We start from the raw sequence: 144179 nt of genomic DNA on the forward strand, positions 1-144179 counted from the left end.
TCTTTATGAAACATAACAATTAACATAAAGAAAATAGAAATCGGACCATTAATAACAAAATGGCAGCTCAAAACTACTTTAAATAACCATTGTCGCAATCATTTTTAGCTGCCATTTTGTTATTAATGGTCCGATTTCTATTTTCTTTATGTTAATTGTTATGTTTCGTGAAGACCTACAAAATAATACCAAACTCGACTAGACTTGCTATTTGAAAATTTTGAGTTACCCCCTACCCCCGCTACCACTAAGGGTAAAATTTTCAGAACTGACCATAATTATTATAGCCCTTTATATCCAAACAAGTTGCCACAAACCGATTTCAAATTGCTCAAATAGTTAAAAAGTTAAAGAGGGTTCAAGTTAATTTGTTTGCCACGCTCATGGTTATTTGGATTTGAAACGTTTTAGGGCGCCATTTTGTTATTAGTGAGCCGATTTTGGTTTTCTTTATGTCAATGTTTATGTTTCGTCAAGACCTGTAAAATGATACTAAACTCGACTATACTTGTCATTTGAAAATTTGGATCTACCCCCTACCCCCGCTACCCCTAAGGGCAACATTTTCAAAATTGACCATAATTATTGTGGTCCCTCATATCTAAGACGGTTGCCGCAAACCAAATTCAAATATCTCAATTGGTTGAAAAGTTAAGGGGGGTGCAAGTTACTTTTCAGCCACCCTAACAATGTGTATGAAACAACAAAATAGCAATCATAATCATATTTACTAAGATTTTTTAAATCTATCCCCAGACACTTGACCAACGTTCCAACAAGCTTGTTGACGTAGTTATCATCAAATTGCTATGGGAAAGACTGGAATTGGAACGTTAATATAATAATAATATTAAGGTTGACTCATAAAAAAATGTATTATAATGAGCTATGGTTGAAATGAGTTTAATGTAACCCAGTTAATTGTGTTGACTATAGTATAACATAAATATAGATGGATAGCCCTATCTTTCTCGTAGTTTCTTCTATTTACTAGTGCTATGCCTTTTATCTTGGTTTAATTCATCCTAGAAAACACGAACTGTAGTCGATTAAAGTAGCGCGCCTTAAAAACACGAAGTTCCTTTTATAAATAATTTCCATTATCGTAATTTCCCTGGGTGAAAAGTTTATTTCCTTTGAGGTAAATTTCACGTCAAAGTTTAAGAAAAAGCTATTAGAGTTGCGCTTCTCACGCTATGCTCTGAGTCCTTAGCGTTATCTCGTTAGGAAACATTGAAGATCTACAAATACTATCCAGAAATTTAAGGGTCAAAATAGAAATATTAAATTGGCCATATTATAGGAACAAACCCCATAAAAGAAATTCCTACAGCAGCACGAAAGTAATTTATAAGTAGAAAATATCCCAACCACAGCAAACCTGGAGGCTACGTGAATTTACATTTGTCGAATTAGAGCTTCACTCAAATATTCCCTTTACAATGCCAAGAGTTATTCCCTATCTAAATAAAATTAGGTTTATCGAGTGCTTAGGTTTGCTGCTACAGGGAAGGTAACAAAGTGTGTTGTAAAGGTAATAAATAACCATATACAGTTTACTTTTTCCCATACCAAATAGATATTCGAAATTTAGAGGATTTGGAAGAATTTTTTCCGCAACCATTAGTATAGGCTACAATGCTTCTTCAAACGTACAAGCTCTACAAAATGGTTTTGTAGGAAATTGTGAAATCTAACGCTTTGCACTTGGAAAAACATTTAAATATTTCCAATTCTGCCTCCCCGTTTTATTTGCAAATAATGGCAAGTACATGCGTGAAATCATTAAAATCGTTCATTACAAATTGAAACAATCCCCTCAATATTTAAGACCAAACAAGAAACAGCGTCCCTATACACGGAAAATAATAAAGTTTATAAAATTATTTTAATTTTTTTTTAAACACAACACTATTTAGACAAATCACAAAGTAATAAAAAAATTTTAACAGGTGAGTTCGAGCACAGAAAACGTACTAGTGGTTCGAGTTGTGAAATTAGGCCCCGGGTACGATACGAGCGGCGAGCGGCGAGCGGTGAGCGGCGAGCGGCATGAGCGGCGCCGCTCTGACATCGGGTCTCATTTGGTTGCGTGTAAATTTGTTGAGGGTGGCCACGATACGTCTGAGCGGCGAGCGGCGGTGAGCGGCACCGCTCAGCGCCGCTCATGGTTCCAAGTCAAAACCGATTTTCGAGAAAACGCCGCTCGCCGCTCAGGTGATCCATGCTTCAGTTCGGCCTAAAATGACAGGGAAACAGCAGAAAACATGCGATACGGGTCGATACGTGAGGTGCAGTCCAGGTAATGTTTGTGGAATGACCAGCAAGGAAGTTTTAAAACACTTCAGTCACCAGAAAAGTATGGAAAAATTATGGTTAAGGTTTTTCTAAAAACTAAGTTTTTTTTTTTAAAGGCAAACCATTGTCAGATAGCAACCACAGTTGCAATAGGTCTTGCAGGTAAGCATAGTTTACCATTTTATACTAAACTAACTCATACAACTTGGGAAATTTCATGAGCGTTATAAAAGTGCCGCTTGTATCGTAGCCACCACCGCCGCTTACGTGCCGCTCAGGTTGCCGCTCGCCGCTTGCCGCTCACCGCTCGCCGCTCGTATCGTACCCGAGGCCTTACTCCTTAATCAACGAGTAGAGGCGCGTTCGTCCGCTCAGTCACCTGAGTTGATAGGAATGAAATGTTCAGCAGTTCGTCAGGAAAATTGGTAGACCTAGTTAATTTTAAAACAATAATAGAAATGATAATCAAAAGACAATTTTAAAAAAATATGAAAAACGTTTACAAATTAATCGTCGAAACCAATCGCTGGATGAAGACCACTTGGACAAAGAAAGGATGTCACTATCTGAAAGTTGTGATAACCCAATTGATAACAAGCGACAAGTTGAATAAGCAAGGACCAATGATCAAATGAACATTAAACATGCGGACTTGCTTGTGCTCTCAAACGTCCGGAATTGGTTTTTAGTTTTAAATACAATTTTCGTGATTATAAATCGTCACCATTTTAGGTCTGAACTACCCGAGCTATTGTCTTCCGAAGTTTTACGTCAAATTATTGTTATCGTACCACCCACCGGTTTTAGGGCCTATGTACCATAGTTGAACAATGTTTTGTTCGTGGAATGAAAAGATAAACCAAATGCAAAGCCCAAAACGCTTACTTTTGAAAATTCACAAAGTCACTAAGATTGTTAGTTACAATAAGCTGAAGAGACGAACTTTCAAAAGTTCTTTGATATGCTGACCAAAGCGCACAATCCCAAAGATACATTTGAATTACATTTCAAACTACACGCCCTTATAACCCTAGTGTATTATGTTATGAATAATAAAAGAATGAAGGTTTATGACAACAGGGCGTTGGTTTAGCCAGAAACAAATTAGCTGTCCTGTCTGTCACGCGGTAAACTAAACTCAGCAGGCTGCTAACACCAACGCGAAATACCTAGTTACTGCTCTTTTAAGTTGAGCAAGTTTAAGCATTAAGCATGTCACTGGGTCCGGAAAACCAGGGGGCTCACAAATAAATAGGCACAGATACACATGTCTTCCCGAAAAAGACTTTTAGCTGTGCAAAATATCGATTAGGCTACAAAAAATCAATCCTTACTTGTATATAAAAATAATAACTGAGGATAAACAACTACAATGGCAGTATTAATGATATTAAGCGCATAAAAAAGGTATCAAGATTACATATGTTAGTAGTTTATACAACTACTAAAACTAAGTCACGCGAGTATAGCTTCCGATATCACAGACCTCCCCACTCTTCGACAGACGTGCGTCAAAATTTGGCAACGCATGTCCTATAAAATACCAAAAAGACAACATTACAGTACCATTTATTACGCAACAGAAAAAATATCAATTGACGCTACCGTTGTAACTTGATACGATATTTTCCGCTTGCATCCACTACAATGATATGGGAATGCTAAAATAGCCAAAATATGAATTAGCACACTTGAAATTAGTAAACTATCACACAAATTATGAGGGGTCTCCTTTGACTACAGCCCGACTAGAAATGAGTAAGATCACGAGCGCCTGACTATACTCGGCCACTGATACCGTCTTCGAAAACTAGTAGTGTTGTTGTGTTCCAATGGTCATTCCACTACAGTCAACGGCATATCTAAGCCAATGTCTGCATATAAACCCAGGTTTTAGAGGTATCTGCAATTCTGAAACACACTGAGGCCAATATGTTGCAGTTGCAGCGTTTGAGTCCGGAATCAAACAAGTGGCGCGCCAGATTCAGCGTCTGCCAGACTGTAATTGATTAAATTGAAGTTGAAGGACAGACTTCGTACAAACAAGAACGTGGCAGGGGTAAAAATAGAATGTTTGGAGCCTCCACCACGAGGGGAGAGGGCAGTTCCCTCGACTACCCCAAAATCACCACCTTCGCCTAGCAACAGGGTGCGATACTAGCGGTACTGAAAACATAAGTCCACCCCTCTAGGTTCCCCGAGCCGCGCCATCCGTGTAGGCTAACAAAAACTAGTTAGGAGCTCAATGTTTATTTCACCAAAACAATTATCCTGCATAAGTATCATGCAAGCCTACATAGTCCAAGTCGAATTCCACCCCCATCCTCTCAGTGTTAAAAAAAGTTAACACAACTCCGAACTAGGAACGAACTAGCACACTCGCAGACGACAAAACTGGCGCAAAACAAATACACATCTGCACACACAATGGCGACGAGAAAGATACAAATACACACGTCAGAAATAACATTAGCACTTACACAACAATTAGCAGTAATAGAAAACGACCAACGATAAATTTTAAACTCATTCACCATAATCAAAGACTTGAAACAACTGAAAATCTCGAAAACAAACATGAACAGCCGGGATTGCAACTACCCCCAATCCAGTAAGGGAAGATAACGGTTATCATATGTCCATCACAATGTAATGACATTCCTACAAACCATTAGTCATCATCAGCTGTGAGCTAAATAATAGTCCAAACATACAAGGATTGAATGTTGCAAACTTGGACGCCAGGAAGATGAGGGATTACTATTATGCCATACTTTTAATGAAATTTATCACCAATTATAAAATAAAACCGTTCCATAAAATCTGGTTTTGGGACATTAACATTTTAAGTCGCAATACATATAAACAAATAGGCCTACAATGATAAAAGTTGTCAGAGTCGACCTGATAACTAGATTACGTCGAAATAGTAGGCTAATCATTTTACTGTGACATGTAAAACGAAGACTACATAAATAAATATTTACGACTGCCCGAGAATGACTCACGCAAGTGGGCGGGGTACCACGTTCCATAGGGGAGAGTAACCATAGGGGATGCAGGGGTCGACTATGTGGAAATTGTATTGCATTGCACGCATCGAAGCTAGGGAATTACATGAGTTTTGTAACTCACTAATCCGAATTGTTTGCGACTTTGGCATCCAGTAAATTCCTCAAACGTCGTTATTTAAATATACTGAATAGCTTCTACTATAGGGACGGGGTTTATAATTGTTCCCGAAAATCGTAAAAAAGCAATACGTAATTAATGTATTATAATTATGCCTAATTGAAATGGTATATTTTATAAATTAGCCACTTCCCGTGGAAATGAGTAAATAAATAATGATTGCATTTGAGGCAATCAATAGCCTAAGTTAATAAATAACTTCTTGATCAGCATCGTACGTGTTATTTAGTTACCTGAATGCACAAAATTAAGTTAAATAACACTTATGATGATATATATTTACACTTATACTGTTTACTACCCATATACTGTTTGAGACTGTATACATATCAAAGATGGTAAGTGGTGATCGATTTCGATTGGAGTGTCTAATCGAATTCGATCACCACTCACCGTCTTGCGAGTAAACAATAAGTGTAAATTATTATAAGTGTGATTTGACGTTCTTTTTGTGCTTCAGATAATTTAATAAACCAAAACGTTTAAAGTTGGTGAACTAGGCCTATATTAACAATAACTGTATTCAGTAGTAATGTATTAGAAAACAATTTTAAGTATAAAAGACGGGGCACACAAACTAATACCTAGTTTGAATTCAATATAACAAAGCCGTAAGTTGCTCTTGCACAGGTGGGTTGCTAACAAAGCGACAACAATGGAATAAAACAGCTGTCCTGGGCCTTGCTCTTTGTCGAAACGAGATTATTTAAAGCATTGAGCAAGATAAGTGTTCAATGTAGACAACTGAGTATTTTATGACAAATTTACAAGCAATAACTTAATACGGTAACACATTTTAACAAAAACACAAATCCATTTCAGAAAAGTGGTCTGTTACCTGTGTGGACGTGATTAGTTTAAAATATATGTTCTTATAAAGATAAGTGAAAACGTGAAAATGTATACTAGGTACTTGTAACTTTAAAAATACAAAAATACATGCAGAAAGTTTAATTTAACATACCGCTTCCGTGACGTCTCGTGGTAGATGTTTTATCTGGAGGGACCGGCCCGTATGGAAAATACTTTTACACGATAACACTTTCTTCTTAATTTTTTCTTCCGGATCATCTTCCCAGAAACTGTCCGTTGAAGCCGTGGCCAAAACTTGAGCTCCATAACAAAACTTGTTGGCATCAGATTTTAATAAATTTGAATTGAAACTGTGGAGCGCCGGCGAGGAGGAAGAAAACGCCGCTTCGGTAGATCCGGTAGCCATAACTCACAAACTATCGTGTAAATTGGTCCAAAACACTCACAAGAATTTTTTGTATCACAAAATCACCAAACTTTAATTCACATAACTAACCAACGCGTCACCAAATTTCCACTATCACTCGCACCAACTACATCGAACGTCGATACAGGACTGGCGCCAATCGTGGTTCTGTTAACTTGAGCGCCGCGCGTCCCTACAGCAGCGCTCCTAGCGAACGATCCCTGCAACAGTTCCAAAAACTAAAACTATTGTTCTAAAGTTATTGAGTTCAATCATGTCAAAGGCCCCCTCCCACTCACACAGTCAAGTAGGAAGTTGGTCTTATTGAAATAATGTCATGCTTCAATGTTGAATTGAGGAAAACTGTTTTAATTGTAGGTCCTTCAAAACAATTCAGTATATAATGGTTTAAGACAAACTACTTTAAAATAAATCAAAACCTAACCGAAGTAAAGAAGTAAAATATGTACTGTACTATCCCACATTAATCATACTCCCTACTCATATCATAGACTGTCATCCTCGTGGATAAGATGAAGAAAGTTTTAACTGTCAGCTCTGTCCGGTTTGTAATAAGGCATTGAAACATTAAAATACCCCCGCCGCAGCAAACCTGCCGACTAAGCGATTTCCATTTGTCTGAATTGATTTTCATTAAATATATTTAAATAACATAAGGTTTAACAAGTACCTAACCTAGGTTTGCTGCTACAAGGAAACTAATAAAGTGTGTTTTTTAGTCAAATATTAATAGCTTAGTGTAAAATAAATTAATTTGCCAAGTTTGATCAAAATATATCCATAAACAAGCAAAATACAACATTTTACAATATTCTCCATAAGAATAACATGGGAATTTTAAATTTACGATTTTTTAAATTTTCTCCGTTACCAATAATCGAACAAAAATACTTTGGTATACTAAATTATTTGTTTTTTTAAGCTCTTTAAAAAGGTCTAAAGAGAAATTGGGAAATTTTGTGTTTTGAGGGTCAAAAGTGAGAAAAACCAATTTTTACCCCATAAAACCATGTTCCCATGTTTATTACTCAAGTTCACGGACACATATATATATATATACATATACATATTTAAAAATTTGAACGAATGGTGTTTTTGGCCTCTGGGGACATCAAAATGAAAAAGTAAATCGGTCCCAGGCCTAGGTCTTACGGGGCGATGTCTACTTGTACCGGCGTCTAGTTGTACCTGCTGCATTTTGGTGACAGGCGTCTAGTTGTCTCTACGTCTAGTTGTACCTCTTAAAAATCTACAGGTACAACTAGTCGGGAATGTCACCGTCTACTTGTACCTCATACGTCTGCGTCTACTTGTACCTACGACTACTTGTACCTACGACTACTTGTACCTACGACTACTTGTACCTACGACTAGTTGTACCTACGCCTACTTGTACCTACGTCTAGTTGTACCTGCGGCTAGTTGTATCTCCCCTTCAACTTGTCACCAGTTTAAGGGATTTATTTTATTTCTTTAAAAATCATAAAATCTTACAACAATTTATTATAAACAACTTGCTACAAAAGCCAGAAACACGAGAGACATTCGCCTATCTTTATGGTCGTATTATATAAATAACATTGAACTGATTAATTTAACAAATGATCATTGTTAATTTATTGTAACAATTAGGCTATTTATGTACTGTACATTTATGTTTTATGTTTTACATTTATGTTTTATATGTTTGTTTTGTGCTGTATTTATGTTTTAGTATATATATATACTGTTTAAATATTTATTTATTCAATCAATGTCCTGACTAATCAATACACAACCTAAACGATATTAACTAGAGATTTGATCATATTGTCATAGCATCTCTTTATAAGAAATCTGTCCGGAGTATGTGCAATTTTGGTTTATTAAACTTATTGGTAAATTGGTGTAAGATTGTTTTATGTTTATTCGTAATCCGGACGCATAATATCTACACGAAGTTGAAGCTTTTGCTTTGGTATTAACAGTCAAGTAAAATAAATAAATAATTAAATAATCTTATAAATTTAAGAAAATGGGTTATTCGTTTGGCTCTGCTACCCGACCATTTTTATTATTGAGGTCTCAAATTAAAGGTATGCACGCACAGATTTGCCATCAAGCATCGGCGTATATTTTTCTATTATCTCACTCGGCTTATACGTAAACGAAATTGCTCCCCATGTTTTTCTTATGGGAGTTAAATTTGGTTTTCATGATTTTCTTCGTTAGGCTAAACAAATAATGTTAACAATTTAATTTTTGAGTTGTTCTAATTCTTATAACGTAGTTTTCTAAAGTTATCTGTTGTGGCTGCCTAGAAATAATCGGACGTTCGTTTCTCCTTAGAAAATGTATTGATAATTATAATAGTGGTAGTTAATTATGTTACAAGACTATGACAAATTACCAATTATTGAGTCAACTTGGTCCCCACGCACAGGCTTCGCATATGTGGGCCCTGTCGATTTTCAGAAATTACGTTCATTATGTATCTATTGTTCTTTTGTTATGAATTGCTTTTCATTTTATTAATTTGATTTAATTTTACTATAGTATTTTTCCGGACAAACTCCATTAAACATATAGCACGGGTCGAGGTTAATTTAACAACTTAAAACTAATTCATTCAACAATAGTTTGCCTGAAAACTATTTTACTAATATTTGTTTAAAGTTTTACAGAATACACTTACACATGATGCTATTGTATGTTTTTATTTATACAGTACATGATACAGGTACTTACAACAAAACTTGTGAATTTTTGTGTTTATTTATACATTTATTGTATGGCAACAACGTAAACTTAAAGATAGGAGCAAGTGTATGCAATTCCAAGATAGAGTTTAGTATTCACCGATCCTACGATAGTTTAAGAGTATATTTCGTACCTAGGGCCGAAAATGACTTTTTTCAGCTCGGGATCATTTTTAAGTTCGAGACGAAGATGAAATCGGTCCGTCGTACGATTGCTGTTTTTCACCAAACTATACAAAACTGAGAAAATATGTTACTCCTAGGTATAAGTAGTTTTTTTCTGTCTTAGATTTTGCATGTATCCCTATTGTATTGTTCATCAGTTTCGCATTGTTACTTAGTTTTAGCATTTAGTCATGATGAGTATCTCACTATTATTGTAATTCTTATTGTAAATTGGTGAAATCCGTTGGCAATAAATAAATAAATAAAGAATGCCTTTATAAATTAAAATAGGCTAAAAAGACATAAAAAAGAATTACAAATGTTTAAAACTAACATGGGTTTAACGGGTTGCTATGCTGGTGACGAAATAACAACTAATTATGAAAATAAAATCAAAACAAATGGAACATATTCCAATCACATTTATTATTTACAGTGTATGTTAAATGGAGAAGTATGTGTAGTACATTGCATAGTTTTTGTCGAGTTTTCAACCGCTGGACCTCAACTTCATTGTACACTTCATTGTTCATTGATCACTGGGAAATCCATTGTAAACTATAAGATATGCACACTAATCAATGCAAATACTTTAAGGTTATGTGAAAAAATATTTAAAGGAATCAGCAAAAATAGTAATACATAATTACTGGGCAGCGGTCTATTGCTATTCATTGGGGATATACTGCTTGTATATTTAATGATATATATAAATGTTTTAATTAAATAAGCGATTTTCGGTATTAGGGCTGGAAAATTTTAATCACAACTATAGCTGCCATTTCGACCCTGGACAGCAATGCGTAGCTTTCAGCCTCCAATTAACGTCTGTAAAACTACTAAAACATCGTATTGCGGTGAAAAATATTTGCCAATCATACTCAATCGACTCGGAACACTGCAGTTCCTGATTTAATTAAGGGTATTATTAAAAAGTACTCGTGTAGTAATCAATTAAACAGGGTAACGAATTGAAGGATAGATACAACTAGACTATAAGGACGCAAAATACGCGTAGGTACAACTAGACGTAGGGACTACTAGACGGAGGGACCACTAGTCGTAGGGACTACTAGTCGTAGGGACTACTAGTCGTAGGGACAACTGGTCGCATCCGTACAAGCTAGGTGATACTACTTGTCGGTGGGATACACGTCTAGTTGTACCTACGTCTACTTGTACCTACGTCTAGTTGTACCTCCTAAAAATCTGCAGGTACAACTAGTCGGGTGAGCCACCGTCTACTTGTACCTACGTCTAGTTGTACCTACGACTAGTTGTCCCTAGGCCTCGAGGTACAAGTAGACGGAGGGACAACGAGACGGAGGGACAACGAGACGCGGTCCCGGTCTTACCATGCCACCTACGGTAATAGCTACTTCCCTATAGGGAAATTCGCTAAAAGTTATAGCCAATAAAAAGTGGGTACGCATCAAACTTCTGGCTACTAGTGCCCCGTTTTCTGATGAAAAATGCTTACATATATTTAGTTCTTCGTTAGTTCTCCATAGTTTTTTAATATTGTAACTGAAACTCGAAAATTAAAAAAGTTACGAGGAATAAAAAGCTAACTTAATAATTGTAGAATTTCCAGCGGGCAACGTTTTCTGACAAAAAATGCTTATATATATATATCAATCGTTAGTTTAGTTCTTCATTAGTTCTCGACAGTTTCCTAATATTTTCGTAAGTTCTAAAAATAAAAAAAAGTTATAAAAGGCATTCAACATGGGTACGCTAACTACACCTATAGAATTTCCAGCAGGCACCGTTTTCTATCGAAAAATGCTTATATCTTTATACTATTTGTTAAGTTCTCCAATATTGTTGCTAGTTCTCAAAAAATATAAAAAGTTACGAGGCGTAAAATGTGGGTACGCTAACTTCACAATCATAGAATTTCCAATTTTCTGACATAAAACGCTTATATCTATATACCAATCATTAGTTCTCGATAGTTCTCAAATATTGTTGCTAGTTCTCCAAAAACAAAAAAAAGAACCGTTAATAAGTGGGTACGCTAACATCACACATCCGGTTTCTAGCGCACACTGTTTTCTGATGAAAAATGGTTACATATATTAAGTTCTTCATTAGTTCTTCGTTAGTTCTCCATAGTTTCATAATATTTTTACTGAAACTCAAAAATAAAAAACTTACGAGGCATAATAAGTGCCCCAAACAACTTCAAATTTCCAACGTACTAACACTTTTTTTTTGGAGAACTTGTTTTTGTTAGTTTTCCAAAAACAAAAAAGTTATAAGTCATTAAACATGGTTACACCAACTTTACACCTTAAGAATTTCCAGTGGGCACCATATTTTGATGAAAAATTCTTACATCTAAGTACCAATCGTTAGTTCTTCATTAATTCTCGTTAGTTCTCCAATATTGTTGTTAGTTCTCCAAAAATAAAAAAAAGTTATAAGTCATTAAAAGTGGTTACGCCAATTTCAAACCTAAAGAATATCCAGCGGGCACTGTTTTCTGACCAAGAATGCTTGTACCGACGTATCTATATACCAACGGGTACTTCTTCGTTGCTCTTGACACTTCTTCAAGATTTTCGTTAGTTCTAAAAAAAATTAAACAAGGCTATAACGTTGTTCTTCATATGAAGGTGCGGTAATCAGAAGTGTCAGATTAATGATACCATTATCGGCCATAACATTGTTTTATATTTTGTAGAACTGACAAAAATCCGGTAGAACTATAGAGAATAAACGAAGTAGTAACGATAAATATATAGATATGAATATTTTTCGTCAGATGAAGGTGCGCACTAAGATTTAGGTATGTTCCTTTATTTTGCCTTGTACCTAACAACTTTTTTTATTTTTAGAGAACTAACATCAATATGCAAGAACTATGGAGAACTAACAAGGAACTAATTTTTGATTTTTTGAGAACTAACAACAATATTGGAGAACTAAAGAAAAACTAACAATTGGTATAGACATAAGCATTTTTTGTCAGAAAACGGTGACCGCTGGAAATTCTTTAGGTTCAAGTTGGTGTAACCAGTTGAATGCCTTATAACTTTTTTATTTTTTGAGAACTAACAAAAATATTGGGGACTATCGAGAAATAATGAAAAACTAATGATTGATATAAACAAAAGTGGATACTCTAACATGGGTGCACTAATTTCATGGACCATTAGTTTCGTGTTATACACGAATTATTATTGTTTTAATAATAATATTAATAGTTTGTAAGTGTTGAATAACCTATTTTAACCAAATGAAAGGGTCGAATAAAAACAAAAAATGCCAATTCTCTGATATAAGGTCCTTAACCACAGAAAAAAGAGTAGCCACAGAAGTCTCACGAGATATGCAAAAAGCGGTCGCCGATTCATATAGTGTTTGAGTGAATGCAAGCGCTGTCTCGATTCTAAATCCAGTTTGAAGCGCGCCTTATTGTCAAATCGTGTATCGAGTGGATTCCCATTTCCCAAAAAATGGTAACACTGCAACGCTGCGCTAAGCCACACCTCACATTGACAGTGCCAAAAAAGCAGTAGTTGCAATACCAAAAGCCTCCCACTGTTCTTAGACATACAAAAAAATAAATAAACCCGGGTAAAGATATGAAATCAAATCTGTTAGTTATTTCGTTTACATTTACACTTTATTTGAGAAAAAAATGACTAAGTGTAAGTAAGCCTATAATGTTCGCAATAAATTTTATGTTTTAAAGTTACGTTTTAATTCCTAATAATTAAAATTCTTAAATTAAACTACTGCATATAATGATTTTGTATATTAAAATTCAGTAACAATTATAACAATAACAGTTATGGTAATTATAATAATGTATACAAATGAACACACTGTTGCTGTAGAACTGAAGGGAGGCATCCAGCTGTGGAAGACCAGGGCACCGTCCGTGCTCTCAAACCTAACATATCAATTGAGGTTCGAGACATTGGTTGTGTGTTGACCCGGTGACACAATCGAGGTCCTAAAGAAAGCTGTCTCAGAGCTTAGCGGACAAATGGCTGTTCTTAGGGTGTGGCTCACCTTACCAAACAGGAGTCAGCAGCAATGGTGGTCGCCGAAATGGCAGACGCACACGCCAGTAGGGTATTGACACACCAGCAACAGAGGATCGGCTAGGTAAACTGCAGGCTCAGACGGAGGGTAGAAGAAACAAGGTGTTTTAAGTACCTTGGTTTAACGAAACTGCAAGGGTGTCACACTCGTAAGGACTGCCAAGTCGAGTCCTGTTTTTTTTTCTTTATTACAATTTCATCAAGAAATGTTACAGCATCAAATTTTACAGATACAAAGTGAAATGGAAAAGCCTCTTCAGTGTTGTGTGTGGTCTTGCCATGCAAAGAACTCATTTAGGGTGTAGAAAGCTTTGTCTACCAGCCATCTCCGTAGCTTCCTCTTCATCAGCAACGGGCCTCCAATTTTCAAGTGGTCTGGTAATTTGTTAAGCATCTTTACTCCTGCATACAGTGGTTTCTTTTCAAACATTGCTGTTCTTTGGCCAGGCAGCACGTAGTTTCCTGCATATCTGGTGTTGTATTCATGTATATTCGTTCCACTATTGAGTCTTGAGGAGTTGAAGGCGGCTGTTCTATTCCTGAAGACCAACAAGGACTCTGCACCTGATGGGGTACCCGGTGAGACCCTTAAGAAGGTTTTGGAAGAATCCCCAGATTCTTTTGAGCACGTACAATGCTTGTCTGGCCATGTACTAAAGTACAAAATGCGCCTAACGGTCAAAATCCATCGTCAAAACTGCCGGTTACCAGGGTCTATTGTTTATTGTATTTAATGGTCTATTGTCCGTGGTATAACACCCCACCACACAACAAAAATGGAAAACAAAATGTTGGAAAACAGCTAGGCGTGTGCTCGTGGGGAAGGGAAGGGAAGACCCAGACCTGCCATCTTCTTACACACCTCTCTGTACATGACCTCATTTTCTGTGTGTACTCAATCAAATCTCCCAAGCCCAAAGCAAAGTTTATTAAATATCGGGATTTTAAAAATATGAATGTCGCTCAGTTCATGTTAGATGTTCAACAAACTCCGTGGCACTTCATTGAAAATTTAAATTCTGTCGATGAAATGGTTCATGAGCTAAATTCACCCATATTGAATCTCTTTGACAAGCATGCTCCCATCGTTTCAAAACGTGTGACAAAACGAAGACCTGTTCCGTGGATGACCCCTGAAATTAAAAGTTTGATGGCTCAACATGATAGCTTATTTAGAAAGGCTAGACGCTCCAGCAATTTAGAACTAAAACAACAATATCGGAATCATCGTAATCGAGTTAAACAGCTTCTACGAAATTCAAAACTCAGATACATTCAGAAAATTTTTGAAAATCAAAAGCAACCATCAAATGTTTTATGGCGCAAGGTTAAAAGTCTTGGGCTAGGGAAACAATTTGATTCTCAACCGGTACACATTCCTCTAAATGAGTTTATTAAACGTTTACTTTTCTTCTTGCAGTCAAAATACCAACCAGCATCAAGTTGACAGTTACTTAAATGAACTAGTTAACTCTCCAACCCCACACCTGAGATATCCTGAGTTTAGTTTTAAACCAGTTATTCAGTCCGATGTTTTGATGGCTATCCGCAGAATCCGAAGCAATGCTGTCGGTTCTGATGGTATCCCTATTCGTTTTATCAAAGACATCCTCTATGCCATCCTTCCAACTATCACGTTCATTTTTAATGCATCTTTAAGGCACCATTCTTTCCCTTCTTCTTGGAAGTCTGCCATTATCCGTCCCCTAAAAAAGACCTCAGCCCCAACCTTGGTTGGGGATTTCAGGCCGATAAGTATTTTGCCCGCTCTATCTAAAGGCCTAGAAAGAATCGTTCACTGTCAAATCACTGAATTCATCACAGAAAACAACATTTTATCTGACTATCAATCTGGTTTTAGGACAGCACACAGTACAGAGACAGCACTCCTTCGAGTGACTGAAGACATAAAACTTGCTATGGAGCGTCGACAAGGAACGATTCTAACTCTATTTGATTTTTCTAAAGCATTTGACTGTGTTAATCATGACCTGCTGGTTCAGAAATTACGGGCCATAGGGTTTTCCCATAATTCTCTTAAATGGCTGAGATCTTATCTGTCAGATAGGCAGCAATGTGTGGAGATTGGTGACACGAGATCAGACTGGGTGACTGTTACATGCGGTGTGCCTCAAGGGTCAATCCTTGGGCCTCTGCTCTTCGTACTGTACGTCAATGACATAAACTTGACCTTGGTCAACTGTAAACACCACATGTACGCTGACGACTTACAAATCTATGACCATTTTACTGCAAACAACGAAAACGACTGTGTCAGAAGGATCAATGAAGATGTCAACCGACTTGTTACTTGGACTGAGAATCATGGACTAAATCACGAAAAGACGAAACCGATTGTCATTAGCCATTCTCAACTTCGACCTTCAATTGACTTAGACTCCATAAACCCAATCACAGTTAATGGCAAAGCACTTCCATACTACGACAATGTCAAGAATCTTGGTATATCTTTCAACTCTTCACTTACTTGGGACATAGCAGTTACGGACACACGAAAAAAGGTTTTTGCCTCCATACATTCATTGAAAAGATTACAGAATTTTTTACCACAACACACTAAACTACATTTGATCAAATCACTTGTACTACCCCACTTCAGTTACTGCAACTCATTGATCAATGACTTGACTGCGACTCAGGCGGGTATGCTCCAGCGGTCACAGAATTATTGTTTGAGATTTGTCTATGGTCTGCGACGTATGGAGCATATCACGCCATACTACCTTGAGGCACACATCCTGAAATTGAATGATCAAAGATTCATTAAAATTTTGTCATTGGTTTTTTCAATTTTGAAAACAGGCTCCCCAAAATATTTCAAATCCGATTTAAAATTTGTGTCTCAGGGTAGTTCACGAATGTCTCGTTATTCTTCGATCACATTGCGTATACCTCATCATGTGACCACAGCTTATGGCAGGGCTTTTGTTGTTACCGCTTGTCGTCTGTGGAACGGCGTACCCCTACACATTAAGACCCTTGAAAAACGTTCCCAGTTTGTGGCGGCACTGAAAAAGCTCTATTTTGAGAAGATGGTCTCGGCTGGCGTGTCCTAGGGCTACTGTTACCTTGCGCGTTTGCTGATGCGTGTATGCGAGAGTGTGTGAATGTGTTTTTCTATTTTTAAATTTTTTTTTTTTTTTTTTTTTTTTTTTTTTTTAGATATGTAGGTACTCGAATTGTTAAATATTTTATGTTTAATTAGATTAAGTCATCCCTATGTCACATTATTTATGTTATGTTTTGAATGTCAGGTTAAGTGTAAGAAAGGGCCATTTGGCCCTATTTGCCTGAAAAAATAAAGGATTTTTCATTTCATTTCATTTCATTTCTGTATGTTGGACAATTCGGGAAAGCTCTCAAAAAGTTGATCCGTTGACGACTGAATTCAGCCGTAGTCACTGCGGGGGACCTGTCCCCTCTTCAGTACAGCTTCAGGAAGGGGCGGTCAACAGTCGACGCTATTGAGGAGGTGATGCGAGCCGTGATGAGAACTGAGAATTTTAACCACTACTTTCATCGTCAGGTTGTGCTGCTCGTAACACTCCATTTGTGAAACACATTTTATTCCGCGAGGTAGTGCGATATGCTATTCGCTCTAGAGAGCACCTTCTACCTCCCGGCATACCTTATGCACATCATATAGGACTACCTCCAGATCTGTCTCTAAATTAATGACACAACAAACCCCTGGACAATGTGTGTCACTTCTGGTGCCGCTCAAATTCTGTACTCGGCTCGCAAGCTTAGTTGGCGGGACCAGATCTTCAAGTGGTTTCTTCCCTTAGCCGGTTAATGACCAATGAATGTGGGAGGTCCGTGGTCCAGTTGCAGAAAGTTGGTCCAGTCCGTACTCCTGTACGGTGCGGAAGATAGATTACGGTTTGAGTGATTTTGTACTTGTAGCTGTTTTTTCAGTGTCTATATCTATATGTCTGTTTTGATTTATTATTTTATATTTGTCCATATTGCACATTTGATGTCTTATAATACTTTATTTGACTTGTCTATTGCCATGTGCTTAACGACAATAAAATTCTTGATTCTTGAAGTGTGGGCAGACACACTCAATAAGGAGGTATACAGGATGCGGCTAGCCCGAGTGCAGCGTGAGGTAGCACTCATAGTAGCATCCACCTATATATATATACAGTATAGTGTATAGTATGGGCAAAGCTGTGTCACCTGATTGCATCTACTGCCCAGGCACACCCCACAAATGCATAACACACTTTTTCCACTGCCTGCGTTGGGAAAGGACCCACTTTGAGGCCCAAAACCATTATAGGATTACAGAGGGTGAAAACAATTAGACCTGTGAGTCACATCTCGTCCAGGGTCTGTGTGTCACATCTCGTCCAGGGTATTATCCATGCCAAGAAGCTTGACCTGGATGCGTTTGTAAGTTGTGAAAAAAAAAAAACTGAATGCCAGAAACGGTGGGAGCCCTAGCACTCATGGCCAACTTATCCAGCACAACAAGGTGTGAGCCACAGTAGAGTACAAGAGTCAACTGTACCGATAACGTTTAGAGGTAAGCACCAGGACACACCTGGCATCAGTCATAGATTCATGGTCCCTCGGGCTACCAACTCACCAAGGTATCAGTTAGATCAATTGAACTACCATCCAGATTAAGCAAAGTGCATTATAATGGGGAGCTGATGAATTAGGGTTTGTTTTCCACATTTTCCGTTTAGTCAGAAATTTCATCAAATGGCTATGTTAACTTTGTTCATGTACAAGAGAGCAGATTCTTTGTGTGCAATACTGTAGAATACTTTGAAATGCATTTTTGTATACTGTTGTAGCTAAAATCCCTACACTCTATTGATTTGTTTTATCTCTAATAATGGATTGCTTTAATTTCCTGAACCGAACCGTGTTGATCTGATAGTGTGTGCTGTAACACATTTTAACAAAATTGGGTTACTACATTGCCTATGGCAGTTGCCAAATTAGGAGTGACTCTCTTTCAAAAATATTTTTTTTTTTTTAGTTATCTGCTGTATATTAAGTGTGTAGTATTAGTTGTAACCACGTGGAATTTAGAATTGTGGACGTGAGTCTATTCATTAAAATGAAATAACAAATCAATAACAGTTTGCAGACATGTATATCTTACAAAAGCAAATTTAGCTCTCTAACCAAGCTAGTGCTAGGTCTTCTGGGTAGTGGATTTGAGATATTCCTATATTTTTAAGAAGAACTGGTAATATTGGAATGAGTATAAATTTGAAATAAAAACTTCACCAATATTCTCAAAATTTTTAATTTTATAAGGCCTTTTGCCAGCTATGCTGGCATCATTAGACACATCACAAAACCTGAAGGATATGTTTATGTTTAAAAAATACAATGATAAATTTTAAAGAATTTAACACATGGGTAGTTAAAAATAAAAATTATTCTGTTAATAATATAAGTACATTTAGCTAAAATTACAAAATAAATTATATTTGTATAAAAATGAAATATGAAGTACATTTAAACTTATAACTTGGTAAATTTAGAATTTAGTAATGTTACATTTTGAATTGGACCATTATCATTATTTACTAAATTGTCCATTTTATTTGTAAATAATGATTCATATTATTCATTCTGATAGCCCCTGGACTACGAATAATGACTTATATAGGCTTACCTCCGTCAGTAGTCCAAAATTGTGTCTTATTTCAACTAATATTTTTCAGAGCTTACATGTTTTGTTGCACTGCAACATCGTCGGAGCTTTATGTCAAAAACATAAAATAATTTAAACATAGAACAAAACACGGAACATTTAAATGAAAAGATGTTTGTTATTTGATGTTTTTGACATAAAGCTCCGAAGATGTTGCAGTGCAACGAAACATGTAAGCTTTGAACAACATTAGTTGAAATAAGACACAATTTTGGACTACTGACGGAGGTAAGCCTATATAAGTAAATAATGATTCCCATGCATTTAGTTCATTGGATTTTGTTATATTTTTTAGTAATTTAGTATTTTTGATTGATATATTGTGATGTCCGTTTCTAAACAATGTTTTGCTACTGCTGATTTTTCAGGTCTGTTGTGTGTTATGTGAGAAGTGTGTTCTTTGAATCTAGTTTTTACATTTCTTTTTGTTTGTCCATCATACTTCATCTCACAACTGTCAAACTGAATTTGATAAATGCCAGATTTTGATGTATTTTCTAATTTACTTTTTGGATTTCTTAAGAATTTTTTAAATTTTGTTTTTCGTCTTAAATGAAACCATTGATTCAATATTTTTCTGAAACGTTTTCTTGATGTCTTTATATTGTTTAGTATAGGTAGCGCTTACCCATTTTGTCTTTACTTTGATTGGTTCGAGTTTAGTTCTTTTCTTTTTGTCATTTCTTTTTAAAGCTTTGGTCAACATATTGTCTATAATTTTGGTCTCATATCCATTATACCTAGCTACATCTTTTGTATAGTTAAGCTCTTTATAATAATTTTCTTGGGACAGTGGGGTATTTAAGAGGCGATAAATCATTGAATTAAAAGCTGATCTTTCCTGTTCTGGAGGGTGATGAGAATCTTGAGGGATAAACCTATTGGTATGGGTTGGTTTTCTTTAAATATCAAACTCAAGCTTTTCATCACTCCGTAAGATTAGTACATCCAGAAATGATAGCTTTTTATCATTTCCAACCTCATATGTGAATTTTATTGATGGAAGAGTTCAATTTGTTGACAAAGTCTATAGGTTAACTATGTGACTGTGGGGTAAAAATTGATTTTTCCCATTTTTGACCTTAAAAAAAATCAAAATTTCTTAATTTTATTCCAAAGTATTTTGTAGAGCTTAAAAAAGAATTAATTTTGTATATTGAAGCGTTCTAGTATGTAACGGTTACGGAGATAATTCAAAAAATTCTAAATTTAAAATTCCCATGTTATCCTTATGGAGAATAAATAAACTGTTGTAGTTTGTTTGTTTATCAATATACTTTAATCAAATTTGGCAATTTTGTCTATTTCATGCTAAGCTATCAACATTTAAATAAAGAAAAACACCTCAATACACTCCCTGTAGCAGCAAACCTAAGTACTCATTAAAATTAATGTTATTTAAGTTGGAAATATATCTGCACTTTTAAGGGAATATTTTAGTAGAAATCCAGCCAGGTAAATGGAAATTCGCTGAAACTGCAGGTATGCTGCGGCGGGGATATTTGTAAATCTTATAGCACTTCAGCAATGCTTCATATAACTGATGCAGTGACGTAACAGAAGGGCCCACAATGCGGGGGGCCCTGGAGCTGAGGGGGCCCGCGAACTAGTGAGCGGGAAAAGGCGAGCAGAGAGGCCCACGAGACAAGTGGAGCCGAAAAATTGGAGTTCATTCTTATTTAAATAAATTATTAATCATTTAATAAGTAATTGTATTAAACAAGTCATCGTTTAATTTTGTTTGGGCTATTCAGTGATAATGATCTAAGGTAACAAATTTAAGGTTAACAATTTTTTAACAGTTCGATCATCTAGCAGAGGACGAACATCTATTGGATCCTGGCCTTAATTTTACAACAGTTGTATATCATGGAACTTTAGATACGGTAATAAACAAAATCACTCAAATATTTGAGGGGATGGACAATGTAATGAGTATCCGTTCTCACCCCAGAGATTTTATCGTGTCTACAGACAAACAGTTAAATGTTAAATCAACAGAACTGAACTGGCATCTCAATATAACAAGCATTTCACTTTAGATTTTCCTCACTAAATGCTCACTTTTTGAAGGACTTTGAAAACAGAATTGTTAAATCTGTAAATTGAATTTGTGAACTTTTATTAATTGAATACTATTTCTGTTGCTTGCAGTGTCCAAGATGGCACAGCATACATTTTGTTTTTAACACGGCCCGTAACTGTTGCATCAGCTGAAAGGTCGTTTTCGAGGTTAAAGTTGATTAAGACACTATATATTCAAAGTGCCATATGTCTCAAGAAAGGCTTAGTGGGCTAAGTATACCAAGTACCAAGTATAGAGAGTGAAGCAGCAAGAGTGATTGATTATAAAGAGGTTATAAAAGTATTCGCTATTTCTTCACAAAATTCAGTAAGATGAGCAAATTCAAGTGAAGAAGAACATTTTGAATAGTCGCGGCTAAAAAATTATTGTTTCACCTTGTTTAAATCACGAGTAATTTTGGTATTAAAACATCAATCAAGTAAATTGTAAGTTAAGGTAATTAAGTTAAAGAAGTTATTAATTTTTTTAGTCTACATTATTTAAAATGTTCTATTAGCAAATAAAATAACTATTTTATATTTCAGTTTTGCACTACAACATTAATTGTGATTGGTTTAATACAATACACTTGGCTACTCTACTGACGTGATCGTTAACTACTGACTTTGTGTGTAAGCCTATTTCTTATTTTACCTCAGAATTCATCAATGTTAAAGACTTATTTGTTATGTAGGTCAACGCTTGAAGTCCATACAAAGATAAAATAAAAATTCCATATTTTAGCCTGTGATAAAAGTACGTATTTTTTAAAAATCAACCAACCATTAGTGTACGAGTTAATAATAACCATTGATAAAAACGAACAGAATTAATAATGTATAAAATGTGTTATTAAATATTAAACCTCCTTTATATCAAACATTCTGAAATGATAAAAAATAAGGTATTTTTATTTTGTTTTAAAACTATTTTTTTAGGCCTACAACCACTGATATTGATATAATGATGTAACATTATTATCATACCATGACTGAAATACTTAACACGGCCTTTTATGAAACATTACCCATAATTTACTATTTATTCATGATAAAAAACTGTTCATTGTATCAGTAGTAAAAAAAAAAAACGCAATGGTGAGGGGGAGGGTGTTTGATTATGTTGTATTGGTGGGCTAAATATAACTCATGAGAGGGGGCCCGAAAAAATCTGTTACGCCACTGAACTGATGACATACGATTTGCTATGGATACCAGCCAATGGACTATCTTAAGTTGACATTGACTTCAGTAAAGCCTTCAATCCGGTAAATCATAGCATTCTTATAGCCATACTCCAACGTTTAGGTTTCTCTGAGAATTCACTTAAATGAATTAAATAGTTTCTTCAGAGCCGAAAGCAGTGTGTTTGTCATGACAACTTGACGTCCGATTGGAGACATGTTCCCTGCGGAGTTCCTCAGGGTTCAATTCTTGGCCCTCTGCTTTTTCACTATTTACATCAATGACATCAGTACAGTACTGCACTATGTAAAGCTGACGACTTGCACATCTAATCTTATTTTTAAGTGACCATGCAAATGAAACTATACATTTGATGAATCACAATATTGACGGAATTTTTCAATGGACAGAAAAGAACAATAAAGGTGTTGATGTTACGTTATTATATTTTTTGTTATTATTAGTCTTTTAACCCTTCACGGACTGTTGACAGATATATCCGCCTAAGTCTTTGGCGATAAAGGACGGGTGGCAGATATTTCCGCTTATGGTTTTTGATGTTCCAGAAGGAAGCAGATATATCCGCCTTCTGCGGACATTTCAGTCTTGAGAGCTGAAACCCTACTGGACTGATGCTGTTATAGAAATGCAAACACCTCTTTTATAGAGAAAGCAGACAATAAAAGCAAGGCAGTTTGGTCAGTTGTTAATGGGGAATTAGGTTTAAAGGCAACTCAAGAAAATAGCTTTTCAGACATTGTTTTCCAAAATAAGTGTTTAAAAGATGGTAATAAAATAGCTGATATTTTTAATAATAAATTTACTGATATTTGTTTAGAGAATGAGATTTTACCATCAAGGGAAATGGCAGTTAGATTTGCACAGGGCCGGATTTAGCATTTTTGCGCCCCTAGGCCCAAATAATTTTCCGCCCCCTAGTCTGGTCACAGTTACTTTCCTTCAAACCTTTATTAAAACTATATCATACCCATAGGCATAAGTTAATTGCTTAAATACCACTCCTCGTTGGAATCATTGCAAGTTTTTTTTTTTAGAATTGACTTGTTTAGCCTTAACAAAATGCCGACTTAAACAATTTTAGCAATTTTATGCTTTTAAAAAATGCTAACGTTTGTGGCCAGTGGCCGTGGGACTGAAACAAAACAACTCAACCCACCGAGCATTCCTGCAAAAAAACATGGCCATTGATTCCAATTGCAGGCAAAAAAAAAAAACATGAACTCCATACAGTACGTGATACCATAGATTAAACCTACTCCTTTAGTAGATTTGTCATCATTTTCGATTAGCTGAAAACAATTCTTGTTATTTAAGGAGTGTATGTTTTATCTGTGTTTAAACCAAGTTTATCCAAAATAAAACGATCTACTTATCAACAATAGGTGGTCTCCTGTTTATATTACAAGAAATTAAAACACACATCACACATGATAGAACTAACCCTAAAATAATATAAACAAAATTACGTCAAAACTAAGGTCCAGTGTCACCAACAAGAACTAGACAGAACAAATTTTGAATTAACAATGTGATAAGAAGTCGACTTGAGTTATATTTAATCTATTGGTCGTACTGCATCCAGATTATATTTCCAAAACAAAACAGAGCAATATTCCGGCCAACCGTATCGATCCTTAGGTCTGAGAAGAAAATGACAGCAAATTAATGGTGCTTTGGAGGGTATTGAAATTTTCTAAAATCCAATGCAAACTGAGATTAATATTTTTTTTGTTAATTTTAATGGTAATTCATCGTTGTTTTAGGGGCCTAATATTCAACACAACTTATTATATGCTGTATTTTAACTTGATCCAGCAGATTGTTGTAAACTAATCAAAAAGATTAGTTAATAACTTTTGTTTTGTGAGGAGAGGGTGGTAACCATGTCTAGCACGCATGCACCATTGCACCCCTAATATAATCAGTAGTGCCTAGCCCGAGCCAGCATAGTGGCAGTGCAGTGGCAATACGATGCGTACCCCTTGGGCGCTCGTCAACGTCAACATCCCTACAGCCTACTCCCGTACAACCAGTGTTCGTTAACAATTTCGTAACAAAATTGATGCGTAATTCTGAAAAATAGTTTCAAGTTCCTAACCATTATTTCTTCCTATAAACTTCAGAATCACAATGCTTTGGAGTTTTTTTGTCAACTATGACTATTTATTTTTATTTTTAGATAGCCTAGTATAAAAAAATACCCTCGGCCGTGCGCCCTCTGGGACCTTGCGCCCATAGGCCCGGGCCTACTGGGCCTATTGGGAAATCCGGCCCTGGATTTGCAATGAAAAAAAATGAGTGGAGTCAAAGTTTACCAGTTTTTCACTTCAGTCCAGTAGAGGAAAATCATGTTAATAAAATAATCAAATCATTGAAGAACAAGCGATCTTCAGGATGGGATGAGGTTCCTTTGTTTTTATTGAAAAGGGTTGCCAATCAAGTTTCAAAACCATTAACAAATATTATAAATCAGTCACTCATTTCTGGAACATTACCTTACCAAATTAAATATGCAGAAATAAAACCACTGTTTAAAAAAGGAAGTAAATTGGATATTGACAATTATCGGCCGGTGTCCCTGCTTCCTACATTTTCAAAGGTTTTTGAAAAAATAGCTAATAAACAAATCTTATCATTTTTTGAAGACAATAATTTATTTATCAAGGAACAATATGGATTTAGAGAAAATAAGAGCACAGTTTTAGCCATAGCAGATTTAATCAGATGTGTATCGGAGTGCTTGGATGGATCGCAGACCACAGCTGGTGTTTTCTGCGATCTATCCAAGGCTTTTGACTGTGTGGTACATGATATTCTTCTTGATAAGTTAAAAGTTTACAACTTTGCATCTTCGCATTATCTTGGGTTAAGTGTTACCTATCTGGTAGACACCACAGAACTGTTATTAAAAAAAATGATATGGTTTTTAAATCTGAATGGAGGAAAGGAACACGGGGCGTGCCCCAGGGTTCAATTCTTGGTCCTATTCTGTTTTTAATCTATATAAACGATTTAGCACAAAATTTTGATTTCAAAATTGTTCTGTATGCAGATGATGCTACAGCCATTCTTAAATCAAACAACATTTTAGATTTAGAGCAAATTATTCAGAATTCCCTCACAGATTTGCAAGTGTGGTTCAAGGCCAATGGTCTTAAATTAAATAGTAGCAAAACTAATGTAATCAATTTTAGCACTACGCAAAGACAGGAACAAAATCTTAATCAAATAATATTAAATGATGATCACCTTCCTATTGTAAAGTCAACAAAGTTCTTGGGTCTCGAGGTTGATGAAAAACTAAACTGGAAAACATATATTGATATTTTGATCAAAAAATTAAATTCTCTTTGTTTTCAAATGTTTGTTCTGCAAAAAATTACTGACTTACAGACGAGATTGATTGTATATCATGCATTGTTCGCTTCATCAATGCAGTATGGTGTTAAACTTTGGGGAGGTAGTTCGGGTATGGGGTCTGTTTTTAAATTACAAAAAAAATATCTTAGAATCATGACAAATTCTAAACCTAGAACATCCTGTAAATCTATTTTTAGGGAACTCAAAATTTTAACACTACCATCTATGTACATTAGTAAATGTCTGTTTTATGTCAAATCTAATTTTAATATGTTGATGGAAGATCAACATATTCACAATTATCAGACTAGGAACAGAAATGATTTCCAGTTTCCTATTCATAGATTAAGTTCCTTTGAAAAGTTGCTTCAGTATTTTGGGGAAAAATTATATAATAAGCTACCAAACAGGATAAAGAATATTGATAATGATCTTAAGTTTAAGAAAGAAGTACAGTCCCTGCTGCTAAACAAAGTATACTATTGTATAAATAATCACCAGCTGTGCTGGGGAGGAAAATGTATTGTGACGAATAAAGAATCTGAATCTGAACCACATCAACAAAAATTTGCATTATACAAATGTGGTAAATTGTTAATCAACTCCATTGATCTGTATGAATAGAAAAATGCCGCATTGCTTCGAATCAAGTTGCATTGAATCGAATTGAAAATCCTTTGAATCAAATCGTTGCTTCGAATCGAAATTTGTTGCTGCTTTGCACACCACTATCTAAGACTAACTTAAAACCTCAAGAGTCCGCAGGAAGACTTACCAATATGGTCTGATATGCCAATTATTTTCTTAAGAGATTTGCTTATTTTCTTTCCATTTTCCTTTTACTGTAAAAGTACCAATGTATATATTTTTCAAGAAAAACTTAAGACAAATAAAATCAACAATAGGAAACAATAGGCATACTTTCAAATGTATAATACTTTAAGACTTAAGACTATAGAAAAACTTTTCTTTGCTCCTTCATTGAAAGTCTATTGTGGAAAGGGGAATTGTCTCAAAACAGGAGAAATACTTCTGCTAAGTACTACATTAACTTTAATTTGAGCCAAGTAATTGGATTTTAACATTAAAAAATAAGCTTACTAAAATAAAATACAAGAATAAATCAGCACTGGAAATTAGTTAATGAACAAAAACCAACCAGAATTTGAATATTAAAGTATAATTTGTGCTTCTTAAAATGTATTATTTAATCAGTTTTCAGGTAACTTTTTAATGAACTTTTGACAGTTCACAGGTTATTGACAAACTTATGAGACACTGGAAAAGACCATGAAACCAGTCATTAAAGTTTCCCAATATTGATGGGATGGTTCTATAGTTACATGGTGACATGTTTTACATTTAACGTTGATAGCTAAACAGGCTTTTGTTTAAACAATCTGATTATACCTTTAGAATATGCGTTTATGTTGTTTTTTAGCATTGTTATAGGCGAATTGCACATGTAAACATAAATAATTGTTTCAACAAAATCAGATGTGGAAAAGCAACTGATTTACTAGCCCAATAACAATGTTAATCTTGTATACAAACTCCTGTGAAGGTACAACAGGTTTAAAGGAAGGATTTTCTGGATGTTTAGGTGAGTAATTTAGTTGGCAACATGAGAAAAATCTGTCTGATGTATTTTGCACAAAAGTTTACAGTTCAAGCTTAAATTTTAATGTAATCAACATATATACAATAGATAAGACAACGGAGAAATTACAGTATCGATCACATATGTATTTATTTAGGCTGATCGTGACTAATGAAACAGCTGATCCTAAATAATAAGATGAAGATCCACTTATTTAGTTGTCAGCAATGCTGAAGAGCACTAATAAAGATAAACTGTCATAAGTTCAAAAGATGTTCATCACAAAATGATTACATTTCACATACTATATAGCAACTAAGTAAATAGATCTTCAACTTACAATTGAAAAGGGTGTCAAGGCTGTTCAATTTAAAGCTGATCTTAGTCAGTCACCTCACTCTAATCACCACACAGCTTAAAATATGCACCCGAGTGTGCGTCGCTGTCCCAAAGAATTTAATTGAATAACTATCAATGAATCAAATCATATGCGTTTGTATTACGTTCATAATCGATAAACCCGTTTATAACATACCTAATGTACAAGCTTTAAATAAATACACACATAAATAAATCTTACAGCCTAAGTATTCTGTAACAAAATTTGTTGGACTTTCACATTGTCACAAAACTAAATGTAATTAAATGATTATCCATAAAAAAGCCATAATTGAACTAATCCTTTACTTTGACACCAAATTTTTTTTATTTATAAAATCATCAACAATTAATTAGAAAGATGGTTTTTCTGATAAAAAAACTGATGCTACTTAGCTGACACAATCTGAGCCCTGGTGCCGACTCTAGTCCCTACTACATCCTATTTGTTCACTCTACATAATGCAATCATCATGTTTGCTTTAAATGATTTCACCATTAATTTTTACTTTTTCAATTTCACATACAGTAAAAAAATGTGACAGAAAACAATACAATTTTGAATAAATCTTGAAAATAATTAAATTTGCGTAAAGAACATGTATAAGGCACATTTAATTGTTTGGCTTACTCACACTTATTGCTCTTGCGACTCAAACAAAAACACCCTTTCTCTGCAAAAACTATCAAAATATTGTCTCCGCAGCCTACAAAATTTTGAATACAAGTGTCACATCTAAAGAAAAGATAAATTTGATCTAATTACCAAAATATTTACACGTGACTAAAATAAGGAATATACACGAACAGGCTAGGAGTTATGTGAAATTATATTAGTAAAAATTAACGATTTACGAGAGCCAGGTGTTCAGTTATAATTAATAATACTAAATCATACTTCTGCCTGGATTCTTGATTGTTTGCAGTAAAAATAAAAAGTTAAAACTGAATTTTATGTTTACCAACTTTCCACAGACAAAATTATAAGACCCGATCCAAACAGAAACTAGTTACATCAACTGCATGTCTAAAAATACTCAATCATTGAATTCGATTATCAATATATATTATCGATATATAATCAATACATTCAGTAAATAACCGATGCAATTTAAATGATACTTTGGAAATCACAAACTTTTTGTTATGTAATAACTTGTGAGACTCAGCTTTTCGTGTATCCAATTGTCTAAGAACTATTCTGAATCAGTTTTATCAACTGTAGGAACGAATCATGAAATATATTAATGATAGATCCTAAAATAATCTGACACATTATTCAGGATAATTGTCCTTGTGCAAAAACCATAACAAGATATTATAATTAGACTAAAACCTTCTCATCAATTAACACTCACTGCGTGGACTGAATTGAAATAAACACAAAATTAAGCTAATTCAACAAATCTAAGAGTCGGCACCAAACTAACCTTATTTTAGAAAATAAAGTTTAAAAATGTGAGTGAATATGTACATTTGATAACGATGACAATTATATAAAAATTATTTGTCACATAATCAACCAACCTGGGAGAAGTACCAAATGTAGGGCAATCGAACATTAACTACATTGTCTGAAGAAAAAAAGTTGATATCTAAATACGATGTATTGATTGGTATCAAAACGATAAACAGACAACATACGAATAAACAAAAGTAACACCAGTATTCAGTTTGAGTCTTGATATCACTCACACTCACTCATAGTGTCCACTCACTGACACGTTGCACACTCGCAGATACCATAATCTGGTTGGTTTCTCCTGTAACAAACAAAACTCACTGGAATACGCTTCATTTGAAAACTTTCCTCAGAACTACCATATATAATCAATGTTAAAATAACACGGGTAGGCTAATTTGAACTTCTTTAGACACAAATGTATGAAAGGTTAAGGTTTGATAAGACAAATTCAACTGGTATGAAAACATTGTGCATTTGTGCAAAACTGAATTACATAACTCAGTTTTTTTCTTTTGTCTTCCCTGACACTGGCAATGGTGTTTTACATTTTTCCTTAACAGTATGCTAATGGTTTTTTTATGGATGGAATGAAGTCTGATTACTAGAGGGTGATTATAGAAATGTTAACTTAACCCTTAGAGTGCCAGGCGAGAAATAAAAGTAACGCTCAAAAAATGCCGATGATTTTTCCCGAAGGTCGCGCTAAAAATGCCGAGCGCGATCTGGCGATTTTTAGGTTAAAATTTCGTAAAAATCGAATTTTCGATATTTCGACCAACGAAAATCGATGTATCGCATCTACAGTAGACTCTTGATAATTCGAAATTGGTGGGCCAAGCATATAAATTTGAATTATCAAGAGTTTTGAATTATCAAGAGTTCGATTTATCGGGAGAAAAATAAACCATTCGAATTACAGAGAGTTCATTTGTTTAATACATACAAAGGTACAGCACGTTACAATAAAATAGGGATGGACGAGATTGGATTTTTAGTTCGAGACGAGACGAGACGAGATTTTTTATTTCTCATAAAATTTCGAGACGAGATTTCTCTTCTCATACACAACGGGAAATGCACGTTCGAAATTTTTACCTGATTTTGTAACATTGTTAGATGACTGTTTAAATACTAAAATAATGATAATAGGCAAGAATATTTACAATCTTTCATTAAATAACATCAGCATAACATTTTTTTATTAATCACGCCTAACCTATTAAAAATGCCTACGATTAGGAAACATGGTGATATCAGTTTTTTTTTTTTTTTTTTTTTTGTCCTAAGGACGCTAGGCACGAGTCTGGGATTGTTTTTCACATTACTTCAGGCTAGACCTAGGGGTTGCGGCATTATCATTTAGATAAAATCCATTGGTGACTTGGCGGGGATCGAACCCGGGACCTCACACTACGCCAGCTCGCTCCCCCAAATGGTGATATCAGTTAGGATAGAGTTCAACTTATCCTAAAATAAAATAAATCATAAAATAAAAGCAATATTAATTTTTATAAAATAGTTACTTGTTTTGACTTTTTTTATAGTAATAAAACATTCCTCACACTGCTTACACTTAACAAAACTTCTCAAATGTTATTAAAGTAATATTATTAAAATAATGAAAGTAATATTTACATTAAAAGAATTAAAGTAATATTTACATTAAAAGAATTAATTAAATAAGAACGCCTTCGAAAAGGAAACGCAACTACAACACGCTCCTGTATTGCGGGTATTGCATTGACTTTCTGCAGGCGTTTTTATTTATTTTTTTTTTATTTTTTTTAATTCTCGTCTCGATAAAAATCTCGGCCAAAAAGTAATCTCGTCTCGTGTAACGAGATTGAAAATTTCCCGAAATTTCGAGACTTGACCATCCCTACAATAAAACATCATACCGTATTTTAGTACACTTTTAAACAATCAACGGCTTATTTTTCAGTTACTGTAGTTGCAAAGAAATCTGTTATTTAGCGCTATATATTTCGCCAATAGCTGAACTATCAGCTGTCGACAACTACGTTTGTGCTCAAGGAGATGTCGCGCAATCTAGAGATTGGATTGCCAACTTAGAAAAACAAGTCAGCGAACTAACTCTGACTACTGCTCTAACTAAACAAACATCAAAACGTCCAACACTAGCCTACCATGGGAACAGGATGTACTGTACTGTATAGTTTCCTTTTATAACAGGAAGAGATCACTTCGAATTATAGAGTGTTTTGCCGACTAAACTTCGAATTACTGCGTGACTTTGATTTATAGAGTGTTTTTTCGACGAAACTTCAAATTACAGCATGACTTCGAATCATAGAGTGTTAACCGACGAAACTTCGAATTACTGAGTTACTTCGAATTATAGAGTGTTTTTCCGACGAAACTTCGAATTACTGCGTGTTACAAATTGACCTGCCCTCCATTTGGACTTTGAAATACCGAGTGTATCAAAATGCATGGTAAAAATTTGAAATATTGAGAGATTCTCTAGGGACTGAGCCTTCATTTTGAATTATCGAAAGTTTTGAATTATCAAGTGTTTGAATTACCAAGAGTGGACTGTAGTAACTTTCGACTCAATGTTAATATATGGGTTAAAAGAATCCGAGTATCCATTCGGTTGTTATGACAACTGTTCGATCATTACGAAACGTCCGGTCAGCCGGACGTTGGCACTTTTGGCTCGTTCTAAAAACGTCCGGTCGGCCGGACGTCGGCACTTTTGGCTCGTTTTAAAAACGTCCGGTTCCCCGGACGTTGGCACTCAAAGGGTTAATTAAAAACTTCATTATCTATTTTTTTAGCATTAAGATAAATCTTTTGGTTTAAAAATGGCAGCCATTTGAATTTTTGTAACTTTAATTACCAAAAGATGGCTGGTTTTATGAAAAATGCCAAGAACACCTTTTATTTATCACTTAACATTTCTTATCACACGACTCCAAGTTCAAAATGATCAAATAAAAAATAGCGGAGGAATCAAAATTTTTAGACGCAAAATAGGGAAAACTCCTACAGCTTGGCCTTATTTTGCCAGTTCTGTACGTAACTAAAAATCACGATTTCTCAGCTATTTATTATTTAAGGTTTTTAATCTTGATGTTGTTTGATAGGGAACTAAATGCTAAATAAAAAGTGTTCTTGGACTATTTTCATACAATTAGCCATTTTTATAAAAGCCTGTTATAAAAATTAAAATGTCCCGCGGTCGCGGCACCATCATCACATGACCTGCGTGCCAACGTCGACGGGCCTGGCAGTCACGGTACCATTTTCAACATGTCCCATGTTCGTGGCGCCATATTCAATTTTTCTCGCTGTCACGGTGCAAATGTTAAGATACTGCGACCACGAAGACATCATCGTAAATATGTCTCACAATCACGGGGACATCATCATTGTTACCAGCTACACTGACAAAATTTTTCCTCGATCGCGGAAACGTCATCACCGTCACTTGCAATTAGAGGTGTGCGGATAGTGAAATTTGAGTTCGGATCGGATTCGGATCGGATAGTTATGGCTCGGATCGGATCGGATCGGATAGTAATAGGTTCGGATTCGGATATCTTCGGATTCGGATAGTTCGCTGTTATTTATTAAATTAATACCAAAATTAATAAGTTAACGTCATTTTCATATATCCTAACATTAAACTAATATTATTGATCAGATCAAAATTACTCTACTGTATGGGTCATTAGGCCTAAATTTATAAACCTGTAATGTATTTTGTATTTTTGTTTAGCCTTTTTATATAAGTTATGGTTAGTTTTAACAATATAATTTAATTGTATAACACCATTCTGGTGCAACATGTTGTACTCCTGAATAAAGATTATATGACTATGACTGTGTGTTTATAACTGTTTTTATGTCCTTAGACCACAAATACGAATGCTGCAATTACATCTTAAATTTCTATAATAGTAAATAAGAAAATAACACATGATTAAAACAAATTGAACAACATTAGCTATTAGCTGGTCGCAGTGTGTTTTTCAGTAAGCTAACATAATTTAATGTTGGCCATCAGATAATACATTAAAGTTTTAAAAGCTTGCTCGCTAATCAGTTAATGTTTATAAAAATATATAAAAGTAAAGTAGGCCTACCTACTGTAAGTTAACATTTTGTTAGTTGTTACTTTGTTGGTTGTTGAAGCTTGATTTGTGTTCAATATAAAAAAATCAAACACTTTTAACTCAAACACTGCCATGAAACTCACTACTTATTTCTCCTTAAAATTCCACAAAGAATTAATACAACAAATGCTGGTAAAAACATGTGTACTAGATTTGATACTTCATCAAGCTTAAATAAAGTAATTAATTGGCAGATCACTGTAAAGCATTACTCTATCTTACAAATAAGTATACCGACAAGAATTTGGGTTAGGGGTTAAAGATAACAATTTTCACCATAAGAACATGTTTAATAGAAAACCTCAGCTGCTCTTGAATTAGCTAGCATATAATAATGACTAAACATTGAATAAAATATTGATTGAACTATATCACACAAACAAATGAAAATAAATAGCCCCTAAATAACAAGTGGGGTAACAAAACCACACACAACATACTACATAGACTACTATCATAAATTTGAACAATTAATAAATACTTGAACAAACATAAATGGATAAAAATATATAAACTATAATAGAAAAAGTCTCATTGGATGGCACTAGTTGTCAAGAAAGGTAACAAAGGTCAACTACTCTGTTGACTAGGCACATTTGGTAAATAAACCATGGTAATTATAGCCTACAACAAACAATAATAAAAATAAAAATTTAGGTTACCTGTAAAACATTAGGGTAACATAAAACATTTAAGAATCACATAAAATGAAGAGATCATTTTGCAATAACATTAATACTTTAAATGACTTAATACTTGTTAACAATTTGTCACAATCACAACACATAATCACATTAAAATGTTAAGAACTTAAGATAAGACTAAGAACAAAATCAATACTCAGATAAAAATTCGCTAAATTTAAGAATTAAAAAAAATAAAGTCAAAGATGTATGAATGTTTTATAACTGTTAGTAAGAGCTCAGAAGTTAGGATTAATGTAGGCCTACAAGCCAAATCAGTCTTTAGCGAGAAACATTAAATACATTTGACAATATCACAATAAAATAAACATTATCACATTAAAGTTTTAAACTAAGGAGATCACTTAGAAGAATTTAAGTTAAATGAAAATTAGTTGAAGATGTAATGATTTAAGAGTTTTTAATAAGAGGTTAAAAATAAGAATATTGTAGGCCTACTACCTACTCTAAAAATCAGTCTTTAAGAATCAGTCTTTAGCAATTATTCAAAAATGTATTAGGCCTAAACAATAAACAATCAAATACATAGGCTATATCACTAAGCGGGAAAATATTGAAACACGAATTGGCACAAATATTAAGAACAAGAACTAAACTAAAATAAACAGAACAACAATAATTATTGACCGTACTGTAAATTCAAAGGCAGATGAATATTCAGGAACTAAAATTAAATAATAATTTAAATTGTAAACTATAAAACAAAATTGGTTAGAAAAGCCATCTTAAAAATATAAACAAATTACCTAAAAATACTAATTTTATACACTACATGATATATTTAAAAAGGTGTAAAAAGGCAACTGTAAAATTTGAACACAAAACAAATGACTTTGTCTGTCAGCCGAGAAACAATGGTTCACTTGAGTACTCCCTCTAGATTTGCGGATTTATGTTCCCATGCAAAAAGCATATTTCTTCTACGTGCTGGGGAAGTAGATTTTCTCGTCTAGAATTAACAATTAGGCCCGATGATGAGAAGAGCCTCTCACTGCTGGTCTGGGTCGCTGGGATTCCGAGGTAGAATTGGGCGGCTCTACTTAAGTTAGGGAAATGGTGGGCATTTACCTTCCACCAGTGTAGAGGATTTTCTACTGTGGATATTCTTTTCTTTTCCAGATAGAAATCTAATTCTTTATCGACAAGGTTGCTGCTACTTGAAGTTTCGTCATCACTTGAATCGAATGTTGACCACAATGTTTTTACATCGGATTGTTTTGAAGTTTCGGGTTGTGTCAGGTCTGCAGAGAGTTCAGTTGATGCTGATGGAGAAGTGGTTGTTGGCTTTGGTAGGTTTGCTATGCAGCTTTTAAGGGTTGTCAAAGCAAGACCTTGTTCCGCTTCACTGAAGATTTTAGTTTTGTACCTTGGATCTAGTATCATTGGTGCGATGTACATTTTGTCTTTTCTGTAAATTGGAAATCTAGATTTTATGGCCTTTGATAGTGCTCTGGCCAGTGATAAACCGGTTCCTTGTTCTCCTTTCCTTAAAAAATTCAACAAGTAGTCTTCTATAACATGAAGTGCCGGGGCAACCATGGAAATTGTTGGGTATTTCTCAGATGATAGCTGGGTTGTCACTTCCTTGAAGGGCTTTAGTATTTCTACGACACCAGAAGCCAATTTCCACTGGCTTGTTGTTAGGTTTTCTATGTCAGCTGAAGCAGCTATATCGGCTGATACGGCTTCCTTCTGTTCCAGAAGCCTACTTAACATGTCGTACCTACTATTCCACCTAGTAGCAACGTCTTGTAGTAACTCATGGTCAGGCAAAGAGAGTCTTTTTTGTATATTCTTTAGTCGGGCTCTTGCACTTGAACTGTGGCTGTAGTGGCCAACAATGTTGCGTGCTCTCTTACACATTTCATTGATCCCGGGAACTTCTGACTCAGCATCGTGGATTGCAAGCTGCAATGTATGGGCAAAGCATGGAATCCTTTCCCATGAAGACTTGTCCAAAGCAGCCTTAATGTTGGCGGCGTTGTCACTGAGGACATAAATAGGGATTTTAGGGAGCTCCCAGTTCTCCACCATCTCTTCTAGTTGCCCCAACAAAAAAAGTGATGTATGGGCCTCTGTTATGTTCTTGTTACCTAGCACAAATGACTTATAATCAAAGTCCTTTGACAGGTAATGAAGTGTTAGGGACATGAACGAGTCATTTGCCCTTGACGTCCATGTGTCTGTAGTCAGGGACATCGATAACAGACTTTTAGCATCTTCTGTAATAGTCGACTTTATTCTTTCCCTCTCACTTTTATAAAGTTCCGGAACCAATGTCCTGGAGAACGTCGTTCTGGAAGGCAGCTGGTATCTTGGTTCCAGTATATCCATCAAATTTTTGAATGAAGCCTCTTCCACTAGAGAATATGGGTGGAGGTCGGTCGTTATCATTCGCGTCACGGCCTTTGTTATCTGTATGTGTCTCGGATGTGAGGTAGTAAAACGTTCCTTTTTCTTAAAAAGATCTTGAACCGATGGTTGTTTCGAGGTTGAGGGTTGTTCTTCTTTTTGTTTGTTTACATTCAAACGCTCTTTGCTAAATTCCTGAAATTCTTTCTTGTGCCTTCTCAGGTGGTTAATAAGACTGCCAGTTGAAGCAGTCTTTCCAATCTGCAAGTAAATATCTGTATTGGAATTGGAAAACTAAAACTTTTTGATCCAATATATTTTTTACTTCAGACCAATTTATAATAATACAATTCTGCAAAGTTGGCGACACAGGATTTGATAACTGTCATTAATATGGCTGTCGTTAGACCATTTGGTAACTAACAACATAGTAGGCATAGGCCTAACCAAATTTTTACTTGGGTACAGTTTCTTAACTGGGCTACGCTAATATTGATTGAAACTATCCATTCGATTAGTAAACCTTCATGCGATTTTTTCACCATGAGCAAGTTTGGTTGGTTAGGTTAGGTTATGATTGTTTAATTTCATAATAGATATATTTTAAAATTTTGATTATTAATCAATAATTTAATTAGCGTAGCCCAGTAAAGAAACTGTACCCAATCTGATTTCTTTCGATATATCAATATTTTCGTTTTCCTTTACGATCCATACCTCCTGTTTTAATATATTTAAACACATTTCAATTACAAATTAACAAACTGATCTTGTTTGTACAAAAATAATATATTATGTCCAAAAATAAAACTGTTCTAAACTAACCTAACATAACTAACCAAACTTGCTGTACCATTTCAACATTTCGTTTGATAACAGAAAAGGCATGTGACTGAAACAAGATTTGGAAATGTTAGCCTAGAGCACGTTTGGTTGGTTAGGTAAGGTTAGTTAAGAACAGTTTAATTTCATTTCAATATAGGCCTACCTAATATTTTAAAATTCTTTGTTGATACTGAACAATATTTAAATACTTATCATAGTTGTCAGCTGACATCTTGCTCAATAATATCAGTATATCCGATTAAAAAATATAGAATAAAAAAAATTAAATTTGCTATAATAATGAATGTTTTCTTTAACAGGAAAGTACCAAATAACTTTAAGGTTAGGTTATTTTATTGTTATTATGAAAATAAATTAAGTAGGGTAAGCCCAATCTATCAATGGGCATCTGCCTCTTCATTGCCAAAACAACAAAAAACCTATCAGAATCATAGATTACTCAAGGGCCTAATTTATATTTTGTAGCCTTTCAAGATTTATTTAAGTTATTTTAATGTTTTTAGACAGTAAAAAACGTGTGGAAAGTAAGGGCTTTGATGCTAGGCTAGGCCTATAACAAGGGTGTGACTTGCACCATTGGTCCTAGCTAATTTAACTTAATCTGCAACGAATTATTCTCACAGTTAAAACATCGCATTTGAAAAATTATTAAAATTAATGTTCAACAAAAATATAACTAAAGACCTACCTTTAGCACAAGTTTGCACGTAATACATTCCGCCTTTTCGGTGTCTTCAAGTTTTCTAAAATAAGTCCATATAGCACTCTTCTTCTTTGTTGATGTAGGCCTACCGGGATCCATTTTTATTCAAAATTTGTAACATTACTCAAACAATATTTTAATTAAGTTAGTAAATTCTCTTCCCCGGTTTGTTGGTTTTGTTATGTCAATTATTGTTGATGTTTTCCAATGTCAAACGAAACAAAAACAACTCCAGTTCTAGTTCTAGTTCCAACGTTCCAGCTTCCAATCCACAGTCCAATTCACACTCACAGTCCACACGACGACCAAATAAAAATCCCACTCACCGAGTTAAACCGGTCAAAAGAATCGCGTTTTATCCCAATTCAACGTCTAAAGTCCGACCTTATCCCGCTTTACTTTTTCCGGTGTTACCTTTTTGACGTAATATGTTTAGATAAGACTATTTAAATAACACTTAAATCTTGCAGTAACACTGTCACTGTCGTAAACAAATTATCCAACAATTAATACGTTTATATATGGAAATGGAAAGCAGCAAATTCCGATTTCCGTTTCCCGCTCTAAGTCTACGATTCCCATTTTCGGGATATAAATCCCGCGGCAGTCGAACTTTTTAACAGTTGTAACGTTGTAGCCTTATTATTGTCTTGCAGTGGCACATAAATAATGGCCGACTAGTGACGTATGTAAGTGCGTCGTAGCGTAGCGCCGCCAAGGTCACACAGCACCCCTAGCAACAGACAACTTACATTGACTTTCACTTGACCTCGGTATATCTGTTCTGCTTTATCCCTGTTCATTCTAGATAAATCGAATCGTAAAGTAAAAGCAAATGAATGAACAGCCGATAAACAACTGAATGAGATTTCGGTATTCCATCATACGGCTTCGTCATCGAGCTCACGGATAATTTAGGCTAGACAAAAGTAAAACTCAAGAAAGAATATAATAAGCACGGGATTAAAATGTATTGTTATCCATTTTTATTGAATAGGGATGGGCATCGATAGGTCAACCATCGATGTTCACCTTCGAATATCGATTGTCATTGCTGTATTTATTTGTAGATTCGGTTATTTTCCACGGCGGTCGGCGACGATATTGATTTTAGTTTTGTGTCATAGACGATGACTCATCGACCGCTGTAACGTCATGTGAACGAGTGGTGTTGAAATTATTACGTCGTGGGAAAATAATGATGATTTAAGTAACCTTATGAATATTTTGACCTCTGTCTCAAACGTCATTATATACAGTCTATCCGGAAATGTCGGATATTTAACGGATAGTGTCGGATATCAGTTTTGGGCTCGGTTCGGTTACGGATATCCGAACCGAACCGAAACCGACCCGAAATTTCGGATATCCGCACACCTCTACTTGCAATGCGGCGAAATCACAGAAAAAAATCCTGAATCAAATGTAATCCTGTTCCAATGATCGGAAATATATCTAACACATAAATTTTAAATCCCGTCTAGATCTTGAATTTGGAGAGTAAGATCACTCTCAACCTACAGCCAAAATTCTTACTTTTTCACGCACCTTTCAAAATCCTCGACTTTCTTGGGATTCCCGACATAGCAGAACCTTTTATCAAACACTAATAAAATCTTAGAAAACATTAGTAAAAGAATGGGCTAATTTATTTTTCCATTCTTTTCATTAATTTTTGAAATAAGCATATATTCTTTACTTACACATGGAAATAACCCTACACACAAAGACTACAATGTTTTCAACTAGTTAACAAATTGTTACTTACTCACAAGAAATATTCATGCACAATATCATAGAATACCTAGCGAAATTCAACATGCTTTAGCTTAATACAACTGTTATCAAGGTTTGGATGAAATCTTGAACAAACTTATAAATAAATTACCTGGTTTTTTAATGGCATCCTTTACTTTCAAATTTAAAATACATAATATCCTACAAACATTCTTCCTGACTTTTTCTAACACATCTAGCAACTTTCCTCTTGAAGTCCATGTAATTCTCTCTCCATTCTTTCTGTAATAGTAAAATTCAAAAGTGAGAATAACCGTGTCAGAGGTAGCTTAGGTTATAAATAAATCAGCTTAAAGTAATAGATCAGGATCATAAATATAAAAACTACTAAAGTAAACCCTCACTAACTGGACACTCAGTAACTTGACAACTCGACACTCAACAGCTGACAGGGAGCACGCAAAAAAACCAATTCTTTCAGATCATCTTATATATTAAAACGTGGGAGGGGTTTTTATCCGAGGATTCTGAATCTACCACTTAAAAGGATTGTTATGAATCTTCTGTTGAAAGAAAGATAATTTTGAGAGGAAGAGAAAGTCTAGTAATAATTTTTATGGTTTAATTAACAGCTGGTTTTAAACAGTCATTGAAATGTTTACAAGTTGTTTACAAAGATACAAAAAATATTGATAGTCGTTATTAGATATTCTTACAAAATCTCTAAATTGAGTTATATTTTTAGTTTTTTTCCTGCCCTTAAGGAATTTTGTTTTCTGGAAATGCATAGTTTTGAACCATCTATCGCTAACAATTACGTATGACTAAGTTTTGTAGTAAATATAATCTGTGTGAATGTAGGTCTGTGCTATTCAATTTTGTACTCATAATGGGAAATGTATGTAAGTAGTAAACTACCATTAAATTTCATTTCTTTTTGTTTCCTGAATCACTGATGATATATTCTAAATAAGGTTATACTACCTTGATTGCCAAGTGATTCTTGTCATCCAATGAACAGGATTGCGTGTTTCAACGACAAAGCGTCATTCATTGTCAGGCATACTAAATCGTTAAAAGAATACAGGCCAAAGGAGGAGGGCTGATTGTATCCACAAGACCAACAAGGGAAAATAAGGAGCTATGCAAGGGGCGCAGTCTAAACAAGTAAGTGGAACAACAACACCCTCAGGATACCAGACTCAAAATAAATAGGGGCAATAATAAAGTTGACAAATGTCACGATTGAAAAAATATATATCAGAAGCATGTCAGTCCCAGGAAAGTAGCAACGTTTTCAATCCATACTGGAGACATTTCTCCTTCATGGTTAACAACGAGCTGAGGAGGTCCTCCTATCGGGGTTCAATACTTAACTCTTCTCAACAATAAACATCACTTGAAAATTAGATCAAGGCCCCACTAGAAAAAACAGGCCATGCTGCAGCATGGGCAGTGCAACACTATGTCACAGTGGTGGATAGTTGTACTAAACTCTTACCATTAAAATCTTACAAACAGCCAGCTTGTTTATTTACCTAAAACATATGGGAATGGTGATGGTAATGAATTTATCAATGAAATCTATCCACTAGTGTGACGTCATGGATCCTGCGGCATGGCCTGTTTTTCTAGTGGGGCCTTGATTAGATACACAAAAACCAAGAAAATGTGTAAAGAACAAAATCTCCTAACAGTAACAACTTTGTGTTGAAATGAAATGTGTTTATTGTCTTGTAAACTTATACAAACTATTGACAATGTCATAAAACAGCCAAAATTAGCATAGTCAGTTAATGAATGTTATGTGTCCCAAACGCCACATGTCAATAATGTGCGTTTTGTGTCCACATGTCAATCTTGTATGTGTCAGGGCTATCGGAAAAAATCAGAAGGGTTGCTAGGAAATGTAATGTGCAAACAGCGCTTAGGACACAAAACACACTTAGGCAGAGTCTCGTCAAAACAAAACCCAAAAATGTCACTCAGGGATACTAAAAACTGTGTTTACAGAATAAATTGTAATGATTGTTACAGGCCTTACTATGGCGAGACAAAAAGACCATTGAACACTAGAATCAAAGAACACAGAGAAAACACCAAAAAAGATTTTATGGAAAAATCTAAGATCGCTCATCATTGCTGGTCCGAAAATCATCGTATGAAGAGGCAAAAATTGTCCATAAGGAACCTAATTTTTTTCAAACGTAAACTCATTGAAGCCTCATACATTAAATTAGCAGACCAACCAATCAGTCAAGTCATCGGTTGAAATCAGGCCACGGTGGCTACCCATTTTGAACGAGGAACTAAAGGATAGGGAACTTAATTGTTCAATAAATAGGGAAATAACGAGTTCTCCTCACAATTCGCACGTTTTTTAACTCGTAGTAAAACTCGTAATAGGAATAAACAGAATTGACACCTGTTTTGCGGCATCGTACATCGCTCCGCCATTTTGTTGGCTTTACTTTCCCAGGGCCCGGACGCCATATCTGTTGTCTCTGTGTTTCCGATTGGTCGGCCATGTTGCTTGAGTCTCATTGGTGGAGTCATTGCGAACGGTGCTATTAGTGTTCCATTGTGTGAGCTGTTCACACTGCCCCTTTTATAGACTATAGTGTTTTGTGATTAATTGGTTTTATGTTGTATCATGACTTGATTGCTATACAGTGCATATTTTTTGACTGCCACCATCTGTAGTGTACAGTATTTCAACTTAGGTTGGGCGTTTGTGTATCATTAGCTGTAATGTGTTAGTTAAGTTTTTTTCACCTGAGGACAGGATCAGATTACAGATCCCGAAACGTTGTGTAATGTTTTTTACCATTCTCATGGAAAATGTCCGCAATAAACCTTTAAACAACTGTAAGTACAATTTTTATAAGAACAAATAAAACAAATTCTTTAATATTTGGTTATTAAATTAGAGTCAACATACAGCTCTCAATACATACAGGGTGGCTGAAAAGTAACTTGCACCCCCCCTTAACTTTTCAACCATTTGAGATATTTGAAATCTGTTTGTGGCAACCTTCTTAGCTGTAAGGGGCTACAATAATTATGGTCAATTTTGAAAATTTTGCCCTTAGGGGAAGCGGGGATAGGGGGTAGCTCAAAATTTTCAAATGACAAGTATGGTCGAGTTTGGTATCATTTTACAGGTCTTGACAAAACATACAAATTGACATGTACATGTTGTATGACAAGTAGGCCTACCCCCCCAGCTGTGGCCCTGTTTGCACTAGCAAAATTGAAAACAGCAAAGTTGAAGCTATAAGTCGTTTTGAGAGGTTATCTTCTCTCACTTAGTTTGTTAAACAATGTTGCAATGTGACGAAAAATAGTTACACACAGGCTAAAAGTGTCTTTTTTCAGATCTCGGCTTCACTTTGATCATAAAACTGAGCTATTGCAAATATATTAAAAGTCCACAGTTTCTTTATTACAAGTATTTTTTTAAATTGCAGATTTTATTACTATGGTATTTCTGTCTTTATTGAGAACTTTCTTTGTAGCGTACCAAATGCCTTGAAAGGTGACATCATGCATGGGATTTTGGAACTGACAATGTACATAGGAGTTAAAATTTTTGAAGCTTCTAGCTTTTAATCTATTACAATAGTAGTGTAGAGTATTGAATAATCTTGCGCTATCTTCATTATATTATTTCATCTACACTGAATTTGTAATTTACTCTTAAAAAGCCTTGGCAAACAGTGAAACACTGAGATCCTCTATTGAAATTTTCAGTTGCCTAATTATGTAAAGATAGGCCTAGATATGATTAAAAGGATTTACATTTATACAAGACAGATTTGTTTTCACAGAATGCCAATTGCACTACCATGTACTAATATGTAAATAGGCCTACTCACAGCGGCATCCACATTGGCAGGACTTTCATCATTGGGATCAGCCAGCATTGATATTACTGAGATTAGGATTGTCTCTACGGTATGAACTGGAAGCCATCTTTCTGAGGCCTTCTCGTAGCCCCACTTGTCATCGCCAGGTTCATGTAATATTGATATGCATACGTCACCATTCTTTTCAACTGCAAAAATAATTAGTATTAAAACACAGAATAATTCAGAGTAAAGAGTCGCATCACTACTTGTAATCCTTTATTTAAACTACATGCAACCACTACTTCTTTCACTCACCACTCACTACATTCAATATTAAACAACTGAAAAAATCCTAGAGAAAACCACCAAGTAGTTGATGAAATTACCACAATATTCATTTGTAGCCTATGGCCATTTTGATAATGCCATCAATATAAATACAAAAATATTTTTTGTTGAAGTATATTTTAAATTAATATAAGGTGAGCCCTCCATTCTAGACTAATCGTAAAGCAAAAGCAATCAAACAGTCGATAACTGACTAAATGAGGATTTGGTACTGACGAATAAGTCTTTCTTCTATTTGGCTACATAGATATATTTTAGGCTAGGCAAAAGTTAATCTTCACAAAAAGAATAATAAGTACAAGGTTAGTTTTTGGTATTACTTTGAGTGTTGATATATTATCTCAACTGCGATTTCATAGGTATGTCTAATGCGTCAATCAGGTATTAAAACAACCGCTTCTTTTCTGATCTGTTGCTATGCAATATGCAGTACCGCTAAATTATTACAATTATTATACCGATTATCATTACAATATTTGTTTGTTAATTCTATTAATGATAAAGGACATCCTCCGGGTATCCGAAACCAAACCAATTTGTTAGAACATCCACAAATCTCTAGAATTTTCAGTAAAATAATTTTACTGTTATTTGCACTTCTTTCTCCGACATAGAAACCACACTATAAAACCTATGCTATCATGCTTTATTCAATTGACAATATTTGATTTGATATAGGCCAGTAACCATATTATAGAACCAACTTATCATGCTAACACTGTACCAGCAAGCAGACGACAACCATATCGATGCAAATAAAATGGAAGTCAATTAATTATATGGATCTCGCAGAAAGCTGGGGTGTGGAAAATTAACCACAGTTTAAGTTTTTATTTGACTTATAATTTTAAATATCATCATATGAAGCTGAAAATCACTCAAGTTTGATGCTAAATCATGACTATAGGTTACCTCATATCAGGGTTGTTTTTTTTAATTGGGTCTGGACTTCACATCCGGCCGGTACGGGTCGCTCACCTTCTCAGTAATTTTGAGTGTTTTTTATGTTAAACATTAGTGTCTGTTCAATGTCCGTGTTAAGTATTATTCTGTGTTTAAAAACTATGATGACCTTCAAATGAAATGACAACAATACTTGTACGCCTGAAGATGACACCACGGAGTTGAAACCGGTAGCAACATAAAGCAACGAATTGGATTTCGTAAATGCAGGTATTTAAACCACTTAGGCCTAAGAGTAAAAATGTAGTCCTCTACTCGTTTTATGAAGGTTTTTGCCTCACTTGGGCACCTTTTGAGGGTAAAAACATACCGGTACTGAAACATAATATATTTTACCTTGTTCTTAAAAGAAAATTACCACAAGTAGCCTATAACTTATGACTATTCAGGGAGGTAGGCCTATTTTACAGTTTTTTTTTTTTAATAATGGGAATAACTTCTAAACACATTTACAATTTTCTGAAATAATTATCTGTAGCTTAAGTATAAACAATACTTACTATTTGGATGCCATATTTCTGTCATGAATTTCATTTTGGGTGGTCTTAGTGGGTATTCTTTAGGGAATAGTAAATGTGCTTTAAAGAACCCACCCTCGCTGGAAAAAAGGAAATATATTAGTAGGACATTTTAAAGGCAGAAATAAAACAATCTTAATCGAATATAGTATAATTGGCTACAAACTATGTTTTGTATATAAATTTTGAGCTGACCTGGGCAGTTTTTAAATCTTGAAATGCAACACTTCAATGTGACTTAGTTTGGATTGGCAACAGTTTCACCAGAAATCTTTGAATAAAAGAGCGGCAGGAGTTAGAGGCTGAACAGTCATAAAATTTAATTGGTCCTGGTTAACTTAGTAAAGTAAAGCAAGTGGAGTGCAACTAATGTCCACAATGAAAGTAACCAGACTTGCCTTGAAGTAATTAGCATATGTTCAGAGAACTAAGACTGAAATATAACCGACTAGACTAGGTTATAGAGGGATGCAGGAAAATAGGACAGCTATTGTGGAGAAAACATGATTTTTAAACATTTAATGAGAAAATATATTGCTCTATCAATAATACCTCAACATATTTTAAAGATTACATTCCAAATTTACAATAAAGAGTCTTATAATACAACACATTGATCAAGTAAAAAAAAGAGTTAGGGCATGGTGCAAAACTGAACCCCTCAATCAAGGGCTGTTTCAAAGATTAACCAGTATTATGATTTAAAACTGAAAACAAATTATGTTTTGTTGATGATAGCCTAACAATATATTATGTTTTATTATAAATGTGAAACTTACTACAAGGTGTCTGGTGGTCCAATAATAAGAACTTCCCATCTATAAATGTCATTATCATCTATTAGCCCAGCCGAGAACCCTTCAACTGGGTTTTTGTTGAGTTCTGAAAAAGAAAATAGGTACACTTGTAGATGACAAAGTTTTCACAAACACTTCTTCACAGTAATAAGCTACACATTTTAGCCAAGAGGTACTTTGTGTTCATATTAAATATGTAGACCTATATTTCGGCTTATATAGAGATTGTCATATCCTTCAGAGCTCAAAAGGATTCATCTCCCAATGTTGTATAATGTAACTTATGTGTAGAATGTACAATTTACTAAGAAATATAGGCCCACAACATTAATCATTAACAGTAGAAGCAGCTCAACAGGCTTAAAATATGTCAAGTTAAGTGAATGTAATGTAACATGAACATTACAAACACAGCAGTTTTAATTGAATTCAAATAACATATTTCACTAACAAGTAATCAATTTTCCATATCAAATTAAAATAGTCGTTGAGCAACGCTTACTAATATGCGCATATACACAAATTTGGGAACAGTGGCTCCGGGTCTACGTTTTACCATAGGTCTTACCACCTACTGTAGAGTAATAGCTTATTCCCTACATGGGAAAATTTGTCTTGTTTCAGTTTAAATATTCAACATTCTTAGTCACTTGTAGCTTTAAATGAATTTTAACTGCGCAGAGACTTACTTTTATTACTAATTAAAAAAATAAGCAAAACCCTCGAGCGGGCACTTGTGGAGTTTTCCTCCGCACTTGTAGTTTTTGTTAAAATAATTATGCATAATGGGTGTCGGCAGTCCGTGTCCGGCTCCATACTTCACGCCCCTCATTCCGGGAATGCCCCTAAGTTATTTTCAACCCCAAATTCCTCCTTATTTTGTTGTCAGTTGCAATTCAGTGACACGGTGTCAGTTTGCGGAGGCTTTCTCCGCGTGCGCCCTATCGCGTAGTTTATTTCCTCATGTGCTCTTCTGTATTAGAGGTGACTGTTTTAGTTGTGTCTGTTAGTGAAGTATATAACTATTTGGTGTTCCCGTTTTATATTAGACTGATGCCACTATGGATTTATTAGAAAAGGATAAATTACGAGGATTGCTTGATAGTGTCGAAAGAGATGAAAGAATAGAAGACATACAACCAAAACAAGATTTTGATTAGGGTATTACTTATTTAGTTGAGACTTCATTTATGTACTTTAATTTAGGCCTATAGGCTATATTATTTGTTAATGTAGGCCTATAGTATTAATTGTTTAGCCTACACATAACCAAACTTCATGATTTATATTTTATTATTTATTTAAGTATATTATTATTTTGTTTTTAGACACGTAAAATTTGTCAAACTGTGTGTAAGCTATATAAAATACATACAAAAATATAATCATGTTTAAACGTAGGCCTATTATTTTATTTATAATTATTATAAAAATATATTTTGTTTGCATATACAAGGGTGTCCATAAAAATCATTTCAGGACTTTGGGAAATGAATCCTCATACTAAAAGGAAGAAAAGAGGTTATGAGAAGGTATGTCCCAAAAATAAAACAAAACAATTTTTATCTGTAAAGTTTTTCATTCGATGATTATGAAATTATGCATAAATAAGGCATTATAAAAATAAGGCCAAGTTAGTTCGGGGAACACTTAATTTCACCTGATCTCACAACTAAAAACTTTCTATTTTAGTTATTTGTCGTCCGATTGTTTCGATCTTGATATTGTTTGATAGGGAATAAAATGCTCAAAAAAGTATTCTCGACATTTTTTCAGAGTACAAGCAGTTTTTTAGTTAGGTAAGTTATATAAAATTCAAACGGCCGCCATTTTGAAATTTACAATAGGACCAACTTAATTATTTTTCCTATAGTAGGTCTTGTGTATGTTAACATGCTTACCAAATTTCATAATCATCAAATGAAAAACTTCACAGATAAAAATATTTTTGTAAAAAACAAAATGGCGGATACCTGGGTAAATATGAATTTTTGGACATACCTCCACATAAACTTTTTTCTTCCTGTTAGTATGAGGATTCATTACCTTAAGTCCATGAAAAGTTTTTTATGGTCACCCTGTATATGTATAATCACATACAGTACCATATACATATATGTATGTAACACATACCGTGTATGTATTACTGTATTATTGGGGAACAAAACTCCGCACGCGCCCTCTCTCATAACACCGACAGTGATAACTTTATTCTAAAAAATTGCTCAATATGTTTATTTGAAATATTACTCATGGGTCAGTCCATATCAAATCAACACACTTTCAACATATTTTTTACCTTGCCATCTTAGATTTTGATGAAATTTGGTACATAGGTTACCTTTATGAAAACTTAAAAAAATATTTACCAAATTTCAGATCAATATCTCAAACAGTTTCCAAAATACGGCCATTTAAAGTTTTCAAAAAACGGTCAAAATCGCGCTGCGGTAAAAGTTCTAAATAGTCATAACTTGTCTCCTGTTTAAGTTAGAAACATGGGAAAGGTGTCATTTTTTAGCTCTTTTTATGCCCTTTCTAATGATATACAACACATAATAGGTTATGACAACAAAATTTTTTCAAATTCAAAAATAAATTTTTAAAATCAAATATTTTGAAAAACGCATATTTGATTATTTTCTAAAAAATATATAAAGTTGTTCATGTTATCAGTAATGTGTACACCAAGTTTGGTTATGAGATTGCAATGGGTTCATGGTTAAAATAATTCAAAACCAACGGTGGTTTGTCTAGTTTTAAGTATTTCGGTTGGTAGTCACCTATATACAAGCATGTTATATGTAATCTATCTATATCTATAAAAGAGGAGAACTAAGTATGTATGTACCTTATGCACTCAGAAACCGCTCGACAGATTGTAATGAAAATTTCAGGCATTATTAAGCATTATTCAAGGATGGTTTGTGTGAAGTTTGGTGCAGATCTATCAAAACGGCTCCGCCCGAGAGGGTTTTATGTGGGCCAAGGTCAGACTTTTTGAACTACAATGTTTACAAATAAATATAAAAAGCTGTTACCCGGCATCTGTTTTGTAGGTTTGAATAATCACAACATACTGTATTAGCCATGATTTGAAATAGTGCCACAATGTTTCCGTAGAGTAAATATGTTAAATGTGTACATGTTAGATAATATGTTAAATATTTTAAATAGTTTATTGTGTAAAATATGTTAAATCTATTTTATATGGCCTGTTAATACATAACCAAAACCTTACTATCAGTAATCAGATGTTTTATCTTTACTTTGAAATGCTCGTTTTAAATACCGTATTTTAGAATATCTCAGGAGCAGAACCTGTACATCTTAACATCTGCTCTTTGAACTGTCCAATTTAAGTTTTTACAGCTGACTTCAATTGATATATTTTGGCTACATTCTTTCAAAATGTAAACATGTAAAATTTGGAAGCCCATGGGGCTTAGCCCAAGAGAAATATGAAAATCAAATGATATAGTATTGCATTTCCATCCATTTGTGAGCTATGTTTCAATTTTTAAGTCTCTAGCTCATTAGGAAGTTAGTTTGAAATTGATATCAAAATTTGTATCCGGACAAGAAAGCGAACTAATGAAAACAAGCCTATAGGGGTAGCCCAAGAGAAATATGAAAATTAAATGATATAATATTGCATTGGCATCCATTTGTGAGCTATGCTTCAAGTTTCAAGTCTCTAGCTCAACGGGAAGTTAGTTTAAAATTGGTTACAAAATTTGTACCGGACACGAAAGCGAGCTAATACTGTAAAAACAAGCCCATTAGACGTGGCCCAAGAAAAATATGAAAATTAAATAATATAATATTGCGTTGTCATCCATTTGTGACCTATGTTTCAAGTCACTAGCTCATCAGGAAGTTAGGTTAAGATTGATTGCAAAATTTTTACCGGACAAGAAAGCGAGCTAATAAAAACATTTTAAAATAAGACAAACCACCGTTGGTTTTGAATGATTTTAACCATGAACCCATTGCAATCCCATGACCAAACTTGGTGTACACATTACTGATAACATGAACAACTTTGTATATTTTTTAGAAAATAATCAAAAATGTGTTTTTCAAAATATTTTATTTTAAAAATTTATTTTTGAATTTGAAAAAAATTTTGTTGTCATAACCTATTATGTGTTGTATATCATTAGAAAGGGCATAAAAAGAGCTAAAAAATGACACCTTTCCCATGTTTCTAATTTAAACAGGAGACAAGTTATGACTATTTAGAAGTTTTACCGCAGCGCGATTTTGACAGTTTTTTGAAAACTTTAAATGGCCGTATTTTGGAAACCGTTTGAGATATTGAGTTGAAATTTTGTATTTGTTTAAGTCTTCATTAAGGTAACCTCTGTACCAAATTTCATCAAAATCTAAGATGGTGAGGTAAAATAGGTGTGTTGATTTGACATGGACTGACCCTCATATTTTTTTGAACAAATAATGTTATTAATAATAAAATTAGATTCCTGATTAGGTTATTCAACATTTACATACAATATTGCGTTATAAAAATAATTGAAATAGGTAGACAAGAACATGCATGGTCCGTTTAACCATTATTAGTCATAGTTTCTTAATTACTTCCTATTAGTTTTGTGATTGTTGTACAGTATTGTCATGAGAGTACGTCAGTCTAAGTTAACGTTAGGTTCGGTTAGGTTATTTACCAGTTATTTTTTTTCCGAGTTGTCTTTTCCCCTAGACCAATAGGCCTAGACCCCTAGACCAATAGAGATTAAATTAATTCTTACATATTTAGTTTTACGACAAAGTAATTATTGATTTATGAAGATGAATAACAGTATGAAAATGGATGGACCTAGTATATTTTTTTGCTGAATAATATGAAGTTGGCAATGACATTGGTAAATCACATGGACATCATCTTAATAATACAATTCCACAAAAAAAAAAAAAAAATCACTCTAGGCTAACCTCAATGTTGTAAGTTTGTTGAGAACAAAAATATTTTTAGTTGTGGACAAAAAAAAAAAAAAAAAAAAAAAAACTGTAGACAAAATATAAGGTGATCAAAGCGTCTCTCTTAACCCAGATAAAATTGACAAACTCGGCAAGCCTCAACATTTTTCTAGTGCCACTTTGCTCACTAGGCCCTAGTTGCACATTTAACTTATAACCATCAGATTCTTATTTTTTGTCAATCAATCAGTGTCAGTAAAGCTTCATGAAACATCCATAGAACCTCGGAATCACTTGAAAGTCCCTAATAAGTTTAGGATCTACTGAAAGAATAGGGTAGGCTATTTAAAAATATCCTATAGGCTAATAAATAGAATATCATATTTCTGTAAGGTAAGGGACTAGCCAGGGTGCCAAGGGCATACTCTATGCAGAGAAAATAAAATATTCTGTAAGAAAAGTTAGATAGGCTAAGGTAATTTGACAATTTACATTGTTGACTTAAAAATTAAAGAAAAACACATTTTTGGCTAATATATATGGATTGTGGTTTACTAAGTTAACTTAAGAGTCGGCAAGACAGCCGGCCATCTTGGATTTTCTACCCATAACGGCAATGGTAATGGTTGAAGCATATTAGGCCTACAGTATTGTTTATTAAGATAAAAAGTTGCATAATATCGCCATTTTAAAGCTATTGAAACCGCAGATTTGATTAGATATAATCTACTTTTAAATTTTAATTGTTATTATTTTGTCAAACTACATAAATATATTGACTTAAACTATGATTTTTTTAACCTGTAAAACAACATTTTTAAAGATCTGAAATGCAATTCACAAGGAAAATACGGTATATATTTAACCCTCCCAGTGTCATCGATGGTAACGACACCCTCTGGGGTGTCAAGCGTCGATGCATCGATGGTAGTGCAGACGGTTACATATATTATCTTTTAACTCAGTCAATTTCAGTCCGATTTGGACTGGATTTATATCACTGAAACAGCAGAAAACTGGCTTTCTTCTGGTGTCTGTTTCATAACCTCACTTTTGTTTGTCTGTTTCCAGATGTTTTGAGACAAAGACAATATTTTGGTTGCCGTGTTGCGTGTTGTTTTTGTTGTTTACAAGTTGTTTGTTACTATATTTTCTTTATCAAAAACTGATTTTTATCTGTTTAGACTACATATTTATATGTACAAAATTATCAGTGATGACTAACTTATTGGTTTGATGTGTTTGCACTTTGCAGTAATAGGCCTATATTTGAAGGTTATGTTTACTGGTAATGGCAGTAAAGTCATTGTAATAGGCCTAGTGAGTGATTTTACGACTATTCCTCGATCATATTTATGACTCTTGGCTGTCCTAAAATTTAAGTTAACCATACTAAAAAGTTCATGTTTTATTTTTTGCTATAATATTTAGAAATAAATGGCTTTATTTCAGATGTTTCATTTAGTTACAATAACTCATAAAAATTTGGGCACAGACATTTTTTCATATTCTTATCTTGTATTTTTTATCTTTCTAAGTAGGTACTTTTTTATGATAAAATAGCAGGCCTAATAAAAACCTAATTATTTGTGCTGAATCATAACATAATGTGCATATATTTAGCTGCACATAAATATATAACAAGGTAGGTATACCGGTAGTTATTTTTCAAACTAGATTTTTGTTACATTTTTTAATAATATTACTGCAAAATACCCAAAAATCGACTGACACCACACAAAAATGACTGACACCAAGAGGGTTAAGAATCACATAACTTAAGTTAAAATGTTCTGCTTGGTAACTAAGCTTAAACAGTGAATGATTACGCTTCAACGTGAACATATGTTTTAGCTGATCAGCGCGGCGGTCGGACAAAATAATAATGTAGTTTGACAAAATAACAATTAAAATTAAAAAGCAGATAGCAAATCACATCCACAGTTTCAATAGCTCTAAAATAAGATATTTTGCAGTCTTTTTTCTTAATTAAAAATGCCCTAATATGTTTCAACCATTAATATTGCCGTTACGGACAGACAATCCAAGATGAACAACTCTTAACTAGACCTGTGCGTATGGTCACAAGTCAACTTGCGACCTTGCGTATCATGATTGAGTAGCTTATTTTATAAGTTCTAGGCTACTGTAAAAAGTTTAAATTAAACATTAACTTAGTATTATGGTAAGCAAAATAGAAACATGTAGGCCTAATTTAATAAATTAGTCTATAACAAAACAATTTTTTAGAAGGCTAGTTTACTTTATAGTCCAAACCACATGTGGGCTAGGCAATACTTTAGCCTATGCCTACTTTAACCCTTTGAGCGCCAACTGCTGATATATCGGCACTCTCATTATATTCTAAAAACGCCAACTGCCGATAAATCGGCAAGTAGATTTTATTCATTTAGAGCTCAAATGAGACTGCTGACAATAATAAAAATCAGACCATATTAAAGCTTAACAGTTTCCCAACAAGAATATATATACTTTATATAGTATACAAACATTTTTAACTGTAATACGTAACTGGGAAAAAGAGCAATTTAAATGGCTGTGACATCGCCTGGCCACGGCCTAACCCAGCTGATTGTATTCTGTATTCACGCTCGAAATAGTTATTGAATGTTGTTGTTTACGTTTTCATTAACTTAACCTCAGTGGGTTTGTTTTGCATTATTTTTTGAATATTTAACTTAGTGTATGTTTTTAGTTATTAGTGAGACTCTCTGAGTAAATTTTGCGTTGGCTATTTATCAAATGCACATTTTCATATATTTTTTAGCACAGTAAATTTATTTATTTATATAAACTTAACTTGAAACTCTTTAAAATTGTAATATTTACTTTCATTAGGGAGTAGGCCTACTGAACAAGAAAATATAGTGTATGAAAAAAAAATGATTTGTGTGGTAGTTAACTTATTTAGGCCTACCCAAGAAAATAACAAAATAAAACTTCAAAAAATTTTTTATTTTTATTTTTGAGATAGGCCTAATGTTTTTTTCTTATATGCAATGATTGCATATTTAAATATGCCTACAGTTTATTACATGTAGCCTAAAATAAAATAAACCGGATCCTTTTATGTCAAGTCATTCAAATTCTATAGCACTTTCAGCCAAAACATGCAAAATCACTGATTTTGCTCTGGCCATTTGGTGCATCACATGCATATTAGTGCTGGCCCATAGAGGAAGTCGTTGCATCTTTTGGCAGCGCTCAAAGGGTTAAAGGCTATTTTTCATTCAAGAAACGAAATCCTTAAGCTATCAACTTTGTAAATGAATTTTAGTGAGAAGACGTGTGACAAAGAGGAAACCATATATAACTTAGTACGGAATGTCCAAATTTAAAATGTTTCCTGTTCTAGGCCTATATTTTTAAAGTTAAGTTAGCATGAGTTTTCAAGCAATTATTGCTGATTTAGGCATTTCCTTTTCCAACGCAAGTTATGTCCAGACACATTAAATTTCACACAAAAATATGAAGTACCTAGGCATATGCCTAACGCAGAGGAAGGGATGAACTTAAAGAGACGATAACCATAAAACTTAACTCCTTAACTTCCTTTAACAAAAAAGAGGTTGCAATGTTATCCTCATCAAGGATAACTTATTTGAATTCAAAGAGAAACAATTGATTATTTTCAATGCTTATGAAAGGTTTGCCAACAAAACCAGTGAAGTCACAATTGATTACTAGACCAAGGCCTGGGAAAATGTGCATTAAGTTTAGCCCAGATTGCTAACTGGCCATTCAGAAAACCAATTTTATTTAAGTTAAGTTAATTATCAGTAGGCCTACGTAGGATTTTTCAGTCCTAACTTAAATTAACTGCAAACTTGGCAGTCAAAGTGCCGATAAACTTTTGCCTAGAAGTGACTTTTAGACCCTCAGTGTTATAGCCTGTTGGATAAGACAAAGGATAATGTAGCATATCACTGAATCTTAATACCCTAGGCATAAGTGACAACTGCTCAACTAAGTTACCATGCTAATTTTCAATGCATTGCTTAAGATCAGATAAAAAACCTTGGGCTTATCATGATTAAAACATGATTGGACAGCATGTTCAGTACATCTTAATGAGTTGGTATGCTGACACTGCTATTTTGAGGATCATGATTATAGGCTATCCATATGTGGTTCTTGTTTCATAACCTAATAGAGCAATGTGGTGCTTAAAAAGATTGTTTCATCTCAGCCTCTGAGCATACCCATGTCAAGGCTATAGATGTGGTGGTAGGCCTAGTGCAAATGAAAATTCAATTTCACTTTATCTAGAAAGGCCAAAAGAAATATTTCGAATTAATTTGTGGACCAAAATCTTTATTATACTTGCCTATTATGCCACCTAACTGATGACTATTGAGACAATAAAACGCATTGACCAACATAAGTTACCTGTTCAAATTCTGAACTAGAATAAGGATAAAAATACTTCTATTAACTAGATATCCTAACAGAAATAGATATTTATATTACTTAATTATTGTAAAGTAAAATTGTCACAGACATGAGTAAGGTAGTTTTTGTCTGAGAAAGATTAAAATGGTGGAGTGGTATTAGCCATCTCGGTTTAAATGGTAAATACTGAGTAAAGTTAAAACATATTTTCATAATTTTGGCACAATACCTGCGAGCTGTTTTCTTAATAGGAGAGCGGACTGTGGCTCTGACATTAATGAGAAGAAATACTTTAAATTATATAAAGCAAACACTTGTGTTTAGCAAAAATGGCTATACGTGACGAAAGACTTTAACGCATGCGCAATCGAGCGATCTTCAATCTTCAACTAAAACACAAACATATGGAACGAAACAAGAGACTGAGAATAGAAGGGAACATCCGGCTACTTTTTTTAGTATACGAAGGGAACTGCTGATAAAAATTACGTACTATATAATATGTTTATTATTAGTTTAGACATCTAAGTGTCCTTATAATACTTTCTGAAGATATCAAAATTCCTATATTTCAGTTCTATTTTCCTTATTAAAAACAAAATCTATTTATTCATAAAGGCTTGTTTTTATAAGTTTTATAGAATTTTATAATAATTGTTTCACTCATTTTATATCAAGCAATGCTAATAAAGCTTCGTATAAAGACACAGTAAAATTAAAAGAAATAAAAGTGTCTAAATAAAAAGGTTAAATTACTTTCAGCGAATTTCCCTAGGGAAGTATCCATTAGGGAAGTAGGGGGCACGGTAAGACATCAAGACCTGTGCCCGGCCTGGGACGAATTTACTTTTTGATTTTGATGTCACCAGAGACTTAAAACGGCTTTAAATAAATATGTGTGTGTCCGTGAATGTGATTACTCGAGCCCCTTTGTTCTGATTTTGATTAAATTTGGCTTGAAAGGATAAACTAAATGAGTTCACGAGCCAGCGAGATCGGGTCATGGGAACATTGGGAACGAAATATTAAGGGGGGTTTTAAATGTTCTAAATTAGGGTTTTTCAAAATGTCACCCTTAAACTACGAAAGTGCCCGATTTTCAATCCAACCGTCAAGTACAGCTTTAAAAAAACAATAATTTTGTATATTGAAGCGTTGTTGTAAAATTAAAGTTTACGGAAATAGACTGTACATTTAAGATTTCTATGTTATTCTTACGGATAAAAAGAAAACTGTTGTGGGTTGCTTGTTGTTTATGAATGTTGTTATTGTTATATATAGCCAAATAAATGAGTTATTGAGTTGTTTAAAACATGGCAAGTTGATTTATTTCATCCAAGATTATTAACATTTTGAAAAAAAACACCTTCTTCCTTCCCCGTAGCAGCAAACCTATAAGTATTAGTGAAATATAGCGTGTTATTTAAATGGGGAATAAATATGTCTTGTTTATGGAAATACTTTGTAAAAATCCAATCTGACAAATTGAAATTTGCGCGTGGTCTGCAATTTTGCTGTGGAGGCACTTGTATTGTAGAATGATCGGGTTATTCTCAGGATACCAAGGTTTTGATTGAACCAAAAGAATGTCTAGACGTAAACTCCCGTCGGTCGCGTCGTTAAAGCTAGGCCTATAGTCATGCGTGTTGTGTGTGTATTTTAAATGTTTTCTATGTTGTGTATTTATGAACTTTGACGACCTTCAGAAGAATCGACAATGTGCTTGCGAAAACCCTGAAGAAGGCTCCATTGTGAGCCAAAACTAGTTGTTGCACAACCACTTGGACTATCGACATTACAGGTATTCAAACCACTTTAATTGAACCAAAAGGTTCATTTCAAGCGTAAATACCACGAAATAAACATACCCCTTAGTAGATTTGTCACATCCTTATGCATCAGCTGAAGCCAATGTTGATGTCACTTTTCTTAATCTTCGACCGAAGTTTCTTGGATAGACTACTCATTAAAACTAAGTTAAAAAATAAATAATTAAATTTAAATTAATTAAATTAATTAAGTTTGGTGAGTCGGTGGCTCAGTTGGTAGCGTCACGGAATTCAGGCCCAAGGCAGCGATGTCGTGGGTTCGGATCCTGGTCACTGCCACAAACATTTTATTTAGTACCAGTTCACCTTTGTACTGTACCGGCCCACCCCTTGCTTTGCTGTATACGTTCTACGCTCAGATCTGTAGTCTATGTGGACGGGAAAATGCAAGGTTAAAAGAGGCCACCAGCCTCTTGAAAAAAATATATATTTACAAAAATTTACACTTGTCAAAAACGTTACTATACACACATTGATACAATAAAAATTTGTTAAATTAAAAATGATTAAATATGGCTGTTGTATGCGAGTCCGTAGTTATTCTCAGCCTGGTTTTAATGGGTCGGAGGACAACTCTCAAAATTAAAAATTAGTGAAGGCTAGTTCCCTCCGATGCCTCTAGGGGCGTGTTTTTGCTTACAATTTGTTTATTTTTATTACAGTAATTTAAAACCTTATTTAACCAATTAAACCAATTAAATCATAGCCCGTGCCCTGGTTATATAACCAAAAAGTAAAGTACAAATCATAAAACACCGGTAACTATAAAACACAATACAAACAAACTTTCTGTGACAGTAGTGCCACGGCCGCCTTTAACTCCAGCCCGCGGCCTTCGAACTGGCAACGTCGCAAGTGGTGTTGTAACAGCTGTTTTGTTTGGAAGCAACTAATGGTATTTGCGTATTTACGAAAGATTGGTTACTGGACTATGACAATATTGACTCCGCTTCAAATGTACAGATATCGATTTTTAATTCATATTGTTTCGCTTTTCGATTCTGTATGTTTTATTTTCAATATTTTAATAAATTTATGTTCATAAATTTAAATTTGAATCAATAAAGTGCGAATTAATGAGCTGATGTCACCTGTCTGCCATGTTATCTTATGGGACGTCTGTCACTGAACAACACTACTTGCGACGTTGCCAATTTTACCAGGCCGCGGCCTGTAGTTAAAGGCGGCCGTGGTAGTGCCCAGGCCCGGTGCTAACAACCTGAAAAACAAGCTTAAGATTTTACAATGGGATGAGAAGTCTACTTTACGTGTTAGTTGGCCTGCTGTATTATAGGACCACAGAGGAGTATAAGAAACAGAGGGAGGATACATTCAATGGTACACATAAGTTGTGCCTAGCACCAGTCGCTTGTGTGTAGAGAGGAAATTCTATTCGTTCCCCAACCCTCTTTCATTTCCCCATCACCGTTCCTCGCCCTAACGTACCAGAGCTAAAAACTCACGGTTGTCCATAAAGCTTGTATCCTATCATAGAATATCCTATGTAATGTATTATATTTCTTTGTGGTTATACCATATATAACACAAACACATATGTTTTATCTATGGTTTTACCAAGTAGTTTGGATAATCCTTACTTATTCCTAGAGCTATGAAGATTCTTCACGAACACGAACACATTTTTCAACACGTTTGCCAAATTTTAATACTGATAGTGGAGTATATTCAAGGAGTATACTCTTATAAGATCAGGAATGACCTTTGCTTCTATATTTGATAGATTCATCCACCACCACACACACACACATGCATGCAATATTATATAATCAATGATTTCACTGGTTAAGGGTATCTTTGGTATCATATCGTCGTCTGCTTCTGCTATCAGCTGGTTTGAAAGATCGATTGTCTCATTTGGCAAATTTTACAATTTTTAAAAAGTACTAAGTAATTTAAATATTTGTGAGTGAAATTATTTTCTAGTGCTATACAGAGTATGCCGTGAATACATTTTTATTGTATCTGTGAAGGATAATTTAGAATCTTAACTAACTTAGTGGATTGTCGGCAGAAATTGGCGGCACAACCATAGTGTCACCACTTCAGTTTTTGTATTAAGGCCAATTTAAAAACTAAAGCTCTCAGACCTGTATATTTTGGTTTTTTAGAAAGTTTAACACTCTCTGAACAATAAACTAATCTCAAAAATCTGATTAGGCCAAGAAAATTTTATTGTATAGAATTATTTTAATACACTTGCTAGTACAGTCTGTTTCTCCAATAGCAGACATCCATTGTAAATCAGCATTTCACTGAAATAGACCTCCTTAGCACAGTCAGTTTTTCTTCGCAACAGACCTTTCTAGTACAGTCAGTTTTTCTGCGTAATAGACCTCTTTTCACAGTCGTTTTTCATTGCAATAGACCTCACATGTACAGTCAGCATATCTTCGTATAGCCCTCCAGTACAGTCAGTCTCCATCGCAATAGACTTCTCTTGCTTAGTAACTTTTCATCATAATAGACCCTTGTTTATTTCGGCATTTGATCGATTATCATTTTCAACACAAATCATGGATTTGGTTCCTGGTCAGGAGGTTTGCGTGGTGTGTATGCACAAGGTTCTCGACTCCGAAAAAGGTATTAAATGTGAGAAAAAGTGTTGTCGATGGTTCCATTCCTCGTGCGTCAATATCTCTGACACTGAGTACGCAGCTTTATCCTCAAACAACAAGAAAAAATGGTATTGCCACCGTGTCGACTGTGTTGATCCTGAAACTCACCCCTCAAACACATTGAAGGCCCGTTTTGATGTTTTTTCTGGCAAGATTGATAAAATGTTGGATATGATGAATAAGTTAGCTGGAGTACCTGAAGACATTGCTGCTATGAAAAGTGAACTTGTAGGGGTAAACCAAACACTTGCTTCTTTGGAACCCAGGATTATAGGGGCAGAAAAGCGGCTTGACTCCCTTGAGAAAGAGCTCAGTGACCTGAAAATAGCGACTCCAGAAACTGTAAATTGTGATACCATCCTCGAAGAAATTGCCGAGCGTAACATTTGCTCACGCAATATCATAGTATATGGGATCGTTGAATCTGATAGCTCCGTTGTTGAGTCGAGAGTCAATCATGATAACACCACCGTAACCCTACTGGTAAATAAATTCTGTCAGCCAAATCAAGACTTGGGCTTCAAGACTTATAGGATTGGGAAAGCCTCTAACAAAGGTCCTAGACCTTTAAAAGTTATCTTCAAAGATCAAGCTATCGTCATGGACTTCATGAAAAATCTAGACGTCGAAATTTTAAAGAATCTTGACCAATCCCTCGCCAATGTGTCTATCACAAGAGACCGAACCAAGCGTGAAAGGAAACAGCTCAGCCACTTGCGGGAGAATCTGGAGGCTCGGACTAAGGCTGGAGAGGCTGGGCTGACAATCAAATACCGGAACGGAATCCCTAAAATTGTATCAGCAAAAAACTAGATAGGCCTAGTCGCAGCAAGTTACACGTTTACTACCAGAATGTCAATGGCCTACGAACCAAACTGGATGACTTGAAAAAAGCTGTCTCAACATGCGTCTATGACGTTATCGTTCTGGTAGAAACAAATCTTACACCGGACATCACAGACTCTGAGCTTGGTCTGTCCAATTATAATGTCCACAGATTCGACCGTTGTCCCGCTACCAGTAGCAAATCCTGTGGAGGTGGTGTTCTTGTTGCGCTTGGCTCACTGATCCCTAGAAAAGTTTTACCTACTCTGTCACCCAACTCTGAAAATATTGTTCTCTCTCTTCAATATGGTGCACATAAACCTTTAATACTTGGTGCCTGTTATATACCCCCTCAGCAGCCGTTTCATGTATATGCTGACTTGTGCAGCGGTGTTGATGAGCTTCTCTCCCAAGACTCGGGGTCCTCTTCCATACTGCTTCTGGGTGACTTTAATCTGCCGAGTACGAATTGGTCCTGTGACCAGCCTACTCCCAAGTGCAAGTCATCTGGTCTGGTCATTGATATGATGAACTTGTATCAACTTCAACAAATTAACACTGTTACCAATGTCCGAGGTGTTACACTTGATTTAATAATTTCTTCTTCATATTATTCCGTGAGGAATGCCCTGGATCTCCTTCTGCCTGCTGAGGATCATCATCCCGCTCTTGCCCTGGAGGTTTGTGTGCCCCATAACACCACTCATGAAGAACCACTCTTTGTTAGAGACTTTAATAGAATCGACTGCTCGATGGTTTTTACGCATCTCAGTCAATTACTTGGTACGGTGTACTATATACCCGAGGACGTCAATGAACACTTCGACCAGTTCCTGCATTTGGTGCGTCACGTTGTTCTGGAGAATACTCCCCTCAAGAAAATCAATTCAACTCACTTTCCACCCTGGTTTACCCCTGAGTTGAGGCGACTGGTCATCAGGAAGAAAATACTCCATTCCCAATACAAGTCCACTCTTCGCACCTCGGATTATGTCAAGTTCTCTATGGCTCGTTCCCAGTGTAAGATTCTTACAAAACAATGTTATGATAACTATATCAATCATGTGAACTCAGCCATCACCTCAAACCCAAAATCTTTCTGGGGTTTTATTAAGAGCATGACGTCATCCTCCGCCAATGAACCATCACTTACATACAATGGTTATTCATCACAGTCACCTTCCGAAATATGTAACTTGTTTGCTGAATTCTTCTCATCAGTCTACAAGCTTCCTTCCTCTTCGACTTCTCGTTATAACTTCGGAAATCAAATGAACCTGTCCTCAATCGTGCTTGAATCATCAGATGTTGAGAAGAAGCTTTCTGAACTCAACCAATTCAAGGGAACTGGCCCTGACGACATACCTGCATCTGTCTTGAAACACTGCTCAAACTTACTTGCCCCTCAACTTACTGTACTTTTCAACAAGAGTCTTCAAGCCGGGATCTTTCCTGATGCACTCAAAGAAGGCTACGTCGTGCCAATTCATAAATCTTCATCCAAGGGAGAAGTCACAAATTATCGGCCAATTGTTATTCAACCTGCTCTGGGCAAAGTATTTGAGTGCCTTCTCATCGACAAACTTATGTTCCACTTACAAGCTCTGATTATCCCTGAACAGCATGGATTTATAGCGGGAAGATCGTCTCTCACCAATCTAGCTCTTCTCCAACATTTAGTCACCTCTGCCTTAGCCTCAGGTAGCCAGGTTGATTGTATATACTTAGACTTCTCAAAGGCATTTGATATTGTCAGTCATGAACATCTTATTGCAAAGTTGGAGGGGTATGGGATCTGCGGCAGTCTACTCAGTTGGTTCAGCTCCTATTTGAGTGGCAGATCCCTCAAAGTTAAATTCAAGTATGCATTGTCCGATCCTTTTGTTGCTCTCTCTGGAGTGCCACAGGGCTCTCATCTTGGACCGCTTCTATTCTCCCTGTTCGTCAATGATGTTGTGGATGTACTTGACTGCAACTGTCTCCTGTTCGCAGACGACTTGAAGATTTTTAGAACTATTCGCTCTAGTGAGGACGGCCTTCGACTTCAGCAATGTCTTCGGCGTGTTGAAGATTGGTGCACCGATAACTGCATGAGGCTCAACGTTAAAAAGTGTGTGGTGGTTACATATAGTAGAGCTAGAAGGCCTGTGGATTATAATTACTGCCTAAGCAACCTGCCCCTCGCTAGAAGTGACAACATTCGAGATCTGGGTGTTGTACTGTCTGCGGATCTGAGTTTCTCACGCCATATTGAGGAAATTTATTCTAAGGCCACCAGGATATTGGGACTCATCATGAGATCCTCTAGATGTGGTCTGAGTATAGAGGCGCTTCGCACACTGTACATTTCTTTGGTGAGGTCAAGACTTGAATATTGTAGCTCTATATGGTCACCCCACCAACAGTGCTACATTGATCGTCTGGAGAGTGTCCAGTGCCGATTTCTACGTCTTATTGGGTGTAGGATGGGTTACATGTACCGGGATGTACCTACCCAGGACATCAGAAGGTTTCTTGGACTTGATACCCTGGCCAAGAGGAGGGAAATCAGTGATGCCATGTTCCTGTCCAAGATACTAAATGGACGAATCAACTGTCCTGATCTGCTTGCGCTGATTGACCTGCATGTTTCCCCACCTAGATCCACTCGTTCCAATGTGCTGTTTGCTCGCCAACACTGCTCCACGAACTATGAACTTTATAGCCCTCTGCCTAGACTGCATCGACTCGGCAATCGGCTCTGTCATTATGTGGACTTCTTTGACTGCTGTCCACGGGTTGTCAAGAGGATTGCGTCTTCGGTTCTTGAGGAACAGTAATCTCGTTCTGCTGTGATTTAATTGTACAAGTCTTGTGTAATAATTTAATTCTCTGTCAATGCTTCCTTATCAATGCTCTCTAGTCATTATTGCCGTCTGTCACTAGTTTATTGATATTGCTTGTACTATTGATGTAGTTTTATCTCTCTTGTTATCTAGTTGCATGTTTTCTTGTAGTATTTTATCGACTGTTATTGTTTCCAAATTTTTATTTATTGTTATGCTTGCTATTCAACTAGTTTTTCTTTTCTATTAGCATGTGATGTTAGTACTGAATTGATGTATGTATTATCTTTCTGTTATCTAGTCGCATGTTTTCTTGTAGTATTTATCGATTGTTATTGTTACCTAATTCTATCCTTTGTTATGCTTGCTATTCAACCAGTTTTTCTTTTTCTATTAGCATGTGATGTTAGTATTGAATTGATGTATGTATTATCTTTCTGTTATCTAGTCGCATGTTTTCTTGTAGTATTTATCGATTGTTATTTATACCTAATTCTATCCATTGTTATGCTTGCTATTCAACCAGTTTTTTTCCATTAGCATGTGATGTTAGTCCCTATCTGCCTTTTAATAAATCCTGCAAAACACAAAAAAAAGTAAAAGAGCATGAGAAAAGGCAGAAGGGAAGAAAATTTAATTAGGATCTTTCAATATTGTATCTGATCAGCATGTCAACCCTGTTATGTCAACCCTGTAAAAATGGTGTTACACCGTAAACAAATAAATAAATAAATAAATAAATAAATTTAGACAAACTTCACAGATGACTGTTTTAGTGGCAAAACTGGCCACACACCAGCTGTTGTGTAGTGTTTCTTCTCTCCTGTCATCAATCAATCAATCATATGTTCGTTGCACAGTATAATAGTATTCGATTCGATTCCCTTTGTGATTCCGACGATTCCGTTTGTGTTGTGGTAACCTAGTTTGTCTTGTCTTGTCAATTGTCATACAGTAGTTACTTTTTTGGTTGTAAGTTAAGTTACGTTCTGTTCTGACATAAGTTTTCCATTTCCATGTGTTTTTTTTTAAGACAATTATAATTTTGCTTTGTGTTGTACACTACCCTGTCTTATCTTGCCAAACCTAAATGTTGCACTGAATTGATAAGAATAAAGGGTAAAGAATTGGAAAGAAGAAAGAGAGAGCTTCACTGTAATGTTGCTAAATGGATCTTGGAGTTAACACATTGAAGATTTTATAGTTGTGTTAAAAGTGCTATTACGGACTAAGATAAGTTACATAGGTATTTTGATATTTTTTCACATCACTAGGCCTATACTGTAGTACATTTAGAATGAGCAGTACTGCTAGTCCAAATCAAAGTTTTCAAGAAGATAGTAGATGGCAGGAACCAATGGAAGGTAAAATATGCTTTAAGTTAAGACATTTAAACCTATCTCCATCTTAATGATGAACTATTTTGTCTTTCTTGCTCGCTCGGTGTTTACCGGGGGTACAGTTTCTTAACTGGGCTATGCTAATATCGATTGAAACTATCGAATTGAAAATATTGATTAATAATCAATATTTTAAAATATATCTAGCCTATTATAAAATTAAACTATCATAACCTAACCTAACCAACCAAACCAGATTGATAGCTGTCAATGTTTCACATACGACTTACGCCTTTAATTTGAATGCTTGATCATGATTAACTAGGTGAAACCTATAAAAATCAACAGTTACTTAATGTTGGCCTAACTTTTTTAACGAGTATAAAATTAGGGTAAAACAACAATGACTAACTTATTACATAGGTTACAAAATGAAGTTGATTAAGCTACCTCTTTGCACAGAATAATATACAGTACAGTCGTGCTTAAGAGAATCGTTGTAAGACTATTTCCGGTTTTTCCTCAGAGTTCATAATAACTAAGATACCGTAGGCCTAACTGGTCCCATCTCCTTGAACATAGTGGACCTGAACATGGGAATTAATCTTGAACTGTTAGGGGCCTTGTTAAAAGGGTAGCACAGCTTTGTTGGCAACAAATGGTGTGACATTAACATGTTGTATTTCCAAATGTTACATAAATACATAAATAGCAACGTTTTTATGCAATGTTGTTCATCAATATCTCTTCTAAAGGATGGTGGGATCTGATTTGAGGGAACATGACCTTCCTATTATAAAGCTTGTTTTCACTAAGCTAAATGTAGTAACGCATGTACAAACTTCAGTATAATTCAACCTTCCAGCTTGAAGACATTCATATCCAAAGCTTGCACTCATTTCTCCATTAAAATAAATTAAAATTATAAATAACACATATTTTATTTATATAGGCTAGGGCATAATTTAATATCTATCTCTATTTCATTGTGAGTCTCCGGAACATTTCACATTGTGTACCTTGTATAATATACTGTTTTAAACGGCATCATGCATTTGCTGATGTTTTAGAGTACCAATCTCTCATGCCAGGAGCTCATTCTTCTATGCGCAATGATTCTCCAACCGAGAGCATGGAAACACCCAGACTGAATGATGTGAATAAAATGAGAAGAAAACTTAGATTTTTCTTTATGAATCCAATTGAAAAGTGGCATGCCAGAAGACGTTTTCCATACAAATTTTTGCTTCAGGTTTTCAAAATACTACTAGTTACTACTCAGGTAAGAACATTTGTTTGTAAATAAGTAATGTTAATATACAGTTGAACCTCTATAAGACGAATTTCAAGGGGTACGGGAAAAATTCTTACTATAGAGGTATTCTTAATAAAGAGGTTCGTTTTATCGAGGTTTAATGCTGCTGTTATTCTTCTTATAGAGGTTTCTCCTCGCTCCAAGGTTTCTCCAAACAATGACTGAGGAAGGAGGAGGGATGGGTGGGGGTTTCATGTCGAGACAAGCTTCTGTTTGTTTTGAAAACTAACGTACTATGGAGGTTAAGATTATGAGAAATTCGTCTTATAGAGGCCACGTTCGTCTTGTAGAGGTTTTGTACCGTACTAAGAATATTCGTTGTATAGAGGTTAATCAGTCCTAGCCCATATCACAAACAAATTCGTTTTATGGAGGCTTTTAACTTAATTACTACGTTGTATAGAGGTGTTTTTAGTATTGACCTATATGAAAGTTTCAAGGGGATTTAAAAAAATTCGTCTTATCGAGGAATTCGTTTTATTGAGGTTCGTACAAATGAGGTTCGACTGTACCCCTGTATGGATAAGCACTCAAATTATTTTTTCTGTACTTAACTTTTTTTATCTGTTGAAATACTTGAAATTGACCTTGGTTACTTTTGATTTCAAATGCTTGTTAATTTTGTTTACTGTTATTTTGTTTGCTCTCATCTTGTTGTAATGGAATATTGATAAGCCAAGGGAAGAAATTTTTTTATATAATTGTTGTAACCTTTTGGGAGAGACTGCAGTTCAAAGCTGTGGGCTGTGTGTAAAGCTAACTGAAAACCCAATGCACTCACACCCACACCATTTCACCCTCATCTAAAGTCTTTTTTAAAGAGCCCCTATAAAATCTACCCACATGAGTAAACCTGAGTGCTATTAGAGATCCAGAATCAGCTGGTGTCAGTCATAATAGATATAAATTATTTTAAACATCCAGGAAAAGAATAAAAACTACTGTGCCCACAATCTTAAAAAAGGACCTTCCTTTCCACATTTAGAGAATGTATAGACTGATGACCCACCTCTCATCATGTCATGTACCTTCAATGAGTTGTATTGATCAATAAAATAATGTAGCAAGCCTACGATATAGCAAAAGTAACTTTTAGCCTGAATGAAACCAACAATTGCTTTTGTCCATTAACTATTTTACAGTAGGATTTTCATTTTTAAATTATTCTTTTAAAGCTGTTAATTTTAGATGAAAATATAGGTATGCAAGAACATGCATTGTTAATATAAGTGTTACTATTGTTACACAACATAATACATTTGTTATGTGGAAGGCAAAAAGGGGACCTCTAATCGGGATTTTTCAATTTTGAGTTTTATATATATATATATATATTTGAATTCCTTATTAAAATCCGAATCACTTTGTGCAAGTCCTATGCATCTACGATTTTTTCTGTTAAAGTCATAGGACTTTGAATTTTTTTTATGGAAAAGGGTTATTTTGAGAAAAACTATTTGCAAATTTCAAATATGCATAAAAACAGTTTTTTTTTTAAATTTAAGAAACGATTTTGGTATCAAAAGAAAGCCTATAACCCCCTCCTCCCTCTGTCCTCTTTGAAGGCAATGCCAATTTTTGTCTTAACTCACCGTAGTGTTCATTTAAATAATTGTTTTATCGAAGCATGTTGTAAAAATCACATTTCAGAAAAGGGACCTCTTGTCGGCCCTATGTTCTCCAAAACATAAAAAAGGTATCCTTGTCAGGACTGCAACATTTTTTAGATATTTTGTTCTCCGTAAGCTGAACCTGGTTGTAGTTCTCTAAATGTCCACTAGAATGCAAGACAATTCATTTTTTGTACTAAAGTCTGTTTATAAAGTGAACATTAGAAATGAGACCTCTTGTGGTTTTGGCTAAATAACATTGAGCGACAAGAGGTACCTTTTCTCTGACCATGCAGAGGGTAACAAAATGATTTATTTCGACCTTTTACATCTTTGATTCAATATTTTAACCGATACTGTCCTGTTCTATGTTAAATGAGGTATAACAATCGATAAAAACCCGAATTTCAATATTTTCGACCTTAATTACTTATATCGGCTGTACTGAATATTTTGCATCGCCCACAAGAGGTCCCTTTTGGCTTTCCACATCACATTTATTGAAAAGAAATTGTTAGGTGTTTATGTAAAATGTGTATGCAGCCGAAGATAATGACAAACTAGCTAATAATGTTTAGCTACTGTACTTTAGGACCCCTCAACATATTATTGAATTACATAAATTACAAAGTTTTAAATAATATTTCAAGGTTTGTGTAGTTCCAAATTTATTTTGTTTAGTGTTTTTTTCCCTAATTCATGCGGTATATTCCATTACCATGCGTATAGGCTACTATTTGTTTATTTGGCTACTACTCCATGTATCAGTGTTCCCACCACAAATATTTGACAAACACTGATTGAGGGATCTTCCCATATAATGAAGCAACACAGAATATCTCACTATAAACATTTATGATGTATGATTATTGATTATGTCCTGACTTCTATCTTTTCTTATTAATATTAAAAAGTGTAGTTTACTTCCAAACTAAAACATAAACATCTTATCAATATAAACCTCAACTTTACTTGCAGTATTTCTGTTCACTGGCAAGTCTAATAACCAACACATCATAGCGTATAAGTACAAATATCTCTCCATAGATCAATACATTTCCAGCTGCTTGGTTGATTTTGTATTGAAAAAAGTTTAGGAGAAGGATTTTAACACTTAGGATCACACCCGGTATAGGAAGCCTAAACAACATCTTGGCTTCGTGACTATTCAGGTTTACTGCTAAGAAGAAGACAATAGTTATTTGTGTAACTAGTGGGCAAAGTAGCACTTTGCTGCACACAAGAGAAATGTTTCGTAGGCGAGTGTGGAAAGTTTCTCTAGTGCAGCAAAGTCAGTTTGCACTCGTGTTTACACATTATATTTTTCCTACAGTTACTATAAATCATATAAATAATTAGTCTTCCAAACACTGTACAACACATTTTTTGGTTAGGTTAAATCCAAACACTGAACGAAATGGGAAACGCTGCACCAGCTGATTGTAGTTGTAATGTCTTTATGTGTTGCCAACTTATTTTCAAGCGTACACGGATTACGTGTACAGTATAATAAAAGCACGCTGTTTTGTGTTGTTTGGTTGGTCTGGAATACTGGTGTGCACCAAAGTAAAAACTGTGCGCCAAAGTAAGGCTTTCTGTACTATAATCTGTGCAAGGGAGCCCACTTTGTCGGGTGACTGCAGGAAAAAAAATTAGTTTTGATTACATTTAAGAGCAGTTGTGGGGATCTAAACATATATCTCCAATTATTATGAAACCGGTTGAATAAAAACCTTATAACGAACCAGAGATTTGTTTAGTCTGCAGGTTTACTGAAACAAGGGTACCGGTATTTACAATTCTGTTGTTACTTATATAATACTGTTTATTGATCCGTGTGAAGCTAAATTTCACAGTTAGGCCTACCTATATAATATCACAGTTTAGTTTAATCTGTTTGAAGTTTGTTTTGTTGTTTAACCAGTGATTTTTACTATCAATAGTCAAACTGAATAGAATCTTTATCAACGGTCCTTTTGTTTACGCGACCAGAACTCTTGCCCCCAAAATTGTTACCGGAAAACTTGTGGGATTAAACTAATATTTACTCTCATTTAGTTATTGATATAGTAAACAGATAATGTTGATTGAAGTTTAATGGATTAATTTTTAGTACTGTAGCCTACTACACAATTCATTGTCAACTATTTTTTATTTGTTGTATTTTAGGAAAATTTGTCCTAATAGGGTACTTACAATAAAATATAATGTGAAGAAAATACAATTTCCTTTACAACATTTAAATCTATAATACTAAAGAGTTGATAACTGCTGTATAATCCTATATTTAACATACAGTACCACTAATGTTTTAAGCTCCAAGTTCAAAACTACCTATGAAGATTGTTAAACAATTCTCTTCTGATCTAGTTTTGTGGATGAATTCTTAGAGGATATAGTAAGTTAACACATACTATGTGCTTATGTGATGCAAAAGCTAAAAGTGAAATAATGGAAGCTGGTTTATGATTTAAATAGATGAAGCACCACAGTAGTAAGTCATACGACTGATGAACTGATACCACAAACTAAGATGAAATATTAAAAAAATTAACCATGTGAATTTAGTTCTTATTACGGACGCCAACAAAGTTGTTCCCTAATGAAAACTGTATTCAAAATACTAGTGACAACAACATTTGCAAAAACTATTTTGCACAATGATGCAAACAAGTAGTAGTCATCATAGACGACTGTTTTGGACGTCAAAGTTAAAGAAGTTTTGTTCCATGCATGATTAACGCTCTAGTTTGAATATAGAATATGTAGAAATACAGTACCTAAAAGGTTTACCCATCGTATAATTTGTCACATTTGTCGACAATAATATAAAAAACTATAAATCATGCTAAAAGTTGGAAGTGAATTTTATGAGTCTATGGCTAATATGTGATTTTATTTTCAGCTTTGTCTCTTCGCCCACAGTAGATATAATCATGTGAACTATACGTGGGATAATCGTATTTCTTTTTCACATCTTTTTCTCAAAGGTTGGACAGAAGAAAGGGAGGTCAACGCTTACCCTCCTAATTTAGGACCGTTTGCAATTTACAACAAAGATGATTTCTATGACACATTAGATTATGCTGTTGTTGGGGTGAGTTTAAGAAAGATGTTTAAGTCTTTATGAAGTTAATTTTATAGCCTAACCTATTTTATTAATGCTATTTTTTGTTTGCTTTGTATTCCAACATGTTTATATAGGCCTACAGACGTTGATTTAAAATAATAATTTTTATTTTCTAGTAATCTATCTAATATTAACTATTATCAATCAACCATAAACTGTAATCCTAATATTCATATTTTATTTCAGTGCGTGTTACCCACTGCATAAAAAACTATCTTTGATTATACTTTATGGTCTCCAATCAGACTAAAAGTTATTCAGTGTTTTTATGGTTATACACAAGTAAAAACTATTGAGAAATCCTCCCAACCAAAATGTGTTGGTTTAAAGTAGGTCAATCATAAATGCATTGAGTTCATCCAACAAAGAAGCTCATTCATTCCTATAGTATTCATATCAGTTACCATACTGGGATGAAAGATTAATGAATATCAAGCCACAAAGATAGTATTACTGGTATTGATAGATCACCGTTATTAGTAAACTGCTGAGTAAAATGTGTTGGCCTGTTTTCGTATGAATTTACATTCTGATAGCACGACTATATTTAAAAGTGGTTTAAAAAAATCTTAAAATCTATGATCATAAAATTATACATACAGGATTTTGATTTTATAAAGGTTGAAGTTAGTTATTTAAAAAAATGAAACAAAATACATGACACAAAAATTGTATTTTTTTTTTACTTTGGACACAGCTATACACTTAACCATGACCACCATTTTTGTTCCACCGTTTTTGTTTTGTACTGCCAACTATTTGATGGTTTATTTTAACTCAGATGCTGCACAACATTTACCAAAAGTGGAAAGTGTACAATCAGATTATTTTTATAGATGAACCAAAACTTAGGGGTTCCTATTATACTGTCTGGGTTTAAAGTAAAAATTTTTTCCAGAAGTCAAGTTTGGGCCTCTTGGAGGCTATGCTTTGGGTAACCTGCCGCAATCCACCTCGTTTGAGCGTATCCGGTCACAACAGTCAACAAAGCTGTTTTTGAATACTAACAAAACTGAGTCTATAGGATGCAGGGGTACCAGTGTGAATTCCTCGGTTATTCTTATAACAGTGTTTCACACTATTAAAATCACTTTGAAAATAGGTTTTCACTTTTGTCAAGAGAATACGTTGTAACTTGGGCTACAGCCGTTTCGGAATTACAATGCCATCATCAAGAACACAAAGATTTAACTGTGACGACGCTGCTTCAGCTAAATTCTCTTATGTGTCTGATGATGGCATTGTAATTCCGATACGGCTGTAACCTAAGTTACATTGCATTGAGCTGTTGAAAAAGGTAAAAACCTATTTTAGCAAATTTCCTATGTAAGGAATAACCTATTACCGTTGGTCTCATGGACCCGGGACCTATTTACTGTTTAATTTTGATTTTGTACAAACGTATACACCTACGTTTATTCAAACGAGTTTGCGAACCATCGGATAGTTTGCATGATCGGCATAAGGGAATATTTTAGTAGAAATCTAGCCAGGTAAATAGAAATTTGCTTAGTCTGCAGGTTTGCTGTGGCGGGGATATTTAATTATATCACAGCTCAGGGGCTAAAACATGAATTTGAATAAAAGTTGCACCATGATTTTATAAAACTAAACAAGAATAGTTTTTGCTAGATTAAAAATTGATGATTCATAGTTCAGTTTTGCTTATAGTTCTGAACATTGTGCCTTGCTCTGTACTAACAAGTTTCTCTTTGTTGACAGTATGCCAGCCTGTCGGATGCTATTGGGCCGTATTCATACACCAATGAGAACAACACCATGGATAGACCTGAACTCTGCATATCCAACTACAGGGAAGGCATCATTTTTGGTTTCAACGAAAGCTACGTTTTTAATAGTCAGATTGACACTAGTAAGTAAATCAGAGGTCATCTATTTTTGTCTATTAAGGGGTTACATTTCAGTAGATATGTTAAGCCTCCCATGTCAATTTCAGATATCTTAGTCTTCTAGAACACTTCTATGTTTGGTGTCTTTGATTGGACTCCTCCTAATTTCACCAGAAATCATCATTTCAGTGCTGGATTACTGTCTACAGACGAATCCCTCGTATTTAACCTTAACTTTTCCAATCGGCTTTATACGGCTGCTTCTTGAAATAAAAAAATAAAATTTCTTTCTGATAACCCAACAAAAAAATCAACTAAAAAAAACTAAATCATTAGTTGAAACGAAAAGTCAACTAAACCTATTAAGTAGCCTAATCATCTTTAGTTATCTGTTCATACACTGTATATCCTATCACTTTGATTCAATTCAGTCAGTAGCGTTCAGATAAGTTTCACTAACTTTGTTATCATCAGTTGTGTTTACTAACATGTTTTTTAAATAACCTGAAATGCTATTTTAGCCCCTTTCAAATACTGTAGAATAAATAAGTTGTAAGATGTTTATTGGAGTCAAACTGCTTTTTTCACAGTTTGGCCAAACTATTTCTTAGCCCTGACTCGGCTCTATGGTGGGTATGAAGGGGTCTACAATATTAGCGAAATTCCCTTTAGGGAAGTAGCTATTACCGTAGGTGGCACGGTAAGACCTAGACCCGGGACCGATTTATTTTTTCATTTTGATGTCCCCAGAGGCCAAAAACACCATTCGTTCAAATTTTTATATATGTATATATATATATATACGTCCGTGAACGCGATAACTTGAGTAATTTTTGTCCGATTTTGATGAAATTTGGTTTAAAGGTGTAAAGCGGGATAAACTTGAATGAGTTCGCGAACCAGCACGATCGGACCATGGGAACGGGGCTTTACAGAGGGGGTTTTATGGGGTAAAAATTGGCTTTTCTCACTTTTGACCCTCAAAACACAAAATTTCCCGATTTCTCTTTAGACCTTTTTAAAGAGCTTAAAAAAACAAATAATTTAGTATGTAAAAGAATTTTTGTTCGATTATTAGTAACGGAGAAAATTAAAAAAAATTGTAAATTTAAAATTTCCATGTTATTCTTATGGAGGATATTGTCAAATGTTGTAGTTTGCTTGTTTATGGATATATTTTGATCAAACTTGGCAAATTTATTTATTTTGTACTAAGCTATCAATATTTTACTCAAAAACCCACTTTATTAGTTTCCTTGTAGCAGCAAACCTAGGTACTCGTTAAACCTAATGTTATTAAAATATATTTAACTAAAAATCAATTCAGACAAATGGAAATTCGCTTAGTCGGCAGGTTTGCTGCGGCGGGGGTATTTTTATGTTTGTGCCCTATTCAAACCTACATATTATAGTAAAAAAGATGGAATCTGTCTCCTGAACTTCTGTCTACCTGGGGACAGTCCTTGGCCTTAAAAATTTGGCCAGTAGATAGAGGTTTAGGACACAGGTTCCATCATACACACTATAAGGCCAAAGTGCAAACAATTGAAGGCTTGTGTGTAAAGCCCCTGTCACACAGAGCTAGTTCCAGCAGCTAGTTCTCGCTGCGAGAACCAGCAGCTTTAGTTGCTAGTTCTCCAGCGCGCTAGAAGTTGTTCAAAGGTTTATTGCGGACATTTTCCATCACGAAAGTAAAAAACAATACACAACGTTTCGGGATCTGGAATCTGATCCCGTCTTCTTCGCGCTAGAAGTCTTGTCAGACGAAGCTGGAGAACTAGCGCTACAACTTGCAAGTCTGGTGATGTAAGTGGATGTAACTACTTAAATGTAACAACTAAAATAATGTTGGTATTAGAAGTGATGTTTTTCAATGATCAACCATCATTGAAGTAAAAAGTGCAAGAAAAAAAATAAAATATTTACATATAAACACTGTTATTTTGTCTACTACGGGCATGTAAATTAACTTATTAAAATAGAATAAGTTCTGGTAGGCCTATAACAAAAGGACTTGATCTTTTATCAACATAAAAAAAAACACATTCATTTAGTTAATATAGGTGAGATATAGCAATCGTAACGAGAAAATTACGGCAATGCGTGAACAAATTTCTAAACATGAAATTTTAAATTTATTATAGATTAGTTTAAATGTATTAAATTAATTTAAATTCGTTTTGCTTATTTATTTAACATCATCACATTACATCAATTCTCTTGACAGGTGATTTGTCATTAAGTCTAATAAAATTATACATTGAAAAATCTACATTATAAAAATCTACATTATAAAATACAAATCAAATAAAGCAATCAATACAAACTTATGGGAGAAGTAATACCTTTCAAATTGTAATCACATCTCCAAGATATTCTTCTAGTGAGTAAAATTCCCTCTCCAAAAGGAAACTTTTTAAAGATGATTTAAATTTAGAAACTGAGGCAATGTTTTTTATCTCAGCAGGTAGTTTATTGTAAACTTTTGGCCCTATATACTGAGGAGATAAATGAAATATTTTAAGCCTATGTTGAATTGGTTTTATAATATTTTTGAATCTTGTGTTATGTGTATGAGATGGTTGACAGTCCATGAATGTATCGAAATCACTTTTAACCATTAATGCCAATTTGTATATATAAGAGCTAAAAAAGGTCAAAATTTTAAACTGAATAAATAAATCTTTACAATGTGTTCTATTGGGAACTCTGGCCATTATTCTTACTGCTCTTTTTTGAAGGACAAATATTTTTTGGCCTGACTTGATGAGCCCCATACAGTAATTCCATAATTCATAATCGATGAAAAATATGCATGATATACTGCTATTTGTGTTTTTAAATTAGTAGTATCCCTGATTATCGTAAGAACAAATGTTGCTGAACGTAGTCTTTTTGATAGGTTTTTAATGTGATTTTGCCAATTTAATTGTGAATCAATATCAATTCCCAGATAATTTATTGATTTTTGTGAGTGAATTGAATTAAAGTTTGTATTTAAACAGCGAGAACTAGCTTGATAATGTCAGACATAGCTGGAATGGTGCTAGAGACCACAGCTGGGTGGTCACATGACCTGCTAGTGACTCTTCAAGCGCTTGTAATATTAAACTGTTTAAACCCTTCAGCGGCTAGAGATACCAGCTCATGCGAGTGTTTCTAGCAGCTGGAGAATCAGTCACACGATGCTGGTTTTCCGCTGGTTCTAGCTGCTAGTTCGTCTGCGGCGAGAAAACCAGCTCCGTGTGACAGGGGCTTAAAGGAACACTGGAAATTCCCACTGCTTTCTCAGTCCGGGTCGGGGAAAGAGGAAGGAATAAAGACAAATGAGGAGAGTGAGTTAGAATAAGACTCACTAATCATGTGAAGAATCGCAAATCATGTGTGTATTTGCAGTGCCTGCAATATGTGTACACGTGCTTGCCAATCCATGACTTAGAAAAGGGAAAACTCATTAACAGTGTGTGAATATTTGTTGGTTGGTGTGGAAGTATTTTTTTTTCTTTTTGAGATGAGTTAAGAAAAAACTTTAAAAAATGGATTATTTTAAAAATCTACTGTAAAGATGTCATATTCTCGTTACTATTATACGTTTGTCTATAACTGTAATAAACAACCTGAGCACTGTTCTGGACAAACCACTTGCTCTGCTTTTGCCAGTACCCGCATAATTTTCACAGTTGAATCTTCTATAAACTATGTTGCTGTTTTAGTGATACACCATTAATTTCAAAATTTGTTTCAGACTGTCCATTGCTCAATATCTCAGATTCCAAACATTTCTCAAGCAAAACCTTTTTTAAGGAGCACAATATCACCATAAACTTCTCAGCTCTGGTGAAGGCTTCCCTGAAGTTTGCTATAAAAACAGTCAACTTCAAAGCTGCTGGGCCTATCACTCCACCAGACTGTTACAAGTTTGATATCCAGGTAAATAGAAACTAGTGTGTGGATTGTGGAATATTGTTCACTTAAAAAAAAATTACATTTTAACTCTCAGTGAATGCTGTATTAGAATAAAACCATTAACCCTTTGAGGTAGGATTTTTTTCGGCAAATATAGGTCATCATTTGAGCAGTTGAGAAAATGGCACACGGCGACCTATACTCGCCATTCGACCGCAAAGGGTTAAAATCCTTATAGTAATTGTTTACCACAGCCATAGACCTAATGTTCTACGGTGGTCTAAAGACAGGGACGTACCGTTACAGGTTAGACTGCATTGTAAGCCAGAGATGATATAATGCAGGCAGCTATTTAGAACTAAAAATGTCTGCTACCACTGAGCTAGGTACTGAGTTTGGTATTGTGTTTCCGTCTGATTCATATTAAACCTTCAAATTATTAACTTTAACAAATCATGTTAGTTTTTTGCACCTGCCTCTCAAATATTTAGAATATAAGTGAAATGAAAGAAACAGGTGGAATAAATTTTTTACTTTCACCACAAAAGTTTCATTAGTTCCGGGATTTTAAAGTTTACTGTTGTTCAAAAGAGTAACGTTAATCGCTTATAGGTTATCATTATATTAACTCTTTGCTTTAAGTTCAAAGAGCATTTCTGTCTATCACTAAATCTCACCAGAGTACTGTACCAAGCCTATCAGACAAGCATCAAGGTTTTCCTGACAGATATTTACACTTGGTTGACCAAACATTGATTTTACGATATTCTGCATTAATTTTCTTCAATTTGGGTTTGTTTGGATGGTTAAAAAACCTGATAGGCTATGTGTTAATGTTGTGCCTGGTTTTGAATTTGTGTTCTGTTTAAGAAGGCTAAAAAGTGAGTGAAATTGATAAATTGATGGATGATAGTGAAATTTTGTTGGATGAATCTGATGAGGATTATGCAAAGTTTGACGTTGTGAAACAAAAACAACTTGATAATGAAACAATTAGATTTTGATGAATTTGCCAGAATTGCTTTACGTTAGCCCTTTGTTAGGTTCTAATGATACTGTTGCTGTTTGCCTTGTACGTAATTACGAATGTAAAGATAATTATTTTGACGGTACTATGGTTGGATTGACAAATCATTAGCAGCAATCTGGTTTTTAGATGTAGACATGACAAAATAGATAGGTCAGTTGATTGTTAATTTAAAAATATTTTGCAGAATAAATCTATGCTGTAAAGTAAGCATAATCATATCAATCCTACTCCACCTTATAATTATAAACAAGTGCATTGATAAACAACTTTTAACCCTTTGTCAGTGTCTTTGATTTTAAAACACGATCGGTGACATACAGAGTTTTCTTTCTGGGTATTGAAACATTAGACAAACAATGTTTTTATACATATATTAATATAAAAACGTATTAAAACCAATCAATAAAATTGTACATGAAATCAATAAAAATGCTTACTTTACGCTTTCAACCTTTCAAATGTAACATTGTTTAAATATTTACAGATACTATTCAACAATGAAGACATGGATGGACAAATGGTGCTATCTTTGGATGCAGATCCAGTACGTTTGGTGTGTCAAGGGGATGTGGAATATATCAGTGAGTGTTAGGCACTACATACATATACTATATGAGTAGATGGGGGAGTGAGCTGGTCTACTGGTAGAGCGTGGGACTTCGGTCCTTGAGGTCCCGGCTTCAAAGCCCAAAGGTTAATTCTGAATGGATTTGATCTAAGTCTGAAGTAACATAAAAAAATTATTCCGAGCTAGGACCTAAAAAGGAAACTATACAAATCACAAATTAGCTATGAGATAGGAAAATATGAAGATAGATGCTATGCTGTGACCCATTCTCATCGGTTATAAATTATACACAATATTCAATCAATTACCTAAGATGGCCAGGAAAGGTAAGTGTAGAATGGAGTGGGATGATCGTTGTAGATTTGTTACTGACTACGATTAGCCGTTTCTTAATCCATTTATTAAAAGCCTTATGACCAAGAACAGCTGGGTCCAATTTCGAACCATCAAAAAGCAACTGTCTTTTCTAAGAATTGAACCGGCAACCTTTGATTACTATAGGGGAGAGATTTACACATAACAGTTAGGGCCTACATGCTAAAAAAAATACTGCAGAGTGCAGGGGTATGTGAGCAACAGGTTAAAAACTTAGGTTGAATGCTAGTGAATCATGTTACGATTTATGCTAGCGAAAGGCAAACTGAAATGCTACAGACGGTTAGTCATGTTTCAATATTCTGACAAATCAACTATCCTGTGGTTTAAGGGGTTACTTGCCTTTATAAAAACTGCAAAATTGTGAATTGTCAACTGCTTCATTGTACCAGGTTGTTAGATCTGCTTTAGTCCTCTGCTTGGTTGCTTAAATCTAAGATATGCAAGATATTTGTATTGCCTAGCAACACAAAATTCTGTTATGGAACTAGCATGTGATCTTATTAACTCATTCCACATAAATTCTTATTTGTATGCATAATTTTCAGATGACAATCAGCTAGGCTACTTACTACGCAGTATTCTCAATGTACTGGTCATCATTGTTTGTGGCACATCCCTCGCTCTCTGCTCCCGAGCTATATACAACGCTCAATGTCTAAAATTTGTAAGTTGCTTCTAACCGAGTCACTATATATGAAAGTTTCTTATAGTTTTAAAAGATGCATAGTAGAGGCTTGATTATCTAACCCTCGGTGTTGTCTGACCCTCCTTGTGGCATGACTGTACATCGTAGTAGGTACAACACAATTGTCTGGCTAGCTGAGAGGTTATAGTGCTTGCCTTAAAATCTAGGCTAAAGGTCGCTGGTTTGAATCCATGCAAGATCGCTTCCAGACCCAGATGCCATTTGTCATTGGGCTGTGAATTAATGATGCTATAAAAAAAAAGGTCGACGTTAGGTGGTATTAAACCAGAGTTTGGACCAAAAACAATAAAATGCCATTTATGACGTAAAAAAATAAAAACTTGATACACACCAGGCTTCATGTTCCTACTCTTAAAATGTTACCAGAATGAAAAAGGGACTTCAGATTGTTTCAGCACAGTTGTAGATTTGTTTAGAAACATTTCAATGTATGTCCCATTCAAAGTCAAAATCAAACATGGACAGTATACTGCCAAAATGGGCTATAAGGATGATAGTGAAAAATTGGCTATTGCAATAATGAAATTGGGGTAGACAAAATGTCAAAAGACAAATTCAAAAACGGTATTTTTTAGGGATGGACGGGATTGAATTTTTAGTTCGGGACGGGACGGGACGGGATTTTTATTTCCTTCCCGATTTTCGGGACGGGACGGGACGGGATTTTTTTCTTTGCATAAAAAGAAAGTCTTGAGTATTGCAGTTACCAAAAAAGGCATACGAAATCAATCTTTACCGTTTGTGGCACTGGAAAAGCAAAAAAATGGGTAACAATTTACAGGTACCTATAGAAACTTGTGACTCGCGGTCGAAATGACTCGTGGTCACGGGGTGATCGTCGGTATGACTCACGGTCACGGCGCGATCGTCGGTATGACTCACGGTCACGGCGCGATCGTCGGTATGACTCCGCGGTCACGGGGTGATCGTCGGTATGACTCGCGATTACGGCACGATCGTCGGTATGACTCCGTGGTCACGGCGTGATTGTCGGTATGACTCCGTGGTCACGGCGCGATCGTCGGTATGACTCACGGTCACGGCATGATCGTCGGTATGACTCGCGATTACGGCACGATCGTCGGTATGACTCCGTGGTCACGGCGTGATTGTCGGTATGACTCCGCGGTCACGGCGTGATTGTCGGTATGACTCGCGGTCACGGCATGATCGTCGGTATGACTCGCGATTACGGCACGATCGTCGGTATGACTCCGTGGTCACGGCGTGATCGTCGGTATGACTCCGTGGTCACGGCGTGATCGTCGGTATGACTCCGTGGTCACGGCGTGATCGTCGGTATGACTCCGTGGTCACGGCGCGATCGTCGGTATGACTCACGGTCACGGCGCGATCGTCGGTATGACTCACGGTCACGGCGCGATCGTCGGTATGACTCCGCGGTCACGGCGCGATCGTCGGTATGACTCACGGTCACGGTGCGATCGTCGGTATGACTCCGCGGTCACGGGGTGATCGTCGGTATGACTCGCGGTCACGGCATGATCGTCGGTATGACTCACGGTCACGGCGCGATCGTCGGTATGACTCACGGTTACGGCGCGATCGTCGGTATGACTCCGCGGTCACGGGGTGATCGTCGGTATGACTCGCGGTCACGGCATGATCGTCAGTATTACTCGCGATTACGGCGCGATCGTCGGTATGACTCCGTGGTCACGGCGTGATTGTCGTTATGACTCCGTGGTCACGGTGTGATCGTCGGTATGACTCCGCGGTCACGGGGTGTTCGTCGGTATGACTCGCGGTCACGGCATGATCGTCGGTATGACTCCGCGGTCACGGCATGATCGTCGGTATGTCTCGCGATTACGGCACGATCGTCGGTATGACTCCGTGGTCACGGCGTGATCGTCGGTATGACTCACGGTCACGGCGCGATCGTCGGTGAGGTCACGTCGTGATCGTCGGTGTGACTCTGCAGTCACGTGGTGATCGTCGATATGACTCGCGGTCACGGCGTGATTGTCGAAACGACTTCGTCTCCTGCGTTCGCGGACCTATCGCTCGTAATAGTGGCGTCATCGGCACTCGCGAAGCGGCAAAATCGCCGGCGATCGGACTAAATCCCGTCCCGAAAAATTCCCGAATCAAATGTAATCCCGTCCCGATAATCGGGAATATTTTTTTCCCGAAAAATTCCCGAAATTTCGGGACCCGTCCATCCCTAGTATTTTTACAATTTATGTACAGTTTATCTTAGATACATCTATTATCGCAAAACATTTTTAAGAAAACTCTGACTTTAAAAGTTACTTGTACAATATTAGACATCAAATTCATCATTTCATGGCAACATAAATAAACTGTAGGTCTGAAACTATTTAAAGCATTCACCAGATTGCGATAATGAAGAAAATATCACTAAATTAGTTTCAATAAGAGTATAGTATAAGTCTCTCACTTGGAAGATTTTCTCAATAGGGGAAAATTATCAGTAGTGGCTGAGTCATATAAATATAAATCTGCCTAGTTAGTTAGATGGACGTTTGAAATCAATCCTAATTATCAGAACTACAAATTGTAGCCCTAAATTAGCTGACATTTTAAGTGACAAATGCAGTACTGTATTCTCTCTACTGTTCTTTATACTCTTTACACTAATTAATTTCTATATGGTAAAGTTTTCTTATAATCATTACAATAAAGTGTTCAATAGGAAAGATTTATGTCATCCTATGTTTTCATTAGGCCTTGTTATTTAAGTCAGTCAACAAGTTATAAAGGAATATAGCAAATACAAAATAAGCTAGAAAATCTAAAAAAAACAACAAAAAAAACACCACTTTACTCTTAATTAGTTAACGACGTTGTGGGTTTATGGGGAGGGATAAGCTCTTGGTGTTGAAATATGTCGTCCGTCATAAAAAATTGAAATGTGGCTCTGGAGGAAAGAAGGTTGGAGACCCCTGGTCTATATAACTGTCCATTTTAAGTTTTATCATCTTAAGTATACTTATAAGGTCATATAAAAATTATTTTATAGTATTTTTTACATTGTATGGAATTAAAATATAATTTTTTCTAAAATATGGGTTTTTTACCATATAGCCCACACAGCCTACACAAAATGTTCAACTATATCCTACACATATAGCCTAGACAGAAAGTCCGTGTGCTTATCCTCAGGTTTTTAATTCAGTCTACCGGTTTAACTCTGCCGTGTTACAATTGAGTAAACTTGAAAAATTACGTATTTCCAGGCGAAGCTCAGCTTTCAGGTTAAATTTTACTTAAATCTATGGAAAAGTGTGTTATAATTTTGAAAATTAATGATTTCAGGAAACCATGCAGTTTTTCAGAGAAGCATTTGGAAAAGAACTCAGCTTAGAAGGTAGATTTGAGTTTTGGAACTTGTGGTACATTATGATCATTATCAACGATGTCCTGCTTATTTTGGGATCTGCAATGAAAGAAGAAATTGAAAGAAAGGTATTATTAATCAACTATACAATTTTATTTTTTATTTTCCTAAGTTTATAGAGAAAGGGAACAATTCAATTAACTAATATTGTGCCAAAAACCCTTTAGTTTTGTTCTTTTAAGTCTGAAAATAAACATTTATCAAACTATCTGAATTAACCCACGCATGTGTTAATAAATATGATCCCTAACTTTAGGCATTGTATGTACTGTATGGATGTAAACTTGTGAGTTTTTTTTATGAATATGACAGAGTCCAGGAAAATGTATCCAGGTCCTAGATATCTGTCAGGAAATCGTAGAGCACTGGTAAACAAAGAACATTATTGTGATGTTGTCTTCATCTAAACTTCTAGAAAATCTATTTCATAATTTAAAGTATTTAATTCATGTATGTATGTATGAAGAATTTGTATAAAATTATGAACTGATGGAAACATTTTCTTTTGCCGTTTGGCTCTTTTAAATACCACATTATTTAAGTGACTGCTTTGCTCTAATCTTCCTTGAAATATTTAAACCACATTTCCATATCTTCTTCCTTATTACCTATCATGTTTTATTCCCGATTTCTGTAGTGTATATGTATTGGTTGCAAACTCTGTCTTTGCTCAGTAACTTCATGTAACATAATTACTGGGAAGATTGAAAAGTCTGTTTTAGTAAAAATCAATGAAATAAATAAAAAAAAAACAGGGATTGTTTTGAATTCACACACTTGTAGTTAAATATTGAGGCTTGTCCGTGTAAGAATAAAACCTTGGGTTGTATCTTTGTAATTTACAATATTTCAGTATGCCTATCTCTCATTAGAGAATTCATATCTAAATTTGATACCCTTATTTCCTGTTCCATTTCCTCCAAACCGATAAACTACAGCCCAAAACTCTGATATTAATATTCATTCCATATGAATATATATATATATATATATATATATGACTACCTCATTCAATAATTGTTCAAAACTTATGCTTTTACTATTTGGCATTATTATTTTTATCCAAAGCAGAGTATAAATTCAATTCAATTCAATACAAAATTCAATTTTCGTTGGCCATATAAAAAAAATCCTTATAATTTTAATTGCCTATTGAAATATTTAATAATAGGGCATTTTGTTGAACTGCTTATTGATCTACTGTATTAGACAGGGCAACTTGTGTTTCAGCCATAAGCCTCTGGTAATTTACAGAATCACCAGAATTACTGTATAGGTGTCCATAGCAGTATACATCCAGTAAGTTGGAGTTAGTGCTTGAATTTGAGAAGAAGTGTATTTTAAAATATGCAGTTTGAATCAGGCTCCATAACTTGAACAACATGACTACCCACAAAGATGTTTTTAAAGAGAGTTCATAAATACCCTCATTCATATTCATAATTGTGTTTTATCATATTCATATTACATTTTTTTATTCTTGAGTTATTTGATTAATTCAGCTACCTCTCCTGAGAAAATTAGGGTCAAGGGGCTGAGGACACTAAACAAAACACCAATATTTTGCCCTAATATACTGTAGGTCTTCTTCAGAAAAACTCGATTGAAGATAAATCTCGTCTGTATTGTTTATCTTTTAGCCCCTGGACTCAGGTATGGTAGCTGAACTATCTTGGCAGGTACACCACACACAAGTACAGGTGTGTGATTGTTATTAATTGCAAAATATATTATTACTCAAGGATAACAGTATCTGAGTACTTATATGCGGCACGGCTGGACTAGTAGTTAAAGTGAAAACTTCTGTCCTAAAGGCTCAAATTCAAATCTTGCCAATAACAAATTTTAGCTGTGTCAGAATGCCACGACTCGGTAGTTCTAAACCCATCTGAAGGTTTAACTTTCAATTAAAGAAGGTTCTGTTGGGCAAGAAGAACTAAGCTTGCCCTAAACAAAATGCCTCAAGATAATTTAAATTTCCACATCAATAAATGTTATCATGTTCAATAATTCTTAAGTGATTTAGAATGTAACTTAGTTATTTGCTATTGTGTTGAAAAGATTTCAACACAATAGCTAAGAGATTTCACAACTTTTTTAAAGTTGTAAAATCTCTAAATTTTAATCTATTCAACCAATTTTTTTGCAGCAATTCATTGGGGACCAATGGAACACCTGCAGTCTTCTTCTTGGTACTGGAACCTTACTTGTGTGGTTTGGAGTTCTACGTTATCTTGGATTCTTCAAAACCTACAATGTACGTTGTGATCGTAGAAGAAAATAAATTAATATTTGTTTTGATACGATAAGCTAAATTACAGACAATAGATGAATTAAATAGATCCATTTCGCCCAGTTGTGCACTTAAATAATGAAAGGGGATGCATTTCCTTCCTTTGACTCCTCATCACTAATATTTTGGATTTTTGTCCATGCAATACTATTCAGCACACTGATTTTATATTTAATTATATTTTATTTATTAACTTTATAGTATAAATATGTAACAACAATATTATGTTTCCCTAATTTCTATAACGTTATGAAGTAAGCTCACTTAATTAATACCCCTTTAGAGTAAATTTTGTTTGAAAATCAAGCTTTTTAAAAATATCTTTCATAAAAACAAGTTTATAGAATAAAGTAGAACCCCTCATATCCGAGCTCGAAATAACCAACTCTTTGGTATACACAGACTTAGGTAAAGTCCAATTAAAAGTTATACATATCTGTAGAGGTGTGCAAGCTGCTAAGTTTCACCTACAAGCTTAAGAGATCAAACGCCAAGTCTGAAAATCAAGATCGAGCCTAGCTTTTATGATCACGATGTGATCTTGAATGCAGGACTAGTCTGCGAAGATCGCGCAGTTAAAAAATTCACGGTTTCACCACGACCGTAATGACTAGAATAAAATATCAGTGATCGCAGGAGACTATGATGATATTTCTGCAACCGCGGTAGATGTTTAATATCTTTATGAGACTCCGGAGATGACAATGATGTCTGCACAACCTCTGCTGGAAGACAATAATGATGACCAAACAACAGCAGGATTTTTCCAGACTTTTGTCGTGATTGTGAAAGACAATGCCGATGTCTACACAACCCCGTAGGCATTCAGGATTTCAGGATTTTGTGGTGACCGCAGAAGACGATGAGGATTTTCCATGACTGTGGGATTTGTCCACGATTTTTATGTGATTGCAGGAGACAATAATTTCCATACAACCGCAGGAGATTTTCAAAATTTTGCTGAGATCAAGGAAGACGGTAATGATTCTTCCATGATTGCAGGATTCGTCAAGGATTTTGCAACAATCGTGGAAGATGATGGTAATTTTTCACTAACCACAGGAAATGATCACAATGTTGCCGCAGTAAAATTATGTCTTAGCTTCCGAACTTTCGTATGTTAAAGGTAATTTCATTCTCACTTCGTCAAAAAGGTGCTGGATTCTGTATTATTCATCTTTCAAAGTTTTCATATAATTTAAATAATTGTCTAGGACAGTGTTTACCAACCTGTGGTATGTGTAACATAAGTGATATTCAGATGCAACGGTGGTGACACGTAGAGATGTTCCAAATAAGGCCCAGTACTCAGGGACCTGAAATCATGTAGATCTTATTCATCTGCAGTGGTACCAGTGCTTTATATACGGGCGTGATGTGACTGGAAGACCTAGGCACGATCAGAATAAGTCACTTGTAGGTCGCTCTGCTTCGCAACTGGTCAGATCTATCGTGGTGGCAACAGATTTGTGTCACTCTGAGGTGATGATTTATTTGAAGTCGCCCTAGGGATGTACATACAAACGGGACACGACTAAGAGTCTTCCCCATGACAATGCACTTGGCACTCAACAATAACCATGTATGTTGCACTAAATGCAGTTAAAAAGTGAGATGATGAACACCAGTCTAAATACAAACTGCCATTCTATTTCCAGGTTGTGATATTGACATTGAAGGCAGCATTCCCTAAGGTCGCCAGATTCCTGCTGTGTGCAGTGCTGATCTATGCGGGCTTTACATTCTGTGGCTGGCTAGTTCTAGGACCTTATCACATGAAGGTAACCAATCCATTAGGCTTTGTCATTGATTCTTCTCTCCAGATAATTATTGTGTGTTGTTAGCTCTAGTGTTCTTTAAAATGTTCAATACTGTGGCCGAGATTTGCTAGATTTAAAATATTCGGCTTTAGCTAGTTTCTGTTGAGTTATGTTTACATAGCTGTAAGTGGAAGTTTGTTCATGTTACTCTTGATGGCCGATACATCAAGCCATCAACAAAGAAAACAAAAGAAACAAAAGAAAAACAATACATTTCACATAAAGAGATAAAAAAAAAAAAAAAACGTTTAACTTGAACTGTCAAATGCAATGTACTGTAGGGTATAAATGAAAATTCTTACATTTTGTTGGAGTTGTCAAAGTTGAGAAGTATACCAACGAATGTTTTACTTTTCAGTTTCGCTCACTGGCTAGCACTTCAGAATGCCTTTTTGCTTTGATCAACGGAGATGACATGTACGCCACCTTCTCCATGATGTCTTTCAAATCCTCAATGCTTTGGTGGTTCAGTCGAATCTACCTCTACTCTTTTATCAGTCTTTACATATACGTCGTGCTCAGCTTGTTCATATCAGTCATAATGGATGCATACGATACAATCAAGGTAAACAAATATGAATTTGTATATGTAAATTTTTGTGTTATTCATCTTTTTCTTAGCTTTTGCTGTATGGCATGTCTAATTACAAACAGGTAGTGGTACTTACGTATTAAACGGAGGCCACATTTTGTCAGCGCGCTGCGGCGGTTATGTTAGGTTGGGTTATCGTAAATATTATGTGTGTAGGACTTTCCTCGCTTCGTTATGAATCGATACCAGACGAGTTATACTTTCTATTATGATAACCCAACCTAACATAACCGCCGCAGCGCGCTGACAAAATGTGGCCTCCGTTTAATACGTAAGTACCCAGGTAGTTAACAATTTCAGTACTTTGGCTGTTAATTAATTCCTTTTGATTTTTTTGATCCACTCTTTGACTAGTATGTGTACAGTAACACATCACTGTCTTCAGACCACCACATAGTTCAGTGGTCTATGGTTACGGCAGTTGAGCTTAACATTTCAGGATTTGAGTTCCAAGATTCTAAATTTCTGGATTAAACTGTCCCCACAAAGCACCTATTCTGTATGTTAAACAGTGATGTAGGCAAGCCAGTGATGACTGCAGTGTAGTGTAGTCACTCAAGTTACCAGGAGCAATGGCCTCCTCCCCTTCATCATCTAACATTTCTGTACATCCCCATTGAATTGACTAGTTTGTACCTGTGAAGTCTGAAAATTTCTGTGATAATAGTTCTAAACTGAAAAAGAATACCTAGAGAGTGGCCCGAAACGCCAATTACAAGTAAACCCTTATCCTTCCCATCAAGCCTGTTTATCCTACATAAACTGTTGTAGTATATAAAGCTTTAGTTACTGTATTTTATAATTGTTAACAGCATCACAATTTGCCAAATACAAATCACCTAAAAGTACTTTATAAAGTAAAAGGTGGTCCATAAATAACGGATCATTTTAAAATATGTCAATCAGCTGATGTTACTCGTATAATTTTCATTGTATTTGAAACAACAAATGTCATGCCATTTGAGTAATCATGGATCGTTTGACAGTACAACACCGTGCCTTTTGCATTGAAGCCTATTTTAAAGTGACATTATAAGGCGCCCCAGATGGTTCTTGCCTTCAATCAGCTGAAAGAGTCTTTGACAAAACACCAGACGTAATTAGAGTCACCTCGATTTAGCTTCTGTGCAACAACCAGTTTGTAGGGACCATGCAAATTCAAATGGTCATTTAAAATATGATGTAAACTGGTCCTAGAAACACCTAAAGAAACAGAATGTTTTCTTGTCAATTTTTTGGACATCAGAGAACAGATTCCTGAAATATTGCTATGTTCTCATCTGTACATACAGACTTTGACCTCCCCGGAGGTTTATTCTTGAGAACAGGTCCCTTAGTTATTAAATTAAACACCCACCTATAGATAGTGTTCTAAGAGGGAACTGCACTATGACTACGGCCGTTGAAATGATTTTGAAATAACCGCTGAGTTACAATCACAGACTCGTTATTTTTTAAATAAGCTAATGCAAAAGGTACGGTACGTCCAACAATCCATGATTACTCAAATGGCATGACATTTGTTGTTGTTTAATAGAACAATGAAAATTCAACGCAAAACAACAGGTGATTGACACTTGTTTTAAAATGATCCATTATTTATGGACCATCCTTTATTTATTGTATATGGAGGTTCCAATTCAAATTATGTTTCATTGTCAAGTTTGTTTTACTTATTACTTTTTTTGAGCCAATATAAAATCACTGGATGGACATTTTTCACACTAAGTAATTTTAAGTTAAAAAAAATGATTTTTCTTTCCTCTGAATGTTTTTCATGGAGTGACCAGAGATGTTTTGTTGTACAGCTGTACTACAGAGACGGATTCCCCAAGACAGATCTACAGAAGTTTGTTGCCGAGTGTCGTGAAGATCCGACCAGTGGCGTGTTTCGTTCCCTCGGTGGATCCGAGAGTAGGTCGTCTCTGCGTGAACTGGTAGATCGCTTCTGTTGCTGTCAAGTGTGAGTCTGTAGTCTAGTTCTGCGCACTCTGTGATACTACACTAACCAAGTGTGACTGATCAACAATCGACAAAGTTAATTAGAACAAGTTACCGAGAAAAGATTCTCGATTCATCACCTGTGCTATGTATTATTGAATTTGGTTTAAATTATTTTAACTGTAACTCTAGTGTGATACAATTATTATTGTGAACAGAAAGCTAAAATTGTCATGAAGTAACTACTGGACTTTGTGCCAAGAAATATTCTCTTATGATTTTAAAAATTAATCAAGATTGCTATTCTGTCACACTTAGTAAAATGTCTCAGACAGCTATGTTTTAAGCTCACAATATGTGTATGACTTTATAGTCTATGCTAGGATATTAATGGAACTGTAAAGACTGTAAACTGTTATCTAGCTTTAAATACTTACCTTTTTAAGGTTTTGTTACTATAATTCCAACATCAGGCCTGATAAATACCGTGACCATAATCAATTATATACTCCACACCTCCCAAATAGGTTGTGAAGGTGATCAAATTTTAGAGGACTAAGATACTTCAGATTTATTTTTAGCAGATTTTAAATGTTTGACAAACGTTTTGGATCTAGAATAAGTATATTGGCACAAACATGTTTTTTCTCCATTTATATTTAACCGATTGATCAGGATTTTTCCACATTCTTGTTAAAATAATAATGATAAATTGAGTATAGTAGGTATGTATGGTTTTAAACATAACATTCTCTCAATATAATTGTATTACTATTGCCAAAAATTACCATTCACACAACTGTCTAATATGTTTCAATTTTAAGATAAAATTGATGGAAACTTCTAAGTCTTTTGAGCTACTCTATGTATTAGGAGGTAAGAAAACTCTTCCTGTCAATCAATCTGATCCTATATCTACATTTTCTTAACTATTGTACCTAACCAAACATTGTTTTTTTCTTTTTAATCTGCCTACATACATACAACATACAATAATACAAGATAAAACCTAATGAATACCCCCGCCGCAACAAACCTGCAGACTAAGCGAATTTCCACCTACCCGGCTGGATTGCTACTATAATAGTCCCTAAAAATTGTCAGATTTATTTCCTATTTAAATATCTTTAATTTTAGTGAGTACTTAGGTTTGCTGCTACGGGGAAGATATTGAGGTGTTTTTTTTTTTTTTTTAATGTTGATGGCTTAGTATGAAATAAACAAAATTGCCAAATTTTATTAAAATATATCCATAAACAAGTAAACTACAACAGTTTATTTATTCTCTATAAGAATAACATGGGAATTTTAAATTTACTATATTTTGAATTATCTCAGTAACCGTTAGGCATACAACAACGCTTCATCATAAAAAATTATTCCTTTTTTTAAGCTCTACAAAATGGTTTGGAGAGAAATTATGAAATTTTGTGTTTTTAGGGCCAAAAAAGGGAAAAATCAATTTTTACCCCATAAAACCTCCTGTAAACCCCCGTTCCGATAGTCCGATTATGCTAGTTCAGGAACTCTTTCAAATAAACGTAGGTACCAGGTTTACACGTTTGTACCAAATTTCATCAAAATCGGATCATTTTTGCTCGAGTTATCGCGCTAACGGACACACACACACACACATATATTTGAATTTGAACGGATGGTATTTTTGGCCTCTGGGGACCTCAAAATGAAAAAGTAAATCGGTCCCGGGTCTAGGTCTTACCATGAGACCTACGGTAATAGCTTATTCCCTAAATGGGAAATTCGCTATAAATACAACACAATGAAACTAAAATGAAACTTGACTATTTAAATTATGTAAATATCAAATATAGGGTTACTTGATAACAGAAGGAGTTTCTTTACCGCCTGAAGTACAGTGTGTTTGAAGCATTTAAGTAGACTAATTAGAAATTCCATCCACTTTACCTTAAAATTTTAATAACTATCAATTACATTCGTGAGCTATACTAATGTTTCTTAGCCAAATTAATGAGTAGTTAAAATGATGCTATTTACAGATCTGACTATATAAATTGAGGTATGGGAAGGTAAACCTGTGTTGAATAAACTGCTTCACTGTTTGTTAAAACGTCTGTGAATCGTAATGTTTATTTGTTTACTTAGTTCACTTCATGGAGTTAAGATTGTAGATCCAATGACTGATAAATATTTAATAATTATAGATTAATCAACATATTATGTTTGAGGTGAGATGGGTGAACATGGTTTTTGTTTTTTCGTTCGTTTTATTGGTCCAAAAACTACCTTGCTCAAAACCAGCATGATTATCTACACCAGAAGCTACATGATTTAGCAATATTTGATTTTTGAATATTCATGTCACCTACAAAATGTAGTTTACCCGTAACCTGCACCTTTACTTTGGTTAGGGTCTTAAATCAGAACTACTCTCTAGTTGGCTTCAAGGAAAGTTTATTTTTAACACACTATTGCAGCACAAGGTTTCATATTGTTAGATAATCACCGACCAATCCTGAAATGACAGGGGCAAGATTTTGGTCATGGATGGTGAGAGTTACTTCTCAATGTTTATTCTTTTCAGCAGAGCACGTGGTTCAAGCTTGGTTCTGTGAATTGGAGATCCCCTCTAGAAAAGGCCAAACGGCAGTAAAAAATCTGTTTCCAGCAATACAGTATTGCTTACGTAGATATCTCGATTAAATGTTTAGTGGATTTGTCCTGGACTACCTAACACAAAATATCAGTTGCCCATCCTCTCCAACATCAAGCACAAAAAGCTCACGGCTTTGCTGTTGAAATTCAATCCTGTGTATCTCCCAGGCATGGCCTCTGCCCTGGAGTAAGGTTCAGGCAACACCTCTAATCCTTGGTTAGCTTAGCGTGTTGGAGCTTAGGGTGACAACAGTGGAGTAGCGAGGCTAGAGCGTAGCTGAGCAGGTGTAGGTGTGCCAAAACATAGTGGAGTGGGGAGTGTAGCTGGTCCCCGAGGCTACACGCTAGCCTCTACGCTTGGATATTCCACCCCGATTTCTTTACCTTGAGGGTTCAGTTGAGAGTCTAGCCTCAATGGTCAAACTGACAATGTACATGGTTTAAAACGTAGTTTTATTTTGTCAGTTCTTGAAAGGAATCATGTTTTGAACTAGGACTAATGCTATTACAATATATAACATGATAATATATAGTTTTTCTTGTCAAAAAGTCAAACTCTCCTTAAATGACACATTAAAAATATGAAATTTATTCTGTAAACAGTTCTTATATTTTTTCACAATAATTTGAAGTTTCTAGAAATGTTATGCAACTTTATTATTTTAAATATTTAAGGAGTTGTATAGCCTAATTAATGACTACTTTGCTGTTATTTACTATTTTCCCCATTAGACCTAATTGATTGCATTACCAAATCAGTACAATTCATCATCATATTAGGATAAATAAGGTTTTTATTTATATTCAATCAAAATTAATGTAATTTAGCTTCTTGACTTGCTACCGTTGCCATTATGTGTATGTCAAGCGCCGATACCATTGGGGGTAAAAAAACTCTCAGCTACCGGTACGCTCTTTGCTACACCGTAGCTCCACTATGTTTTCAACCTTAGTGTTCGGAAACCCACTCAACCTTGAGAACCTTAAACATTTTGTCAAGCGTAAAAAATCGTTGAATAAGCCTTAAATTTTGCAGTCAAACCTTAAAAATATGGATGGGTTGATTCAAATTCTCGATTCTACAAGACTTTTGACACCAGTGGTATTGGGGAAAGGTAGATTCTCAATACTCTGCAACCTGGATTTTTTTGTGAATTGTGACCATCTACTGCGATCTTGACTAAGCAGCGTAATGATCACCTGCTTTCACGATTGCGATGACATCATGAATTTTATATCAGACAAGCTTTACATACGACTTTCACAGTCACTTTAACAATACAAGATTTCAATCTCTAAAATGCCGGAGACATTAGGAATATTTGGTTGCACAATATTCTCAGACCCTCTCTTCGATTTGCTCAATCAAAAGCTTGGCTGTGCTTGATCATAGAGCTGTTGGCAGCTAGTATTTTAACTTGGTCAGGAATCAAAATTATATTTATCTGACTGGAGTCAATCGGCTACTTGCCCCAACATCGGGAAAATCACTGTGGTGTCTTTGTACTGCTCCATTTGTCTCATGTCCACTACAACTCGCTGCGATGCAGTAGGTATTATGCCCATACCTGGCCTAACAGCATTGAAACTTATCAACGTCATAGAAGTTTGAAAATATGATCATGAATAAACGTTGATTTTAATTTTTAAGTTCGAGTGGGTATCCTGTGGTGTCTGGAGTGAGATTTAGGTAGAAATATAGTGGCTGGCTTATCGGGTGGTTTACTTGCATGGCTTCTTTCTTCATCCATGCACGGCCTAAGGCAAGGCTCAAAAATGGTTTCTAGCTCCATTGTGGCTTACATGCTTGGCTAATTGTTCTAGTATTACAAGTTTAGTCTTTCCAACAACAAGTGCAAGTATGCTAAGGATCATCATGAATTGCTGGACAGTCAAATCACTTAAACTAAACATTATTTGAATATTTTACTGACGTGATTTTTTGTATGGTAATAATCTTTTTCACTCAGTGCTGTATAGTTTGTGTATGTGAGTAAAAGAGAGAATTCTATAAGGAGTTTGTTCAATGCAGTCTTAAAGTCCATTTGTCTCATTTTAGATTTTAACTACAAGTTGCACCTTTCTATTTAACAAAATTCTTCAACACATTCCATTTTTCATAAAAGTTAGGTTTTTTTAAGCTTTTATAAGTTTTGTTAGGAGTTGGCAATCAATTGATTTATTTAAAAAGTTCATTCTGTTTCTCTATAATCCAACTAAATCTTATGAAGCTAGAAATATAATTAAAATAGCTCCATTGGGACTTGGACATGTTTTGAATCCAAGCAACTCTTGTGAATTAGGGCCTAAAGCAGTCTTATGCACAATTCCCCACTTAAAAATAATCGTTGTAAGTAAGCATATTTTTAGTCTAGATTTGTTTTTCATTTATTGATTTTTGTTATATTTACATGGATTTTATAATTGAACAACAACACTTAATAACACAATCAACAATACAGAGGTTGATGGGAATTGGCAGATTCAGCTAGCTTACCAGAGGAAACTATAATTCGGCGACTAAAGATACACACAAAAATCATATAACATAAAATCGATATTTCGCCCTAGTACATGTATGTATTCAGAGTATGTCGATTTATTACAAGTGTCAGTCTAAATATATATATAAAAATAATTTTAATCAGTTGAAATCTTCAGTGTTGCCAACTTTATCCTTTTTTGTGTATCTTAGAGAACCTGAAAGTATCAGTTGAGCTCGGGTAATCTTAGGCTACTATACTAAAAGAAATTAAAATAAAGTCATCAGCTACTTGGTTTTTCTTAAAAGTAAAAAATAACAAATTTTAGCCAATAAATATTAGCAGCCTTTCTTCGTTTTAATACAGCTGGCAACTCAACAGTTACCATTAGTCTATTTTTGCTTAGTACTTCTTGGCAAGAGTAAATGTCATATGTTACATGTATCTTTTGTTATATTGTGATCGAGGTCACTAGTTCACCATATAAAGTTCCTATTGTATTAGTAGAATTTTTCACAATAATTATTTGAAGAAATTTGTGTGGGGAAAATGAGTTTTTACTTTGCGGAAATACATTTTAAAAGGTAAATCTGGTGTATTTAGTGTCACTAAAGAAAAATGTCCTTGGGCAAAAATAATAATTCTTTTACTGATGAAAAAAACTTTGAACTCAAATAATAGTTCAAAATTATTAAAAGGTGATTTATAGTATACAACCAGTGCATATTTTGGTTTTGCCATATTTGTTGGGGTAGGAAGTTTGAATGTTACAGAGGGTATGGTATTGTCTCCTAACTGGGTGTGGTTATACAGAGTGTTTCAAGAAATAATGGGGCAAACTAAACATTTGTATTTTTGTTTGTTTTGATTAACACAGCTGTCAACAGCAAACATGGCAAGGGTATGTTTATCAGTTTCTTTTGATATTGTTATGTTTTGTCTTGATTACTTGATTAAGTATATCAAACTTGTTTATTAAATAACTACTGCTAAGCAATAAATGGGTTTTGTAAGTTAGAGTTTGCTTGAACCTAAGGTGTTGTAGTTGTTCAACGAAACTTCCTCATCCAACGCATTTTACGACGAGAAGATACAAGTATTAACAATTTTTTTTTAATGTTTAGTTGAACAGCCACAATAGCTTAAGTTCTAACAAACTCCGTCTACTTTAGTTTTGCACCATTACTTTAGAAACACCCCGTTCTGTCCTATGTTACTAATTGCATAGGTGGCTTTGGTTGACAAAAAATTGTAAACACAATAATTAAATGTACAATTTTTTTAGCCGTCATATGTGAACCAATTTCTAACAAATAAATTTTAGATCTCAACTCAACTTTGTGCCATAATGTTGTCCTAAAAGGTTCAAAGTACACGATAAGGTCAAATGAAAAAAGAATACAATTGTGTGAAAGAAGATTTGGCAGTACGTAAATTATAATAGGTGATTAAATCTCTTCAAGTTTTAAATTACTCATGAATAGCATATATATCCCAAACCTCAGGGTTATTTATCGAGAAATTGTTCTTATAAATATATATATTTTGAAGTGATTGGTAATAAGTTAAAAATACCTGCTTCTGTTTAGTAAGTTTAAAACAAAAATATTCGGGGAAAGCATGACAAATCTCTAATTTAAAATATTAAATTACTGTGCCGTAATTTAATTTAGAATAGATTACTAATTCATACATTGATTGCTTGGGACCAAAATTAAATATTTTCTATCACTCGTAGTTCTCATAGTTTTGGAATAAACTGTTTTGGGGCTGAACGGAATTATTAAATGTGATTAGCCAAAGAGTAACATAACTTGTACAGCTTATAGATCTTTCTGAGATAATTTATACACCCTCATGTGTGTGGATCTCTTTAAAATGTTAGAAACAAGTATTTCAATGCAGTCTCGCTATAGGGTTTTTTACCATTCAATAGTACAAAATGGTGCTTTAATTTTTGTACAGTTGTTTTTCTTTTATCTCAAAAGGGAAAAAGGCAAAATGTTTGTATTTAGTTATAATCTACTCTAAATATCCACTTCAGCATTTTTGGATTAATTATTTACAATGTAAGCTATTTTTAACTTTTGGTGAACAGTTGTTATTTTGCTCGTTCGTTGTTAATAAAATTGCAAGTTTATAATGGGGTATTTGCAAAGTGTTTTCAATAAAATATTGTAGGAAAATGCATTTAAGTTTATCTAAAGTCAAATAATTTTAAGCAACCTGGTACCGGGTAACTGATTTTATAATCTCGGATCAAAATTTATTGCATTTACCGAGTTGAGGACTATTACGATTTATCAGTATTTTAAAAGATCTGGAATTATTTAGTTTTGAAAATTAAAGGTCAGTGGTGTAATTTGTGTGGTTATGTTGTATAAGATTTGCTTACTTGGCTTGGTGAAAATCACCCAAACGACAATTTGTGTGCAACACATTGTATGTGTTGTATGTGTTGTATGTTGCTTTGCAATTTTGTTTTAGAAATAACTCAACAACAGTCAAACTCTTTGATTTATATCTATATATATATATATCAAATATTTTATTTATTTTTATTCTGTAATAAAAATTAAGACGTAATAGAATAACAAATAAATAAAAGCAATAGACCCCCAAGCCCTTATTAATATTGTTGATTTCTTGTAATCATAATGATACACGTTAAAAATATTTGAATTAAATAAAATATATTTTTCACCTACTTATATTCAATCGTTATAATCATGGTTTGATCAACATTGTTAAACATGTAAGTTACCGTTTTCTTCTTGTTTCTCAAATCTTTAAGTTACTGTTTAAAGTGGATGTATGTGTAACTCAATGTATTGTGATATTACAATAAATAATATAATGTTTATTTTCCTATAAATTGTGCCTTATTTACCACTAATTAACAACCATTAGTCTAAAATACTAATACATATTTTCCATTATCTAGTAAGGGAACTAACACTAAATAAATTCATTATCTGGAGTTGGTATAATTGCTACTTCTTGAATTTATCTGGATCGTGCCAACTATGTGCAAATGACCTGGAGTTCAAAGATAACTTACTCTGTCAAGTCAGACTTGAGACGAAGGTGATTGGGATACTAACACCCCCCAAACAGTTGAAAATTGATAAAAAATATGTATTCAAGGTTGCGACAACATTTTACAAATCCTAGAAGAAAAAAAAAACTTAAACTAAAACAACTGTTATTTATAACTAAAAAGGCTTCAGTAGTTACTGCTGTGAAAAAAAAAACTTAAAATTTATAAACATACTTGTGTTTTACTAGAGGCTGAAGCTTACCATTGACTTAGTGTTTAGTTCTCAAGCACAAATGTGTAGTTAGTAGTTGATTGTGATTGTTGGTGAAGGTGATATCATAGATTAGAAGTTGTCTGTAATCCTTGCTTCAAAATCCTGCATGACAAAATTAAATTTACGCTCCTAATGTGAATGTTTATGAAACACTTTTTGCTCGAATCAGCCGTTGTGTACAAACAAATTAATTTTCCAATGATCATTTTATGGACACTAACAGAACTGCTACTACCCTTCTCCTATGGCTGACTATTTAAAGCTCAAGGCATAAAAGTAATTGCACGTACAATTTTATTGGACAGCGCCAACATTTTAAATTTTTGGACTCGGGGCTAACTAGGAAGGTCCATAAAAGTGACTCATTCTCTCGGAACTAGGGGCCACGAGATTCAGCAGTTGGCGGTAGCCAACACCAAAACCGGACTAGCGCGACGTTGCAACATCACCCGTTGACTACTTCTCGACACTAAATAAAATATACTAAACAATATTTTTAAATCAGCTGGTATTATTAGATTTGGCAACACCACACTGTCCTCATTGGCTCATTCAAAGTCACATGGTAAATAGGCTCCTCCCTCAACTGCAGACTCTTGTGGACCGTACTGTAGGTGCAAAGCCGCCTCTAGAACTACTCCACAAGCAGTTGATTCGTTGGTGGAAAGGATTTGGGGGGAGCTAACATAGGGTACTCTGGCTCAGGGCAACCTATGTAGCTCATTACATCTTGTAAAGGATTGGGAGTAAAATATTGACATCCTTTGAAACCAAACCATCAATAAAGCTTTTTACAGCAGAGCCTTATTATTAGGTATCTAGTAGCATCAACTCTAGTTGATTATTAGTTCAATCCATATGTTTGAAAGTTAGCATTAATTCTTATATTCTGTATCTATAGTTATTTAAGTGGCTTTAATCAATCTAAGGACTTACACCATTCTCTTTGTACATTTGACCAAATACAAACAAAATAGCAGGATAACAATATTTATATTTGATAATTTATGGTAATAAGATAAGCTAAAAATTCTGAAAAAGTCCTTTACAAAGAACAAAACGAAATAGTATATTACGTTACAAGTCCTGAAAATAAGTGTTTACCGGACGAGTGTGGTCGTTCCCGTGCGAGACGAAGTCGAGTACGGGATTACCATACGAGTCCGGTTAACACATTTTGGACGAGTTACGTACGATAGTTTACGCCATAGGCCTACTACTAAATCTGTACAAATCCTTAGATATTATCACCAACTAAAGGACTAAACATCACTAGTCATAACTTTTAAGAGAGGTTATGTTTTTGTTTATAGCCACTCATTGTCACCCAAATACAGTTTAATCAGCTGATTGGTGTCCGGCACAACTCATTACAGGACAGTAGTACGCAATGAAACCCCATTTGATTAAGCTGGCGGCAATCAGCTGTTTTCTGGACTAAATCCTTGCGTGGGAAGTTCGTCAAAATAGTGTAGTGTGGCGTAAAATGAATTGTGCGTTAAGTCCATAAGGATTATCAAATCAATTATGTCATTAAAATTAAGTACAAAATATATGAAAATAAAATGTTATTCCTATGCAAGGAAGCAGTTTTCCATAGCCTGTATGGAAGGTTCATTCCATCTATTACTGATCTGGTCAGGATCAAGGAATTGCTTTGGTCCTGGAAAGTCCCCTAGGAGGAAGACAGACAAATCATCTTGATAGGACATTTCAGTCTCCTGTCCAGTCTTCTTGAGCTGGAAGGTTTGCAATGGTTGCTTTCTAGATGTGAAACGTTTTCTCCCTGAAGAAAAAAAATGATGAATGGAAAAAGACCAGGTTGTACTCCTTTACTAGTCTATAGAGTTTAGTGGTTGGTGGAACCATTTGTTGCATAACACCGAGAGCCGAGAAAAACAGGTTTGTATTAAGAGCTCTGCAATCACTCTCATGGCCTTTTTTAGTTGGATATTGATCTTTTGAACATGATTGCTATTTAACCTCATGGAAACACAGTATTCAGCATAAAATTTGACCAGAGGCTAAAATAGTAAATGTAGTACTCGTACTTTGGTTCCTCATGAACACCTATAAAGGCAAGATATTGATCTAGGGTCATTGTGAGATGTCGCGGGTTAGAACTGTAATTTAGCTCTCTACACTTAACATCACAAAATATGAATTTGAGATTGATATTGGCCAGCAGTGTTATTATAGCAGTAGTTGAAACTACAGCTTTTTATGGTGCAAGATTTAGTTTTTAGGTCCTAAAATATCAACAACAAAATTTGTTGCTATAGTATGCTAGGACAGTGTCATTTGCATAACAATTTTATTGGGGGGAGTTGGTAAAAGATTTGAAGACATTGAATAGTAATGGGGCCAAGACCAATCTCTGCAATCCTTGATATTCAACATTTTCTTTCTTCTGTCTTCTTCTAAAGAGCTAAGTAGTGGATCCGGTGAATCTTGATTCACAATATTAGGCGACATTGCACTTCTAGCTTCACCATAAGTCGTAAAATGTTTCCTGAAACCTCTTCGAGTAAAAGTTTTTGGGGGAAACTGAATGAGTTATAAAACAATTGTAGTATTTAATTAAATTAATTTGAGGTCAAATGAATCTGACGGCATAGTTAATAGGGAAAAACCCCCAAATCAAAAACTTAGATTCATCTCTATCACGCACAAGTCATTGTGACCCATGTGATATTTTTATTTTTTAATGTATTGCTGCAAAATAATTTGTTATAAGTAAAGAATTTCTCTCTCTCTCTCTCTCTCTCTCTCTCTCTCTCTCTCCCTCTCCATCTAAGCCTTAACATGTGTAGTATGTTCCCTTAGAATGTGTAGTATAGTAATCACTTAGCACACCAACAATATTGATATTTTAACAACACATGCATAATTATATAAAGCATGTAGGCAGTCAGCCACAGGGCTTAGTCCTATGGTAGTACCTAACTATTCTTATTTATCAGTATTGCCGGTCCACAAAATGTATGATGATACCATTTGTACTAGCCATTAAGATATCTAATATAGATAGATATTATAAGCCTAGATAGATTTTATAAGCCTTCTAAACGTTGTAAGTCTACATTGATAAAATAATGTTGTCCTTATATTTAATCAGCTTACATGCAATCTAATCTATGTTGCTGAAATTGGCAGTCATAACAGCAATAAGTGTTACGCAACACAAGAAAACAATGGAACAAGTCTTGTTTCTATGACCACATTAAGAACCTTATCAATCGTCTATGATTCACACTCCCAGTCCAAGGCCCTTCTTGTTATACCTGAGATACAAATTTCATTTTTTTTTTCTAGCAGAGGGCCAGGCTTACAAGTCACCATGGGATTGCATCGCAGCTAGAACAGCTTATTGGGCACCCTCGTTCACAGGTCCTCATTCTCCGTCAAATCCCAGGTCCTTGGTGAACCGTGATTGCCTTTTGACTATGGTAACCTGTTCTTCCCTTTTGATCTCCCATCAATAGGCCAAGGGATCTCATACGCAGACCTTGTAGGGCTGGGCACATAAATATACCTTCACAGCTTTCACAAGGTCTCTGGCTGGGGCAAGCCGTAGCGAGATTTCCCCGAAAGGACTCAGCTCCTGAACTTGCTTGACCAGCCAATCCTTTGTGGCTGCGTTTAGCACAGCCTCCACCTTTCTTCCTGGAGGCTTCATTAGAGTCAGCTTTGGGGGTACCACCCTTGCCCTGCTTTTTCCCAGCATCCTAGTTCCGGGAGGAACTGGCATTGCAGGGAGCAGAGTTAGGGTGCTTGGCAGCCCACACCAGCCTCCTCTCACTTCTGGATAGCATCTTTTCGCCTTTGGCTAAAGCATCCGCTATCCTCCATCTTTGCAACTCGCCCCTGGAAAGTCGTTTTTCGTATGAGGGATCTCATATGCAGACCTTGTACGGCTGGGCACACAAGTATACCTTCACAGCTTTCACAAGGTCTCTGGCTGGGGCAAGCCGTAGCGAGATTTCCCTGAAAGGACTCAGCTCCTGTACTTGCTTGACCAGCCAATCCTTTGTGGCTGCAACAGCACAGCCTCCACCTTTCTTCCTGGAGGCTTCATTAGAGTCAGCTTTGGGGGTACCACCCTTGCCCTGCTTTTTCCCAGAATCCTAGTTCCGGGAGGAACTGGCATTGCAGGGAGCAGAGTTAGGGTGCTTGGCAGCCCACACCAGCCTCCTCTCACTTCTGGATAGCATCTTTTCGCCTTTGGCTAAAGCATCCGCTATCCTCCATCTTTGCAACTCGCCCCTGGAAAGTCGTTTTTCGTATGAGGGATCTCATATGCAGACCTTGTACGGCTGGGCACACAAGTATACCTTCACAGCTTTCACAAGGTCTCTGGCTGGGGCAAGCCGTAGCGAGATTTCCCTGAAAGGACTCAGCTCCTGTATTTGCTTGACCAGCCAATCCTTTGTGGCTGCAACAGCACAGCCTCCACCTTTCTTCCTGGAGGCTTCATTACAGTCAGCTTTGGGGGTACCACCCTTGCCCTGCTTTTTCCCAGCATCCTAGTTCCCGGAGGAACTGGCTTTGCAGGGAGCAGAGTTAGGGTGCTTGGCAGCCCACACCAGCCTCCTCTCACTTCTGGATAGCACCTTTTCACCTTTGGCTAAAGCATCCGCTATCCTCCATCTTTGCAACTCGCCCCTGGAAAGTCGTTTTTCGTTCCTTTCCGGTTTCTGCGAGCTTGTTGTCATCATCAGATTTCAGTAGACCTTCCTCCTCCATTTGGGTCAGATTGTCTAAATTTTTCTCACGAATACCGGGTATCTAAGTCCACCTCCCCAGAAACCCGATTAGAGAGGTAAGGGGTGCGTACGACTGGGTTACCCCTGGTTCCCAGAAGGCTCCGTTAAGACACTGAATATTTAGGCCCCCAGTGCCACAAGACTCTTGGCACGGATCGCATTACACCTTAGTCTAGGGCCCCCTCACTTGGTTCTGTAGGTGGACCAACACCCAGTGGCAGAAGGTAGCTCTCCGCAGCTAACAAGTGAGAGTTGGGGTTTAGGTTGTGGCCAATCTGCCGAACCAACCCCGCATGCGAGGATTGGCCGGAACGGCGTGAAATTTTCTCCCACTCACTAAACCCCCATACCTTCACTATCTACAAATTTCATTGGTTCAATCCTACGTCTCACAGATTTTAGTAAAGCGAATAAGGTTTTAACATATTTAGCCAGCCTCTGGATCATAAATTTTACAAATAAAAGGTTAAATACCTGTAGTACTGTCGGTGATCCGGGCTTAGGTCAGCGACCCAGGTTTCGAACCTAAAGTTTCATTTTCAAGTGGTCACCAGTTAAAACATAGACTACTCCAAATACTCTTCATAATTGGGAAGAGTCATTAAATACACAAAACACAAACACGAAAATATTAAACAAAAATTCACAAAATTTTTCACATTGTTTAGTATTATAATTGGCCAATTAAAAAAAAAATTTTTGTGTTCTTGTTTTGCGTATTGAATGACTCTTCCCAGTTATGAAGAGGATTTGGAGTATTAAAAGTATTATTACGAGTATTATTATTAGGAGTATTATTACTTTAAAAGTAGAAAATAACAACGGATTATTCTTCCTATTGCTGGGGTGTAAGGTCTATTTAAATTTTTTTTCTGTAAACAGGAAAGAAATGCATCCCAATAGGATTTGAGAAATAATACAGTCAAGGTTTTAGATAGTTTTCAGTTCAACTGATGGTTTTTATTGTTGATCTCTTACTTCAAAATTAAGATAAAGCCGAGAGAGAGAGAAACAAAATGAAAATTACTTTGCCTCACAGCAGTCGAAAAGCTTAGTCTTTTCTGGAAAAACTCTATAGAGGAGGAATTATTATGCCATTTGCAAACTTGTTTTATCACAATCAAATATTTATAGCCAAACCTATCTGAAAAATATTTAGTTTTTATACACTGGAAGTAATCTCCAAGTGTGAGTAATCTCCACGAGCTCTCTCAAAGGTTAAGTGACTATTATGGGCTGCTGGAGATATTGTAAAATACAATACTATCTGATTGACTGTGAAATTAGGTTTATAGCTTAGAAGGTTAAAAATGCAATGTATTTAAAAAAATAGGATCCTTGTTATTGCCATTCTCCAAGAAAATATTCCTCTTATCATGAGATGTGAAAGGAGGACATCTAAAATGAGTTGTAAGAAAATATCGCTAATTTATATCCATAAGTGTATTATGAAATGTGAACTGACTGACTCATCTGATCCTCCTGTAGCTCTTTCTAAAAAGTTAAACTCTTCAGTTGCTAGAGAAACATTGTGCCTCAAAATAGGAATAAAAGCTTAAGCTTTCAATATCCTTTTTAGATGTTACTTAAATTAGCAAATTTTTTAACATATCGTTGAGTCAGTGGCTCTGTTGGTAGCTTGACAAACTGTGAAACCAAAGTAGTTTTAGTGATGTCATAGGATTTTGTGTCCACCTTTAACTGTTCAGATATATTTAAAGTCAGACGGCTTGCTTGAAATGCCGAGAGTGCGGCGTGAGACAGGTAAAAAGGGCTTCTCATACTTTGGACCCCAGGCATACAATACCCTCCCAAGAAATATGAAAAGTCTGTCATGTAATTCATTTAAGGCAAGATTAAAGCTAGTTTAGTTTCACTTACTGTTTGTAATTATTGTGTAAAATGTATTGTTTGTGATTTGAGTTGTCTTTAAAACCAATTTTGACTGAAGACCGCTTTAAATAAAGGCATTTTATTATTATTATTATTATTTACAAACTAGATTATGTCCCGCAGTGGTGGAGTCTTTGTCGTCGTATTTTTGGATCACTGCAAAATCCTGAAAATCTTCCTCAGAAACGGAATCACCATAATTGTCTCCGGTGGTCACGAAAACGTTATCGATCCCTCCCGTGATCGTGGCAAAATCACGAATATCTCCTGACCCCTACGGTCATGTGGAAATTATCGTAGTCTTCCGCGATTGGAGCAAAATTCGGTTCATCTCCCTTGTTCGTATGGACATCATTGTCGTTAATTAAAGTGGTTTAAATAAAAGTAATGTTGATAATGCCCACCACTTTGTTGACGTTGAACCACTTTAATTGTATCTTGATAATCCGGAGGCTACCCGTTTGAAAAATCATTGTCATCTTCATGGTGGTGTGAACATCATAATCGTCTCCTCGTACCTATCGCAAAAAAATTGATGATTTTCTGCATCCATGAAGGCATTGTCATTGTCTCCCACGGTTAGTCTAATGTGATCGATGGTGCAGTCATCATCGTCGTCTTGCGCAATTGCTGCAAAAGGGTTAATTTTCCGATCGTCACCAAAGTGTCTGGTATCTGTATCGGAATTGACCATTGACGATCAATTCTCGACACCGATAAGTTACCAATGTTCAAGTATCGGTGGTATTAAGAATTGGCATCAAGAAACAACACATCCCTAATATAAAAAAAAAATTGGGGGTGGGGTGGCCCTCTTGGGCACCTTCCCTCTGGATACGCCACTGATTATGGTATAAAAACAGTAAAAACTGTATGGGACATGTGGTGTTTATATTAACATGTTTGATTTACGTTCACACTGCAGTTGCCCCTCTTCAAAGAATAGTCTTGCAAGTATTTTAGAAGCTGCATTTTCTTATGAAACATGGAGCTTATGTTCATTATTCTTACTGTGTACTATAACAATCTTGAGCTTTTCATTCTATAAATATTTTTAAAATTACAGTAATTCTGTTCAGGTATTAAATTCAATTAAAGATTTAATTTGGAAATGTTCATAATTGTCTCTGGTAAACAGTATAATATTTAAGACCAGAAACACGAATTGATCTATTATACACACAAGACTAATGAATATTAGACTAACACATATTAGTTTCATACTATAGCATAATTAAAAGACCGAAGATTGAACATAACAATAAATGTAGTATGAAAAGTTGTACTCATTTATGGTTGGGAAAATGCATGGGGGATAAAATAGTACAAAGAAAGCACTGTCACTTAGTAGTAGTGTTGGGAAATATTTCTAAAAATAAATATGATAAAACCTTTGAACATTTGAGACATTAAGTTTTTCACTGAATTATTGGTAGTTAAGTTATTGGTAGTTAACCATAAATCTTTATAAACACAGTGACAAAATGTTCATAATCTTATCAACCTTTGCAAAAGTATAGATAATGTAAGTATTGTACTGTAAAGATGTCAGTAAAGTCTTGAAATTAGGTTTATATAGCTTAGGAGGGTTGAGAAATTCAATTTATTTTTAAAACGATGAAAATTGTTATTGCCTTTAACCAAGAAAATATTCCTGACATTTCCTAAGCTGCATTATTGCATTAAATATGTTTTATGAAATATAAAAATTATTGCACTTAAATAAATTGACATTATAAATATTTATCCCACGCACAGAACTTAGTTCAACAGTAAGAAAGGTTTATTTTAATTCACTTCCTCTTAAGATATTGATTACGTTCCTTCATTTGCTGATCAAAAACACAAGTTACTATAATTCCATTAATCTTATATTGATACAATAAGGTACTGAACAGATTTATAGAGAATACAATATAATTATAGGTACATTTGCTAATCTATTATAAACTGAGATAAAATAATTACACAGGGTTTCAACAAATAATACAACAAAACTAAACAGGTGAATTTTCTGTGTCTTGATGAAACCTGCTGTTTATTCCATTAATGGAAAGAGCATGTTTATTAGTTAACAACAACTAACGAGCTTATAAGCTATAACTTCCCCAATCCTCACCCAAAAGCAGTTACGAAGAATGATCCTTTATGACAATTGTTTGGAAGTATTGTTGAATAGGCTTTGGCTCCAGATCTGAGAAATCTCCACACACACAACATGGTTTTAGCTTTTTTGTAGCCATTTAATAAGCAAGTCTGTCACAGTTAATTAAGTAGCAAAGAAAAAATAAACCATATAAAACTAATAAATATGTCCTTTCCTTTGACATTAACAGCTGTGATAACCAAGGCAAAGAGAAAAAACACCTGTTTAGTTTTGGACATTAAAAAAAACTCATTATGTCATGTTACTCATGTTTCCGTTATATGTGAAAAAGTTGTTTTACTTTTGAAAATACCCAAGTATGCATGATAATGCCAGTGAATGTCTTTCAGTTCAACCGTTGACTATTGGATACTGAAGTAGACTTCCCATCTATATGCGATTGTGTCCATTTTGCGGTCGTCCATTTTCCGGTCAAGTTTAAAATCGTCCACTTACTGTCAACCCAAAAATCTCGTGGGGTGTCTGAAAAATAGCTTTCTATTTTGCGGTCACATAATCTGAAAATCCCGAGAACATGTGAGCCAGGTTGATGACTCATAGCAGAGACTAGGCCGATGGGGCTGAAGACACGTAGGTATGGGGAACACCAATGCACCAATGCAGGTATGTGACCTGAAATTATGCACCCCTCGCCCGCTTTACTTTTGACTTAACAATTTCTTTTGCGAGATTAGCTTAGCTGTTGTCGGCAAGGTATTAACACCTACGTGTGTGAATAATAATAGTATTGTTAGAATCATAAAGTTAGTGGATTTTTTTGAGGGGGAAGCCATGTTTGCATTATAATGGGTACGCTATTCTAATAGGATATATCAAGAAAACAAACAAGGTGTTGTGATGTAGGTGTGCTTGAAGGAAAGATCCGCCAGACGCAAGGGCAGAATAGTGACTAAAGACAATGTAGAAATTAGAGCTGTTGTCCACGATTGCGTGCCAGACGAAGCCTACCTTGATGTAAAAAAGGCGGTGTTTTCAGAAAAAAAAAACTGACTCAAGAGGACATTTGTAACTGTATTGTAACCGATGTATATAGCCTTCTTGACTAGTTTGTTGGAAAAACAGCCATTTATAATATCATCAGACATGATTTGCGAGTTAAGAAAAAAACGTCCGTTAATATAAAAGTGGCTCCGTCAACAACTTCTCATGAAGATCCAACCCTCGTCATCCTGTAAAAAAATCAAGAACTGTTGCTGCTCTATGTACATGGAACCACTATTCATACAGTATAGTCAGGTACGGTATTCTAGAAATCGAAACCTGACCGCAAAATGGAAACCCTCCCTATCTCCAAGAACCTCCTCGCCCCCTAGGCATATCTACACTTGACCGGTAAATGGACTGACCACAAAATGCAAAACATCCTATATGGACCCGCTGTCACCAATTTTTTATTAAAAAAGTACATAGTTGTGTGAACTAGTTACAGAATGCGCTAGTGTCTAAAATTAAATTTTTTACCTTATTTTTTGTTGCTAACCAAGTTAATGGGTCTTAACAAATTGCTATAGCTCAAAATAAGCCATTCCATTAGTTTGACAGCACAATCTGTTGGTGACTCATGACAATTTTGATTAAAAACTGGTGACAACTTTATAATGGAAATGGAATGTCTAGGTGTTTCAATAGTCAAAGGTTCAACGTTTACTTTTATTTAACTTTTGTATTAATAATCATAAGTTAAATAAATCTGCTTTTGATTACAGGAAATTCTGGCCTAGATTATTGGGAAGACATAGTTACTTGAAGAATGATATCTCTACAGATAGTGGTTGTATCTAAAAGAGAAGTCAATTTGGAAACTTAGTTACCTCTGTTTAAGTCAATTTGCATGTGATAGTCTACAAATATCATGTACAATTTATGTGATATACTTTTAGATGTTGTAATACTCATTACCAAAGAACAAAAAATGTTTTCATTCAGATTTTATAGTAGTATATTAGAGAATGGTTGTCAAATTTATTTTTATAAAACGTTATGTATGCTATATATGTAGATAATGTTGTTATTGTTGGAAAATGAGTTTTCAAACTAATAAAATGATGTTTATTGTTATCACACTTTTGTCTTCAACTACCATCATATTGTTTATATTAGTCCAATTTGATTATATTAATATTATGCCTATACCTTACCTTACCTAACATGTCCCTTATGAGTTTTATAAGTTTAACGTTTAATTTTTTTGGCACTGGTACACCCGAATATGGGTGGAGTTTAATCCAAAACTCATTGAATAATATTATAGATTAGTTTTACTTAGCAGCAATGAATTGATTGCTTAGGTAAGTATCAATGTTTTTTGCTAAATTAAGGATATCAAAACTTTGAAATCAAGACAAAATTGCAAAATGTTACTAAACAATTTAAACAGTTTCATTTACCTTTGATTTAGTGTATACTGTTACATTGATTATTAAAAAAATAGAGTAACGATGTAACATATACACACATATACCAACCATTGATTAAAATCATAAACAAAATCAATTCCCACATAAATTGTATTCCAGGATTTTTTTCTTTTCTCAGTATGCTCTACAAACTTTTTTCAATATTAAATTTTCCTTGTTTTCTATCATTCACCTTATTAAATTGTCGAGGCAATATTTATTTTGGAAGGTAAAATGGATGAATATAGCCTGGAATTTTAATATAGCCAAGATGTTATGAGCAATATGATAAATACGTGGGGAAATGGACGTGACTTTTACCCTGCTATCAATCTTGGACCCAGAATAAAGAGTGAAATTGGTTTAACCTGTCAAGCCACAGAAGGGATTTATTGGGGCCTAACATCACCTCACGAGTTAAGTGTAGCTAGGTTGTCAATCTAGTGGTGAAATCGTGGGAAAATATTACAACGTTGGGTTTATCATGTAATTCCAAAGATACCAAGTAGCAATTATAAAAAAATATACAGTATATTAAAATATATTTTAACAGTTTGCATTAGTATATACTATCTTAGGAGAGCAGGGAGTAAGCAGGTCTAGATGTAGAGAGCAGGGGTTTATTCCCCGAGGTCCCGGGTTTAAATCCCGCCAGTGACGAATGGCTTTAACTATGTGGTATTGTGGCGGCCTGAAGTAATGTGTGAAAACGGTTCCAGGCTAGAGCCTAATGTCCTCTGGTATGTGAAAGGAAGACATTTGAAGGGAATCGTAAGAGTATATCACTAATTAATATTTAGATTACTTCTTAAAGAAAAACCTTCAACACCAGATGGAAAAAGATTGGTCTTTCAAAGCACACATTGAAAAAAGTTAACTCATACAAAACTGACCATGTAATCGTAGCATATTTTAAAAGACTGATTGACACCGCCCAACTTATTTCTTGTGAGTGGCCTTGCCTAGCCATTTCATTCAATCCATGAATTCTTAGGTTGTATTGTGGTCAATGACTTTTAACACTAATTACATTATTGTTTAGTATAAATAGTATATTAATGACATTTTGCATTTCTATAATACTGTTTTTTTATTAATGCCAGTATTGTTATGAACCAACGGCAGTAAAGATTCTTGTTTCTTGTTGTGGTTTCAACATTCAACAATATTAAAAATACTTATAAAAAAAATAGTTATTTGCATTTTTGTGCCAAATTTCAATTCACTACAAAACGCCGTTATCGGATAAAAAATAGTTCGGTAAAAAATGGTGACTGTAGTGGTAAATTTTTATTGGACATTTTTGACTTGATTTTAAGTTTGTCTTTAGGCCAGGAATGATACCTTAAGGTGGTGGAGAGTTCAGGAACAGTGTGTAGGCTATATTATAGTTTCATTATAATGTACTATCTAAGGGGAAATCATGAGAAAATATTGTCACTTTGGATTAATTGCTTCAAGTAGGTTTATTAAGTTTCTACATTTTGTAATACTTGACCAACAACAATAACAACGTTGTAATATTATATATATACACGATTGATTTAGAACTTCATTTAAATATTATCTATATTACATTAAATATATCTAAGGAAAATGACTATGAGGCCTCATGTGACGGGAGTTACTGTTCAAAAGGTTATCTTAAAAACTGGAACTAAAAGTTTGCCTTCTATAATTCTTATTTATTGTTCTAAAACGATTGCCCTTTAAAAATAATATTTCATTTGATTATACATCTATTGGACTCTCTTGAGCATGAAATTAAATTAAAATAGGGTAGAAATGTAAATTTAGAAAGAAAATGTGAATGAAATACGAATTATTACCATAGTTAATTAACATAGTTTATATAAATTTTAAACAATCATAGCCTATTTGGAAAATATACCACATAAGTATTTGAGATAAATAACATAAGAATGAGTCTAATAATAATTTTAACCTTAATGTCAAGCTTGATTCCAAACTTAATTTTACTCAATTATTATTTTTGGCGAATTGATAAAAAACATACTAAGCTTACTAAACATTTGGGAACGAGCCTTAACGGAAACTGTTTAAAGACGAATTCTACAGATGTTTGATGATATCAAAAGTAAGACAAAACAAAAATTTCTCGGCTGCAGCAAACCTACAGATCATGCAAATTCCATTTGCCTGATTGTCCTTTTGCTCAAATATTTCATAAAAAGATAGATTTATTCCATATTTAAATAATATTATGTTTGACTATTACTTATACAACCCTTGTCTAATAAAATAAAAAAACAAATAAAATACACATTAATAACATAAAAAATTAAGTTGAGAGAAAATAAAACTCTTGTTCAATATTGTTGTGTTACTTAGCGGATAATGCTCATTAATAGTTATAAAGTCGTCAGTTCAATCCTACGAATTCAGTACTTTTATAGTTTCGAACTGGATCCAGCTATCCTTGATCTAGGCTTTTATGGTTCTGACTAAATAAACAGCTGATATTTTTTGTCCTAGGACGCTAGGCAAGACCCTGGGTTTGTATGCATATTACTTCAGGCTAGACCTCGGGGTTACGCCGTTATCACTTAGAAACAATCCATTGGTGATTTGGCGGGATTTGAACCCGGGACGTCTTGGACCGAAGTCTCGAGCTCTAACCAACAGTGATAAGCTACACAGATCATCCTGAATTTTTTCAATAAACACGTAACAAATTTCTTCGCTGTCTAAGTGCAGTAAATAAGTAATCAACCATTGAACATCTAACTGTATATATTTATAGAAAATTCCAGCAAAGATAAACCACTGCTATCGTGATATTCGACGTGTAATACGTTAGTAATCCAACAAAAGCAACCTTTCGACACCAGAGGTCCACACGAAGCGATCCAAAACTCAATTTAGGCTCCGGATTGTGAGTCGAATGAGAGATGTGATTACAGTGGAGCATTGTAAAACAGTCGATGCGCGAATGGGTTTTCGGTTATATCCTTTATTTATTCTCTACCGTGTTGCAGTGGATATTAATTATCTTTGTATTTGAAGTGTCTGTTGAGTTAATTGCATTTTCAAACAATTAAATAGTTGTTTATTGTGTAAAATATTTAATCAGAGGAAATATTTGGTGTATGTACTAATGTGGGTGTGTGTTTTTTGGTGTGTGTTTGGTGTATGTGTTTGGTGGTGTAAAACTCACCACCGTTAGTATATTAAGTACTTTCCCCTAAAGTTAAGAAGGCTAATAAATAGTATTTTTTTTCTTCTGTCATAAATATCTGTAAAATGAGCTGCTACTGAAGAAGGGGTTAACATTTCAATTTTTGGTCTGTCCTCAAAATTTTGTATTGAGGTGATGAACAAAATTGCAATTTCATCTAGTGGATTAAATGTTGTACTTTAAATGGGTGTATTCATTTTATTCTTCTATCTTCAACACTCTAAAATTATTCAGATACTTGGGAACTTTTCATGTATTTTTGTAAGGGTTTTGAAATCATGATATACTACCCTAAAATAATTATATTTTTCTTGAAGTGAGATGTTCCGATAAAAATATATTCATAAAACATCCATGGATAAACCATTTACTTTGTGGAAATAAAGATAACACAACGTAAAATATTTTTACGGCCGATTTTCGTAAAGATAAGGCTATAAACAATATCAAAAGCAGATCAAAACCCAATTATAAACTTTAGCTAGTGGAGTAAAGCACGTCTGGGTAAATTGGGTTGAGTTAACAAAATCTAACGGCTTTAGGTACATATTTCATTAGGAAAATTACAAAAATAAAAATATATTAAAACATATTATGTTACGACTTATAAAGAAACTATTATTGTAGCCTATAGCTATATTCATAATAAACTGAATTTACGTTATTAACATACCTGATGTCTATTGAAGCAGAGGAGGAGCACAACTATCTTAGATATTGAATCTCTTGAAAGAAAATTATTAAAATTAACTAAGGTATTATTGAGCGTCCTTACACTTTGGATTTTTATGTCCCACCTTCACATCCTAGGACTGTAGCTCTAGTCCAGACTCTGGAACTGGTTTACACGTCTCTTCAGGCTAGACCTAGAGGGTAATAGCATAATATCATAGCTAAAGTGATTGGTGTTTGGAGAGATTTGAACCCGGGACCTCCGTGACCAAATCCCCGCACCATTCCACAAGACTAGCTTGCCCCCTCACACATTGGCATCGAAATATCGTCCAGTGTTTCAACGCATGAGCTTGATAATTATGGCTAGTTATCTATTCCCTGTATAAGATTCATTATACAGTTTAAGAATAAAAAAAATTTTATTCTCTGATTTTTACTACCTAAAAATTGTATATTTTGTCAGGTGGTTTAATTGTATTTCAAGTAAGTACAGTTGTCTGGCTATATTTATGTAAGACCGTAGTATCAATACCTAGTTTAGGCTACTGAGCATATTCTCGTACACAATTGCACATTTTGCACAAAGCTCCAAAGATTGTGCTTTATCGAGCTCTTTTGCCCGGGATGTGAATGTCATTTACACAACAGTATAAAATGAACTCTTAACTACGTAAATTGAAAAATGTCTATCATACTGAAATAGTCAACCAATAAAACGATCAATAATTCAATGATTTGTATCGTTTTATTGTTGTTGCTCAACACCAACAACAACAGTAAAAATAATGTTGTTAGTAAATCTGTGGTAACGAGTTGGTAATGTACTTGTAATATACACGGCTGAATTTGCGGAGTTACATAATGTCAAAGTATGAGTTTTAAGACCATCAAAAAGGCAAATTAAATAAAAATGCAATTTTATCCCCAAGTTTAATAATGCCCAAAACTAAATTAAAGAGTGCCATAATGTCAAAGACCATTGAATAATAGTCCCATAATGTCCAGAAACAAAGTTTTAGCATTGACTATACACAGAATAGACTTCTCAAGTATAATACCAATTTTAAGCAAAAAAACATTGTTCAATCTGTTGAGATGGTCACAAACTAATGACAATATTCTGTGTTAAGTGATAAATCAATCAGCTGTTTGCTACGATACTGTATTGATTTCAATATTTAACCCAATACTAAAATTGTCATAACGTCTCAAAACTGTTATTTTTCATAATGTCCAAAGTACATTCGTGGATGATTTATTACATGTGTTTATAATGTCAAACATTGTTTTGGCTATTTGATATTATATCACTTCTTAACTTAGTTTTGGCACTATTATTTAGTTATGGAAGTTTCTGAAACATTTTTTTCGAGATTTTAGGACTTGTTGAAGATCATTGATATTATCGCACTAAATTTTGGCCCTACAAGAAAAGTATTAGTTTTAACCTCTATTCTACAAAACGCTATTTTCGGACAGTAAACAATGTCCGAACAACGGCTGATATGGTGAAAAAGTAATGATCGATGTAATGAATTCGATGATACTTGGACATCTTCGGTCTTGTCAAGAGTAAAGTTAGTTAACCCGCTTACAATCCTCAACTGTACCACTGTAATCTTCTGCAATGCTTTGTTTATACCATATATCTATACAACACCATTTTAAACATTTTCCATTGCATTTAGTTGTCATAATATATCAGGGATTATATTTCCAATTAACATTCTATGCTTAACTATTGAGCACGCAAAGGTTTATAAATGATAGTCTTTAAAAAGTATATTTATTCGTGTAAATGTTTTCTTCTGAAAATTGCAACACACAACTTAGTTTAAGTTAATCAAAGAAGTATAATTTTTGAATTTTCGACTAATGTATTTAACGTAAAATTGTAATAATATATTTTACAGTGACAGATATTTTTTAAAAACTAATTATAGTTATAAAAAATGTATGCTAAATTGATCGTGACATTGAAACACTAAATTTTACAATGAAAATGTTAGTGCAATAATATAAATATTATTACTCCTCACAAGCTGGAATATTAGCTTTTTGTTTTATTTGCACCAAGACGTTAAGCCAATTAATGACTCAAGCGAATAATAAAGGATGAGTTTAAGAGTTGAGTCCCACTTTAACAAATCATATCGAGGAAGAGTCTAGAGTCGAAGTTTTCGCGTTAAAATGTGCTTCAAGTTTTGATTTATCTCAAACCAACAAGTTAGATTGTTGGACCCCTCTTGCTTATTTGAATCCTCCAAGTGCCTTTCATAATTCTATTTGTATCAGGTGTTAAACAGCTAAAAGCACAAATACTGTTGAAAAAGTGAGACAGTTGTTTTATTTACATTTTCTCCAAATACTACCCTACTGCGTTGCAATTTCACAAGCATGCATATTATTTATGGGTAGTTATATTGATTGAATGAACGAATAAAAACTTTCATTTCACAAAATAGTAACAGGTTTTAACAAATACTGTACTACGCTAAAAGGACTCAAATATATATTTGATAAATAAATCGAAACATATTCCTGTTGTTTTTAAACATTAACATTTGATGAACTAGGAATCAACAGACGTTGACAAGAGCATACATTGTGTAGCTATAAAATTATAATTGTTGACAATTTTTTTGTGAGTTTTGAAAGTGAACATAACTTAATTAACTAGTTCAGTTTGAATTAAAGGTTGGATCCGTAAGATTTAGATTAAATAACCTAAATAATTTAATTCAAAGGGCTTAACTCATCAAAGATTGATTTCAATTTAGTAGGTACCATATTCCGTGTTGAATTTTGTCCACCAGGATCAAAATGCTACCCAATTTAGGTACAAAGGTTATAAAAGAGCAATAAGTTATATAATAGTAATACATCTAACCTTTATATCCGGTACAGTAATATTTATGTATAAAATTGAATTCATAACTAATATATTTCGTATATTACAAAAATACTGTATGATTACGGGTGAATCGTGGCTCTGTCGGTGGATAGAGTGAGCAAAGACCAGCCAAGGCAGTGTTGTCTTGGGTTCGTTCCCGGTGCTGCCCCATAAAATATATCAACCAAGTTATATAATTCTTGTAATGTATCATCTCATTTATTGCTTTTGTTGATATTTTACCCGCACTGACATTTGAAACTCATGTAAGCAAACCAACTTAATATGAGAAATCTTTACGTAATCATAATAAAAATCACAGTTAATCCCAAAATACTTCTAAATAATACTAAATCTGTCCACAAATAATCATAAACTTTAGGATGAAGGGTTGAGTTTTTATTTAAGGTTTCATTAATGTGATATTTGAATAATTTAAAATGCCCACTCTTTGTACTATAAATCCAATTCCAAAATGGAATTGAATTTGAGAGCATTTCTTCAAAGAGAACATTTAAATAATTTTATAAATGTTTGTATAGTTTGCAGTTAGCACGCCTGAATTGTTTATTAGTTAGTCATACTTCTGGCATCTGACTTATCGTCCAGGCTGATTCAACTTTTATTGCTGTTATTACTGTGATTGCTGATTCAATCTCCTTATCGTTGATTATGTTCTTTTGTTCTACAGTGGCATTCCTGAGATAAGCTTCTACCTGCACCTAACTTTCCCCCTCACGTTTGGTCTTACATAACTTAACTCATGAATTTGAGTTATGAGTAGTTTTAAAATTTGAGAGTCACAGAATAATTTTTAACGTTGTATTTGCCAGATAATAAATAAACGGTATCATCAACTAAAAACGGATTTTCCCATTAGCTTGTCAGCAACCCTTGTAACAAGTAAGCGTTGGGCGTAACTATGACAATTCATGGGTACAACAAGACAAAATTGCAATAACTTTTAAACCGTAATTGTTACCCTATTGGGAGGTTTACCATTTTGCTGAGAGTTAGAAGGACCTTAACATACTATAATCAAAATTGTCCGAGCCGTTTTTGGAAATCCGATTTTTCTGTTGTGGTATGGAAAATCACCATTAAAAATAAAAATTTCAAAGCTCAGGCCACAGCTCTGTTGTCTGTAGACATCACTTTGAAACCCGTTTTTAGCGATTTTTTTTATGAAAATGATATTTTCTCTACATACTAGTATGTGTAGGGAGAAGAAGTAAAAAAAAAACTATTGACATGCAAACATTTAAGTATATAAATTAATTTTAAAATCAGCTGAAAGAAATATATTAAAATGTTTAGTGTAGACAAACAATTAATTTAACGCAATTTTAGCACGATGTAAGCAATTTTATATAAAATTTAATCAAAGTATCCTTTACTGTGTGTTTACCAATATTTCGACTAGTCTATGCGACCGAGAGATAAGTGTTTTAATATTTATTAAATTTTGGCTTTGTAAACAATTTTAAACAATTTTAATTTTGACGATAAAGCTTAAGTATGATCCCAATGTTTATGCATTTTACTTATTCTACATTTTGGGAGGATTAAAAAAAATGAATTTATTAACAATAAATGTGATTCTTATATAGTAATATAAGCTTTTTCACAACATCCACCATAATTCTTTCTAAAATCGTAATTAATCTTTTATCCTTTTACTGTTTGAGTTGGGAACCTTGAGGAGGAACCTGAATAGACATAATTTTATCACCATTACCATGTAGTTTGACAGATAATTTTACTAACCACTTATGATCGGACACACTGTACATGAGGACCTATATAGAAAAAAATGGTACTCTATGGCGCGGAGAACAAAATGTTTTGGTAACCACCTTCCACATGGAAATTATTTTTATAAACTGAGGATTTTGAAAAATTAAATTTTGGCCAACCTTAATTTATTAACTAAAATATGGTAAGCTGTTTTTGAAAATCCGATTTTTCTGTTGTTATGGAAAAATTACAATAAAACAGGCCTACATAGAAGTTACTGAATTAGCAGTTGACTTCCAAAGTGGTCAAATGCAAGAGCATTTCAGAATGATTTTTTTCTGTTGAAGTTAGGTTAATACAGTAGTATGATTGTTTAACTTTTTCAATACTAAATATGTTTGCCAATCCTTTTTAAATAACTTCTTTATCAGCATTGTACGTGTTATTAAATTTACGGAAAGTAAATTAAAGAACCGTCTTATAACACCTAAAACATATATTTACGCTTATACTGTTATTCACAACAAGACGGTAAATATAGCCTAACCAAAAAGATGATAAGTGGTTAAGCTAACCACTTACCATCTCTTTTTGTATATTTACCGTCTTGTTATAAGTGTTATAAGACGTTTCTTTTATTTACTTTCCGTAATCCTTTTTGATACTAAGTAGTTTTTGGTACTAATATTTAATAAAAGAAAAAAATAAGTATACACATCAAACAAACCGAGTTTGATAAACTGAGCTGACATATTTGATAGTGAAGTTGGTTTTAGGTTTATAAACATTGTAAACCTAAAAAAACAAGATGTCCATTGTTTTGTTATGGAAATTATAAAACTTATGTGGTTTATTGGTCATAGCCAGTCACAATCAAATTGATTTCGATTGAAAAGTGCTTTACATTTTTGATGTCGTGTAAGGTTTGACTGAGTCACTCGTTTTCATAGAATTTGACTTGGAACCTTTTAAAAGACCACCATTCGAATTTTTTAGCACTATAAAATTTTAGTTGATTTTTGAAGATATTTCTAAGACTAAAAAACATGCCAAGTTTTATAAATATTGGGTAAAATGCCAGGCGTCTGATATAAGAAGCATTACTGGCCAAAGAGCTTAAAAACAATAGCTCTTTAAATTTCCCTAATGGTACCCTAATTTTCCGAACTTTTGCCTGTTAATGAAATAAATCTACAAAACAACAGAATTTGATATTAGTTTTATTGCATGCAAACAATAGTTACAAAAATCATGAATATTAAAAGTCAGATTTAACGTTTTCCAAATAATTCCCTGCGACAGGGCAAAGCTTTTTATGACTCCTTCTGACGTGGCATCGCTATTGGTACTCCTTCCTAGGGAGTCCCCAATAACAATATTGGGGCTCTTCGTAATACAAGGCCCAAATTTCTAAGTTGCCGTGGGGTCATCAGGTTTCATTTTAACAAGAAATTGAATGTCTGCTACAGTGGAACTTTGGTACGGGTGTTCAGAGGTTAAGCGACTTTCAGTAGCATGAATAGATGTGGCTGACGTGGTATGGCTATTAGTGGCTCCTTCTGATGCAGTATGGCTCTCAGTGACTCCTTCTGAAGTGGAATGGATATTCATGACTCTTTCTGACGTAGTATGGATATGGCTGTTGGTAACTCCTTTTGACATGGTATAGCTATTAGTTACTCCTTCTGATGCAGTATGACTGTTGGTGACTCCTTCTGATGCATTATGACTATTGGTGACTCCTTCTGATGCAGTATGGATATTGGTGATTCCTTCTGACGAGGCATAGCTATTGGTAAATCCTTCTGACGTGACATGGCTATTGGTGACTCCTTCTGACGCAGTATGACTATTTGTGACTCTTTCTAATGCAGTATGACGATTGGTGACTCCTTCTGATGCAGTATGGTTTTTGGCGACTCCTTCTGATGTGACATGACTATTGGTGACTCCTTCTGATGTGACATGACTATTGGTGACTCCTTCTGATGCAGTATGGATATTGGTGACTCCTTCTGATGCAGTATGGATATTGAAGACTCCCTCTGATTTATTATGGTTATTGGTGACTGATGCAGTATGAATATTGGTGACTCCTTCTGATGTGACATGACTATTGGTGACTTCTTCTGATGTAGTATGGATATTGGTGACTCCCTCTGATTTATTATGGTTATTGGTAACTGATTCAGTATGAATATTGGTGACTCCTTCTGATGCAGTATGAATATTGGTGATTACCTCTGATTCATTATGGTTATTGGTGACTCCTTCTGACGTGGCATGGCTATTGATGTCTCCCTTAGATGCAAAGATAACACTGTTGACTCTTCCGCTTTCCCCATCAGGGTATTGATGAATCATAGACTCGTTACCCATTCTGTGAACAAAAACTTTCACTTTTAAACTAAACAAATGTTGAATTTTATATCATTATATCATTTTTCAAACGGGTATTCTCTGAAAGAGTTTTAACTTGAGTTATATCTTGCTAAGCTTATTAACAGCATGAAGTTGAGCTACGATAATCATGGTAGGCCTATTAAGAATGAAGAACAAATCAAAACATATAGACTTCTTATAACATTGCATGGCTAATGTCTTATTATGCGACTTATTTTTATAGAGACATTTATATTTACTGTTTTTTTTTGTTACTGCTGTCTTTACCAAAGCAATATAGTCTACATTATTTTTGGCTCAGAATTGTCTGAGTTTGTGACATGTTATGTTGATGATACTCGTGTTTTGATAACTTCAAAGTTTTACAATGAACACCTAGACCATTTATACAGAGTGTCAGAGTGTCGAGTAGGCTACCGGAGTGTGAAGAAAAAAAACAAGATATTTTTAGATCAATGAAGTCAAGAAAACAGGAATACCAACATATATGATTGTCTTGTCATTAAACAGTGTCTAACAGCACTTATAGTTATAATATTAGGGTTGCGTAAAAAACAACCTGTTGAAGCCGTAAGAACTCTGGAATTAAAATGGAGGTTCCAGTAAGGCTCTAGGTGTGCAATAAGAAACTTTTTCGAGAAATATCATCAGGGCTCTGCCGCAGTGGACTTTTGAGTTCCTATTTTATCTTCATAGAGAAACAATTTGTTTACATTTGAACAGATAAACCGTTTTTCAAAACGTGTTTGAAAATGTGCATTGCTTAAAAACTGCCAGTCAGGTTTTCCAGCCATCAATCTATTAAATAATTTTATTTAATTAACTACTTAAGATATGTATTGACATATTTTACTTATTAAAAACAAATTTACAAGTGACACTTGGTATTTAGTACCATCTTTATTATAAAAAATTAAAACAGCATTTTGTAAACTATTATTTTCATTTTTAGGTACCTATGTTGTTGTTGATGTAGTATAGATCTGTTTATTTATGTATACAGGATATGTTTTTTGTTGGCTGTGTCAGTAATGCTTGTTTATTTACAATAGTTTTTTATAACTTGAAACTAATATGTTAGAGAGTATTTTGTAATCATTATTGATCGTAAAGAAAACAAAAGACTGTTGGATATAATAAATATTTATGTTTTTTTTAATTTGACTTGCCTAACAAATTAATCACCACCAAGCATTGCTTAATCCCTTGTTTAGAAAAAATCTAAATAGGCTAATCTAAACAGGCAGTATTATTATTGTCTTTAAACACTGCAAGTAGCCTTCAACTAAATTGACTGGATTTTTTTGTTAGCTAAAAAATAATATTTACTTTATGTAAATTGATGTTAAAACAAAGAATCTAAATTATCAGATTTTAGCTAATTGGCACATTGTCAAACCAATATTTATCTTAATAGGCTAATAGAAATACGCGGCTCTATTTTAGTCAGTGCAAGTAGATATGTTATCCTCGACAAAATTATAATTTAAAATAATAAATAGTATTAATATCCTATTGAGACTAAGTTTGAGTTTCTTACTTCATAAAAACCTGATACGTGAACGCTTCATTCAACTGGTTTTCACTGCTCTGGAAGCAATCATAAGTTTTAAGGGATGACACTTGCCTTCTCCTATCACTCTACGCTTATTTATAATGGGTGCTCATAAGAGAAGGTCAGAAGTTCTTGATTAGTACAATCCCGCCAATCCCTACAGGCTACATAATAACAATGCCAGACTAGTTGCTGTATAATCGGAGTTCACGTATTTGGTGGTGAGTGATGTGTTTACATCAAAGATAAAAATAATTTTGACGAAAACATCATAGATACTGTGGACCTGCAATTGTTTATGGCCTTTGGGGTTATGAGGACCACAATAAAACATCGTCCAAGGTATATTACTTCATGTTACTTTAAGATACATAATGATTTTCAATGAAGTTATGTGAGAACTGACTGTACTGTTTGGAAAATTAGGTTTAAGCATGTGCTAGTTTAAGCTAATTGAAAAGAGATACGGCGGGGATAGTATTCTGGCCAAAAACATTATGTACATGGTTTCAGAGACTACTTCTAAGCTCTTGGTGGAGGACAGTTAATGTTGTAAATGAAGAAGTATTCCCTTAGTTTAACCTCAGTAGTCACAATTTAACAAAATTGTGTATATTATGTAATGGAATTACGAAGAAAAATGCATCTTATTTTCAAACTATATCCGTAATGTTTTAAAAATTATTTTGTTTCAGATAGAACCTTTAACTTTTTTAATTAAATTTTCGTGAGGAAAGCCACTACGTGATGTTTTAGTAATTTATAACGATTATCACTCACGTGGGATTGAAGGCTCCTCCTCCTGATGGAGATTGACCTGAAAAAATGAACGTTTTATTTAATACGTGAACACAATTTCTTGTATTTACGAAATACATTCAAGGTAGAAGTTAATATTAAAGGTACTTTAAACTTACGCCAATCCATGCATTTAAACCAATGCTTGTTTAATTAAACATATTTTATTTACCCAGTTAGTTATGAATAAGATGGCAATGTTGTGTTTCAATAAGTCTTCAAAATGATATGAGTATGCTGTAATAAATTTGACTTTGATCTTTTTAGTAAACAACAATACAAACGTGAATTTATTTTGTATCAATAAAACATATGCATGTATTCTAAGGCAACCAAAAACTCCTAACTTTATTATATAGTCGAAGCCAAAGCAAGCTATAGTTCAAATATGAGGTCGTGTTCCTTGCTTCATCCAATATAATTCCAGCTGGTTCCTGCCACTATGGGAATAGTATATTACGTTACTAGTCCTGAAAATAAGTGTTTACCGGACGAGTGTAGTCGCTCCCGTGCGAGACGAAGTCGAGTACGGGATTACCATACGAGTCCGGTACACACATTCTGGACGAGTTACGTACGATAGTTTACGCCATACTACTAAATCCATACAAATCCTTATATATTTCCACCAATTAAAGGACTAAAAATCACTATTCATAACCTCTAAGAGAGGCTATGTTTTTGTTTATAACCACTCATTGCCACCTAAATACAGTATAATCAGCTGATTGGTGTCCGGTAAAACTCATTACAGTACAGTAGTACGCAATGAAACCCCATTTGAATAAGCTGGCGGCAAACAGCTGTTTTCTGGACTAAATCCTTGCGTGGGAAGTTGGTCAAAATAGTGTAGTGTGGCGTAATAGCTATTTACTTTACAAGTGTAGTAAGAGCGTTTTTACATCACGCAGGTGAAGGTTGTGCAACGAGCGGAAGCGAGTTGCATAATTTACCTAAGTGATGTATAAACACGCCCTTGCGTAACGTGTAACGTACAAGATTTTACCTGACCCGACAATATACAGGAGGTTACGAACAATATTAATCATTATCCATTTCACTCATCTTCTAACAGTAACGTTCATTTACAAACAAAAGCTAGGTTAGGAAAATTCTTCAAAACATAACAATAAAATTCAAGAGCACAGCTGATTTATAGCGTTGAACGTCGTTGGCTCCATAGAGGTATATTTTTTAAGTTAATCACTCAATGTTATTTAAATGGGTTTCATTACATCACCGAGTGAGTTTTTGATACTTTACATCACTCGAGAAGTAAGGAAGTTGTATACATCACGCTTGGGATAGGGAAGTTTAACATGGCGGGTTAGGTAAAATTTATTTCGTCATAGTATTTGAAAATGCCGTGAAAAAAATTGAAACTCCCGCCAAGTCAACATCGTGTTCTTTGATTATATTTCAGTCTCAACCACCAAGAAGTCCATTATTAGTTAATGATCGTGAATATAGTTAAGTGGACGTAGAAAATATGCTCAAAGTGTGGAGGGAGTCCCGGAGGTAGAAGATGTTTTTTTTTTGGCATAGGCTGACTGCTTTCGTACATCAGTCATTGTTAAATTTGGAGTATGCGAATTAAAAATTAGCTATTAATTAATAACATCAAAACTCAAAGGACTGAATGAGACTTAAATACAAGACAATAAAACCGACACGAATTACACAAATCAACAAATAAAAATTATTCTGAAATCAGGACACAGAGGGTTTATGCAAATGGAGGGGTTATTTGCGAATTAATGAGGCTATTAATGTCTAGTGCCTTGAAAATAGCCTTGGTGTAGAGTGTTGGCATCGAGTGTCCATCGTAAGAAGAGCCGGCCGGCATCACAAGAGGAATAGTTAAAACTTTTGAGCACTTCACGAGGGTAAATTGAAAATAGCCTCGAACGAGAATAGAGTACAGGTAATTAGGAAGAAGAGAGTAGAATGTAAAGTTCCAGAAATAGGGAAAATTACCGTATAAGGAACGAAAATTACCGTAAGAACGCCATGTGTTTACCTCTTCCGCTTAGTAGCCACCGACGCCAGCAACTTCGCCAACAGTAAAAAAAAAAAAAAAAAACAGTTTTGCCAACCACGCAAAAGAGAATTTCTTCTTAATGCTAACTATTTATTCCTCAAAATATATCGGCAAACACGGGAAAACATTGTTTAAAACTTAACAGTCATGTGTTAAGCAGGGCACGTGAACGTGGTGTAAGACTACTAAGGACCACGGTCAGCACTGGAAGTTCAAAACATGCCTATCAGTAGGCAAGAATTACTCAAATTCACCAATTGTTCCGATGGAAACTGATGGACACTTGGCACTGGTCCTGTCGTGAAAAGAGTTGAATTTCATCGAACTTCCTAAGCACATTTTTTTAGGTTGAAACACTTTTATGCTTACAAATTTGTTAACTGGAAAAAGAAATCCTCAGGGATCGACCCTCTCCCTACAGAAATCTAACTACAGAAAGCAATTCATACTTAATGGGTACGTCAGTTTGGTTTAAAAACTGTTTTAAATACTATCACGAGACTAATTTTCCCTCATTGCTGGGAACCAACTAGAATCGTATTGTATGAAATAAGGAACACAGCGCACGTCTAGGATTTGAACTAGCTCACTTGGTTGTAACGGGTGACGCACGATGGAGATATTAGGTTACCTTAATATATTGAAAATATATTTTGTTCACAGTTAAGGGCTCCTATTATTATTAATAGATAAGTCAAATATCTAAAAGATTACTAGGCCTACCCTTTACTTTCAGTTTGATTGGTTTATCTAATACGCAAAATATTATAAGTTAATTCTCAAATTGTTCAGTTATTAAACCATCTAAACATATTAATAATTCCTTTAAAGAACACAATAGGTGTAATATATTCATATAAATTACTTTTAATAACGTTAACAAATATTTTATAAATGCTATAAAATGAAAGACTAAAAGAGACATTTTACGTGCTAAGTCCTTCAGCAAGTGTAAAAAACACCCATGAAACCAACTACAGTAAAGCTATCTCCTTTTCCGATTCTTTCTGAATATCTGTTTCGGGGCTGAATTCAATGTCATGACAATTTATTGTATGGCATCATAATGTTTTTGCACTATATCATTACCTACTGATGCACGGGGTTTGAGTTAAGTTATAGGGTGATTAAGTGTGCACGGAAATACTATTCTAGTCCGCTGTAGTAGTTGGACCACTGTTACATCATGTCAGTCTTGGATGGGGACTCAGCTGAGTTATTGGTAGAGCGCGGGGCTTCCGTATATGAGTTCTCAAGTCCAAATCCCACGAGACGCCAAAGTATCATAGTTATGTGACCAGGCCCAGAGCCTAGCTTCCTTGCATGTCGTGGGTGAAACATAGAATCAAATTATGGATAATATGCTTTATTCCTCATAATACTCGTAGGAAGAAATTGTATTTATTGGTTCGAAAAAGGCTTTTCTAAACACATGTATTATCAAACGAGAATGATATTAAATCGTAAAACCGGAAACAATTAAGTTTTATTTGCAACACGTGTTTTAGCTATAGTTTTAGTAATAACTTGTGATTGTTGTGAAGAACTGTTAAAATCCTGCTACTGTTAAAATAGAAAGTAAAACTGTTAAAAACATGATTAATCAAAAGGCCGAAAACAAAACCTACTGGGTCTATAATCGATATTTTTCATCGAACTGCAAGCTCTGGATTCGAACTGTGACCACTACGCTATTTAGCTCTCGTCATCTTTTTCATTATGATACAATGTATTCACTCAATGTCTTATACAGGTTAAATATTTTCCATAAAAAATTGTTAATTCCCTAAACCATTTAAGACAGGTTAAATATTTTCCATAAAAAATTGTTAATTACCTAAACCATTTAAATTAGTACCATGTAAACACCACGATACAATTTCAACACAAAAGTACCTATGGTTGCTTCGACAAGGGTCACACGATAATACAAGGTGGGAAAAAGTCCCGGGACGGTTAATTATTTCAAAAACTGATAAAGATAGAGTTTCAAAACTAGGTACACAGTTCCTGGGAATTAAAATAGTTTTAACACATTATTCAGTGATGCGCTGCCTCCTCAGGGGGACGGCCCGGTAGGAGTCAGAATAAAATCATAAACGTATGCATAGGTTGATATACAGATCAATTTAAAGGCCTTTACTAGTAGACTCCAATGCTACAATTTTAAACTCAAACGGTGAACCGAGTCAAAAATGGCAGCCGTTTAAAGATTTCTTGAAGCTGCCATTTTGAATCTTTGAGCGGCTGCCCTTTTTTACACAGTTCTTTTGAGCTAAAATTTGCAGCATTGTATTCTACTAATGAAGACCTTTAATTGGACGTGCATATCGACCTATTCATATGTTGATGATTTTCTTCGGACTTCTAGCGGGCGCCTCCCTGAGAAGGTGGCGTATACAATAACAGAAAATTAAGCAATCTTTGAAAAGCTGCAATTTTTGACTTGGTTGTCCGATGGAGTTTGGGTTTGTGGCATTGTATTTTACTAACAAATATCTTTAATTTGATGTAGATATCAACCTATACTTTTATTTAAGATTTTCTTCTGACTCCTAGCGGGCCTTCCCCCTGAGGAGGTAGCGCATCACTGAATAATGTGTTAAAACGATTTCAATGGCCAGGAACTGTGCACCAAGTTTTGAAGCTTTATCTTTTATCACTTTTTGAAATATTTAACCATCCCGGGACTTTTTTTCCACCATGTATATACCTTATAATATCAAGAGTCCACAGTAAATTTAAGTTTATAACAATAAATTGTACATACAGTGGGTGAAAATAATAATAATAATAAAGTACTTGTTTTGTTTCTTGTTTGGTTTCCATAAACATCGTAATTTATTTTATTGATTTTTCCCAAACCAATAACAAATAAACAGTTTCAGCAAACTGACATACACCTTCTTCCAGCTTGTAAAATCCCTTATGAGCGGTAAGGTAGAGATTTTACCCCTTACAAGGTAAGGTAAAGGGTTACTAGGGTATTTTATAGGTAGAATCATAAACATTGCAACTGCTGAATCGCTACGTAACATACTTAATTTTAATCTAAATTGTTTAGGCAGTTTTGTGAAAACCCGATTATTCCATTATTTAATGAATATTCATGGCGAAATCACCATTAAAAATAAAATACCCCCGCCGCAGCAAACCTGCAGACAAAGCGAATTTCCATTTACCTGGCTGGAATTCCACTGCAATCTATATTCCCCTAAAACACCGAATTAGGGGGGTACGGGTGCTTTTGGAGAAATGTTCAAATGTAAACATGGCGTTGTGTGATACATCAATTCAAAGGTCTAATCACCCCCATCATTTTCGTGCAAAAAAATAATTATCTTTAACCGTATTTACAGGGTGGGACAAAAACGTTTTAAAAAAGGACTTTGAAGTGTAGTACCGTATTACCCTAACTACTGAACGGAACAGCACCAAATATTTTCAAACTTATTCTTGAGCTACTCTTTAAAATAAATTGTAGTACAGTAGGCCTAAGGGCATTTTCTGTGTTATTTTCCAATTTAAATATTGCAGTAGAAAAACATAATTTTTCATTGTAAAATTTTAAGTAAATTTTCTAATAAAACAGCCAAACAAAATTGTCTCTAGATACATTTTCTGGTACATTAACTGAAGTAAAAGATTCATAATTATTGATACACAGATAGAAAAACAAATTTTACCATAGAAAATTATGTTTTCCTACTGCAATTTTTAAACGGTAAGAGATAATGTTTGTTTAAAAAGGACCTTTCACGTGATATGAAATTTGTTATATATTGCTATTTAAGAATTTTGAGTTTTCAGCTTTCTTTTATTCTTCAAATTTTAGTTTTTTTTTTCAAATTGTAAAATAACACGGAAAATGTCCTTACTACAATTTATCTTAAAAAGTAGCTCAAGAATAAGCTTGGAAAAGATGTTGGCGCTGTTCCGTCCAGTAGTTAGGGTAATACGATACTTAACTTCAGTCCTTTTTTTTAACGTTTTGACCCACTCTGTAAATACGGTTAAAGATACTTATTTTTTTGCACCAAAATGATGGGTGGTGATTAGACCTTTAAATTTATGTACCACACAAACCATGTTTACATTTAATCGTTTCTCAAAAAGCACACCTACACCCCAAATTGGATCCTTTTGGGGCATTTTTCAAAATTGAAAATAATTTTATTGAATTCGGCATCTCCAAATTAGTGAGAAATTAGAACGAACAAGTGTTAAAAGCCTTACCTTTGTACACAACAGATATAGTAAGTTTTCAAATGAACACCCTTATATACATATGAATTTGAACGGATGGTTTTTGGCCTCTGGGGACCTCTAAACGAAAAAGTAAATCGGTTCCTTGTCCACGTCTTACCACGAGACCTACGGCAATAGCCTATTCCCTATATGGGAAATTCAATACAAACACGAGAAAAACGCATGGAGATACCTAATTTCATACATGTTTAACCACAGGAGTAGTCCTTAGTTCTGTACACACAGACATAGACTACTACATTACATATCAGCTGATATACATCGTTGCATAGTTATCTTCGTGGTGTAGTGTTATTGGGAATTTATTGTAAATACGACTCAACATGTTGTTTCCGCAAGTCAATCATGTATTGTGGTCCACAGTTTTTTTTCTCAAGATCCGGGTTCCTTAAATGTTTGAAAAGTACATAAATAGTTGATTTATTAGGTAAAGGAATCACACCAGGACACTTAATTCTAAGCCTTTATAGCATAAAATCGATTATTTACATTTAACATATTCTTCATCAATACATAATGTTTAAAGTGGCATCTTTGAAGTAAGTAGCATAATATTTGACTTAGTGAAATTGTTGGGTCATATCTACAATAAATTCCCAATAACACTAAACCTTGCAACTAATCAACAATGCATATCATCAGCTGATCAGCAATGAGTTGAAGAAAACATGAATACCAACATATTATTTAAGCTGGTTTTCTCGTTAAACGGTGTCTCGTAGTACTTGTAGTTTAGTTTGCGTTTTATAAAAAAAATACCATGTACCATGTATAGGGGGGGGGATGGTAATTTTTTTACTTTTTTGGAATATAGCCTAATATTTTTGTTAATTTAACTTTAACTTAAACTTAACTTTAACTTAAACTTAACTTTAACTTAAACTTAACATAAACTTTTTTGTTATCAAGTAAGGAACCGTCATTAATCCCTCTTATTTCTTTTAAGTTATAAGGTTTATTTATTCAAAACATGGTTTTTGTAAACATATTACTTGTGAATATAATACAAACCAGTACGGGTCGTGTTTTTAGGAAATTGGTATAATTTAACGGGATAAAATCCATTTAAAGAAGTTATATGAACTGATATGGATTTATATTATACTTATACTAACTATATTATACTAATTTAAGATAAATGTAAAAAATGTAAAAACCATAATAAATAAAACGGAAAATATATACACACCTCATTAGTATTTGCAAGCTGATTTTACAGCTGAATACTACGCCCAAACGAAAAAAGTTAAATTAGAACATCCCTATTAAATTACCAAAATAATGATTTGAAGAGATAACCTAACAATAGAACTTCTTTACTATAACTCTAGACATTAATTTCTAAACTCTCAATAAAGCTTACCAAACCGAAGACAAAGGAAGATGGTAACGAAGATAGCGACCGCCAATGGTACTATGATGAAGAAACATTTCTTGTTCGTCCTGGTCCCTCTGAATTCGATTGGAACGTGAGGACTCATCGCACCGTCCATCATATACATCTGTTGAAGCTCCAGGGTTCTGAAGAAGGACTCGTCAGTAGTCTCGTACACTTCTTGGACGTCCGGGAGATCCAATATCTCGAAAATCTCCGGTAGATCTAGAATGTTCGAGTAGCCTTCGTAGCCTTCGATATCTTCTATCTCTTCTGTAGCTGTCGAGTTCTCAAGTATCATTACAAGGTCACATAGAATCAAAACTCAATAAAACCAGATCCAGAAGTCTTCGTTGACACCTGTATTACCTCACCTACAGCGGTCGGATAAGAACTGATGTGGACTGAGTAAGGCGGTCGGCTGTGTTGATATCAAAACTGCCTCACACGTCATCAAACGTGCTACACAGTAGATTGTCACACTCACAGGAAAACTCATATATACTACACACACACACACACACTGAAAATATAATCTTCAGTTTGTTGATCTAAATAACCTGATTCACTGATTACACGATATTTGTTATGGAACACAATCGCTAGATAAAGATCGATAAACACTTTCAGTCTTGTAAATTAGGTTGACAACTACAAACAGTTCGCTAAATGGAACTTAAGTGATATCGGTGTATAGGTATTCGATACATGTATACATTAATATTTTAACACACGCATTCGATGAAATCCAATGTAGTTTTGGTTCATGCGCGCTTTATTCAGGGTCAATAGTCAAACTCATAGTCATTTATTCAGCCAGATTAACAATCGTGTTCACATTGACAAAAAATTACATTTATATTAAAAATGAAATGAAAAATACAAAATTAAATATAATATATTTATTTACATTATATTATATTTAATTATTATAATATTGTAATATATTATATTTATTTAATTATTATATTATTGTTGTATGTGTAACATAAACCCTTTCAATGTCCAAACAACATGTTCTTAGGCAGTGTGATAAATGACATTTGACTCACATAGAGCTCGTACAGTGTGGTAGTTTCCTGCAGAACCTCTTATCTGGATAGCAACGGTGCCAAGAAGAGTGGTGGTGCGGTGACTGTGTGAGGCTGTGTGAGCTGATGTAGAACTTTCAGAAGGTAGACTGCTGACAGTAGTCAATAGCGGTGCAGAGGAAGGCAGTGTTTCTTGAGGTGATTCATGAAGCAAAGTATGATAATTTCTACTGTAGAACATTTCTTACATGAAAAATTAGATGAACAAGCTTTAGAAGTATGTCCATGAGATAAGTAATTGAAGCATGCTTGTTTACTTTTTATGAAGTTTTTGCGTTCATTTACAGATAAAGCCTGACAATTGCAGCATTGATAAATAGAATGATCTTCATTACACAAACAAACACTGGCGCTTAGTGTTTCTTTGTTGTAGATTGGTTGAGACATGAATGTCGAGCTGCAGAAGAGAGATTTGTAGCATTTGCACCTTTGTTGTTTGCATACCTTGTACTTTGGACCTACTTTAGGCTTATATGAAACTCCAGAGGAGGTAGAATCTTTGATTGATAGGGTCGCTGTTTCCAAGGATTTACAGTGATCTTTTAAGAAGCAGTTTATTAAAGTTTGCAGTGTAGGAAACTCCATACCAGAAAATTATTTTTTTTAAATAGTTGACGAGTATGTTTGTCTAATTTTTGCAAAATTATGTGACAAAGTATGTAATTACCGTTGTCTTCAGGGAAATCCATGGCCTTAAAGGTAGTTTTATTTTCAGATATCAAATCAATGAACGGTCTTAGTGATTTACTGGATTTGTTAATCAAATTTTGCGGATTGAGAATTTCATCAAGGTAACACGACGCTAGGAGACGTTTGTTATCATAGCGTTCTTTTAACTGATTACAGAGAATTATGTAGTTGTGTGATGTTAGTGTGATAATGGTTTTAACTTTTTTACAAGAAACGAGATGGTGGAATCTTTCAATTTCGGTTAGGAAGTTATTTTCATGAATTAAACAAGTAAACATATCTTTGAAGTAGCCATTCTTTAAGGTTTACAGAAAAATTAGGCAAGTTAATTTTAGATAGTTTAACTTGAGGCTACATTTTAGTGACAGTTTGAATTAGATTGTCAGTTGATGTAGATTTGCATCTCTTATGGGTCCCTAAAATGTGGAAATAAATTGACTCAATTTCTTTGATAGATGCCTGTTCATTTAGTATTTCTTTATCTAGCTCTAATGTAATAAACATATCTAGAATTCCATTTTGATATTGATTGAGACGTTGATAATACGATTTAATTCACCAAAACTAAACTTGAAATTCCGTACTATCATCAAATTTAATAAACCCAATTTATACAAAGTGGTTATTCTTTGAACCACATTAGCCCTTTTCAATCGATGAAGTTTCAATGCATTTTCATTGTTAATACTCATTTTCAATTGATGATTGATTGATCCATACATATAACACGACACAATGTGAATACAAATTTAGGTAGTAAGCCTTGTTAGAAATTTAGTCTGTAAATTTACCAAATTTTTCTTTGGGTGCTCATTTGTTTATTGTTGTTGTTTGTTTGGAGGTTGAGATTTTTTTCTCTACGTTTTAAATACATTACTAGAATACATACAATAGATTAGCTGATCTATAAAAATAATATACTTTCATTCTACAGTATAAGAAAGATTTTGATTGTGTAATTGTGGTTTTGGAACTGCAGACGAGATAATAACCTTCACCTTATTCTAGTCTAAATAGCAGATTCGGGACTGCAACAATGTATTTTAAAAACAATGAATTTTCAGTGCACCTCACTGTTCCCTGTATCCTGTCTTAGTGCGTGCAATGTCTGATAGTTTACAATGTTCATATTGCAATACAATAAAGGGTGTATATTGTTAAATGTTTGGGAATGTTCAGGGGCTGGAAAACCGATAGGTGAAATCCACTATTTGAGAAAAAGGAATCCTCCCATAAAACTTTAAAACATACAATTTTAGTATGTTTTAAGTTTAAAACGGGGGGTGAACAGAAAGACCTAGTAAATAAAAAAAATCCTGTACATGAACAGGATAGAAACAAACTATGAAAGGGGCTTCAGTAGATTTTTAAGAAAGAATAATCTTTCAGATAATGTTTAAACATTGTTCTCTAAAAAGGTCACTAGGAATGATTTGAAAATATTTGTTACATATGCATATGATTAGGTAACATCAAACAATTAATTACAGTATGAGGAAATAGGAGTCTATAGGATGTTATTGGATAGATATAATCTCAATTATATAATATATGGATTTTCGCCTGAAAATAAATACTTGTACTTAGATTTCGCTAGTATTTTAGACATCTGCAGGCCTGTGTAGTGGTTGCTTAGGTGCATCTGACATTATATACAAAGCTGCCATTGCAAATTATTTTGAAGATTTCCCAGTTTCAATTTTAATGTCATTTGAATAAAATACATCGGAACCGAACTGTACAACGGGTAAAAACTAGTGTGAGTATTCCTTCAGTAACTGCTTTCTTTAAAATGGTTGGATTAAAATGTTCAGGAAGGAAATTCCCACTAAATCTTACCTATGCGATTTTGGTACTTTGTAGTCGCTGTGGTGGAAATGGAGAAATCAAAATTTTCCCTATGCTTTACTTGTATGACTTTGTCGAGAGTAAGAATTATCGAGGGTTTGCTGATTGAGCCATTATTTATTTGGTAGGTTTTGGTAGGCACAAGCATAAAAAGAACAGTAAATGGTCAGTAGAAAACAAAAAAGAAGGAAAAACTGAAGAAGATTGCTTGTTACGTCGGGTGGAATTAGTGAGGGGTGAATTATATATTCGTATGATGAAGTATATTGTATTGATAATTAAAAGTTTGTTTAATTTGTTAGGCTGCAATCTATAATATTTGCAATACAAAATTGTATTTAGAAAAAAATATTTGTTTTCCTCTTTGTTTTATCCACTCAATTAACGGACCTGAGACCACATACCTAAACTATATAAATCTATCAATTATTGTGTTAAACTGAGAATGATGTGTTAAAGTGTTTTATTATTTTATGAAGTATACTTTAAAGTAGTATTGCAATCACCTTCACCTCTGTTGGTAAAATGTCATCTGTCAATGTTTTTGGTTTAGGTTTTGTATACACAATTCTGTTCATTTCATGAAATAAAATAAAGTTAGAAGTTTTTGTTAATATGTATTGAGTTTTTTTTTATAGTAAGCATTCAACAACCTCCAATCCCTACTTTGCACGTCTGTGTTTAATTACAATATAATTATAATTATAATATACCATAAAGCGCCGGGTTGGTGGTAGAATAAGCGTATGTGACGTACGAAGTACAGTATTTATCGGATTACTTGTCTTCTGAACCTAAACATGTTGTTATTTGGCAACATACTGCCAGACAATATAACCTGAAACGCTCTCTGTTTTACTGGTAGGCGAATAAATTGCTGAAAGTCACAAGATTCCACTCAACAGCCTCAAACCTCAACTGCATAAACTGTTCGGCAGGTCTATAGAGCGATACTTTTTTAGGCTAATTCCGTAACCCAATGGTTCAACATCTATTCTAATCTACCCTATAGTTTGTACTACATAGATAACAATAAAAAGATCCATCTTTTCTATCAATGGAAAACTCTTCCTTCGATAACTATTCGATGTTTTTTAACCGAGACTCCCAACATATCCAACCTTTTCATACATAACAAAGGTAGACGCATCGATAGAATTTTTGCAAATAAGGTTAAATATAATGAAAGAGTAAATTTATACTTTATGGACTGAAGAAGTTTGAGAAAGTAAAAAAATAGGTTTGATAATCTTTGCAATCTTAGTGGTAAAAATTGAAAACATCATTACTCCATTGTCTTTCAGCTGTATAATCACTCATCACCAGTAATTAAATCCAGTCAAATTTTGGAATGATAAAGTAGCCCTCTTTAACTAACATTTGTAGAGATTGTTGGAGTTTCTTTGTTTCTTGAGTTCAAATATTTTGCATCTCGATGAAATATCTACCAACAATATAGGAAGATCATAAATACAAAATTAAATTTGAAAGTTCATAAAGTTTCTTTAAATATTTAGTAATGAAACCCACTAATCGATTCTTTACTTGATTCCTAAGAAATTACTGTGAAAATGAATCGAACGTATTTTTTAGAATATATAATGTAGGAATTCTTTATTAAAAGGATACCAAATTGATTAAATGCCATTGTATACTTGTCCTGTAGTCTTTTTACAGTATTGGTGATTTTGAAGCGTATTTCAAAACGTTTCACAATCTTGTGTACATTACACGTGACATATGTTTTGTAACTATAACGCAGGAGTAAAATGATACGAAGTCAATATATATTTAAATGGATACCTCAGCCAAAGTAGTCTTATAGAGCCTGGACAGTTACTTATTGTTACTTCAATAAAGATTAGGCTATTTTTAATCAGTTAAATAGTATAACAATTTTAGTTCATACTAAAAAAGATGTGCTATTCAACCCATACTTTAATAAACTAGGTTTGACTTTAATAGGGTTTTACTATCCTTAAAACGACTATTTAGTTGATACATTTATATTTTAGCGAAATTCCCTAAAGGGAAGTAGCTATAACCGTAGGTCTCATGGTAAGACGTGGGCCGGGGACCGATTTACTTTTCCATTTTAATGTCCCCAAAGGCCAAAAACACCATTCGTTCAAATATATATATGTCCATGAATATGATAATTTTTCCCCCGATTTTTTGTGAAATTCGGCTTGAAGGTGTAAGGCGAGATAAACTTGAACGATAAACCAGCACGATCGGACAAAAACGGCACGAGCACGGGTGGTTTTATGGGGTAAAATTGATTTTTATAATTTTTGACCCTTAAAACACACAATTTCCCAATTTATATCTAGACATTTTTAAAGGGCTTAAAAAAAAAGAAAAAAATTAGTATATCAAAGTGTTATTCTACGGTTATTGGTAACGGAGAAAATTCAAAGAATTGTAACTTTAAAATTCCCATTCTATTCTTTTGGAGAATATGGTAAAATGTTGTTGTTTGCTTGTTTATGGATATATTTTGATCAATCTTGGTAAACTTATTTCTTTTATACTAAGCTATTAATATAAAAAAAACACACTTAATTAGTTTCCCTGTGGCAACAAACCAAGGTACTCGTTAACTAATGTTATTTAAAGATGGATTTTATTGAAAATCAATTCAGCCAGATGGAAATTCGCTTAGTAGATTCAAATAAGATTAAAAACGACAAAAACTTCTTATATTTTGCTTGATAATTAAGAGGTTTGAGTTATAGTAAATAATTTAACGTACTCCAGAGTTTTCGGATTTGCTCACGTCAAAATATATGTCATCGTAACTTTAATATACAAGTAATAAAACAAAGAACAGTTTTGAATTATGCTCTTACTCAGGACATTTTGCTTTCCTGGTTTTCAGCAGAGTCATTAAACCTGCTTCTAATGAGAAACCTGTCCAAGCTGCAGTTTTAATTTTTCACAGCCCACACAATCGCAGGTTCTTTTTGTCGCTTTGCCTTTTGAGGAATAAGAATACCGAACGTTTTCATTAAAACTCGTTCCCAAGACTTTATAAAATAATGACTCCACAAGTCATTGCTAAGACTTCTATGTAAACAAGTAAGCAATTAGTACTGCTTTGTACCGTGCATTTGTACTTCTTTAGTCATTATGGGATACAATAAATATTTATTATTATTACTGATCATTAGTAATTTACAATCTCACTTATTACTTGAATGGTTAACAATTTTATACAGGGTGTGGCAAATAAAGTTTCATGAGCATTTAATATACCATTTCTTTGTATAGTACGGCAACATAATGTAGGTGGTAAATGGCACTTAAAAAGCACGCAATCCACAAAAAATAATAGTCAATTATTTATTTAAATGCTAACAACAAATTGCATCCACTTAGATTTTAGCATAAACAATCGGTTCCATTTCACCAAGTGTAAACACACTAGGTGAGAAATCTTCTTGATTAGACATTATTACATTAATGTTCACTATTCAGATATCACTAAAACACAAAAATATTGCATACTTAATGGTGTTCCAAACAATGTAAAGAAACCAATGAGTCAAAAACCACAATATAAATAAAAGTCATAACAATAATGTGTCGGTTAAAGCTTTTCTAAAACACACTTAATTTCATATTAATAATTCATGATTCAAAGGCATTGAAAAATACCATTAACAATTGTAACATTAACAAATTAAGCTATTTAAAAAGTTTACGTTTTTTATTTATATTATGGTAATATGTTTGGAGCACCTTTTTAAAGTCGGTACTGGCACCTGTTTTAGGGTAACATGAAATCTCGGTTCTTGGTAGTTAATAAAATAGTACTAGTTCTTTCATAATTCTGTAACCTTATTACCGATAACCAATTTGAATCATTTCACCTAGGCTTACTACACATACTGTTTTACTGTACTTTTTAATGAATATAATCAATTAGTTAAACTTTACATTACAGTAATCTAAACTTGCGAAAGTAAAACTTTGAAACTTTGAAAAATTGTGGATTTTGTTCAACTGTGACAACGCCTAGATTGAAATGCGATTTTTTTGTTAAACCTCAAGAAAAAACAAACTATACTCTAAACAGAGCACAATAGAATGGTTAAAGTTGTCATGGTTTGTGGCGATATATAATCTTATCTTAGATAACACCACATGGGTAAAGTTTTGTCTAATTGACGTTTTAATTACAGGTCGATGTTTTCTAAATTCTCCCCAGACAGCACAGCGTACGCCTGTGTGGATGGATCCTACCGAATTCACATGGACTAGCGTTTTGTCTACAAAAGAAATTTCTACCAGTGCTTTTCCAGGAAAGCTTGTTTGATGTTGGCGGGCAGTTAAACTTTACATTACAGTAATCTAAACTTGCAAAAGTTAAACTTTGAACAAATCGAGAATTTTGTTCAATTGTGACCTGAGAATTTTTTTGTCAAACCATAAGTTAAAAACAAACTAAACTCAAGACTTAGATAACACAATAGAATGGTTAAAGTTGTCATGGTTTGTGCCATATATAATCGTAACACCACATGGGTAAATTTTTTCTAATAGACGTTTTAATTACAGGTCGATGTTTTCTAAAATCACCCCAGACAGCACAGCGTACGCCTTTTCATGGATGGATCCTTCCAAATTCACATGGACTAGCGTTTTGTCTACAAAAGAAAATTTATACCAGTGCTTTTCCAGGAAAGCTTGTTTGATGTTGGCGGTGAGTTCAGCCGCTACGCCAGCAACTCGTCCACAGCCGCGTAGATCGACAGTACGTGCCACTTCGGTTCCGGTACCGACATTTCAAAGACGGTTCCCGGTACCGGTATGTTTCTAAAACTTGGTGGTCCCAAGCCTTCAGGTACTGACACATCACGATGTTATCCGAAACACAGTTTATTCTACGGATGGAAAATTTATTTATGTGGAAGTTACCATTTTAAAACAAAGTCACTAATGGCTACAACAATTATTCTTGATATTTTTATACAATTACATATTCAAGGTTATTTGTTCAATACTTAAAAATACATAGTCGAAATTCTGCATTAGTAAAAATACGTATCATTATAAAAATGGTAGTAACTATAGACGCATATTTTTATATTTCTTTAAAACGAAATATTTGTTAGTACAGTCATAAAATAGATGGGAAGTAGCTAATAGGCAATAGGAAAAGCAGAGGTATGTCTATGGAATTACATTTTGAATTAAAATGGTGTAAAAAGTATGATAAATGTAGGAAAAAAAATTCTTATAGCACTAAGTGATTCCCAGCTCCCTAATAGTTTTAGAATAACGTCAAATATGACATAACATGAAAAATAATAACAAGTTCTTAATCATGTATTAAGATGTTCTTAATCATGTATGCCTGATGTTTTGCTGTTAGGCTAGTTTTATTGACCCTGAGCATTACCTAGAAGCCAGACAACAACAATATCAAACCCTAGCCTGCGGACGTTTTATTAACAATTCTATACAATTTTTCGTATATGCTTATGCATTTCCACGTATACCACCAGTAGTACGAGTATATACTCCTGTTAAAAATAACTTTCACCAGGTTGACTATATTTGAAACCTAAGTACACGTTTTATAATAAAACGTAATACAATGTCATAGTGAAAATAGTTACACGAAGATGAAATACATATCGATTGGTATACCGCATACCAACTAAACGGTCGTACAGGAGAAGATTAAAGATGGACAATACACGGTGAAACCCTGCGCTTTAGCCATTACGCGTACAATAAAAGTGAACAAGACTAAACTAATTATTATTATACTTCACTCTCGCGCGGCTTAACTTCGCGCGAAGATAAGCCGCGCGGCTTAAATTCGCCTCGTGTGGCCGGGGCCTAAGATGGAGAGATTGTGTGTGTGTCTGTGAATGTTGGAAAGATGGTGACAGTTTTAATATTCATTATTTATTCTAATGCAGATAAAAAAGCTTCAGTTACAATTAATTTAACATTCATTAGATATATTAGTTGACCATGTTATATGATACATGTTACTATGGCTTTGATATTTCTGTACAGTCAGTTAATACAAAAGTGGAACATAAACCACGGGCTTTGAAAATGCCTTTGGTAAAATATGTATAGTTTGAAACAAAATAATCTTCAACGTAAAAATTAGGAAACATTAGTACAATGTGGGCACTAATAGAAACATGATATACAGATATGAATACATTTGGCAAATAATTATCTTTTATCGTATGCATATCAAACCCCCTATAGCCCGCTATGTAAAATCTAAACAAAAATTGGAGTATTTTTTACTAACTAGAATAAAATATCTGTATCTTCATCAAGGAAGGATACATAGAGTAAGTTATATTTATTAGATACCAGATACGTAAACTGAGTAGCCTGAATGATACTAGAAAACAGATTTAGATGCTAGAAGAGTAATTTTGGTTTGAGGTGAACCTTTCAATGGAAGAATAGTTTTAATATTGAGGAATATTCCACCCACTTATGCCGTAACTGCTTAGCTTTTGCATTGTTCTCGAGTTAGTCACCTTATCAACATCTTTACCTCTTACTCAAGCCTACTTCATTCTAACATGTTTTGCACATAAACTCACAAATAAACCTAGCAATTCGTGATAACAATACCATGGAGAGTTCCACGTTTCTTATCACAGGCTGGAGCCAGGTAATTGAATCAGCTGACTCAGTAGTACGTCATACATCTCGATAACAAGCCCAAGGACTCGGTAGGTTATGGAGATTAAATTGGTGTTATAAACGTAAAAATGTCTTTGTTTAGGACACGTTCAGCAGCCAATGATAACATCGATTGAAAGATTCTTAAATTTCGTTAGTTAGAACAGTATTGATTTATACATATATCTGGACTGATAATATGCTACAGATCTAAAAAGGCATTTCTATTAAATTGAAGAACTATCTTGTAAATGCAAAATTACAATCCAAGTCTAAATAATGTGTTTGTTTGATTCATATTTATTACTCCTCAAATTTTACAATTAAATGCGAGCCTTACTTACATTTAGTACATAAAAGTTGAATGAAATATGTACTGTAAATATAAATATGTATTAATACAGGATGTTAAAAAACTGAACCCAAATATTAAAAGTACTGTTTAACAAAACTAGCTTGTATAATGTTACACATGTTTACATTAATTCATTACCAATTGGGTGATATGGATTGTTGCATAGTTATCTATGAGGTTTAGTGTTATGATGAATTTATTGTGAATAAGACTTAAAATGGTGTTTTCACAATCTCAAATAAAGTATGTATTGTAGGTCTACTCTTTTTTGTTTACAACGGATCCAGTTACGTTCAATTTGTACATGTTGTACACAATGTTGATTCTTATTTACAATAAATGATTAAAAACATTAAACCTCATATATACATCCTCATATATACCTCATATATACTATACAGCAGTGCACATAATATATAACATATATAAGCCAATATATAAGCTTAGTTTATTAATTAAATGAGTTTCACAGTTCTTTTTATTTGGGGTGTTTAAAAAATCACCCTGTACCAGAAGGGGAGTTTCTATTTTCTTTGGTTGAAACAATAATAATTTGACAAATAGTAAAGCCTGATCGTTGTAGCCTTTACATTTCAACTGCAAAACAGAATATTAGAACTAAAAAGTAACGATCTACACAGGTTGAATTAGTTTACTGACCGAGTTACTTATCTTAACACTTGAATGATTTACACTTAATTAACAGAAGCTGGATACACCTGAATGAGTTCGCGATCCAGCATGATTGGACCATAGGGACGAGTGTTTATGGGGTGACATTGGTTTTCCATTTTCCAATTCTAAAGCAAAACTTGCAACTTCTTTAAATCCATTCTGTAGAGACTGAAAACCAAATATTTCTATACTAAAACACAACTGTACGCTTAGAGTATATGGAGAAAAATAAAAAAGTGTGCATATAAAACATTTACCTACGACCGTTTTTTAAAGTAGCCATTCCAGTCCAGTTCTTAGAATTGAAAAGTTTCACTTTACAGCTGTTTACTTTCATATCCGCATAGTTTCATTTCATATCCGCATAGTTTTCTCATATCCACGCAGGTAACGGACCAATGAGAAGTATTGAGATAAAAGAATTAAAATTGTAATGCTTCGAACGTCAACTAATCAGCTGATCAGCTGATCAGTTGACCAATTTAATTGTTGATCCGACTTGTTCATGTTGATACTCGCGTATTCTTAATTAAGTTGGTGGAAGTCCAAAAATAAATGAAATATTTGCCGAATTGTACCTGATACAATATTATTTATGGTAAGAATGCTGCTAGCAATGTAATATTTAACGAAGTTTAACAAACACGTAATTACAGGAAATCAGCTGATTATACAACAAGTCGTTGCATCACTTTCAGTGGCAATGACAATACACGAAAACATAACCTCTCTAAAAAGTTATCAGTAGTTATTGTTAGTAATTAAATCCAGATTGATAGTAATTAAAAAACGGTCCTAGGTAAAGTAGTGTACGCAACTCGCGTTAATAGTCTTTACGACACTCGTAGAAGTTTTTAAGGCACTCGCCAAGGCTCGTGCCTTAAATTTTCTACTCGTGTCGTAAAGACTCACTTAACGCAATCGTTGCGTAAACTATTATTGTTTTATTCTTGCGGAGGATAAGATGTTGTAGTTTGCATGTTTATGAACATATTTAAAACCTAATTGGAGTTTTTTTCTTAACTAAGAAAATTTTACTAAAACTGTTTTTCCCTGTAGCTGCAAACATAAGTAACCAATAAACTTTAATGTAATCTAAAAAGAAAATTATAAATGAAATCATGAATGTAAAGTGTATGTGTAATCGAAAATTTACATGTACAACTTTATTGTACAACTTAATTTTTTATAATAATTAACCTACACACCTTTTTTTACCTTTTTTTTTTTAAATAACCTACAGTGAAAATCTGCGTCTTTTACCAAGTACAGTACAGTATTTATACACTTGACACGTGCTAGTTATTTGATAGGTTAATTATTCACTCAAAATCTATAGGTTGATAGGTAAACAAATTACTGAATTGATTACAATTAAAATTTGGTTATTTTTAACGTACAAAAGTTTACTTTTTTAAAAACTAGACAGTTTATACATAAATATTTTCAATATATTAAATATATCACTACCCGAACTGGACAAGTTCAGTAAACTGATAGGCAGGGGAGACCAATGGTATGTGAAATTGAACCACGGCTATGAATGTATTGTGGGGAAAATCGCAACATTGACAATAGCAGCAATCTCAGTAAGCTCCGATGTAGCTGGGGACAATAAATGTTTTAGGTGAAAATCGAGAACTATGGCAGTACAGATACTCTCTTGTATTTGTAGTGTAACAATCATGTAGTTTTAGGTTAGGCGAATTAAAAAAAATATCTTGAGGATTTTCGTAAAGGGAGACTTTTGAACACTTAAATGTTTGCCTGAGAAATGTAAAATTTCTGCACTGTTACTAGGGTGGTGGACCGAATATTCAAGATGGACTCGGAAGATGGCATTATTGTATAGACGATCGTATTTCTGAACAAATATATATCTGATTAAAAAAGAAAGAATTTGCCAAACTGTGTGATTGGTATCAGAATGAATTGTATTAAAATATCTATGACAGAGAAATCACTACATATATCTTCCACAATGGATTCAAGACAATATTTGTAGTATGAGATAAAAAGATTATTTTAATAATATTTTTTAGTAGAATCACTATTTTACTAAAGTACCCAATGTTACCATTATTAATAATGCGTTCAGGAAGGATTGCCATTTGAATACATTACATCTCTCAGAGTTTCTTAATAGTTTTAAATCGTCTGGAGTGTTTTCTCACAAACTGTAACTAAAAGTTTGCGCACATGTACAATCGATGTGTAACTTGAATGTTCCAAGACTTTTCAATGGTGCCACATTTGTTATAAAAACCCTGATACATAATAATTTGAATAGTGTCAGAATAATTATGACAGGTTGCGCTAAAGAGCAATTCCCATAATACCAATCGATATTTTATTTCATGTGAATTCAGTTTTCCTTGACACGACCATTAGCATTCCAAAGGCACACTATGCATTTTCTAGGGACAAATCTGCAGAAAGACTGTTTCAGTCCCGGTCAACTTTATGCAATCTGTTCACGAATATCAAG

At 34.4% G+C, this 144179-nt stretch overlaps 3 protein-coding genes across 5 annotated transcripts; 1 reads left to right on the forward strand and 2 right to left on the reverse strand.

The window, feature by feature from the left end:
- Window positions 1-27653: 27653 nt before the first annotated feature.
- On the reverse strand, window positions 27654-56158 carry LOC128984423 (ubiquitin-conjugating enzyme E2 G1-like). 2 transcript variants are annotated; one of them, XR_008489990.1, is made up of 6 exons: window positions 56013-56157; window positions 46415-46517; window positions 45618-45715; window positions 43834-44012; window positions 40107-40237; window positions 27654-29769 (listed from the first exon to the last, which is right to left on the reverse strand). XR_008489990.1 is itself a non-coding variant. In XM_054403747.1 (5 exons), exons 1-5 carry the CDS (start codon window positions 56056-56058, stop codon window positions 40157-40159), a joined length of 507 nt encoding a protein of 168 aa, XP_054259722.1. In that variant the 5' UTR covers window positions 56059-56158; the 3' UTR covers window positions 40106-40156. The 2 variants fall into 2 exon arrangements, 1 of the variants encoding a protein (XP_054259722.1); XM_054403747.1 differs by lacking the exon at window positions 27654-29769 and having other exon boundaries at window positions 40106-40237; window positions 56013-56158.
- LOC129000369 (zinc finger BED domain-containing protein 4-like) lies at window positions 29704-39021 on the reverse strand. The gene is made up of 3 exons (XM_054427336.1): window positions 38971-39021; window positions 35386-36930; window positions 29704-29769 (listed from the first exon to the last, which is right to left on the reverse strand). Exons 1-3 carry the CDS (start codon window positions 39019-39021, stop codon window positions 29704-29706), a joined length of 1662 nt encoding a protein of 553 aa, XP_054283311.1.
- An 8762-nt stretch (window positions 56159-64920) lies between the features above and the next one.
- LOC128984440 (mucolipin-3-like) lies at window positions 64921-109001 on the forward strand. Of its 2 annotated transcripts, none has more exons than XM_054403768.1 (13): window positions 64921-65262; window positions 66309-66520; window positions 71069-71260; window positions 73016-73166; window positions 76889-77073; window positions 78564-78660; window positions 79571-79689; window positions 83035-83184; window positions 85266-85373; window positions 87068-87190; window positions 87588-87794; window positions 89630-89758; window positions 108726-109001. In XM_054403768.1, the coding sequence occupies exons 1-13, from the start codon at window positions 65196-65198 to the stop codon at window positions 108738-108740; spliced, it is 1755 nt and encodes a 584-aa protein (XP_054259743.1). In that variant the 5' UTR covers window positions 64921-65195; the 3' UTR covers window positions 108741-109001. The 2 variants fall into 2 exon arrangements, with proteins under 2 accessions (XP_054259743.1, XP_054259738.1); XM_054403763.1 differs by having other exon boundaries at window positions 64924-65262; window positions 89630-89784.
- The last annotated feature ends 35178 nt before the right edge of the window (window positions 109002-144179 follow it).

The sequence above is a fragment of the Macrosteles quadrilineatus genome, unplaced genomic scaffold, assembly GCF_028750875.1.
Source record: "Macrosteles quadrilineatus isolate MER2022 unplaced genomic scaffold, UCM_ALF_1.0 Scaffold_1__1_contigs__length_201487025, whole genome shotgun sequence".
Lineage (NCBI taxonomy): Eukaryota > Metazoa > Arthropoda > Insecta > Hemiptera > Cicadellidae > Macrosteles > Macrosteles quadrilineatus.

Coding starts and splice junctions, on each gene's coding strand:
- LOC129000369 (XM_054427336.1), bottom strand. CDS start 39,021: ATGAACAGGGATAAAGCAGAACAGATATACCGAGGTCAAGTGAAAGTC. Junction 36,931..38,970: donor GAGGTCAAGTGAAAGTCAAT/GTAAGTTGTCTG, acceptor ATTTACTTGCAG/ATTGGAAAGACTGCTTCAAC. Junction 29,770..35,385: donor ATCCTCTACACTGGTGGAAG/GTAAATGCCCAC, acceptor TGTTTGTTACAG/GAGAAACCAACCAGATTATG.
- LOC128984423 (XM_054403747.1), bottom strand. CDS start 56,058: ATGTCAGAGCCACAGTCCGCTCTCCTATTAAGAAAACAGCTCGCAG. Junction 45,716..46,414: donor GGACCACCAGACACCTTGTA/GTAAGTTTCACA, acceptor CCTTTTTTCCAG/CGAGGGTGGGTTCTTTAAAG. Junction 40,238..43,833: donor CTGCCAATGTGGATGCCGCT/GTGAGTAGGCCT, acceptor TTACTATTACAG/AAAGAATGGAGAGAGAATTA.
- LOC128984440 (XM_054403763.1), top strand. CDS start 65,196: ATGAGCAGTACTGCTAGTCCAAATCAAAGTTTTCAAGAAGATAGTAGA. Junction 87,191..87,587: donor TAGGACCTTATCACATGAAG/GTAACCAATCCA, acceptor TTTACTTTTCAG/TTTCGCTCACTGGCTAGCAC. Junction 87,795..89,629: donor ATGCATACGATACAATCAAG/GTAAACAAATAT, acceptor TTTGTTGTACAG/CTGTACTACAGAGACGGATT.